The sequence below is a fragment of the Chelmon rostratus genome, chromosome 17 (assembly GCF_017976325.1).
Source record: "Chelmon rostratus isolate fCheRos1 chromosome 17, fCheRos1.pri, whole genome shotgun sequence".
In the NCBI taxonomy this organism is placed as follows: Eukaryota; Metazoa; Chordata; class Actinopteri; order Chaetodontiformes; family Chaetodontidae; genus Chelmon; species Chelmon rostratus.
Genome location: NC_055674.1, coordinates 6,926,178 through 7,070,356, shown reverse-complemented (window position 1 = coordinate 7,070,356; position 144,179 = coordinate 6,926,178). Strand labels below are relative to the sequence as shown.

The 144,179-nt window shown below is 40.5% G+C and overlaps 6 protein-coding genes across 8 annotated transcripts; 1 reads left to right on the top strand and 5 right to left on the bottom strand.

The window, feature by feature from the left end:
- Nucleotides 1–28,107: 28,107 nt before the first annotated feature.
- micall2a (mical-like 2a) lies at nt 28,108–38,699 on the bottom strand. Its single transcript, XM_041957379.1, has 17 exons — nt 38,557–38,699; nt 38,125–38,173; nt 36,786–36,927; nt 36,445–36,611; nt 36,093–36,223; nt 35,494–36,003; nt 35,165–35,349; nt 34,401–34,458; nt 33,758–33,945; nt 32,871–32,975; nt 32,631–32,695; nt 32,325–32,448; nt 30,299–30,401; nt 29,847–29,920; nt 29,659–29,773; nt 29,488–29,534; nt 28,108–29,400 (listed from the first exon to the last, which is right to left on the bottom strand). The coding sequence occupies exons 1-17, from the start codon at nt 38,697–38,699 to the stop codon at nt 29,321–29,323; spliced, it is 2,286 nt and encodes a 761-aa protein (XP_041813313.1). The 3' UTR covers nt 28,108–29,320.
- Nucleotides 38,700–41,378: 2,679 nt separating this feature from the next.
- On the bottom strand, nt 41,379–43,330 carry si:dkey-43p13.5 (homeobox protein unc-4). The gene is made up of 3 exons (XM_041956427.1): nt 43,096–43,330; nt 42,634–42,791; nt 41,379–41,801 (listed from the first exon to the last, which is right to left on the bottom strand). The coding sequence occupies exons 1-3, from the start codon at nt 43,328–43,330 to the stop codon at nt 41,379–41,381; spliced, it is 816 nt and encodes a 271-aa protein (XP_041812361.1).
- Nucleotides 43,331–51,414: 8,084 nt separating this feature from the next.
- ints1 (integrator complex subunit 1) lies at nt 51,415–69,441 on the bottom strand. 3 transcript variants are annotated; one of them, XM_041956373.1, is made up of 48 exons: nt 69,316–69,441; nt 68,795–68,923; nt 68,404–68,694; nt 68,120–68,316; nt 67,595–67,732; nt 67,331–67,490; nt 67,113–67,218; nt 66,740–66,926; nt 66,264–66,409; nt 66,034–66,175; nt 65,722–65,898; nt 65,517–65,625; nt 65,308–65,428; nt 65,129–65,206; nt 64,870–65,027; nt 64,492–64,588; nt 64,318–64,409; nt 64,163–64,223; nt 63,880–64,077; nt 63,249–63,378; nt 62,762–62,941; nt 62,471–62,620; nt 62,200–62,379; nt 61,979–62,083; nt 61,706–61,873; nt 61,265–61,376; nt 61,024–61,182; nt 60,784–60,930; nt 60,570–60,668; nt 60,156–60,280; nt 59,668–59,922; nt 59,398–59,557; nt 59,181–59,312; nt 58,681–58,849; nt 57,596–57,722; nt 57,378–57,493; nt 57,181–57,268; nt 56,800–57,050; nt 55,233–55,362; nt 54,129–54,262; nt 53,828–54,020; nt 53,570–53,694; nt 53,330–53,439; nt 53,053–53,166; nt 52,891–52,961; nt 52,705–52,796; nt 52,473–52,582; nt 51,415–52,288 (listed from the first exon to the last, which is right to left on the bottom strand). In XM_041956373.1, the coding sequence occupies exons 2-48, from the start codon at nt 68,847–68,849 to the stop codon at nt 52,176–52,178; spliced, it is 6,558 nt and encodes a 2,185-aa protein (XP_041812307.1). In that variant the 5' UTR covers nt 68,850–68,923; nt 69,316–69,441; the 3' UTR covers nt 51,415–52,175. The 3 variants fall into 3 exon arrangements, with proteins under 3 accessions (XP_041812307.1, XP_041812309.1, XP_041812308.1); XM_041956375.1 differs by having other exon boundaries at nt 57,596–57,719; XM_041956374.1 differs by lacking the exon at nt 69,316–69,441 and adding an exon at nt 69,173–69,189.
- Nucleotides 69,442–75,589: 6,148 nt separating this feature from the next.
- On the top strand, nt 75,590–86,282 carry mafk (v-maf avian musculoaponeurotic fibrosarcoma oncogene homolog K). Its single transcript, XM_041956406.1, has 3 exons — nt 75,590–75,725; nt 82,049–82,127; nt 82,213–86,282. Exons 2-3 carry the CDS (start codon nt 82,083–82,085, stop codon nt 82,648–82,650), a joined length of 483 nt encoding a protein of 160 aa, XP_041812340.1. The 5' UTR covers nt 75,590–75,725; nt 82,049–82,082; the 3' UTR covers nt 82,651–86,282.
- An 877-nt stretch (nt 86,283–87,159) lies between these two features.
- Nucleotides 87,160–107,129, bottom strand: tmem184a (transmembrane protein 184a). Its single transcript, XM_041956405.1, has 9 exons — nt 106,693–107,129; nt 106,269–106,471; nt 101,745–101,910; nt 100,875–100,965; nt 97,341–97,416; nt 93,176–93,267; nt 91,598–91,767; nt 91,321–91,518; nt 87,160–88,901 (listed from the first exon to the last, which is right to left on the bottom strand). The coding sequence occupies exons 2-9, from the start codon at nt 106,467–106,469 to the stop codon at nt 88,672–88,674; spliced, it is 1,224 nt and encodes a 407-aa protein (XP_041812339.1). The 5' UTR covers nt 106,470–106,471; nt 106,693–107,129; the 3' UTR covers nt 87,160–88,671.
- Nucleotides 107,130–108,093: 964 nt separating this feature from the next.
- psmg3 (proteasome (prosome, macropain) assembly chaperone 3) lies at nt 108,094–111,289 on the bottom strand. Its single transcript, XM_041957501.1, has 3 exons — nt 111,165–111,289; nt 110,033–110,261; nt 108,094–108,956 (listed from the first exon to the last, which is right to left on the bottom strand). Exons 2-3 carry the CDS (start codon nt 110,249–110,251, stop codon nt 108,804–108,806), a joined length of 372 nt encoding a protein of 123 aa, XP_041813435.1. The 5' UTR covers nt 110,252–110,261; nt 111,165–111,289; the 3' UTR covers nt 108,094–108,803.
- Between the last annotated feature and the right edge of the window lie 32,890 nt (nt 111,290–144,179).

Genomic DNA, 144,179 nt, shown 5'->3' with positions numbered 1-144,179 from the left:
TAATTTTTACAATAGATCTTATTTAAAACCTGAAAACTTGAGGAAAAGGGTTTTTTTGACAAGGACTTGTTGGTTTGTTTTGCTGTTACCAACCTGTCACAGAGATATTCACACCCCTATTTTTTCACTTTTCCCAAAAAAAAGCTTATACTTAGCTTTGCATAGCTTCTCCACTTTGCATCATAGAGCAAAATTATGCATGCCGGAATTTGTAGCTACTTTGTCACTTTTCAAGTAGGAGCATCGCCAAACAACAGACCAAAGTTCATCTGCTTTGCATAGATTCTTTTCATTCCTGTTAAACTTTGCAGTTTGGAGCAATATTTTGCATGTTGGTTACTTTCAGGTACTTAATTTTGTCATTTTTCTAGGATGAACATACCTGAGCTCTTTTTTTCCTGATCAACACATCTCCAAAGTCTCAACAAGCTGTAGGATTTGCAGAACTGAGTGACAACACTGAAACAAAAGCACAGAGATAACTAGATAGACTATAAGCACAAGATATCTCAGATGACTGCTGAGAAATAACCTTTTCATTTCAAACAGTGCTGCCAAATGTCAGCATAATATTGCATTGAGTTGCAAAGAGAAACATCTGCATGTACTGCAGAACAACCTTAGATACTTTGATCAAAAGTATATGATGCCTATATATCCATACAATGCCCTTGCTACAATAGAACAGTGTGGTGAGAGAAAGCATAGCTAAAGCATTAGTATCCAAGACAACATGCACTTTGGATTGATTTTTCCTTAGACTTAACTCAGCCGTTATAGTGATATCAATGGGACAATATCAATATCGACCAAATTAATAACTTCCCTACTGTGAAAGATCTCAGGCTGTGCTGTGCCCATATCTATTCAGACTCCATGAGAAGTAGCAAGAAAACAAACTTTGGATCTATTGAATAAATTCCTATGAGCACTTTATGCAAAGAAATTTAATATTGCTTCTGCCTCTCATCCGCCGTGCAAATAAGTGGTTACTTCTGCAGTCAGATATGACTCTAAAGAGCACATCATGGAGAATCCACATTCGGCCGATTCATATTCCTGAATCACGGACGTTAACATTAAAAAAAGATACACTTGGTTGTTTTTTAAATGTCAAGGCATAATAAACAACTGAATATTTTGTGTGTGTGTGTGTGTGTGTGTGGCTCAGCTCGGTGGCATGCAGTGTATCTAAAGCATGAGCTTCACTAAGTGTACCTGAGCCTTTGATGAGCATCACGTATATCTGCTTATCAGAGAATATTACTGCCATACTTGATGCCCAGTGAGGGATTTAGATGAGCATTATGAACTCAACCACAACAAGCCCCACTTCCTGTGATTATCTGACACAAGGTGCTGACAGACGCTCACTGTTGACATTTCTGTTGATATTGGCAGTGAAAAGGACAGCAACGGCAGAGTCTTACACCGCTTACAGGACTTACATAGATGTATTTTCCTCTTTGTTGGCCTGTGTTGTAGGACTTAGTGTATCATCGGCAGTTGAATGAGCTGTGGTACTGACCTGTCGTGACAGACCGGCATCATACATCAGCACTGTTTTCTCTCTGTCATCACAGTTGTGCGGTCAGGCCTGACACCTGGAACAGCTGAAACATCACAAATGCAAAATGTAAAAGCTCTATTGTAGAGCAGCATGTCAAAAAGTAGTATGTGTAATGGATAGAGGGTCACAGTGTCGCTGTTTTTTACATTGCAATCTGATCCTAACCTGATTGGTTTCTGTTAGAAGTTATTATTAGAATAACACAGACCCTACTTACCATAAAATAACAGGTGAGGTTAATGGCGAATGATTTGTTGCATTAAAACCACAGTTTTTGCATCTCCCTCACTTTTTTTGCCTTAATGGATTTTATTTCACTGAATATTCACTGAAAGCATACATAATTTTGTGTGAAAGCAAATCTATTTTTCATGAATACAAAGCAATATTAAAAGCACAACTTAAGAGACTATGAATTAATAATTTAGTATTACTGAACATGAAAAATGCACAATTAAGAACATTTTTTCACACCTTCCTGCGTGGTGGCATAGATGATATACTGTAGTATATCAAAGTCTGTAACAAATCTCTACAGAGTCCTCACAAACATTCAGTTTAGATGCACAAAAATAATTTCCCAAGCATCAGTATCATATCTGAGACATATGAAAGTTCTGATTTTTAAATAAACATTCACAGTAAGTTTAAATGCTAGAAGAAAAACACATTTTGTTTCGTGAGATGAGTCAGATCTGCTACTGATCAAGACTCCATCCACAAAAACACTGATATTTCAGTTATTGTAACCACATGACACCTCCTCCTTCTAGAGTCCCACAAGGACTTCAGACTAATTAGATCTAATTACACCGAGCAGTGTCATCATACATTTAGGTTTACACTGTAAGGACAAGTCTGGCAATACACCAAATTCTTGGACATGTCAAATGATCTCATGAAAATCCCAAAAACAACATAATATTTGTACATCTCTTAATACTTTCCAGCTTCTTGACCCTATCTATGGCTCATAGCCTGGAACCCATTGGGTCCCACTGAAGACATACAACTTCAAAAATGGGTCATGAATATACTCTTCACTGTTTTTGTAAAGGCTCAATACAGCTGTTGCTGTAGTTCTTAACAAAAGTTACTCAAACAGAAGTAAATAGTTCATAAGTTTGGAACTATTTCCAGCAGCAGACTAATGAAGATATAGTGAAGATTTAGCAGGACTATGCATGTGGGATTGAGTCAAAACAAATGACAACGCCCATGTTCATCGATACGAAAGAACATGTCTGCCGGTGCAAAGACGTGTTTTTAATCATCTTTGAACAACAGTGAAGGTCCAGAGCAGAGAGGAAAAAAGCTGTATCAGGCTTTGGCTATACAAACAATATCTGTTAGCAAGATCAATTTATTGTTGGTTTTGGTCTTTTCATCGGATTTGTCAACAATAAGGAACATATAGAATATCACCAGGCATTTTCTACAATACCTACAATACCCTTTCAATACCAATAACAGTTCTGGCCTTCGACAGCCATACACAAAGTGGACCAGTGATCAGAGACTTGAAACTTGGTGGGTCTCGCTTGTATCAGCAGGTTGAACCATTATCAAGCAGCTGTGGATGAATGAAGCCTTTGCTGTCTTTTGTTAATGCTGTATCATAATCATGCAATGCATATTCACCTATATAAAAATCCTGCAGAGCTACTATATAATTGACAAATGCATGTGTTATATACAGCATATTTCAGTGTGGTCTGTCACCAAGCATTTCTTACCTGAAGCACATACAGTAATAGCTGTGGCACCGGCTTTTCCCATGACATTTGGAGGTTAATTTGCACTGGTTTCATGGTCATTTATCGATGGAGGGCTCAGAAATTAGCATTCACCACGCTTTTTATTGACAGAAGTGTTTAATAACCCATCAAATCAAACAGGATGGACAGCCAGGAAGTGCTTCTGTGCAGAGAAAAAATGCTCCATTCAAACTGCAAAGGTTTTTAGTTCAAAGCGTACTCATGATGCCCAGGCCCAGAAGTTCCTGTGAATTAATTTTAGTAAATCATGCCCAACATTGTGACAGATTTATGCCAGGGAAGCTTTGTGGTAAATTTTGTGTAGGAAGCTCTGCCTGATGTTGGGCTAATGTGTGCGGAGGGATTTGCAGATGACGAACCTGCATGAGCTGCTTTGATCCAGATGGACCTGGTCAGTGTAGTGGAGACGGATGAGGGAGGAGGAAGGAGAGGTTTCTTGTTCACACTACAGGTTTCCCTTCATTTTGACATATTTACTGCCCCGCTCAATCTGTTATATCTTTCTGCAGCTATACAGCATGTTCTGCACTCCACGCTGCCTGAGATTTACAGTGTTTCTCCTCACTCCCTTTCACATCCCTATTAACCAACTTTTGTCACATTCCTTTGAGCATGAGTGAAATTGTTTACTTTTGTGGTTATGTGAATGATCCTTTTCTTTCTGGAGAGCCTCCAGAGGAAGCACTGTAAACTATGGAACATCGCACCATGTTCACAAACATGCATCGCACTTGGAGTGAACTTATACATCAGACAAAGTGCTCCTGTTGGCTGTAAAAGCCGAGGAAAAATCGTCTCCATTTTTGTCTAGGAAATTAGTTCAAACCCATAAAATACATTGCACATAATTTTTTGTGATCTCCTTTTATAATTCCCAGCTTCCTCCCCCATGCTTATCTTCCTCTAACCACTGTTGTGCTCGAATATGTATAATTTCACATCCTCAGATTCACACGGCATGTCACCAACTCAGAGTGAAACATACTTATGTTCAAAGGAGTCCTAATGTGGAGTGATGGGTGGGCCCACAGTAGCCTCAGAGCCGTTGACACACAGCTGTATTTGCTATAAATCTTGCAAATCCACAAAAAAAAAAAAATCTCTCTTGAGACTTTTTTGAGTGGTAAATTGCCTCAGCTCTAAAAGTAAGTGTAGTAAGAATCCTGTATATGCCACCATTGAGCAAATCATTAAAGTCCAATGGAGAAAGGCAGTCAAAGATACAGCTGCAGCTCTAATAACACGGAGCAATTCTTTCAGATTATGTGTGTGTGACCAAATGTAAATAAGTAAACAAATCTGGCTTCTAACATATAGTTACTGGACAAGGTTAATCCTGCAGGTTAATAAATACAATGCATCCCCCTCTTAATAGCACGCATGGCCTTGTCAGAGTTCCTCTATCTAAAGGCTTTGTCTGTGAGGCTATTATATAATTATATCACTGCATTTGTCATTTGCGTTCACCCTTGGGGTGAAGAACAAATTAAAGCACTGAGTATGTTAGCTTTATAAGCAGAATGTCTGCAACACAAACCATAACAAAAGTTCATATTTTCTGTGTAATGAATGTTACATTATTTATACTATGAATTATGGATGAACTTGTGCAGACCTGCGCAGCCCTGAATGGGATGGCTTGTAATCAATCCTTGTCTGATGGACCTCTCCAACAAACAGTTATTAGTGGTTATTCTGTCTCAAGTCTTCTTGGAAAAACCTAACTAACAGGTACAGAGGAATAATATGAGCTATTATTACCTGCACTCAAGGTGTAAATTACACTATTCACAGAAAATTCATTGCCAGTAATTTGGGAATAACTATTAAGATATTGTAAATGTGATGATTTAAAGATTGTGGCAACAGAGATTAAGCGGTTCACTGATTTAGTGACATTGAAAGGCTTATTGAAGCAAACTCTTAATACTTTTCACAAAATACTAAAGAGAATGCACATTAAATGACAGCATCCTTTGAATTAATACACTTTGTAACTTCGCAGGCAGTGGCATAAGCACTGAGCCGAGATAGGGAGGAAACATTATTCATGGTGTTTTTCATCCTAACTCTACTTTATTAGCTTATTTGATTCCCCATTCTCCTCATAGTTGATTCAATACATTTCCTATTTGCATAAAACTGTCCGGTAAGATTATCTTCACTTATTCGATCTATCCTAAGAGTCACCTTGTTCAGGATCTTATATGAATAATGAGATTTTAAATTGGAAGACACTCACACAGAGAATGAGGCATTTACAGTTAATTCATCTCATTGAGTTACATTGCTTAGAGGTATTGGAGGGTTTAGATTTTCATTCAAGCATCATATTTAACAGTGTCTGCTTCCCCCACTTTACTGCCATTGAAATTTAAATGGCCTGAGCCTGACAGATCCAATATTGCGACCCACTGTTGCTATTTTCCTGGGAGCAAATATATTGTCAAAATCCCTATATTCAGAGAATGAGGACGCAAAAAAGAGAGATCACATGGAGCCCCACACCACTGTGGTACCCCCATTTTTTTTTTTTTTCAATAGGACCAAACTCCATTCTTTATTTGCCTATTTATAGAAACTGATACACATCTGAATGCGTGCCGGAATGACTTCAAACCTCAAGACTGACTCAAAAATATTGTAATTATAGTCAGTGTTTTATGTAACAAAACAAATTCATACAATAGCAACACATACTCAAATTTATGTCACACATGCACACACATTCACGGTGACTTGACAGAGAGAAAGAGACAGAGAATGAGAGAGTGGGAAAGAGAGAGAGGGGGGAGGGGGTTAATTGGCTTTTTATGACTCCAATTAAATAACATTATGCATATACTGGCTTAACGGCTTATATGTGGCCTCCATTAACAATGTCCTCTTGATTGGTTCTTGGGCTTAAGGTCTCTTCCAACCCAGGAAGCGCTTGTCATAGTGTTTAAACCCATATGTGGCGAAAAAGCTTGTGACAGTAAGAGATTTTATACGTGTGTGAATAATTTAAAAGGAAAACTACAAATCTGGAAAAAGATCAATGACCCTTTCTATACCGACACAACCTGCTACAAGACCAGGTGAAACGTTATCTGTCTGAGATGACAACTGAATAAAATAAATCTTATCATTAAGACCTTAGTGCGTTATCTTGAAAGCAAAAGAGAGAGAAAGAAAACAAGCATGTGCCTGTCCTGAAATGGAGCTCCTGAGGTGTTAACTAATCTCTAGTGGCCAGTCTATGCACTGCCTCCTCTAATTGCTCCCTGTATTTCAGTCTGGTGTGAGAGCAGCCATTGTAGCGAGCGCCCAGTCAGCCCCCAGAGGTCTCACACCTTCATTATCACTCTTTATTGCAGAACCTTATACGGGCACTCGGCACCAAACAGCCTGCCCGTTAAAAATAGAGCCTTCTCCTCTCCTCTCCTTTTGGTGGTTTCAGTTTTAATTACTAACACAGAGCCAAAGCCAGAGTCCTCAGCAGGCCTGGCGTTTTTTGTTCACTAATTAAAGCGAGGATGGAGTTTATTGAAGGGACCCTGACTCTGCTCTCTCATCTATTATTAAGAGGGCAGGACAAATCATTTTCAAATTTATATGCTGAAACCTGTCCAGGGACAGGCACGGGGCGGTAAAGGTTGGGGGAAGGTGGGGTGAAATGGTGCTGAACACAAGGGAAGATGGTTGAGACAGTGTATATGCGTAGAGTGGAGGAGATCCTGAAGAAGGACAAATGCAGAAAGCCAACTATTATATAACACAACACAAATTAAGGAGATTGATGTGAACTGCTATACATGTGCTAAGTTCCTGTGAAGCAGCACACCTTAATTTTGATCACTAAGGGATGAGAGTCTGGTAGACCTGCGCCAGTAGTATTAGCAAAGATAATGGCATTGATTGGAGGACCCCCTCTGTGTGCTCTGTGTAAACAGTGGGCATAAATACCAAAACAGCAGGGTGGTAATGTGAGAGCACAATGTCCAGCCAGATTGATGTTCTTAGTGATTCACTAACCCCCTCTGTCTAGCATTCCTAATTGTCTAAACAGTAGTGACCCTGACAGCTGCACAGGTACCTCACTGACAGAACAAAAAGACAAGCCTCTGACTGGGGAGATGGGAAGGGGCAAGACTGGCTGCAAAACATCAACAGGGCAGTGGAAAGAGTTAAAATGAGTGTTTACACATCTACTTCACGCCATACAAATACTCTAAATCTGATGTCTGTACAGACTCTGAACAAAAATATGCTAAAGTCAGATATAAAACACTCGGATAAAGTTTAGGAAGGCAATATCAAAGAAAATCTTAAAAAAAAAAACATAATTTTTAATATGGGTTCAATATATGTAAGGAAGTTAAGCAAATCCAGATCTTTTCATTGTATATAGCCTATGTCTGCACAGTGAAGTTGTTAACACAGGAAAGACCACTATGTTTCTAATATAACCAAGACTTCCTTGCATTATTTTGAAAATACAATGCACATTTTTCACATGTACCATCAAAAAACTGAGAGCAACTCGCATCTGCAGAAATAACTCAACACAGCTAAAACAACTTTGACTCTCACACTTTCAAATTGTTATGTACAAATGAACGCTTTGACAAGTCGCTGCTGTATATTAAATTGGCCTCTAACAGTCACAGTATGTGAGGTATCCATGCTGGAAAACACAACTGGGAGCAAGTCCACATGGAAAATTAGCAACATACAATTAGAGAAAGAAAATCTTCATATCTGGTTTCTAACCTTTATAAGATGAGGTAGAGTGAATTGAAAAGGAGAAATAATTAATTTAGCCGGGTGAAGAGCAAGAGAATCCTCCCTTTGCCTAACAAGCAGCTCGCATCCTCAGGGCAATTAGTCACTGTCATATGAGGGCAAATGTAGAACCCTTTGCATGCTTGTTAAGTAAAAACTTACACAGAGGTCACTGACATGTAAGAGAAATGCAGTGTAACCACTGAGCTATAGAAGAGTTCCACAGTAAAATAAGGCAGACAAAACTCCACCATTGCAATAAATCTGTGTCCATGTGATTTTAGATCTAATCTAACTTAGTCTTATTAACCACATGTAAAGTGGCAAAACACAATGGGCTTCGGTGCTTTGACTGATAGTGATCGCCTTTATTCATATGTGTCGCAACATAATGTCGACGGCCAAAACACGCAAGCCTCCAGACCTAAACAATTCGACAAATTCAATTTTTTTTCACTATCTGCATAATAATATTACATGTAGCTTTGTTCTCCTCATAATGATTTTAGATTATTTCCAGGACATTTAGCATAAAGTAGCTGCAGAAAAAAACAGCCCTCTGGCATATCACAGAATCTGGACACTGCTGCTTTCGTATTATGCTTCATTCCATGTTTGTGTAGGACTTAGTGATTTTCACTCAACCCTTCATGTATTGCATGCGCCTGATATATTTCCATCAAGACAATTTGGCCCAATGCTTCACCCAGCAAACACCAAACAAATCCTCCATGTACATCAAGCTGAAGACTAAAGTGAATTTCACAGCCGTGTAATGTGTGATTGTTTAATTTCACCATTTCTATGCATTATAAATGTACATTTCTTTCAGGGTGGATTTTTCCAATACATACAGGGAGGGATATATAGGTCAGAGACCCCAGTGCCTTATCAGTAATTCGCCATTGCCTGGTTATTAAGGACAGCTTAGGTGGAGAGGGCTGGAGTACCAGGAGGGGTTAAGGTGAATTGATTGCCTGTGGACATGTTAAACATGACCCTGTCAGGCCTCCACTCCACTCCTAAAATGCACCAACCTGTGCACCTCACTCCAAGTAATCAGCTGTAGAGGCTTTAATAAAATTCAGAAAGCCCCGAGAACTTCCCCCCAGGGACTGCACCAAGTTGGAAATAATCGAAACCCGCGGCAAGAGACATTTGCACTGTGTTACCGTAGGAAGCATAACAAAATGCCTGGTGCTCTGAACCCTTAAAATGTTTTCAGGAGGGAAAAAAAAAGTTGTGGTTTATGAGCGTAATGGAAGCACATAGGTTGTTGTTGTTCACTGTTAAACAGATTGGAAAGTAATCACCAAAGTGTCTGTTCCTCTGCTGACTGGGTTCAGATGCAGCAGCTTGCAGCAGAGGGGCAGTGGCAGGGTAATTACGGGGTAACTTGGGCTCAATCTGTCTGTAGACGCCCTCCCTCTTGGAAGGGGGTGTTCCCTTGATTAGCCCGACTCAGGGTGAAGCCCCCTCTGCAAACGGCAGATTGAAGTTCATCACAGGGGTCTCAGCTGCCAGTATGTTGCAATGAATTGCTTGCTGTAAGAAGGTGTTGACAGGAGCAGCTGGACATCAGAGAGTGATGAAAAGAAAGGGAAATTCATGGAGAACCCAGACAGAACGGTCCACTGGGGAAAAGACAGAGAATTGGTCATCTGCTGGTGGAGAGCAGAACTGCAGTCATTGTAGTGTGGCCTCAGGGTGTGCGCGTGTGTACAAGTCATATTTGTTTATGTGTGGCCTTCATCGAGGAGAAAGCCAGCGTTTGAGAGTGAAGAACACTGAAGTGCATGAAGTTCAGTCTCGCTGATTGATTGGATCACTGCAGCCTCTGGCAGGAGCTCAAATGAAAACCTCCCTGAAATAGATATTTAAGTCAAATGATAATGTGAACCATTCAAAAAATTATGATATGCCTGCAGCACGTTGATAAAATTACCACAATGGTGAGAATGCATGATAAATATTTCTATTTTTCTTTATGTCATCTCTTGGCAGCCAGAGTGTACACTGGCAGGAATTCGTGTCAGTAAGCGTTGAACGTGCCGCTGTTTAAGACACAGATCACATCAAACCTTGTTTAGCATCCAAATTATAAATAATGACATTGGACGGGCCTTTCAGGGTGGCTGACAGCGACTGCAGGACATTACACACATATGCGTCTATTGTCTCGCAAGTGCTGCTCCTTAGCTCAGCAATGGTGACTAATGTTAGTGAAAATGAGAAATGTGTGTGTGTCTTTTGATGAATAGAGATGGTGCCCTAAGGTGAGGACAGACTATATTGGTGTGATTTTACCATTCACTATATTAATGAACTGCCTAAAGGTGCAAATTACGTTTTAATGGGTGTTACTTTACTAGCTTGCTTCTACCACACACAAAGCCCTTTCACTCAATGTTCCTCCTGCACCTTTTCTTGGTAAAAAAGAAAAAAAGCAATTACAATTTGAGTCATTTCAGTAATGCCAAAATAAAATACAAACATTAGCAGCTCGACTTCTCAAGAGAAAAAAAAATGCTTATTCATTTTGTTATGACACTATGTTCTGACTCTTTTCCCTCCACACTTGAAATGCCTCAACTCATACTGCCAAATTTTGTCTTCCACCAGCTTACTGCTAACAAAGCCAAACCATTTTGCATGCCTGCGTGTTTGAACCCTTCATGCTGTATAATTTAACGCTCTTTATTTTTCAGCAGGAGAATTTGGAAAGAGGAAATGTAGATTGCTACATTTCAAAGAAATAGGTGAGAAAAAAAGAGAAGTTTAGGGGGAAAAGACTCAAAGCAGAACTGCCTTTTAAGTCAGCGGTTTGAGGAAGCTGCTTCCTGCCTAACATGGTCTCTTAGTGTACTTGACACCAGCCACTATACTTAATTAGCTGCCATCATCTCTGAGCCCCGGAGAAAGAGGGACAGGCTAATGATTAATGATAAAAATGCCTGGAAAAAAAACCTTTGACAAAACACAACATGTCACCCTGTGTCCTCTACAGACGTGAACCACTGGCTGTGATTTACCCTCCTTGAAGCCGCCGAAGATCATTTATGCTCACAAACCTGATTAAGCTCAGATTCGTTTCTGCTTTCGCGAACACGGATGAGATTTTAGGGCGCTGCTTGTATTTCTAAATGACGCTGTTTCCCCCACAATCACTAATTCATGAGGTATTTTTGACACACATAATGGCTGACTGTGCAGAGTCTACAGGGAAATCTGAGGAGTCATGTTTCTGTCTGTATGTAACGGTCAGGTTATATTGCATTTTTCATGCTTTAACTCCTCCACTGAATCTCCGAGCATACTGCAAAATCAATTTCTTTATTGATCTATAGCTAATTAGGGGAAGATAAATGGTTCAACTAAACAAATACAGGCTCTATAATGAGCCGATACAGTGCAAGGCGTATTAATTGAGTTCTGGATCATATGAGACTATTCTTCTATATTAGACCTTGCATGGTGTTCAACAAGACCTAATTTGACTGATGTTACTCTGCAGATACCTGAAGCCAGAACAAAGCTGAAACATAAAATCAGTTATGTATATATAATTCAGCTTACAGTCAAAATGGAAAGTCTGATCTCCACATCAAGGTATTTTGTGCTCTTACGCCAGTGTAGCAACCAGGTCCCGTGGTAAAAAACCACCTCTCCGGTGTGACTCGTGTTGTGTGCAGTCACCAGCGATCAAAGGCTAATTAGTTTCAGCTGACACGGGGTATGGCCCTTAGGTCAAAGATCATGACTGATGTTATGGAGATGATGGCGGAGAGAAGGAGAAGCAAGGGAGAGCCCAGAGGTCTGAATCCTCATTAGCTAGAAATTGTTGCGCCTACATCCAATCCCAGTCTAAACTTAAAACGAACACATTTCCTATTCTAATCACTTGTATTACACTTTTAAAAGATGTGAACTTTGGGCTGTTTGCGCGTACAGCTCGTCCCTTGGTGTGTGTTTTAGCAGGAGAGGATGGAAATAGAAAGAGATCAGATTCCATAGATGTGCTGTATGTTTCCCCAAAGGCTATTTAAAAATCCACAAAAACATACACTGTGCAGTTTACATTATGCCAGAGTCGTTCACAGACCCACTCATAACCAGGGGCTCCCTCTACAGGCCGACTGCTACCTCCAGCAGCAGGCAGCACAGTCTCTTACTGACAACATGCTCTCTCGCAATGCTTCATTTGTCATAGCAGATGTTCAAAACTATTTTCCCTGGAAGCCTAAAATCTGAAGAAGTAAATTAATATCCCCTCCCCTCTCATTTTAAGTCCCTCAGACTCAGTTCATAGCCCGCACTAAGTGCCCTTGTTGACTCAATTGGATTAGCACTAATATGTAAACACAGGAGGTAAGAGGAGTAATCCTCTAATAAGAGGAGAAAAAGTGAAATAAATAAGTTGAAATGCCATGCCTTGCCTTTAACTGAGGCATCTGTCAGGTAAGCTGGATATGTGTAGATTGAAAGTCGGTATTAAATGTGGACCAGGGGATATTCTGAGGTAAACAGTTGTGACCATTCAGTGACAGCGTAATTACTCGTTTGTAACTTAGTTGGATAATAGGAATAGAGCCTCTAGGGGATAAGACAAAGACTTGTTAATTATTAAAGCTTACATCAGCCAGGCACAAGAGAGTTGCAATTATTAATGTTGTTGTTCTTGTTTGTGCTTAAACACTACCTCTGCTGTTAATATGCTCATTAACCAAAATGAGTGATTTTATTACTCTTGATTTGGTTTGGGGTTTGTTAAACGTATCAGGGCTCAGCTGTCGTTGTTTACTGAGGGATAAACACTTGTGGACAGGTGACGAGAGAAACATCCCACTGATTCTTATTTTCTTTTATATCTATATATCTATATATAGCTTTATATTTATAAAACATTTTGCTCTTTAGTCATATTGTGTGCTACCTTGTGGTGGTGTTAACAATATTCCCTCTATAAGAATATATTCCCTCTCAGCTTAATCACAAAGATACACTGCAAGGCTGACTCCAGTTTAATGTCACTTATCGTACCGCAAAGAGTCACTCCCAATTTAAACAGAATATTGAGTTGTGCTCAAAATTAAACAAGTTCTGTCTAATTAAGCAAATGTTCTCGCCCAAATTTTACCGTGCCATCGGAAGTCCTCATTGTAATGGTGTGCTGCTATAACATAACGCCTTCCTGTGAATGAAAAATTGCTCTATTAATATCTGTTGCATAAATTATCATGGCTCAAAATGTGAATGAGTTACAGCGGTACAATCCACAAATGTAATTCAGTAATAAAGCATTATTTTATTCTTTTTGTATAAACTGTTTCAGTTTTTCTCTACAAATGGCCATAATGTGGCATATTATAATTTTAAAGAAAATTTATTTTGTGGTGCAGTTGTTTCTTTGTTGTCTTTTACAATCACATCAGCTCCTCACACATTTTGTTGGTAAAACTCTTACCAATAATTGCTCCTCTCACATCCTCTGCCAATAGTGATTTCAGGTGTCCACACTGCTGTTGCTGCTCGTGAAGACTTTCTAATTGGACTTGTCTGTTGATCGAGGAGAGATAAACGGATCTAAACACCGGTTGTCACTTATAGTACGGCTGTAAGTCTGGCCAATAATGTATGACTGTGACTTAATATAATAAAGAACAATAAGTTGAACAAATAGTTAGATATATCAGTCTACAGCAATAATTAGTTTGACATTCCTGTTTTGTGAACTCGTATCCATTGTCCTTTGTGTAGTTCACCACTTGAGAGACAGGAAGCTGTAACTGCTCCAGCTCTAGATTTAGCCTTTGTCCAATTTGAAAAAAAAAAATTAGATGAACATATTCTTGAAATACACAAACAGCAAAAAAATGTTAAAAGTAAACAAGCAATTATATTTGTTCACTCTCCATTGTGAGTTAAAACCATATGCAGCTTTAAAGGGTGTTCCTCTTCCTAATGGGCCCCATGGGGACGAAGGGGTTAATTGATGCAGATGTTGATCGCTTTTACACACGATGCAGGGAGCATCTCCCCGGTGGCTCCTATTAGAGGCAGTTTTAATGAAGTGCTAAACAGAAGGCTTTCCTACAGTGTGGCCTGTCCTCAGGAATACTCGGCAAAGAAAGCACTTCACAGGAAAACAAGGTCCTCTATTGATTGCCATGCCAAATAACTGAATCCTTTCCCAATCAATGCTTATTTCTCAACTTATGGAACCTAATAGAAGACAACGTGAGAGAAAGTCAATCAGACAGGCATTATATTGCTTAGGGCACATGACTGAGTGTGTGGTTGTCATGTGGAGAAAAACCACTGCGGTTTTTAACCTCTTCATGGTAATGGTCCTAATAATTCTGCTGTAATTTCCCTGATAGACTGCAGTTAACGGGTGAATGTCATATAGGTTAAATTCTGAGGCTGCATTTTAATTTGGATTATATTAATGTTATTCTCAATAATAGGGAGCGCATTTTGGCACACAGAAAAAAATAGCACATAAGCCAGATCAGAATTATACCTAAATTTAATATGAAAATTCCTTATTTCTAAAATTACACCAGAAAAAAAAAATCATACTACATAATATGTACTAGTCAGTGGAGGTTGGTCAAAGTGATGGTAATGTAATGGGGCTTCTCACGCAGCGTTACCAGCCCATAGTCACTAAATTCTGCTCATTAAAATGACAAACCCAAACACACAGTTACTCAGGCGTGATCTTCAGCTGTGTATGGCATCTGGCCCTGACGCACCTCCGCCCCCAACTCCCTAGAGCATCACACACAAATACACACACACACACACACACATGCACGCACGCACTCACACACACACGCAGAGAGTGTAACCCCAATCAAATTTTAAAACAATCAGCATTCCTTTCATTTCCAATTTAGTCACCTGCCACAGCCTCCTATTAGTGTCCACTATGATACAATATTAGAGGCTTATAAATGAGGACGGCGTCTTCCTCCCCTTCAGTCTGAAGGAGTTTTCTACATTTTCCCCAGTCAGCCTCTCACTCCATCCATCAGCCTCTTCCATCCTGATTATCAGGAGACACCAATTTCAAAGAGACATCTTAATAGTGATGTCAACGTATTAATTAGAAGTGTTAATGAGCTAAAAGCAACCCAAATTAAATTAATGCAGCAATAGACAGAGAGCGAAATTAGCTTCAATTTCTGTAAATGATTCTGAAGTGTGCACAACGTATCAGCCTGTCTGAACATTCCCATCCCCCAAAGCTAATCAAGAGCTACATTGCAATTAGCTGCTTAATTAAAGCAACACTCTGCTCGGAAAATCCGGCACAATTAAGTAATGGCTGTTATAGCATGAAGACAGACTGTATTTTTCTTCTGGAGGAAAAAAATAGAAAACAACATATTCTATCCCTAATGGCCTGCAGGGGATTGAGCCAGCCAAGATGTGCCAAGATGGAGAGGTTTCTATCTCACGCTTCAATGGGGATCTTTGCTCCAGCTGGAAGCCTTGTGAATCAATGACAGCAAGGCAGATCAAACCGCCGTGCCCAGGGTAGCTAAGACATCTGAATTGGCACTGACTGAGGTGACTGTGTCCTAATCACCAGTTCTGTTTTAGCAGCTCAATGGCTTCCAGTTGGACAGAGGAGCTCCAGACTATTGACACTTTGCACATATTTCAGCAGTGGACCTGTTACTGATCCCTGTGGCTGTGGACACTGTTGTCCTTCAGTCCCTGCTGGTGTGGCTGGAATTTACCAGCAATGAAGGATAAACAGTGTCAGAGCCAGAGGAAAATGTGGCTGTGGCTTTATCTTTACATTTAGTTTGGATTTCCATACATTGGATTCATTTATAACAAAAAACATGTAGCCAACACAAAGTGGGTGTTTAATTAGAATACTATGAGCCAATTAGTGCATGAAATAGAAACTTCCTTTATGTGGGAGACAAAAGATTTGTTTATGGGGGATCTAATGAGAGGAGCCTATATGTATAATTTGAATGACTTATTTATTTATCCACCCACTGCTGACAGTGATCAGTACAACTTCTCTGGACTAACATGATATGCGGAAATGTGCTGAAAAGGAAGGTCTTTTTAAAGATCATGCTTTTTTTGTTGTCATATATTTCTGGAGCTGCCTTACCACTACTGCTAATTTCTTTTAGTATTTTGCAGCTGTGAGTATCTCCTCTATTTCGCTTGTGCAATGCACTGTGGGAAAATATTATCCACCAAAAGCACATTTAACACTCTTGTGTTTTTCTTATGCATCGTGGCTTTTTTGAGTAATCCTTATTTTGTCACTTGCCAGTGTGAATATAGTATAAAACCTGGTTGAAATTTGTCTGTAGTATGGAATTGGGACACGGCTCGTGTTTCTTCAGCACTGGGATGTCGTCAGAGGGTGGTGTCCAGATTGTTGCATGTTTTTATTCCACTGACGAGTAACAGCTCTCAGGGCCTCCTAAATGATCTTATTTCTGACTAACGAAAAAGCACAATGCTAAGTTCAAGTGAGGAACCCCCACCGGCTACTCAGTTATTTTCTGTTTTTAAAAGTGCCTGAATGAGTGGTGAGCTGTGATTAACAGCCTTCTTGGAGGTGGAGTCCAGGGACTGTGGTGTAAACGCCATCCTTCAGCAGGTGTGGGCCACAGCAGAGCATATGCCGTCAGGTAACCAGGCTGGTTTGCTCTATAGAGACTCTGCTGTGATCATATCCCTGGGCCTGCTTCTGCTGGGAACCAGTGTCACTCACAAACACCATCTGCCAGAAAACAGGTCCGCCTGCTTAGAGCATTTATCGGCGGGTCAAGGAGTGGTGCCCCCCCCCCCCCCCCAAAAAAAAAAAACCTCCACACACCTGCTGAAGAAACAAAGGCACTGCTTTTATAGCTCCTAATTTCTTCTTTAGGAATCAGCCATGTAAACATAAAACAGTAAAAGCATCGAGCACAGGAGATGGCTCACCCCACAGTGCTCCAGGATACCTTTCCCTTTGCTGAAGAGAGGGGAAAAGACACCTGAAGTGTTTGACGCTAAATTAGCTTTTCAAAGACAATAATTAGACTTCTCCCCCTGAAGGTAAATTACCTGCTAACCAACTGAACTGTGCTCTAATTATAGGATCTTGCCTCTGAGCCATTGCCAAGGATCCTTGTTCGTGGCAAGAAGATGTAAAACACATGAAAAAAATACATGTTGAAGTGGTAAAGCCTACAGAATACACAGTGAAAGCATGTTCTGGGCTCTCTGTAACACAGAGCTGAAAAACTGAAGGATCACTTGCATAACTGCAATAACCTTTGGAGGATTTAAACAAGATAATTTCACACAGCAACCAGATGGCAGCCATCGTTCCTTATGTGCATTTTGACAGAGGAGGTTGACTGAGCAACAGTGGATGGGTGACAACCAGGTACTTATCTGTGCTTTGCATATTTTGCGGTTGATGTCGTGACACCGCAAATTGATTTGTAAGACGCACAGTCAGTGAAAAGATATTGAATATTTACACTCGCCATGTAATAAAACCTGCCTGTGAGAGGGAGGGTTTGGTTGGCCTTCAGGTCTAGGTAATTTCTCATTGTTCTTGAGTGCTGAGCCTCCCGCAAGGCGGCACTGTGGCAGTGGATCGCTGCAAAGCCACAGCGAAGGGCCACACATTTGAATTCATCACCCGTGCTGATAGCCTGCCACTAATTAATATGTAAATTTAACATTGTTTGTTTGCCGCTGTGTCAAACTTTGATGTGAGGAGCGGCTGCAGGTTAACAGAGATTTAGTGGAGATTGAGGGCTGGAGACCTGCCACATATCCCAACCAGCCTGTAATCTAATATTTTATTTAAATACATCGACTAATACTGTATGTCTCCACAGCTTAGAACCTGGGAGACAGGCTAATGATATTTTATTAAGCCAGAGTAATTGAGGATCCCATCAAAATATGTAATTAAACACTTAAGCATAATTATCCAACACAGTAGGAACCCGAATGAATTAATTAAAAAAACGTCAATACATCAATTTATTTGAATTCCTTTGTCCCTTTTCTACTTGTAATAATTAACATTTTAATTGCCTTAATTTGTGATGAGTAAAAGAAATTCACACTGTATTCGACACCAGCTATAAAGCAAGAAATTTGAGCTCACAGGAACGTGTTTGCAGGAAAATGATGATGAATGTTAGCCTCATACAGCTCATTGCAGTTGAGAGGAGGAAAAACTGTTTAAATGATTTTTTTTTTTGAGTAAAAGTGGGGGATGTGATGGGGTGTGTATCCATCTGTGTGTGTGTGTGTCTTTGCTTGCTCACTTGCCTGGGTATATGTTCATTATCAGCAGGCTGCCTGGGTTTGATGCATACCTGGAGAGCAACTTAATATCCTCAGGCCACTACTACATGTCAGGCCATGAGAAAGATACACACACAAGACAGAGGAACATCTCTGGCCCCGGTGGAGCCATTTACCTTTCTCCAAGTAGGTTCAAGATATTAATTAAGATAAATCTACCTCAATTCACACATTCTGCCATCTGCCTATTTATCAGAATTATGTTAATCATTTCTGTAGGGCAGAAGAATTATTACCCATTTTGTGCGTAATTCATATTAACATTCAGAACTAAATGATTTTGCATTCTGTTCCATATGGACTCCTTACACCATGACATCTTTTCAGCATACAGTCGTAAAATAAGTGACACACTCATAACACACACAGAGCGCATGACAGCGCTTTCCCTCTGGTACACCCACAAACAATATGGAAATGTAGCCATTCTAATCATGCACAGCCTCTCAGGATTTATTCGTCATGATGCACCTCGTGCATTTGAACAGCTTTAAACAAAACAGTAATCTTACGATGATCCATTCTGTCTCGGTGGCTGTGATTTGAAGTGATTCAAGGCTGCTTTTTTTTCTTCTTCTTTTGGCCAATAGATGAGCTAGTTAATTAAACTCTGAGGAGATAATTAAGATGAGACGGCTGCTTGAATCACTCCGGTCATTCTGTCATTATCTGGGGCAGGCCGACAGGTGGCACAGGCCTGCATCAGGTGACGGCTCAGCCAGCAGATCACACCATATGAGGGTATGGGCAAATTTCATTGCATCCCCTGGTGCAAGGCGCTCCTGCAGACCCACATGTCACGCAAATCTACTGTAGATCTACAGAGTTGTTGGACTTGATCTCAGCTTTGTGTTTGTGACTGTGTGGATGCTGCTGGCTGATGGCACGTCTGGGTCAGAGTCAGGGGCTGGAAGGAGAGTGCCAGGGCTAAAACAGGGCAGATCATACTCCTGCACAAGCCACGGACTAATGAGGGTGAGGACGGGGCCAGGCGATGCTATGTGATTAAATTTAGATCTGGAGGGAGATCTTGACCCATGGTGGCCTACGTCTAAGTGACATTTACCCAAGAGAAACACACTGCAGCTGAGGCTTATTAACCTTTTATAGATCTAAGCACTGCCGCCTGTCTTAATTGGCAATTGGATTATTAAATAGACCAAATTCAGAGTGATTTGATCTAGCAAGGTCCACAATGTGGAGGCTATTTTGAAAGGTCCAGTCTGTGACAATGTGTGCATCCGATCCATGTAAGAGGTTCAATCTTCTAAAGTAAATTCTCTGGGAAGATTCTCAGTCAATTACAGGATTGCAACAAGCGTTACTGGAGGTAAGTCATTAGGTTAACGGTGAATTACAATGTCAATAGGACAGAGCTTGAATCAGATAGGAAATACGAGTCAGAGCAAAAATCCATGTGATAAGAAAAGAAGACAGATAAATGATGGAAATTATATTGACCACTTGTAACTGGACCCTGGGTGGTTCTTCTTTGCTCTGTTATCACAACAACAAGTAATTCCTCACTTTTGAGAAAAACATCTTGTTTAGCATTCAATCTTCTCCCCACTTAAGACCAATTAGAGCGACTTAGGCGAAGTAAAGAACACAATATCAATCAGCTAAATAATATGTAGGATGGAAATGTTTTTGCCAATAGTTTAATTTCATACAGGATTGTTTACACATGTGCTTTGTACCAATTCAGCTCATTTAAGTCTAAATTAAGTGAAATGCAAAAGCTATGTGGTGATAAAAGTGACGTTCCCGCCATAGCAACAGAAAGTATACTTTAAACAAATATATCTCACATGTATGAAATAGAACAGAAATATTCAACTTATTTAGTATTCTTGTGCTCAGAATTACATTAGCTTATTAATAAATTATCATTATTTTTCCCCAAATTTTCAAAATTTGTAATTTAAAAAAAATAAATAAATAAATAATTTTCTCTTTTTTTATTTATTTTATATTAACAGAATAATTCCTAATGCATCTAGAATGGAGGCTTCTGCTCGGCACTGATGTGGTAACTGCTGCCGAAGGATGTGGATGCTTAATAGTGTATTCCACCGTACACTGAGGCATCATCAGCCCATTCAGTGACAGAATAATGACGTAAAGTGGGGTGATTACAATAATGCTTTGGCCAAGGTTTGCAGAGAAACACATGTTGGCTGCACATTCTCAGGTCTTACTGAGAATTTCATATTAGTTGCATGTGTTTGGCTTTATTTATTTATTTATTTTATTTTTTTTACAATTCTGCTGCTGCATTATTTTGTGGCTGGATTGTGTTTTACTTTCAAATATATCATAGTTCTTATAAAATTTTGAGATGTTATTGTTGAGAACTTATTTATTAGAAAATTGTATCGCATTGCAAGTATTTTACATATTTTATGTCAACAAAAGTATGTATTTTATTATAAGGGCAGATTTCTGATTGAAAACTGTTTTCATAACATGATAAGTTACTTTTTCAAAGTCATATACTGTATATGTTTTATTGGACTCTGTATCATATTATATACCATGCGGGATCAGTGTTTGATGAGCAGATTATAACTGCATGTGAAAAATGTCATATCAGGGTAAATTGCTTTTCCATTCTGAATCCAGACTTAAAAACCAGATGAAGAAGCTCTGTACTCGACTCATGTTGCAGGTAGAAAACTTGATCCTAGTTGCAGCTTAAAGGTTTAAATCATCAGTTTACCTGTGATTATTATTTGTTGAGCTGCAGTTTGTTTACTCAATGACTCTAATGTAAATTAAAGAGGATGAAGAGGCTGAGCCAAATATCATCAGTACAACAGATTTTCCCAGCAGCTCTCAAACTTGTGTCTGTCTTGTAGTGTTGATGCCGATATTCATTCAGAACAAGACGGCCACTTTTATGGACTTCTTACAGTCAGTTAAGATGACCGACAAGCACTGGGAACATTAGTTCTGTGCCACAAGTCCCATACATCAACTGTCTTGTGACAAGTAAGGGAGGGGATCAACATATTCTAAATGAGTAGACATAATCCCACTGAATGTGGAGTTAAGCCACTTCATAATTAGCAGATTTTCTAATGTATGCCAGGCTTTAATGACCTTTGCAAATGAGAATGGTTGTTTGAATTTCCATCCTTCACATCGTTTTATCCCTGCCATATCTGCCTGATAGAATGAGTGCACCAGTTGATGATACGCATAAGCTTAATGAACAAGTGCACACACTTCTGAATGGAAACTGATGGGCTCAAGCCAGGGAGATTGGAAATGCATTTCCACACCTTGCATATCATCATCATGGCCATAAGTGGTGTCTCTCTGACCCGTTAACAATGCATTTCAAGCCTTTTCCTTCAATTAGGTACACTTCTCAGTCAGATTTTGCTCATCAAAATGCTATTAGCATACTATGGTATGAAAATATACTAGACTTCTATAGCATCACAACCTTTTAACAATTGTAAATGACAAAATTATTATTCATTCAACAGAGCAGATGACAATCAGGAAGAGCAAAGTGTTGCCTTCATAGCCAGTTAATAGGTTGTTCTCAAGAGTGCCTGCGTAGGTATATAACCTGATACAGAAACTCAAATATATTAAGCTTTAAAGCAACTATGATCAATATTTTTACATTAACATGGATCAGCGGTTGCATGTAATTATGAGCCCACAGAGAGTTATCATGAACAGTTTCCCTCAGTTTCCAGCGTGTTTTTCCATCCTGTCAAGAGCGTTGTTGTCGTACACAGGCGGCATCTGCTTTCAAAAAAGCTCTGATAAACTTCTTCTGTACACAACCTGCTTAAAATCAAGCTAAATGGTGAGATATGTCAGATATTTCAGATACTGGTGGAGACCAAAAACAGAGCTAAAAGAACAGTGAATGTCAGCCTTCGGTCCACTATATGTTAGTGGAAGGAAACAGGGATTCATTCCCATTTTCTTTTACAGATTTTCTGGAAATCTGTTGAAATTTGTGATACATTTGGATGGAAACCCAGCTAGTGTTTCTGTGAGCCGTCAGCAGTGATATGCAACTTTTTTCACATTCGAACAACAGCAAAGATGGATCCACTTCCGCTTAGCATTAGCAGCAGCAAAGTTCCAGATGTTAGCTGTGTAGCTCTAAATGTACATGGCACAGACTATGACACCCTCAGCGGCAAAGGGTGCATATTTTTCTGCCCTTCAGCAGAGCTGCTGCTGATTCCACAAACATCCAGTAGCTAAGCTAAGCTCGCCACTTAGCACACCTTTACATTTCACACAGATAGAAATCGATCAATACATTTTACTTTCATTCTGGATCATTTGGAAACATTATGGAACACTCCTTTTACATTTAAGAAATAATCTCAGCAAACAGGACGTGACGGCCGGCAGTAACAGCAGTTTCCTCAAGATTCAGGGTATTTAGCTTGCTGGATAACAAAAAAGAAAGTTTCATCAAATTACACCGCTTGATGCATTTAACATCCCACGGCTGCAATGTCTGTCCCTGCCCTCATCAGACGCCTGGTGAGAAGCCACGTGGTGGGCTCTGCTAAAAGCCACCAACATTCATCATGGCTTTAATGCTATCAAACTCTAATCTGTCTGGGATTTCATGTGTGTTAACACTGCTACAAATGCAGAGAGCAAACACTTCAACAGCGCTACATAAATGTCCCAATATATTAACTAGACAATAAACAACCTATTCAGTTCCAGGGATTTGCATGAGAAACGTGAGCATTAGTGAACAGAGACAAGTCTTCTGCCTTTCTGCTGAGGGAAAGGATGACTTCAAACATGATCCTTTGTCAGACGGGATGGGAGACACAGACACACAAGCCTCTTGGTTTTGGCAGATCTAGGCTCATAATGCCATAGATTAGTAACAGCCTGACCACAGAGCTGAAATAAGCTAATTGCTTAATTAGCTGACCCAATTCTATAAGCTTCTTTTAGCATATTAACAAGAGCTATGTAACAAATAGTTGTGTTTCACAGAGGTGGTGTTTGTTTATGGAATTACAATTATGAGGATCAAAGCATTATTTGATTTCAGCAACACTGAGGTGCTTTTATATATGTAAAACTCAATTTAGCCTTTGTCTGATCTACATGCAAATGATCCCGGTACTAATTTGTTATTGACATCAATTTTACATCTGCTGTCATTCAATGTTTTTGTCTGTATGATGCTTTTTTTTTAACACTAAACAATTAAGCTGCTTTAGGGGATAGTTTGACCGCCCTCTCAATATTTCTGGACATTTGAGCAACGAGGGACAAACGAGAGAAGGGGGGAAAAAAAATCTTATTAGATTGAATGATGATTGAAATGGATTAATTTACATTTTCTGCATGCATACTTTACATACATGATCTTTGCTCAGCACAGGGAGTTCTGGGCAAAAGAGCACTATTTGTATGAGATGAACTCATCTATATGCTAATTCATTGGCATGTAGACCTGCTTCATTTCTTCCATTCAGGACTGTTTACCTATTAACTCTTATAGATGCAAAGGGAATTGGAATATTAAAACCAAAAAGCTAAGGAATACAGAGCATTAGCACTACATCACTTGTTATTATATTTATATTATGGTGGCATTTCTGCCTTTTGTTTAAGCTGTAACCACGAGCCAAATTCCATGACACTTATTACAAATAAAATAAGCCAACTCTGTCACTTAAGTGAGACTTGTTGCCCCTGACAAAGCCACAGTGGGTTTTCAGAGGTCCTTCAAAGGACTAGAGCAGAATACACCCTGCTGAAAACTATATGAGCTCTCCTGATTCAAATGAGGAATGATCTATCGCCCAAAGACGCAAAACAACTGAGTCTGCTTACCATTTCACAATGTTCTTTTGTGCCTCAGAATACATTTTGGAGCATTACAGAGCACAAAACCAGACTTAAATGTTGCATAGAAACACTAACTTGGCCTTATAAGGAGATGTTTGACAGATCAAGTTACAAGTGATGCCTAAATGCTAATGTAATCTCATAAAAACCAGGCTGAACGAGATGCAATCAACCATTCCTGATTCAGACGACTGTTGTGTTTAAGAGGATGACAACCCCCTTTCTTATTGTCTATGTAATTCACCAAAATTGCCACTTACAGCCACTAAGAGCAGGACGTTTCATCTCCAAGCTTCCTCTGGTCTTTGCTACTCATCCCATTTCTACTTCCTCCAAAAGTGCCACCACTTCATTAACCTTGCCAGGCATGAGATAAGAGAAGCAGTGCATCAAAGCTGCCTGCCCACAGAGAGAACAGAGCCCTGCATGTCTCCACTACACAGCAGCCATCACACACGCTGGAAGATACACAGTCCACAAACCATCCAACATGCAGAAAAGACCTTTTGTGTTTCAAACTGTCATTCAGCGATGCTTTTTTTTCTTTTTTGTGCAGGACGTCATCGTGTTTTAAATATAATTCTAAGTGGGATGAAAACATTTGCTTTGATTGGGAAGGAATGTAAAATAATTGGTCTGGGTCAGACTCCTCTTTGCCGCTGACATTTATTTAAGGTGTCTCATAGCACTGTTGTAAGAGGAGCTGAGGTACAGCGCACTGTCATCACTATGACCTGTACACTTAAAACCTAGAAAATGAGAAAATTAAACAAGAAAAGCATCAAAGCCAACTTCAGCCCGATGAGTAACAACTCCTGACTTCCTCAAAGCATGAAAGTAGATGGTAGAAAATGTATTAACTGAGTCACAATATTGTTTTACTTGCACCACATACAAATCTCTCTGGTGCATTTAATCCCTCTACCCACAGTTTCTCAGAAAGGAGGATATAAATTATTTTCCTTTGGTGGAAACTGCAAATCCCTGTCTGGATTCTGTTAAAAGGCTTAAAATGTCACTAAATGCCAAGGCTGAGACTCCTGCTAACACGTAGGTCTTTAAGACAAGATGTTAAAGCGTTGAAAGTTACCTGAAACTGATGAGGTTAATATTCTTATCGCTAACTGAGGCTTCTGTGAAAGTGGATATTGAAAATAGCCAGGTAACCCCTTCATATTAGAGGCTATCACAGGGATTAGCAGCATAAACACCAATTACACATTTAATTGTTTATTGTCAGCAGTATTTAGAAAACAGTACATAAAGCAAAATGACTGGGATGTAGAGGGAGGTATTTGCCACAATACAGTGTCATCATAAGTGTGCATTTCAGTGAAGAAGACAAGGTAATGTTCCCAAAATAACAAGTCAAACTGCTGAATGCTGGGCTGTAAATGAGTAATTTACCATGAATATCCTGCTCTATCCCTTTACGGCCATAGGAATTTCCAAACCACGTTATACTAGCATGAAAGGGTCTGTCACTGAAATTTGAAATAGAGGACAAAGGGCCACCGAGCAAATAGGTTTTTTAGACACCATCCTCTGAGTTCTCTGCCAATGTGAATCAGAGGTAAAATACAGTGCATTAAGTCGACCTCTGAGGCAGCACAGAGGAGGGTAGAGTGAGACATTCTGCTATCTATTAAGACTTACGTTATGTATATATTGTGTTTTGAAGGAATTTTACTGATCCACAAAACCAGCAGGAAAGGATAAGAGTGAGTCCCTAAGACCATGTGGTAAGCAACTGCAGTGCAGCATCTCAGGCAAGTTGAAAGTTGCTGTGCCGTTAAGGAGAAAGTCTGGCAGAATCCTGCATGCCCGCTGATAACATGGTTGGATTAAGGATGTTTAAGGGAAGTGAAAATTATTCATTTGAGATGGATGAAAGCTGCACTTGTCAAGTCTACCAGTCATGCACTTTATACATTTCATTTCCACTAGCCAGCATGCATAATTTCCCCTCAATGCAAATTTCTACACACTGAAATTGTGAGCATATTTACCCCGCTCCCTTAACACATTCTCTGACACAGAAAATGGATCATCTCTATTGAACAGGGAACAAAACAATGCAATTTTGTTTGCAGAGGTCTGAGAATCTAATTTTGTGCAGGAAGATAAAGTCACAAGACTCTGCAGAATACAAACAATAGCTTTCATTTGAAATCATGTCTGAATCAAAAAGAGACATTTTGTTGCCCTGCTCATCAGAATGACTTGTATTGAAATTATTTTAGCATGTGCCCAATTATCCAAACAGACGTCATGTTTTGAGTGTAATTACTAGCTTTAAGTCACAAAAGTCTCGGCCTCAGTGTTGGTCTAGGAGCCTTGTGAGTGAGTATATGTACTGTATATCTGTCTCTCTGTACAAATATTATGATCTCTCTGATGAGAATTAAGTCTCCAGCCTGGATGGCCAATAAATTAGAGGCACGCTTCTCGTTTACTCATCAGAGCTAATGAGCCTGATAAAATTACCTCGAGGATCATAATTACAGGCTAGTGGCAGAGACTCTGGCAGGGACTGGAATAAGACGAGACACACACACACACACATGCACGCATGCAAACACACATACACACACAATTTAGATTGTGTTGCAAGTGGCAGCGTACAACAGCTAACCTAAAACATCACAAAGCACTCACGTCTTATTAATAGAATAACAGACTAATATCAATGTGCACAAGCAAAGATTATACATTGTACATTTTCATCCAGGAAGCCTGAACAATTCAGCTAATGAGACATATAGAAACCTATACCGCCTGACATCATCGCATTTAAAAAAAATGCACAGGATTAACATAATGTAAGGTGCTGAACAATATTACAATTTCCACCTTTCTGTCGGAGCAGTTCAAACAGATTTTACCACCCTTTCATAAAGATTAAGCACTTCATGGGTAATGGCATATTTTAATGAACGATGGCAGCCTGGACACAAGAGCTCACCTCAGAGGATTCCATTTCATCACACATTCACAGGATGAATTGTTTTACTTATGAATATTAATGTCCCTCTAATTTGAGGCTGTTGTTAATGCTTGTCGCTAGGAGCTTGGCAAATCAGGTCCCATTCCTGTTAAAACCATGTATTAGACACCCCCCTGACACTAAGCCCTCGCCTTTGATTCTTAATTGCAGAAGTGCAAGCATTTGCAGTAGATGGGGCGCAAAGCTTTAATTAACTCTAATATCACACATTCAGTCTCGACTGTCACCCACATCACGCATGGCATTTTGTACCAATATCATCCCCAACTCTGCTCAGCTAGAAAGATTGTGTTCCAAGTTCATGATCACAATTTCATGCATCTCAAAATGAGGGATATGTAGTTTATAAGTAGCTGCAACATATTGACGCCAGTGAATTATCTCAATGCCATCCTAAAAATAAAAAAAAAAAAACCTTATTAAAAGCATGCATTGATGCAGCTCTGTGATTACTGCGGAGCTTTAGTGCGAAGCAGTCACAGCATTGTTGGTTTCTCACTGAAAGCAACGTCTGATCTTGGCAGTTGTTGGATCAACAGTCATTGCTGAAGCTTGTAACATGGGAAGTGGAGTGATAAAAAAGTTCAGGGATGTGGTTAAATAGAAAGAAGTGCGCCAAAGGAGGTGGTTATTAAGCAAATAATTCACCCTCTCATACACACTAATCTTCAAACGATTTATTGGACAACAGATTTAGTTTAAAAATACTATAAATAAGAGTACAAGCACATACCATTCAGTAACATTTCAAATGCAACATTACAGTACATTCGCCATTTTCACACATGAGAGACTCCACACATCGTTCGAACATTTTAATAGCTCAGGTACGGAGCATTTCTGATGCAGATATAAGTAAAGAGTAATGTTTAATTAAACCCGGTTTGAAGATAAAGAGCTCAATACAACCTATAGTTTATAAGCCTTCCCCGGCCATAAGCTACTGCTCTACCTAATCCTCTTTCACATAACATTATTGCATCAGCACAGCTGAACATTTTTGCAGCATTTATAAAATTAGCAAAGAAATTAACTGTCCCTACTGTGGCAAATTGGATTTCCAAGTTCTCTGCTTGTGATACAGCATACCCAGGCTGCCACCTACAGTACAGTGAGAGAGAGGAACTACAGTCTGCAACAAGGCAGCTCAACATGTGTGGCTCTCCATTTTACACTCCACAGCCATTCAAAACTTAATTGTCAAGGCTTTTTCTCCTGCTAATATCCTTACAGGAAATTTGCTAAAATCCATTATTAAATAAATACTGAAATAATTTCATTTTGGATCAAGACTGTTGAAGGATTACACATTTATTCTGCTCATTCCTATTTGCATGTGGAACAGCCAGTGTTCACTCTGTAATTTGTAAATCATGATAGTTTCTGTTTTTAACACCTAAAATCCAATTTCTTTGACCAGTGCAGGTTGATTTGCTAAATGTATGAGTTAGGTACATCATTGAATAAATATATGATATCTTCACATAACAAACATATCCATGAATGATGGCATTTTCTCTTGTGACACTCGTGTACTGTGGTGTAATCAATATAAGTGAAACGCTCGCGGCTGTATTTGCCACATAATTAAGCACCTTTTGAAAAAACTGTGAAAAACTACTGTAAAAAAATACTTCATGTGAAAAAAGCAAAGGGTGAATTACAAGCTATTTAGAAATAACTTCACTTAAGTGACAGCAAACAGAGCTGAAGGTGAGCATGGAACAAAAATAACATTTTAAGTGAACATTTATTTTGAAATATTGCAAAACTACAAATACATAACTTGATCCATATTATGCTTCGTAATTTGACATCTCTTCATCTGCCCTCTTATTAGCACACTATATGCTGCATTATTTAAATATAAAATCCTTAGAATTTTTAAAAAGGGTTAATAATAATAATAAAGAAAATAAGAAAAGGATGACTTTCAGTTCTGTATGAAAGTTTAGTAAAAAGTGCTTTTGAGGATCATTCCACTCGTCTTTTACTTCTCCGCCTGAACAGTTTTGAGATGGAGGATTTCCTTTTATTTTTGGCTTTCTTTACTCCTATTCACCAAAAATAGTGTATATTAGAATGATGCATTCAAATTGGAAAGCCTCATCTAAAATAAAGGTATTTTACACAATACTTACCAAGATTTTGCATCATTTCATTCAACTGCTGATCCTCCTCGACTTCTCTGAAATTTATCAATAATTACTCTAGTTTAGTATTTCATTGTGTTTGCATACCAAGGAATAATATTAAGTGCACTACTCTGCATTAGTGATCACTAAAATTAACTATAAGATGCACTGTGTTACCTCAACCTGTCTTCATCCAAACCCTCCACAATCGCATTTCTGCCGTCTACGATCTCCACCAGCCTCTGCATCAGCTTCTTCTCCCGCTGTTGCTCCTCTCTGGACTTCAAATGATCTGTGAGACCAAGTTGACAGACATCAGTCTGGGAAAAAGACAGTAAGAGAGATGAGAGCATGTGATCTCTTACCTGGCTTCTCCAGCAGCCTGCGAAGTTCCCCCTCCACACCTGGCTGCTGCTGCTCCAGCTCCTGAGTCCTGGCTCTGAGACATGCAATCATTAATAACATCACAAAAAGGCTAAATCTGATCGATTATGCACATCACATCTTTTGCATAACTGCAAACAATCTTGAACAAATATATTTGGTTTGACAATGGGTGAGTCTGAATGACGACAAGAGCAGAAGGCTTCATTCTCACAGAGGAAAATATTTCCAGGCATGGAGTGGTAATATTAAAAACAAAAATAGCTTTTATGGCACAAAGTAAAAAATAAACTGGAGTTTTGAGGTAAACATTTACAACCAAAAAACCAAACAAAAACAAGTTAGTTCAGACACAATAATGCATGAGGGGTTATTTAACATCTCACATTTAATCTCCCTGTTCATCTTAGGTCATATAACAAGGCGCACTCACGTGTAAACAAGCTCTGATTCCTTTCTAATGTACATCTGCTTTTTTCGAATGAGGTTGAACCAGTCAACCATCAGTGGGTCCATCAATATGTCTCCCTCTCCCTCTGAAAGACACATCACCAAACCTTATAAATATGGCTGCAAAACAGAAGCTTATATTAATGAGATTTAGTATAATCTTCATCACAGTGTAATGTATAAGCACTGATGTGAACATGTTGGGCAAAGGTTCATGAACCAATCCTCATCAGTGAATTTTAAGTATTGTACAACACTTATAAAGACTAGAGACTATTTAAAAAGGTTTAAAACTTACATTTATTATCAGCTCTGGCTAACTCGTACAGTTTAAAGCAACTCAGTGTTTTCGTAAAAACAGTAAATAAAATCCTGCACAGAGAAATCGCGCTCAAAGAAGGCGCTCAGAGAGCTCTGTGCTCTTCTGGAGTCAAATAATGCAGTGAGTGAGATTAAAGAGCTGTAGAATAATTCTGTTTTCAACATTATATATTTCGCTTATTTTTTTATATTTTATATCATCTTATTGAATGGCTCATTTTATCGACTCATTGTTTTCATATGACTGCATTAGTTACACAATAAAACAATTAAGTGCAATAAGAAATGAGGTCTTTGCATAATTTGGCTGGTGTGCAGCAGCAGGGTGCAGGTTTGTTGAGATGGAGGGTGACTCACCTCCTGGGACCATGTCAACACTTCACTTAAAGGACTGTAGCAGCCAATAATACATAGCCCTGCAGCTTAGGTGTGTCTTACAGCCTGACACTTTAAACATGTAAACAAAGGTATGGTCAACAGGCACCAGCATATAATATAATCTTTTATGTAACTGCTAGTCCCAAACAGTCTTAATGTGCAAGTTTTAACATGCCAGGGATGTAGAGCAACACAGAGGGAATACATGAAGTGCAGATTTGTCTTCATCTCTTATTTAATAATGATTTAGCAAAAATCCAGCAGGGATTAGCCTTTTTTTTTTTTTAACATGTTTTGGACTCTACAGGAAGGAATCACACTCAAAAAAGTCCTTGCCAAATACTGAACAGCAGCTCTGACAAAGACAGTGATTAATATACAAATTTAAAATGTTAAAGGCTGGTGAATATTTTCCTAAAAGCAGCATTCATGGTTCAGGGACTCCTTTTCGTCCACTGCAGTATTATGATATGCACTGCAACACATTTTCCACTTCACCAAGCGGATTACTGAAGGTGGATCAATAGATTTTTTTAGAGTGAGTATTTGAGCTGATTGGGACAGGGACTGACGACAAGACGGTCTACATCCTGCCATCACCAGAACAAACGTGATTTTATTCTGAATTCAACTAGAGTGCCAGGGTTTTATTTTTTACAGCGACAAATTCCAGTTGAGAAGTTGATGATCTCCTAGGTGGTGTGCAATTGATGTCAAATTCTGGCCAAGCGATTGCATGCTCAGGCTTCCTGGGTGGCGCCTAGGAAAGAAAGTACGCAATCGACCAGCATATATATTACTATACCCAAGTCATGTTGACCTTGAGCAAAGCAATCAGGCCCCCTACCCCCACTACCTCAAAAGAGAAGCAACATCCCTGTGGGCTGTCTGTGCCTCTCACCTCATTTGGCTGCAGAAACAGTAATAGAAATGGCAGGTAAATCCCCCCCAACACACACACGCACACACACATGAAGCTCCAGCTGACGGTGAGTGAATGTGTGTGTCCCGTGTGAAGCAGCCAGGACACACACCTCTGCACCAAGGACGCTCACTGAAGCAGCAGAGGGATTCAGCAGTTTGCACAAATACAATAAAATATGAGAGTTTGTGTGGAGGTTATTCACTGCAAGACAGCCTAACGGAGGCACCCCCTGCCTCAGATGATGCTTTCTGAGGGACTGTTTCAAAATTGCACAGACTGTTTCCGGCATGTCAAAATTCAATTTTATTTGCACGTCCATGCAAGGAAAAGAAAGTCAGTGGCGAAAATGAGCTTGCATCGGGAAGAGTGACAGGACAAAAAGTACCTTCCTCACAGCTGCGGAGTTTCTTCTCCAGCTCCACGCCCTCCTTCTCCAGCTGAGCCAAGTTTGTCTCAATATCATTCAGCTCCCTCTCAATCTGCTCCACTGGAACATGATAAGACTTCACCTGATATAAAACAAAAGAACTTAAGAGTCACAGTCAAGTATAGATAACTATAATTTGAAAATTCCGACTTTGGCCACTTAAATGTAAAGAAGGTCGTCCAGTTTTTTTACTGGAAATGTAATGAAAGCATATTTGTAGAGCTGTTAATTAATCTCTTAAGAGACTTAATGGAGGGAACTTACAGAGGGTGACCTCATTTCAGTCCTGGAGGCGTTGGTGGGTGACAAATACTTTCCCTTTTTAGCGCCTAAGAGGTAGATAAAATAGGATTAGATAGTCCTTTCATGGCAGCTTTTCAGAAAAGCATTGTCACATATGACTTCACCTGATTTATTTTCAGTGGAAAATGACTGCTCATATGAAATCAACAAGATGGCTGAGGCCATGTATGTGTGGCTTTGATGATGATATTTTTAATCAACCTGGTGGATTTCCGTGATTGGCTGGGGCGGTCGGAGTGCTAATAGATTCCACAGCTGGCCGTCTGGGTGGGGGTTTCACAGACGAGTGACTCCCATGTTTAAAACCTATAATTTGGATGGGAAGGTTTACATGCCGTAGGTATGCAGAGAGTAAAATCTGCTAACATCTTTTTCTGTTTTCTGCTAAAACAGAAAGAATCTCAAAACATGGGGCAGCATGTCTGGGAATCTGTGTGTGAGTGAATTTCTAGCCGTTCTAGCGTTGTGGCAGGATGGCAATGTCGTTCTGTCTGGTGGTCGGGTCACCGCTTCGGTGCAGTATATAAAACGTCTCAACAATATCTGAATAGATTGCCATCAAACTTTGCACAAGCATGCATGGTCCTCAGAGGGTGAAGTCAAACAACTTCAGAGTTAAAGCTCATTGTTGATCTATCCAGCCCGCAACTTTACTGTTATGGTTCACTCTTGCTGCTCTCACAGTGTCAGTTTCATAGCGAAAAAGCTCCTAAAACCCAACTGTCCACCACTTGCTCAGCATAAAACTGAAGACAGACACAGTTAGAGACTAGCTGGTGGACATGGTTGAGCATTTAGCAGCTAAAGCGCCAGATATTTCCCTCTGGAGTTGGTAGAGATGGAAAACAGAGCTGAATTCAAGGAGTGAATACTGGGCTTGCATTTGAAAATAGTCTTATTCAACACACAGACCGAGCAATTACAGATGGTAACTTTAAACACATCTTAATAATCTATGCTTCAATGCATCGTATTGGCTTAATCAAACAGCACTGTGTCATTTGTCATTGAGCTTTTTCATTGCAACTTATACAAATTGACTATTAGTAAACAAAAGTTTCTTATTATAATGTACAGAATTGACTCACCCAGGTCTCCAGAGCCAAATGGAGGTTTCTGGGGAGAGACTTTCTTAAAGTTTGCAGGATCAAACACAGCAAGGCTAACCGGAGGTACTGCAGGTGTCGGAGCTGAGGGAGGTCTGGTTGTACTGATGGAGATATTAGAGGAAGTCATGACTGCAGCCTTCTGTTGCTCAGTACTGGCTTCATTCTCTCTGCAACAAAGACACAACGAAAAGATTCTCTGAGTGTCTCACCATTTAAAAAAGTACAGCATTTATGAGACAAAGATGTAATACGCCTGCAGGCTGAACATGAAGAATGAAAAAATAAGAAAAGGCCTCACCTTTAATTTGTACTTTAAAGGTGTTGAAAACAATGAAGGAATCATCAGCAGGGGTTAGAAATGAGAGAATCTAGCGTTAGAGGAGGAAAAGTTCAGGCCTGGCACTCCTTGGGGCTTGTTAGCATGGGGGACAGAGCTAGCGGCTGCACTCTGAGCCAGTCAATATTAACAGAGATGGACGAAGCTCGAGGATTCTGCATTCTGGAGAGTGAATAAGCTGAATGGTCAGGGATGTTAAAAGACATGCACATCCACCTGTGTGACCTACCCACTTATGCGAGTTATGAGGTAATGGTGAGTATCATGATGACTGGGGATACTCACTTCAGAACGAGCTCGGTTTTCAAAGGTTTCAGCTTTGATTGCCACTTGTAGACTGGATCTGCAGACAGATGATTCAGACGGAGAAGGGAAGCTTATTACTACTTCATCTGTCACAATGGTTGAAATCATTCTTAATTTCAAAATGGGAGACACATCTGCTTCAGCGATGAAGTGAGCACTCAAAGCGGTCAACTCTCACCTGCACAGCTGATAATGAGTGCAGCTACTGGTTTCATTATCTCTCACAACAACGCGCTAACTGATCTTCACCTGCAAAGCTGTACTAAATGCACAAACTCTTAACTTTGACAAGAGCTGATTTTGATTTCCAAAACAAGTTGCAGTAACATCCACGATCAATATGTGGTCCTTATTAGCAGGCAGCATAATTACTTCCCATGATAAGGATACTTCTATCAAATATGATAATATGATGTTAAAAACCAGCAGTAATTGTGTTTTTGTCTGAAAAGCGACCGACTGTCAAGATGCCGCACATCCATCCACTGAGAATGACAGTTCAACTACAAAAGTTCATTACAACTGTGAGGCAGAAATTAAAATGTCAGCTCCAACACTGAGCAACCATCATGCTTAATGCACTGGCTGTGTAAATAGGGCAAAAATGACAAAAGGGCTTTGTTTTCTATGAATGCGTTCTGAGACAGACAGAGACAATACGGGGGAGGTGGGGGTTGGATGTTGGCTAGATGTCAAATAATGGATCAAGACTGAACAGCTGAAATAAATTTAGCGGCGCTTGCCTTTGGCGGTTGTGTGTACAGTTGTTAGCCTTGTGTTGTCTTTGTTGATGGCCTTCAGACATGGCGATTCCTTATTGTTTGTCTGGCTGGTGGAGGGCTGTCCTGCCCAGTTTCCTGCTGGGTCTTGGCTGAGTTTGTCCTTTCTCAAACCGGGGCCGCCAGCTGAACTTGGCTCGTCTCCAAACCTGAGAGAGGAAAGCCCTCACCATCAGTCTTAATAACAAAAGTTGTTGCAAAACCATACAGTCAGTGGAAAGGATTAGAAATATCCACATATTGTTATAGAGACGCCATTTGTGGCCGCAGACAGCACGCAGAGCAACACTCACCGCCTCTCTGCTGATCGGATGGTGAACGGCCGTTTGTTGTTGTTATTGCAGTTTTCTTCAGCCAATTTCTTTCCAACTGTGGTCCTGGCTCTGCTCTTCTCATCATCAGGACTCAGTTGGACCTTTGGCCTTCCTAAAACACTTGAGAGCTCTGTGGACTTTCTGTTACCTGTTGGGGCCTCTGTGACTGGCTGCGCAGCCTGGAAAAACCTCTGCCGGGCCGACTGCGTCTTCTGGGCTGAGGCCGTCCAGGACTTAGCGGATGGAGTAGGACCGACTGGCTTCACAATAATATTCAGTGGGGCCAACAGCACAGAGGAGGGGCGTGGTGCAGGCTGGGTCTGGCTGGCACTATCTAATCGGCCAGCTGAACCGGCGGGTCCGTTTTTTATCCCGGGCTCGGAGGAGGAAGCTTTGCAACTGTTCTGGTGGGCGCTACAGATATAAGTGTCTGGATTCTTACCAGGTTTGTAGCCTCCTGCATGAAGCACGTTGGAGCATTCACTGCATCTGGTGGAGGTTCATTAACATGAAATTATGAATGCAATAAACACAGTGCATGACAGAAAGGTGTCAATGAATATAGATTAATTTCTTACTTGAAACAGCTTCTGTGATAGAGCTTGCCTTCCACAAAGTGCCTCTCAACCAGATGAACGTGACCCTTGCACGCAACACATTTGCTGTTGAGAGTGCCATGTTTGTTGGCGTTTTCTGCCAGAACCGCCTTCTGTGAAAGGACACTAACAGTGAGGAAGCGCTCCATCCAAAGAGGCGCAACACTTACCTTATTAACATTTACATAACCCACAGAAAATTTATTACATTGAAAAATCCTCCTTGTTTTTCAATGTAATAAATTAAAAAGTAAGAGTGTAAGATAACAAAGATGTTTTGTAAACACACACACAATTTCAACTGGTAATGATGACTTCTGACATTAGTACTGACCTGAACAGCAGCTCGGGCCGGCTTAGGTGAGGTCTGAGCGGTGACGGTGGAAGGTAAACGATTCTCAATGGCGGTTTTGGGCATAAAGGTTTTGGCAACCACTGGGAGATTTTTCTTCTCTGATGGCTCCTCCTTGGAGCCCTCTGCTGGCCTTTTTACACCTCCCACTGAGAAAGAGTAAAGCACTGTCAGAGTCAAACATCACACTCTAGCACGGAAGAGAAAGAATACACCACAACCTAAATCTGAAAAGAAAAATGTAAGAAAAAGCTCTAAATTTAAGGAAATCTTAGTGGTTCAGAGCTATACAGTTTTTAAGGATATTTGAGCTATGCACTCACTGGGAGGCCGTCCCTTGAAGTAGTTGTAGTACTGGGAGACATAGGTAAGAATGCTCAGCCTGTCTGGGATCCTTAAAGCCACCATGTCTTCTGCATCCAACAACGCTGGGATCCCCAACTTCTCCTCTGCGACCTGAAAAGCCTTGACAGAAAAAACAAAGTTTAACCCACAGCCATCAACTCCTGCCAAGGCAACATTTAATAGCAGTGTATGGCGGACCAAGTAAACAAATCCAAAGCATTTCTGCCCTATAAAAACAGGGCATTCATATTCTGGGTGTAGTAATGTCAGCTCCTATAATTACAGCATGTGTAAAAATGTCAGGACAATACAATCTCCTTTAAATAGAAGACCAGTGGCTCGGCCCAGAGAGGTCTGAAAAGGGCTGTATAATGAATGGCACACTTCCTCTGAGCTCACAGGGATAAGGAAAAGGATGAAGGGAGATGGGTATCTGGGCACTGTTTAGGGTCAGCCTGGACTTGTTCATTAAATTTAGAGCAAAGCCTTACTAAATACCAAGTCAGTTGATGTAGAAAAGCACTGAGCACGAAGAGACAATTTCTCATTCAACAACTTTTGAAATAACAACCTGTAAGAAACGTGACACTATTCATGAAATATAGAAGAGTGTGAGTTACTGGTCTGGTCACGCTCTCATGTTTCAGCACAGGGAGCATCTTCAACCGCTGATCAAAACTAGACAATCAAACACACCATTCTCTCAAGTTCTTCTTCTTCTTGTGGTACGTTGAAGCACCCAACAGCAGCGGCTTCCAGTGAACCGTCATCGTGAGGTTAGAGTGGCAGGTGACAGCAAGCCTCATTCAAAATAAATAGCCCAGAGAGCCTCTCCCCTGAGCTCAGGTTTGTTGCTGACACTGCCAGCATCATCCAAGACAGCAGAGGAAGTCGTACAGAGTGCAGACTGTAGCACTCCGCAGGGCCTGCAACCCTCACAGGAAGCCGGTAAGATGGAAGGAGACTAAATAATGGAGAGGTCCCGGCTGTGCTGCTCAGGTCGCGCATGGGTTAACAAAATAAAAGAGGCCAAGTGGACAGAGGAAAGAGAAAAAGATTCTGAACTTTTAAGTTTAAGAGGAGCTCTAAAATTGGTTGTGGCTTTTGCTCAAACTGCTGCGCTGTTAAAATGGTTGAATATTGAACCCATTGAATGCCAAGGCAAGAACAAACACTGTGTGCTGCTGCTGCATGTGTCTGCCTGTGTGTGGGGGGGTGTTAATGATGTAGATGTTTTATGCTAAACTGCATTGTGCAGCTTGAGCATGAAGTCACTTCCACTCGATATGACAAAGAGTCAACAGCTTGACATCTTACCAGTCTGTTGTTCTCGAACACATCCTCCTTTCTGAGTGAGTCATAGTCTCTGAGAACAGAGACACAATGAACAGAGAGAGGGAAGTTAGACTTCTTCTAACTGGCTGTAGGACTCAACTTGCTATTAAAAAGTTAGTGTTATTTCTGAAGGCAACATCTTTCAACCAAGACATGATGCATTTCCTTAGAAATAACATTTATAAAGGCAAAATACATCTAACTACTGTAAAATCATGCTTTAAAATAAGAAAAAATCATTATGTCAACACCAAAGAGTATTTAAAAGACAGATGGAGAAAACAAACAAAGTAATTTTAGTCCAGGAGGGGACAGGCACCCCAGGACACATCAGTTTTGTCAAAGATAATAGTTAAAGTGTTCTACCAAACTCCAGCAGAATTTCCAATACATTTTAACCACACAGATACTTACATCAGGTCCGGTCTGTACTTGTGTATAAGCGCACAAAAAGCCAATCCGTTCCTGAATGAAGTCGTCATGTTGGTGATGGCCACATCTCGGTAGCCCTCACAGTGCATTTTACACCACTGCTCCAAAGCCTTGATGGCAGCCATGCTCGCAGAGACTCTGCACACTCAGAGCGGACCAAGCGCGCAACAGGCGGAGGTTTCAGCGCGGAGGAGCCGGAGGAAAGACGGATAAAAACAAAGTGGCTCTGCTCAGGATTTGGCCGTGAACTGCAGCGCTGCAGCTGCGTCCTGTTTCCTTCTTTCACCTGAATGACGGCCGGGTCTCCGGGAGGAGCTGCTGCTGCTGCTGTTAGAGCTGCTGGTGGTGTGTGTTTCTGCGCTCATTACACTAATTGACACCGACTGATGAAGCGTCATTCGCAACAGTTGAACTAAAGTCAGCCAGAAAGGTAAATCATGGTTTTTCTAGCGTTTAGAGTTGTTAGTTTAGAGTAAATTCTGCAAAATAACTTACTTCTGACACAGATCCCAATCAACATATCAATGATGTGGCTTTATTTTTGAACCACTCGACTTCACTTGTGTCCAAACTAAACATATTGACGCTGGTTTCCCAGTATTTAAGGTAAAAATACAATTCATTCTGCAGACAGTACCACCAATTAGTAACATATGCTGTGTGTGTCATTCAGAGAAGTCACCATGAAATATTAAACTGAGTACATACAGAGAGACTTAATGTTGAAAACACACACCTCTGGTCTTGCAGGCTGGAGAAGCCATCTGGATTCCTGGAAGTTGCAAGATCCACCTTTCTAAAGTCAGACTGAAAAGCAATAAATGTCTACGTTTAATTCTGTTTTATTATATTTCACTTTGGGGCTGTATTTCACTGTATTGTAACCTGCGAAAGCACACAGCTGTTCTTTTTTTATTTCTGTTGGAATCTAGGACAAAAGCTTCATCTTACGTTTGCATGTAGGTTATATGGAATATACAATATTATTTTCATTCAACGCCTCATGAAATTCATCTTTTTTTGGTGCATGCTGTAGGATTTATGAAGTAATTAACAGCAGACTTACAATCTCAGCCAGCATATCGAGGTCAGTGTGCAGCATGAGAACCAAGAACAGAATCTGTGCTGTGCTTTTTTTTTTTTTTTTTTTTACCTCAGTCATCTTTGTGTGGGGTCTAATTGGGGACTAATTGAGGCCAACTATTGTCATATAAGGGCTCTGACCTAATTAGCCCATATTATGGTGTCCCACAAAAAATTTAGGGGAAACTCGTCACTTGATTTCCAAGCAACTTTCACACAGCAAACTGAGTATGAACAATTAGACTCGTAAAGTTTGTCTGAGAAATCTGTGAGAAAGCTCGGAGAGTCATTCCACGTAAACAGAAAGCAAAACGGCTAATCTTCCAACGTGCTTCAGTGACCCATTTTGAACTGAAGTTCAAAATTTGAGACAGGGACCTCATCAGTGAGTGTTCAGACCTCTGACATTGGAAACTAGTGTGAGAGCAGAGTTGAGCTGAGTCTTGAAATGCGAGCGACCCACAGTGACCTCATTCACTGTAAGACATCAATTGTTTATTTGTCTCCAACAAAATGAAGTAGATTGACACGGCTTTAAATGTTTCACCGTGGTGCACACAGCTAATAAGAGAAAAGGAAATATGCACATTGGCTGGATTTTAAGAACACATTCGGCATGCTGCCTTGTCTGAACCATCTCATCTGTCCTGTCTGAGGACATCTTCATGCCCAGAAGGGGGCAGCGTCACACTGCACTGTTAGAGGACTATGTCACCACTCCAAACCTGTGGTCAAACAGAGAGACAATGCATGCAAACAGACAGTGCTAGTGTCATTTCCAAGCAGAAGGCTGTAGAAAACCTCATGAAGGCTTTCAACTAGAATTACACAAACAATGCAATGTGTCCACTCAGTTAAAACAGGCACTTTAACCAGCTAATACTTGTATTATCTAATAGTATTATCATTGGTTATAGAACTATATTATTAGGAGATAAAACATACAAAACTGTTAAAACATTCAGTTGCAGCTCTTTGACTCATCGCCCAGATTTTCTTCTCTTGTCATGCTCTTTCTGGAATCTCTATCACTGTCAGCGAAAACAAAGCAAAGCAGTGCACTATGTCTTCGATGCATATAGCTTAAAAGAAAATGGACGCAGTGCAATGCATCATCTATACAGACTCACTCTTGATGATTTCATTTTTCAGCTATTTCCATTGGTTCCTGTGAGGACGTGTGGCAGCATGCAGACATCCTGCCTGTCTGCGAAGGTAACCCGAGAGGTCACGGGTGAGCTTGTCATTAGTGAAATCATGTAGAAATTATTTTACTGTATCCCATTTCAGCTGTGCTCTGATAGGCTGACAGGATAGAGGGGCAGCATTTGTCATTTTGTCACTGTTGTCTGTTTTAAGCCCCGGCACACAGTCTGCACCATTCATTTAGTGCTGACAACCTAAAGACTTTTAAGGTGTGATGAAGATCCCGTTCAGACATAAACAGTACATGTGTGATGTTAACTACTTAATTCAAATAATGGAGGGTACGGAAACTTTGTACACTTTTCTTATCAAAATAGACAAAACATTGATATATGTCGACCACCCAAACTTTAAAAGAGCTTTTAAAAAGTTCTGTTTACAAAAAAAAAAAAAAAACGTCCAGAAAATGTCACGCAGATGCTAGTTGGAGTTTACCATGAAGATAATGATGTTTTTAAAAACGTGTAGGCTGTTTTTTTGGTTATTATCTGTACAAACAGGAAGGAGGAAAATAATCAATCTTTGTGCATGGCATCAGCTTCCTGTGTTTGTGACTGTGTGTCGCCTCCTGTCATGTTTACAGTGCTGTGGATCTCGGCCTCATGCTCTCTGGCTTTGGCCCTCAGCGTGGCGATGCTGGAGGAGCGGAGCTCCTCTGAGCTCGGCCCCTCCGGCCTCTCCCACTTCCCCGACCTCTGGCTCGCAGGCTGCATGCGTGCGCTCAGCGCCACACCCGCTGCTTTTGTCCATGGATAGTTTTCCTCTGCTTCCTGTCGTCTCTCGTAGTGCTCGCCGTCAGAGCTCTCTGTCTGCTGCCTTAAACTCCTGCTTGCTTTCTCAGAGGTTTCATCATTGTCTGTGTTTACATAAGGCCCTGCAAGCTGGCCCTGGAGCTTCAGCTGTCGTCTCATCTTAGCACGGCGGTTTTGAAACCAAACCTGGAAACAATGAAGGAATACGAAGTGCAAATAAAATCTAAATAATCAGGCAAATATGAAGAAACTTTGTGTGATAGTTACAAAATGTTGACAAGAATTCTTGCTAAAGTTGTTTCAAAATTGGATAAATTTCTTTGCACACTATTTAAAAAGCTTCTTCCTCTTTTTTCAGGATTGGGTTAACAGATAAGTTGACTTCATGCCTTTATCTACACTGAAAGACTTATAAGTTGCTGCACTCATTCCTCCTGTCCACGCTCGCCATGAAGAGATTTCTAATGTGATTAGATGTAACGACACTAAAAATTTAGCATTAAAAATACATTAACCTCATAAGTTCCCACTTCATTTGACTGACTTAGACCGCTGAGACCTCATACTGGTTTCAGCTGAACTTCTGAATGCAGTTTTGGATGGAACAAGTACATTTTGACCCCCATCTTTTACAGTATAGAAATACAGTATAAGTGAGGACTCTCTTCACGATCAGTGTGGACAGGAGGAACAAGTACAGAAACAAATGACTTTTTCAATATACATATGGACATGTGATTGTTGTTTTCAACCTATATATTACACTTACATTCATTGAAATATTCATTGCTGTACCAAAATATAATGCGTTGTGACATTTTTCGTACCTTTGAAAGCTTGATTCTTGAAGAATTGAATTAAGAAATAGTTATTAGGATTTAAGTAATGTTTGTCAGCACAAGCTGGTAGCCATGGACCTACAAGAGCCCTAAATAGATTCATTTGCACCCTGCACAGAAGAATTAATATTCGTTGAATGGTACGAACATTTCCAGGAGGAGCTCAGCGTGCCAATTACCTGTACTCTGGCCTCGATGAGGTCCAGTCTGACGGCCAGGGCTTCCCTCATGAAGATGTCTGGGTAGTGGGTGGTCTCGAAGGCCTTCTCCAGCTCCTCCAGCTGCCAGCTGCTGTAGTTGGCTCGTGCGCGACGCTGCTTCACTGGCCTCTGTTCATCTGGAAAGCACGGCGCGAGCACCAATTACACAATCGCCAACGGGTGACAACGAACTAATGGCTCTAGATTGGATAATTAGCGCAGCAATCATTAGGCCCACTTTAACACTGCTTGATAATTGATTGTTAGTTACGAGCTGTTAGCTAATCTTTTGTAAACATTTACACTGCGATCAGATGGTGCTCACTGTCTGTCTTAGAGACTGTGATCATACAGTGCCAGTTTGGCTGTCCGCTGTCTGCACAAGTCCTGTATTAGACAATAAATCCCTTTTTGGCCATAGTGGCCGTGGTTTGAACTCACCTGTGCCCTCTGTGAGCGGCCCCATCCCGACCGCCTGTGTGGCCAGGAGCAAAGCTTCCTTGCATGGCTCCGGCTGCAGATAATTCCTCAAGGATTGATAGCTGATAAAAGGCCCCGGGATCAGGATGTGAGGTTGAGAGCCCAGTCTGGTTGGGAAAGCAGGGAAGAAGTGAGCCGCTGGTGAATGGAAAACCGCAGGCAGGAGAGTAGATACCAGCTGCCTTGGGCCAAACATGTCCAAGCTATTAAGAGTCCAGTATTAAGTGTCAGTCCACTGAGAAGGGCCAGGTTGACTCCTACAGGGATGCTGGTGGAGTGGTGAAACGCTTCCCAACGTCCAGAGCGAAAAAGAATAGAAGATAAAACAGATCTGATCGTCCACCAGATGCTGGAGCTGCTGTATGTGGCTGAGGCGCTCAGTGCAGCTATTTGGTGTTGCCTGTAGAGTAAAGGTAAGACTTGAGTAGTGGAGGTGGTCTCACCTTAGCTTTCTGCTCTTCTCCTCCAATCCTCTTCCCCTCCTCTCCCAGTCACATGACCTCCAAACAGACGGCAGGGCTTGGTTTATAGGACAGAGGTGAAAATCCAACCTGTGATTCATCTCTCAGTGGAATGTCAGTATTACTCCATCAGTGTTTGCTGTGTTCATCATTACTTTCCCCACCATCGATCTATTTCTCACATTATAGCAATAAGTTTCCCCTGATCTTTCCTCTCTCTTCCTACCCGGGACAAGTCGCAACATCTTCGGCTTCTGAAATTTCAATCAGCGAGATGGACAGGAGCTCAGCGTGTGTGACCTCAGTCGTGGAGACGTGCACGTTCGTTTAGACACGTTCACCTTAAAGATTTGCACAACTCTTATCTGGCTGGTTTAATAGTTGCCAAATATAACAACAAATTATTGCAGACAGACATAATGGAGACATAATGAAAACACAGGTTGTTCAGTCCTGTGGGATGAAAACAAGCACAAAGGCAGCGGACCCTGAACAGCGGGATCCAGGATAAACACACTCCACCTGACAAACTAGTGACAAACCTGAAAGCTCATTTGCTTAATGTTTTTAATCCCTCCTAACAACCTCATGTTTACTCTATTGTTGATTTCATTGCATTGGGTTTTTTTTACGATGTGATGTTTTATTTTCCACATCACTAAGACACGCTGTGCAAAAATGATCATGTCTGTCAACGATCATAGCAATCAACAAGAAGTAGCAGTGTACACATGCACATCCATTACAGTACATCTACTAATTAAATATTAAGCAAGGTAAACCAGCAGTAATGATAATTTGACTAAAGAATAACAAACAATTAAATTATTGTCCCCAACTACTACAGATGTCATGCTTTTAATCCCTGTTAAACGTATCCTTATATATTCATATCATCTTCTTATTTGAAGCCATATTTGAAGCGTTGACAGCACACACCGCAGTCTGATCTGTGGCCTTCTGATGACATTTTTGATTTCAATGCAGTAGTTAACTGTCAGAAATTAGTCAGAAAACTGAATAATAGTTTTAACAGCGTGCATGTTGGAACATGTGGTGTGATTATCTACGAAGTGCACACCTAGCCTGCTGGTTTTATCATAAACACTGCTTTTTTGTACTGGAAGAATGATGCCTTTTGCACTATTTCTTTTTTTGCTCAACAACAACAACAAAAAATGAAAAAAGGCACATTTTAGGAACTTTTCCTATAAAAAATGGGAAAGAGCATTCCATTTAAAATGGAAAATGCTTTCTGGCCAAAAATCTGGTGCATTTAAGGGACAAAATCCTGCAAAATAAAGGAATGCAAGGAAGTTGCCCATTAAGCATTCGGCCCAGTTTGTGCTTCTCATGTATTAGCGTTACATGCGAGTCACAGCTAAGCTTCAGCTTCTCTAAAACACAAATCCCTGCTGTTTTTTTCCATCCACGTGGTTTGATATGCTCAGATTGTTAAATGGCCTTCTGGGTTTTTCAGACTAACATTCAGAGAAACTGATTCTTCTGTGACTCAAATGTAAGTTTAATAGACGTGAGGCACAAACTGCTGCACACTTCAGCACAGAACTGAGGAAAATATGCAGACAGTCAATTCACACTTGTTGAATTTAAGATTAGTGGCACATTTTTGGTACCAAACTTACCACTTTATGACACTTACTAACAAGAGGTTGCCAGATTGAATCCCAGGACAGCTTCTCCTGATAAGTTGTAAAAACATTCAGTGCCAGATGTTTGTGTTTATTATCCATGTTATATAATGTGTTTGTTAATAATATACTGCGGTAATAAGTGGTGATATTTTTTTCATCGCTCTAAAGTATGTCGACAGTAGTCAGTGTTGCCGAACACTTACAGGATTTTTCCATCTCAGATCAAAGCATACACATCAACACATTAACAGCCAGGACAGGAAGATGATTAGCGCTGTTCTTCTATGAGCAAGGCAGCTGTAGCTTAGTGTTGATGGATCTCTGATGAGATGATCGCCAGCACTGTCGATGTGAATTAAACACAGGTGCGTCAATTAATCCGCAGATACATATCACCTCACAACACATCTCGCCGACTGCTCGTCAGCTCAGACAGCGGTGAAAACATTCAGCTGTCAGTGGTGTCACCGCTGAACCGGCGGGCTGAGGCGGCTTTGATCAGCCCGGGACCTCTGCAGGAGGCAGCTGGTCAGAGCTGGGGTGAGTCACAGGATGGTCATTCCTCCGCAGGCAGCGAGGACTGCAGCACCCTCACCTGTGGCCCTTTCATGTGCACCTGTTCAAACACTAAATTAATGCTTTAGTGGAGCCAGTAAAGAGGTCAGCATTAGGGTTTGGATTTCTTTAAAGCTGGTGTTGAGACTGAAAGCTGGTGTTTAGTTAAATTTATGTTGTGTTTGTCAAAAGAATCCCAAAGATTCACCCATAATTTTGATTGTAGACATTGTGAAAGAACATCAAGGGGAACTTTAACTCTACAGTGAAAGTTGGCTAACAGAACATTTTTAGCTTTAGCATCTTTTTATATAATTACCTGAAAATACCGGTGGTTTCAAGTAGCAAATTACATGTACTCGAGTACTGTCTTCAAGCACAATTTTGAGTTAGTTTTACTTTAATCATATTACAGAGAACAATATTGTTTTCCACTACATTTATTTGATAATGTTAGCTGCCCGGCTGGTGACTTGCTGATTCAGATAAATAACAACATAATATAACCAACAAATAAATTAATATTATAGAATAAGAGAAAACTTTGATTCCCAGAGGACTTTCTCAAGATACTCAGCAGATTAAGTACATAAAGTTCAATAACATAATATACATTATTCTGAAAACGGGCCATTTTGCATAATGAGTGCTTTTTGGTACTTCTTGTACTTCTGCAAAATGCACATAATTGAAATGATGTGTTGAATTAATAATGTAAATAATTTAGATTACTTTAATGTATGTAGTAGCAGTCAGGGAACGGTGGACGGCATAAGCAGAAGATTAAAAACAACTTTTAGCACTTCTGTCTCTTTGTTTGTGTGTGTGTGACGGAAAGAACGGACAGACAGAGATTGAAAGAAATCATTTCTTGGGTTTGCAAGTTCTGCAGGGAAAAGCAAAATAGATTAAAAGTGTCTAGTCTGAGCTGTGGCTAAATAAACACTGTGTGTGGTGGGACTGACGACTGAATAGCCATCTCCGTTTGTCCCTGGCACACAGGTAGTTACAGGGATTTCTGGTCTGTTTGAAAGTAGACCCCCTTCTCCCACCCCCTCAAACTGCTGTGTTTGTCTTTGCCTGGGTCCTTTAATGCCCATTGATCCAGATAATCAGGGACAAAATTGGTGAAAAACCGGTAGGGGAGGTTCTGACAGTAGTTGCTCAAAAGAGCTGCTTGTGGATAATTGAAGGAGGCATTAAGACAACAATAGTAATGGCTAATGCTGGGCCTTATTGGTCTCTCAGGTATTTTGAGCTTCCTGGATGACAAGGCAACACTGGAGATCCACAGCTTCAATGGCAATCATCGTATCATTAGCAGACCTTCCACAGCAGGGACAGAATGTGCGTTATCTGTGGGTTTAGCAAGCTACCAATGGGATGCCCTTCAGATGGCTTTGAAATGGACGTGTTTGAGCTTGCGTTCATTGCAAAGTAGAGGAAAGTAGGGAAAGGGACATCAGAAATCCTGCTCAAATGTGAGTTTTTGGATCTCAGATAACGTAATGATCGTCTTAAAATCCAAGTCTGATTAAAAAAAAAAAAAAAAAAAGCATTTTCCTTAATGTTACTTCTGTTGGATTTTTGGCCATCACTAACCCTAACCCTGCAGAATGATATATGTGCAGGGCTTGACACATCACCTTTTAAGTTGATGTGTTTCTTGTTAGCAGAGTTGCTGATAAGATCGACATAGTTCATTTGGAGATATGATTCTGTTATTGGTCTCTACTTGAGAGAAATATTTTTTTAGCTGTAACTGCTCCACCATAGTCAGCAGCTAGTCGCTCACTGTGTCTGCCTGCCGGTAAGTGGTGAGCAGGTAGTGTTTTCAGAACTTTTTTCACTGAAAACAGCTGCCTATGAAAGCAGCAAGTGTGAACCAAAAGTGAAGCTGATGACCTGAAAACTACGTATTGATTGCAGCCTCTTACGAAAAGCTAAATAATGACCAGAATACTCAACAAACAAAACAGGTCTAACCTCAATTTTGCATCCATGTAAAACATTAGGTGACTTTTCAGACTGTTACCTTGTATATACACTGATGCAGAAATCTTCCTATCTCAGAATTTGTTGCAGAAAAAACACTTTTACTGAGTTGAAATTTGAATTGAATGCAGGCTATTTGCCCCCTTTTTTGCCTTGACAGACATGGCTGAAGTGGATTAACTCTCACACTCTGCCCTCACAGTGAAAAGATATGATCTAACACAATGGAGATCGTGAACGCTGCACATTATTATTCTCTCTCATCCACTACAATGGCACTTTAGCTCATAAAACAAGAGTTCTGCCAAATGTCATGCGGAGATGGATGATTATCGTCAGCTTCGCTGTCATGGGAATGTATATCTATCTGGTGTAATTTGCAGGCTGGAACAGCAGTGAGCACAGATAAGATCAATATTTAATGAAAGTATAAGTGAAGCTTAAGGGTTGTCACTTATGCCTCTGCTGTTAATGACATGTCACATTATCATACTTATCAGATCGGGTCAATCTTAACTGCAATTACTGGCCTCATTTCTTTTTAATTCATTACAAATGTTGGATCGTTTCAGTCGTGCACCTCTGTGCAAACACACCGGGAATGTATTCTCTGGCTGCGTATTTCAGTGTCAACGGCCTGCACAAACTTCAAACTAAAATCTATTAATGGGAGCGTGGATTGGTATAATTCAATCAACACAACTAAAAAGTGTTTGTAACTTGGAAGAAATGTGTATTTCATGGCTGAGGAAGCCCCTATGCTCGGTGCCTCACTCTCCCTGGTAATAGTATCCCAGAGTGAGCAGGCTGATTGTTTTAGTCCTGGATCACTGGCCATGGGATAAACCTGAGAGCCCAGCCTGCTTTTCATGTCAAAACCTTCAAGGGAAAGCGGCCACAATCCAAGAGCAATCACACTTGAGACATCAAAGTGCCAGGGAGAAGAGAGGCGAGAGACGGTCCGCATTTTTTCCACGCAAGCCAAGTGCAACTCAAGCGTGGAGGAAGAGGAGATGATCTAAGGCGAGGGTGCCATTGAGAGGAAGACGGAGAGCAGACAGATGTGCACGGGCAGGTAGCGGCACATCGGGGCCCCTCCTGACTGGCGAGGAGCCTCCGCTGGTCACATTCCTGCTCGCTGCTCATTCACTGTCCACTTTCACGTGGGCAGGAAGACCCACCGACAACCATGTGCCTGCACTTGGAAACAATAATTCACAATGTAACATCCCCTTCGCCAGTGCTGGACTACTCAAGTTAAAGACCCCTTCGAAAGAGTCACAAGCTAAACTTTGGGGGCTGTGAGAAGATGAATAGGGGAGGAAAAAAGAAAAAGTTCTGCTACACATATATATATTTTATTCATATTTTGGACCTTTTAACTTTGCCATTTTCTGTTAAACATCAACATTTTGGATCTAAAACAATTCTTAAAATGAATTCATGTGAGAAGTTTGAAGGGTAAATCTTTGCCGGAACTGCTAAAAACTAAACACTACTGTTCTTGTAAGGGGTGATGAGACAAAAAGGTCGGAACGCAAAAATTCAGTCTTTAACACTGTATTTTAGAAGATTGTTTTTTTTATCTGACAAGCAGCTAGTACCTGAAGCTGTCAAATAAATGTAAGTAGAAAGTAGAATATTCACCTCTGAGGATATTAGAGGAGTGAAAGTATAAAGAAGCATAAAAGAAATACTTAAGTTGAAGTACCTCAAAACTGTAAATGAGTAAAACTGAATAAATGTTACTTTCCCTGACTGGCCACGTTTTTTTTCAATAAATATGTACTATAAAGATATCTTATTACCATTAAGCAACATGTTCAGCATGGACAAATGAGGGTTAGCTCTTAGCGGCTGCATTTGAGGGCATCCAGCCTGGTACGATGAATAAAAGCAGAGGTTGTTAACTTGTCAGTGGCCCGTCAGACCATTCAGCAACAGGCCAGCCCCCTCCTCCCACTACTTCCTCGTTAGCTGTCATTCATCTCTGTTCCGCCTCACTGCTGCCCAGCCAATGGGATGCTGGCGCCTGACCAAGAGCCCAGGCTGCTCAAGACTTGTGTAGTTGATTGATAACCATAAACAGAGCTTTTGGCTAGTTATAGGACACCATACAGGTGCAATTAACACATCAGACAGAGCCAGCAGAGAGAGATCAGCAGGTATGAGGCATGATGGGCAGGACATGATTGGGTTTATACATGAACAAGTTAATTATAGGAATGGATGTGTGAATACATATTCATTAAAGGGGATCTGGAGGCATCATGAGGGTTCAGAAGACAAAGGCACATATATAATGAACTCTGAATGTATTCATTACATGTCATAGCTCAGACTATTATAGCTTTTGTTACCAAAATAAGGAACATTATTTTCCTTGTTTTACACAATAAAACTTCCTGCTTGACAGTTCTTTTGTGTTCATTGACCCCTAGTCTGGGTTACTGTGTGCACCTTTAGAGAAAGGCTACATTAATGCAGTCTGAGACAGCCTGCTTTCAGTCATCCAGCATCTCTTATTGAATGCCTGTTATTTCTGAATGACAGAGTCCACTGACCCACCAGTGTGGACATGTCTCACCCTCACTGAGGATCCTTAACTGTGCTGTGGCTTCGTCTTCATGTCCTCCTATGTAACAAAACACCAGCAGCAGCCTGGGCTGTAAAATGGCCTACCCACATCACGTCTTCAAAGCCCCCTTTGGTCTGTGTGATTGAACAATTACCGCCATGGTTAATTTACCATCAATGGGGACTTCCACTTTCCTAGTTTACCAGCATGCCTACACGTTGTTTAACTTATCCCTTTGACTCCATCAAGAGGTTTTTAGATGAAGTCAGTGGCACTGGGCAAAACAACTCACACTTTCATGGCAAAATGGTTTCCATCACAGCATGTGCATCACGCCTTTAATTTGTCTGTTACACGCCAGTGAAGAGCAAGCGTACCTATGACAGCTGTTTCCAGTTTTATCAGGATCCAAGAATTATTGGAATGAAATGAAAAGCCGCAAACCTTGCACCATTTATTCTTCCCCATTCCATCTTTTTTGAGGTGCTAAAATAGTATTCTGATAGGTAATAATTGGTTCTTGTGAAATTTATGTTTTTACCATTCCAACATTAAACTGCTTTCCAATTAAACAGTGGTAAAATGTCTCCATTGAATTCCTGAAGTATGGCGGTTAACTGCCGAAGCGCTATTCACTGTGTTTGGTAAAGCTGAATGAAAAATAAAAAACAGGCATATCCCAGAAGTCATTTTATTCAGTTCACATCAAGGCGGCTCACAGATGCCGTTCAGGTAGCAGAAAAGCATTGTGACTTCAACAGAAGCAACCGGTTCTTCTCAGCGATTTAAAGAACTAACAAGTAATATTGTTTTCAGTAATTTCAATAATTTGAGAGTCAAACATCAAACTCTTGTTTGTTGATTGACAGTTGAATAGGATAAACAGTTACTACATTACAGCTTATGTATAACAGTGAGGCATTCCAACAGTATTTGGTATCTAGTCAGATTCTGGTGATGTTTACATTTAAGACACTGCAAATTTAAAAGGACAATTATAGCCTAATTGCTGACAACACTGGAAGGGGGACCATGAGCAGATATATTTAGGTTTTATTATGTTAATTAAAAACAACTACAAATGAAGCATACAGTCAGCATTTTAATTGGACAAAAATGTTGATATTTCATATTCAGGCTATTAAAGAAATACAGCGGAAACTAAAGTACAATTTTCCAAATATGCACTGAGCTCTTTAGAAGTGCAAAAACTCCCTCTACAATGTCTGAAAATGTAAGATATTTTTTAACTCAATGTAATTAAACCATTTTAAAGACAATTATAATATGTATTATTATAATACTCATTTAATAAGTATTGTTGACTAAGTCTCAAATGTCATTATTCTGTTTTCTTTAAGAGATTATATAATGACATCTCCTAATAATGTTCCAGTTCTTGTTATCTTTTTTTCCATTATTGGTTAATGCATCATTACATAATTAGTTAAAAATAACTTACATTCTTTAAGAAGCAATAAATGCACTAATTGTGGTATTATTACAATAATAGCAATTTAGCAGTTTTAATTACTACATTTTCAACTCATTTAGAAGGAATTTTAATGCATTCTTTGAAGTCACTGAATATATCCAGAAGTTATTACAGTACTGGTAGCCACCAGCTCAGCGCAGGTCCTTTAATCTGTACCACTGAAGAGCCACAGAGTTTGTTAATCTGTCATTATCAAATTAGAGTAACGTTTCAACTACAGGCAGTAAGAAAATAATCTAGCTCTGGAATGCAAAAAATGAACGACACTGTTCCAATTGGATGTGGAGTTGTATGGTTTGTTGTTATGTTGCTTCCATGTGAAGGACCTTCATAGACTCTGCGATCATTGAACTGGTGTCAATTTGTCCGTAGATACCCACTAAAAACGCCTTGTGAAGCAAGATGTCTGCGTGTTCTGTCAGGAGGGGGAAAATGCACATTATAAAACGCAGCTATGGATGCATTTTGCAGCACTTTGGTTGCATGCTTTGTTAAATCACTTTTATCTTTGCTAAAAATTCATGCACGGTCATGTGGCTTTACCACATGCTTCTTACCAAATCACTTTCAACAAGAATGTGGGTCGAGCATCCTCTTACCTTGACATAGAAGCACGTATTCCGGAAGATTCCTGAGAGCAGTCTGTACCACGTCGAAGTTGCCACTGCCCATACAGTACATGAATGTTGGCAGGAAGTCTGTTGCCAAGCTGCAGCAGAGAAAACATACAGTATTACACAGTGAAAAGTGACAGAAGTATGCAGACAGATGGACTGAAGATTGACTCATCCAGCATGTTTTCTGTAGGAGGTTTGAGTGCTGTGACCTTACCAGGGATTATTCTGGATGCAACGCATGGCCAGACTGAAGGCCATGTTCCGACACAACTCTTCAGAGGAAGCCATGAGTCTCTGCAGATCGTTCTAGAAAGAGTGACGCAGGGTGGTGATTGACGTGTTACACACTGACAGGTACTACACTCGACCTTTTCTTTTGTTTCTGTTGTTTCTGACTCACAGTGAAGTACTGGATGATCTCTGGGCTCCTCCTCGACTTCTCATCCACCTCTGTCAACACTTCCAGAACATCTATAGCGGACAGGAAAAAACATCATATTACTCATTAACTATGAGTAATAATAATGTACTCATGAAATAGCTGCAGCAGTATGTTAGTTACCCTCGACTGCCTCTCCTCTCGACATCTTCTTTAGGTACAGTGTCATGTCAGCCGCGCTCAGTGACACCGAGGCAGAGATGTTGACGAGGGGCAGGGAACCAGTGGACAAGTCATCTGCGCAAAAACAGTTATTTAGCAAAAACTGCAATTTGCAAGAAAAGATTACAGAAAACTCGCCATCCAACAAGACATATGTAAAATATTGCAAGTGATTATTTATATTTTAAATGTTCTTATGTTTCATTTCTTTGAACTCAGAAGATCCTACTGTCGTTACCGTCTCTCTCTTCTGGTGCAACCTCTGCAGAAGAACATTTCACTGGCAAAGTGAGTCCAGCCAGCAGAGATTTCAGTTGAACCAGGTCTGGGTTTTCTGCACACAGAACCCTGGCAGGTGAAACAGCAAAACAAAGAACAAAGCCATTGTTGCTGTAAGTACAGTAAAGTCATTCATGGTTTACCAATTAATGGTCACAAATTCATCATTCAAATGTTAGCATTGCCATCAAATCCTTACTGCAAGATGTCAGAGTGCTTCTGTAAATAAGGAATGGCGGCTGCTGCATCGTGGGTGATGTATTTCTGTGTGAACTGCAGAAACTTGTTGATGAACACCAACGGGGAGCGGGTCCTCTGAAAGTTCTGCAAGAAGACAGATAGACAAACATGAATGAACATTGCAACACTACGATTTGTAGTTCAATTAAAAAAAAATCTTTCGTGTGATCTCAATCCTAAATCCTGTGGTGAAGATTTGAGTGTGTGAGCCACCTACCTGAAGGACCTTCATAAAGGACAGAAGGCAGTCTTGAAGCGCCCTCTGGTGGTCACTGTGGAAAACAAGCGGCTGCAGGAGTTCCAGGATAGCGAGCACATTGCTAAAGAACGTCATATGGTTTTGTTGCCGAAACTCGTGCATGTTCAGATGAATGCGCCCGTGTAAGAGACCTGCAATCATAGGCAGGTGTCTAGAAAGAAAAAAAGAAGCGGAGTCAGCAAGTTGTCAGCATCATCCATCACAATAGAAAATCTAGTGTTTGTAGACTAAATCTGAAAATACTGCTGCATTTTTTCACCTGAGCAAAAGGACAGGGTGCGACACGGCCAGCTTCCTACATGCAAGGTTGGCATCAGACACACGGCCCTCCGCAGACTTTGAATCTCCGATATCAGCAAGCAGTGTGACCAGGCGATGCACCAGGACATCAAGCTAGAAAAATACATAAAACAGGTATACACTGTGCTGTGAAGTATCATGTTGAATCCATGATGATGAATACCAGTATACAATAATATTCAATGAAAACAAAGCCATTTTTCTCAAAGTTTGCACTCCTATTGAGTGACGGAGCTCAGTGATGGCTGTAGGTCATGACTGGGGCACGGTCATGTGATAAGCAATGGAATACCTCAGTGTATTTGTTGCTGTTGTCTTGTTTGACTTAATTTTCCAGCAAGTACAAAATTACAAATCTGCATGTAGTATCCAAATTTATTTAAGAATACAGATTTAAAAAAGGTTGGAACTCTGTGTAAAACGTAAATTAACGAATGAAACAAGCTGTGTTCGCCAGCAACAGCTTTATGAAGTGTCCCTGAGCCCGCGTATTAATCTCCTTTATACAATCGCGTGTCCACAAAGTGGTGAACCTCGCTCCATCCTTGCTTGTGAACGACAGAGCCTTTCGAGGATGCCCCTTTCATACCCAATCATGAAACTTTCCCAACTTTTTGTTGCTCCTGTCTCAACTTGTTTTAAACATGTTGCTGGCATCAAATTCAGAATAACCATATATTTACAAAATTCAATGAAGTCGATGAGGTCAAACATTACATATACTGTCTTTGTACTGTGTTGAGTTGAGAATATGTCAAAAAGGATGAACAAATTATCACATTCTGCTTTATGTTTTACACAGCGTGACAACATTTTTGGAATCAGGGTTGGATGAAGTTACAACTAAATCTAACCAGATTCAATATTCAATATTGAATATATGCAATATGTTCAGAATAAAGAGACTCCAAGTGCAGGGCAACATCTCTACTATATTCACAAGAAGGGTAAACAAACATTATAAATTGGCAGCAGGACACAGAAATTTAAATGTTACCACAAAATCACTTCCATTTAGATGGTAAGAACTGTGTGATCTATGAAACAGTGAAGCCATCTTTACCTTGCAGCTGCTGCCGTATGCGGCCCCTCCACTGCTGAAGGTGCCTTCAGGCAGCGTAACGTGCTGGATGACCTCGGGGAAGTGCAAATAGATCTGCAGCAGCAAGTTCTGGCACCGCTTGCTCATCGCACTGAAAGATGAAAATGGCATGTATACTGTATGCTATGGTTTAGAGGCAAGGGAAACTACAGGAAATGCCATTCAATTTAGGGAAAATACATTTTATTATTGGCTTAGGACAGTTCAGCTGTCCATGGTAAAGCAAGAAGCTTAGTGACAAAATAATCAAGACTGTAATCCCTGATGTTATTGAGTTGTGCAGCTGGAATCTTTTAAATTGACACGGACTGGTTGAACAATTTTGTGCACCCATAGAAAGTTTGTCAGAGCTTTTACTCTGTAGTGGGACTAACATAAAGCAAACAATGCTCCTAGTTTCACAGAAAAATTACCTGTTTTTTTTTTTTGTCAAATTCACTTTCTCCATCTTTTTCAACAGATTATCAACAGAGCTGATATGAGATCACAGATTAGACAGCACGCTAAAGCACTTCTCTATTGTTTCCATCTACATGTGACAATAATTAATGTACATTAATACAAACTAGGCACATGAACAACGTAATGCAACTCTGAGGCATTTGCCTTCAAGTCACTGTGGTTTCATTAAACCCTGTAAGGCTCTTGTAAGGCTCCAATGATGCACTCTCTCCTAACTGAAGTGTTGATAACAGCTATGAACTAAGCAAACCAGAGCGACCTTGACCAAGAGCAAAGAGCCTGCTCGTTGTTCAATACTTGGTGTGTAATTGGAATAAACACCAGCTTATCTGACAGCGAGGTTTCACAAGAAGAATGCTCAACATACAATCAAGTGTTTATTCAACACAAGGCCAAAACCCTTTACTTTCAACATGTTTTTATCCTGCCATATTTTCACTCTCAACCATTTTACCAGACGGCTTAGCTGTGCTTAAAATACTGTAATTCGGAAGCTAATTTTGCTTGACCTTGGCCAAAGTTTCCTCATTAAAGTGGTTTAATAACCAGAGACATATTCATGAAAGGAGGGTTTGCCTCCACAAAGAGTTGCACCCTGATCTCTGACAGCTAAGTCAGAGCAGGAATTCACAACACAGGCAAGTTTAGAGCTTCAGCCTTAATCCTCTTGGCTTCATTATAATACACTGAGCTTTTAAAGAGATCACAGTACAGACGACTTCTGCTGGTTTTAATTTCACACCAATAGACCTAATTATCGAGTTTTCCCTGGTCCACAGCATTGTGGCTGACAGAGGAAGTCTAAAAAGTTCATCTGCACTGAGAAGGAAAATCTAGTGTGATTTACCCCAAGTTTATCAGCACACCATAACAGGAAAAAAATGACTTTCTGTATTTGGGCTAATTAGAAAGAACAATACAATATGTCAAAAAGGATGGGCTGAGTACATTGGTGAACCTTGTATGAGAAAATGTGAGGAGCATATGTGTCTTTGAATATGGAGGGATGAGATAGAAAGGGAAAAAAAGTAGAAGGTGAGTGTTGAAACAATAATATACACCTTACCTGTCCTCCCATTTCTTTGTGCAGTTGATGAGGTACTCTGAGACTTTCTTGATGTTTTCTAGATCTCCATTGCAGTAGGAGTGAAGGAGGGGAAGCCTGGACTGGATAAGGGAACAGGAGGCCTGGTCCAAGCTGCTTTTGTCATCGTGAGGCGAATCGCGACTGTTGAGCTCCGACTCTGACAGGATCAGGTCCACCAGGCTGATGAGCTCCTCCGAGCTCAGTCGCAGCACGAACTTCTCCGTTTTCTTCTGCACAGACGAAAAAGAAAAGTACATGAGTCATCAGCTTCAGCATAATGAACTCCCCCTGACTTCGGTCTCAACTAAAACAAAGGGTGACTTTGACTAGTGGCTTTTTTATGTGGGCTTTTGATCTTACTTGACTGATCTTCTGGTCGCGTCCTTGCCAGATACGTGGGATGTGGCTGCACGCCCACAGGAAATCCAGAGCTGACGATGGGTCGAGTCTGAAAAATGTCAACATAATCTCTCTCACAGGAAGAAACATCATGCTCAATAAAATCTCGTCATACATTAAAGTCGCACTAAACAGTGGCTGACAAAAAGAAGGTGTACTTGTAGTCTCTGCGCTTGCTGAGTAGAGCACTGATACACTGCAGGAGGGTGGACCAGTTTGACTGATGCGTAAGCAGGGCCAAAAGATAGGGTCTGTAGGCAGGGGTTCCTCGTGCCTGGAACAGGAGAAATGGTAAGAGAGGCTGCATCGATAATGCCAAACACTTACGCCAGTGTGACAAGAGAAGCACATTATCTGCAGGCAATGCTTGTCTTACCTTGTTGAGGGCGAACAGCAGCTTCTGCTGAAGGTCTGGACACACTGAAGTGACCTCAGGGTCAAGATGCTCCAGCCAATCAACCAGCAGTCCAGAGCTCAGTCCTGACTTTGTCACCTCAGAGCTGCTGATAAAGGTGAAAACAAAGATTCAACTGACAGTAGAGCTGCAATGATTAGACGACTAATCGATGAGTCAATAGAAAGAAAATTAATTGTCAAATATTTCAATCATCGATTACATTTAAGAAGTTAGTAAATGAAGAGTGTTTGGGTTTTGGACTGTTGTTTGGAGAGTAATCAGTAATGAAAATAATCAGGAGTTGCAGCCCTACTGAACATCTATTAAATTCCAATTTCAGAATGATAATGTGCAATACAACTACAATACAACTGAGCTTAAGATCTTACAGCCAATGTTCATGTGCTGATTCATTACAACCAACAAATCCAACATTTTACCATTAACATTAGGCGTTTTCACACTTGACAGTTCTGGAGACTCCATGAGAGGAACTGCCCACTGGAGAGCTCCCCTGAGAACTACATACCTTCAGGGCTTTTGGCTGTATTTTGTTTCCATTATGAGCTGTTGTTTACACAGCTAATATCTTACAAAGGGTTTTAAAAATAGCAGGTGCTGCTGCTGCTGCAGCGGCAATTGGAGCCTGTTTTGGTAAAACAAAATGTTTCAGACAGTAGTGACACTTTTCTAACAATACACAGACATTATTCAACACAAAGACGTGCTATCACACCATCTACTTGCACATTTGGACCATGTGCGAACGCAACCTTTCAGTATATACCCGCCTCACTGGCAGTGTTACATGAACCCAGCGTTGGAAAGATTCTGTTCAGTGTCCTGTGATTTTCACAGCAAGTGAATCTGTAAAGCCAAAGTGAAGCTGCAAAACCAATTAAACCTTTCCAAACCAAATCCAATAGCGGTTTCTGAGTACAAGGCCGCAGACAGCAGCCGCGCTCTGCTGTTTTTGTCGCAGGCAGCCGCGTTTGTCATTTAGTCCCGTCAAATATAAATGTTTCTTGCATGACTTGAGAGGGAAATAGAATTGCGGCGCTCACTTGTTAGAATCCACTTCCTTTTTCACAGCTCGCTCCTCGCTTTCCTGGAGTAGCAAGGAAATCACCGTGGCAACAGGGCCGGCTGTCCCGTTCTGTGTACCAACAGTCATCAACAAAGACAGGAGCTCCTCCAAATATGGCGACCTCACCTCCATCAGCCCTTGCAACACTGGAATACAATAGAAACAGCGTGCTTTATTATGCACCCTTATGTAAAAAAATAAATGTTAAATGTTGCAACTAAGTTTGTGCTTTAGTGGCAGCAAAGTATGGGTGTAATGATCCATTGTAATGATCCATTGTATTAAATTAATCTTTTTTTGAAAAGCCATTGTTTAATTTTCACGTGTAAAAATGTATACTTATATGAATTAAAAATTAGTGTAAATTAACTCTGTCAATCAATAAATATTTGACCAATGTTTGAAACACTAAATCTGACGCCATGATTTCAAACGAAATCATGCACATACACATCCACGCAATGACTCCATCAATACCTTTTCCAATGAGTTCTGCTTCTGCATTACATCTGTCTCCAGCCTTCAGCATTGCAATGATGGTTCTCAGAGGAACTTCAGTATCTCTGTGATATGCCAAAGCCTCAGCCAGGTGGAGGAAACCTGTACGCACTGCAGGGCCGAGACACTTGTCACTCGCTGGTTATATAAAATGAATTAATCAACATTTGAAAACATAAAGAGTTGAGGAGCTCACCGTCATTGTGCCTGTGCTTGTGAGAGTTCTGACCAGCAAAGGATTTGAGCAGAGCCTTTAGCGGTCCTGCCTCCACAGTTGGGTTGTCTAACCAAATTAACATCTCAACAATGACCTTGAGGAAGAGCGAGGAGAATGCAACATCCTGGGACACCAGACGCTGGAAGAAAAAAAAAAAAACACCAAGCAGGAGCAATATGAAGTCAATCTTAGATTACAATGTTTCATGAATCAGCACAGAATTATGCAACGATTAATTGCAAGCCTAACCTGGTAAAGGTGAAGCTGGCGCATGAGAGGACAGGAGAGAGCGTGGCTACGGTGCATTGACATGATAATTGGCCCTGCATGTGCAGAGGTGAGCAGGGCCGCAATGGCCTGCAGGAGCTGAAATGCCAACCCACCCTGCTGAATCTGGCCCTGCTTGGCCCGCATCAGCTCTTTAGCCAGGGCCTGCTGCAAGGCCAGAGAGAGCTGGCTGGGCGGGGGGCCGTGCCAGCGAGGCTCCACCTTTAAGGGGAATATCTGGGGACAGGAAACAGAAACAGGTCAGTTTGACAACGAAGTGACTCAACAACAGCATAGAATAAATAAAGGGAATAACCTTTTGTTTAGACTTGAAACTGTTTGTAATAAATGACTGACATTTATCCCACAAAGAATTGTACTTTAACTTTGTGTTATCCAAAAAGTTTCAATTTAAAAGATAAAAATAATGCAACAAAGAAATGAGACAAAAAAGAGCTTGTAAATCCCACCTGAAGCAACATGCCAGTGAGATCATCTTCAGGGCCGACTGCAGGCAGCTGACTGGCTGCTCTCATCTTCACACAGCTGTGGGGCATTTCCACGGTCACTTTGGCCTTACTTGTTTCAGCAGCATCTATCAGCAGGGATGTGGTCAGGATATGGACTGATTTAGATTATTTCCATACATTTTCTATTAGATTCTTTGTCAGATATTTAACATTAAATCCCTTTGTCATCTAAGAATATGTGCAAGTATAAAGAAATCGTAATATTGTTGAACACATTTACAATATTGTGACTAACAAACCTTTTAACAAGAGTAACCTAAACACTTAATAGACACAATGACTTAACTGTAAAGTGTCGTATAATATAAAATTAAATTGCACATAAATAACTGTCCGGAGGCTTAAGTCACCAACCTCTGTCTGGGGGAAGAGAGGAGCTCAATAATGAATGGAAAGTGTGCCCCCCAGTGGCACCTCGCTCATGCTGCACTTCAACCAGGTGGGCCATGTAGTCTATTGCAAGATACACACAAAATGAGATCAATCCTAAATATTTTAAGACAATCAATCTAAAAAAAAAAACAAAAAAAAAAACACTTCAAAAGCAGGAGATCTGCAGCATTCTTACGCTTGTCCATGATGTTCTGTTCCAGCGACTGTGGATCATGGGAGACGGCCTGGTCCAAGTACTGCAGCAGTTTACTCATGCTGGACACTGGAATGCCAAAAGACTGTACGAACAGCAGCAGCTGCTGGGGCTCCAGGTCTTGCAAAGCTAGGGGGAAACGCATGCATTGTTCCATTAAAACGTGAAAATGTATCTACATGGTGAACAACACATATTTTTCTGCACTATGACAAGTTGTACCTGCATCAACCAATCGAGAAACTTCTGATCGAATCATCCTCAGTTTCAACCAATCGGGGAGCAGAAGGGCCTCTTCTGAGGTGTCAACCAAGAAGGCAGTGGGTAGAGGTTTCTTGTCGGGAAACCAAATGTCCAAAAGAGCGTAGAAATCACTCTCTCCTGTAAGAACACATACTGGTAAACACATTCTTAGAGCCCGGTTAACATTTCCAATGCTGAACTGTACGGTGAACAGGACTACCTTTGGGTGGCCCCAGAGTCAGCAGGATAACCATGGCATGGACCACTAGAATGTGCATTGTGGCGGTCTCTCCTGTGGTCCAACGCAGAAACACCTGGTCCTGAGATTCTGACTAAAAAGTAAACACATTGTAGTTTCATCATCCAATTCCCCCATTACAGGCTGCCCAAAAAATGCCTACAGACAGATATCAAACAGGGATTCATCTTGGAGATGACATTTCAGTCTCAGAATTGTATCTAATCACCAGAAAATTGGTCACTATGCCCAAAAGCTTTGTACTTATTTTTGATTGCAATAATATTTTAGGGAATGTGGACCTTGCAGCTTATTTTCAAATACTTCGCTTACTTTGAGCCAGTGAGAGGATCAATAAAACATTAGCCATAATGCAAACTACAATGTAGTTCAGTCAGTAACACAACTCGTGCCAGTGCTCACCCAGCTGTAAAGATCCTCTCCCTCTTTGGTCTTCCTCATCCTCTTGATGTATGTAGAGAAGATAGTGAGAAAAGCGCTGAGCACAGCATTGGACTCAGGCCGGCAGGAGTGTTTGGAGAACAGGCTGTTCATGATGGTGGAACGCTCGACGATTAGCCGGGCAACATCCTATCGAGGGTGATTGAGGATAAGATTTATGCCAGAACTGCTCCATGAAAATAAAACTGATAACGGAAAAACATAAATGTACTCGAAGCAACTTGCTGTGATTACCAGGGCCAGGTCATTATGAGAAGCCTGCTCCTCCACTGGTGCGTGCTGGGATAGGTAGATGAGATAGGCACTGATCGTCTGTGGATCTGTTTCCATGTGAATAGCCTTCAAAGGGAGCACACAGACCAGACACACCCTTCAATCTCCTCCTCATTAATCCTCCTAAAAGGCTTACATTTATTTGCTGTTACTGACTGTTCACTGTTGGGGCAGACACTGACCTGCTGCAGAGCAGTGGACGTCATGCCTCTGACGCTGTCGAACAAGGGGAGCTTTGGGAGGTCTTGTAGCAGCCACTGGTACCCTGGCAAGAGCTCAGCATCTGCAGAGTCTTCTTCCATGGGCTGGTCCCGCTCCTCTCCATCTTTCAAGCCTCCTTCACTGAGCACCAATGACAAACCCTACACACAAATGCGTCATGTAAATGGAATCATTTTGAACAACAACCCAACGCTGCTGGAGAGATGATGTTTTCAGCTTCCAGTGCGGTACCTTCATGGCTAGCACTCTCGATGCCACCTGAGAAGAGCTGAGACGACGCAGGAAGTAGTCCAGCACTTCACATGTTGTCTGTTCATCAGCCTTAGGGCCTAACAAAAGATCCTGGAGCCGTCCAAGTAGCTGCCTTTGCTTTTGTTGTCTCTAACAGGAAGAGAGTATAATTCAGGATTAGTCCAGAGTCCGAGAATGAAGGTAGCAAAGATGCAAAAACAACGTCAAAAGAAGGCAATTTCAGTCATTTCTGACTGCCAGCAGGAAGGTGTGGCGTTATTATCAACACACTTGTCTCTTCTTGGCTTTCTGCTCTTTGCTCTCTCCCTCTTCGTCATCCTCTATTAGCAGGCTGTCGTCTGCGGCGTCATGCAGAAGGAATTCACACAGGCACTGCACTGGCAGCACATCCAAGGACCCCTCACTGGACTGGACCAAATCAGCCAACCACGGCATGGACTGAGAGGAGGCCTGTGAGGATGGAAAACGCATTAGTTACACACACTGAAGGCAAAAGACTAAGAATACTGTGTTATTTCTTCCTGTTTAAGTCAGGCTAAAGTTATGTTCTTAACCAATGATTTTCGTGCCAATTCTAGGTTTAGTACACCCATTCTGGGTTCTAAGTCCAGCACAGCATCAAGCTTACAGCTGACACAAATCATGTGCTTGTTGACACACAATCCATATTTTGAAGGTAAAATATTGTAGCATGTGCAACAACCCAAAAGATATCACATTTTAGGCAGTTGTGTAGTAGTGCACACATGACCATTACCTGTCTCTGGATGATGTTGAGGAGGAAGTCTGGGTTGCGACTGCGGCAGAGGAGGTGTCCCAGACGAAGAGACTGGTTGAGGCTTTTTACCTGCTCCTGAACCTGAGGGGGAGGGCGGCGAGGAGGACCCCTGAACACAAAGAAAAACCATCAGTCCACCTCCCTGTCACACAGCTGTAAGAACATTTTTTCTTTAGTCATGAAACAGGCGGAGTAGGAAAACTACAGAGGGGTGACTACAGACAGAGAGAGGTGGCTACATCAGAGCCAAAGCAGCACTTTTAGATTAATCTGACCCTAAACCACCTCTTTTTTTTGCTGATCCGAAAAATGAGCCAATCCATAACTCAAAACGGTGGCTTTTGTGATCTGTTGCAGCCCCAAACTTTATCAAGAATTCAAAAGTTCATGTCCTAACATAGTTTAAAACAGGACTGACAATGATTTTCTCGATTTTGTAATAGACTGAACAGTCTGCTGTATAAAACGAAGGACAGAAGTTTGTCCTCGAGGATTTGGCTCTTGTGGTCACATGAAGTTGGACAAGTCTCAAGATGCAATTCCTTCCAGAACACATTTTGTCAATCATCTAGTTACATGGTGCATGAGGTAATTCCTCTTGGTCTCTTACTGTGGATCCAGACTGGTAAGCTGAGACAACAGCAAGCTGTTGCTCTCTGTGATGGTCTGTTTGGTGGAGGCTGCTGCCAAGTGGCTTTCAAAGGCCAGGATCTCTTGCTTCTCTCTCTGGGAGATCTGCAGCTCCCTGTTGATCATCTCCGTCTTTGTGTCCTCATCCGCAACGGTGCACGGAGGGTAGGTATAGTTACTATGGAAGCACAGGGAGACGTGTGTTAGTTGTTCAGCATCTTTATCTTGAATCTGTTTAATTCTACAGGATAACCTTCACCTACTTTGTCATAACCATCTCCATGAGCATTTTCAGTGTAGGATAGCCATCCCAGGCAGCCAAACCTAAAGGAAAAAAAGTCAGACAATACATTAGTAGAAAATATTAGACAGGTTAGAATATATATATGTATGCAACATAGAAAACAGAGTGCTGTACCTATTTTCTGAGGATTAAATGCAACCACCACAAGCAGCAGCAGCCATGCCTTCCAATACAGTGTGGATATTGCCAAATTTGGTGGATGGTACCTAAAACATTAAGAGTCATTTGTTATTTGAGACTGTAAACTGTATGGACAGAAAACGTGTTTAAAAGCCAGTAAAACAATACCCTGCAGGCAGCTGAATGTTCTCCGGGTGGTGGTATGTACACAGATTGAGAACTGCATCAATGAGTTGGATCCTTTCCACTTTCAGGACCTCCAGATCTGTTTAAAAGGAAACAGTCGGCTTTGTGGTTTCAAACTGATTCTGTCAAGAGCCTTGACCAGAGGAATTCAAACAATTGCAATAAACACCACATTTCCTTTGTTCAAACTTTCCTAGCATGCTAGTAAAAAAATGCCAATAAGCAGTTGCCCGTCAGTTGGCTGCTCATTAAACTGTGACGTGTGTGTTCAAAAAATGTCCAAACACTCTTCCAGAGAGTAATATACACAGTTTCAACTGTGATCACAAACAGTAACAGCCTAAGTGGATCTCCACACACCATCAGACTGAACTCCAGCAGCCCTTTTAACAAGGTGATCAGCGAGCTCCATGGCATCGGCTGGGCCCAGAGGCAAATCACGTGACAGCCCGATCACCAGAATGCGCATCAGCGTGTCCTCCAACAGAGGCACCTCGGAGCAGAGGCGAAGGAAGAAACTGAGGAATAAAAAGCAAACAGCTTGTTAAGATGACACTGCTCAGTAGAAGTGCAGTCAGAAGAAAACGTGATTTATTTTGAAGACAGGAGGAAAACTCACTTTCTGTCACTCTCTGGAGGCCAGTTGTCCCACTTGTAATACGTCTCTGGTTGCTCTGTGAAAAGGACTTTGTGAAGGCTGTGGACATGAAACGCATCATTGATACACAAAAAAGCTGAAAACAGGATTAGCATGTGCAATTCGAGCAATCAACACACCAGACGGGTGCAGTTACTGACCAGTGAACGTAGTCTTTTGCGCCAACTTTGCTGATGGTTGGAACCACGGTGTGAAGCCACCACACGGCGTCTCTCTGGATGGCAGCTATCTGATTCTGAAAGGACCTCAGGACCTCCAGATCTGAGACAAACCAGACACGTGTTTACAAAGCGAATTACGCATATTAGGATCAAGAAATACACCATTAGAAAAAACAGACAGCACTCACTCTTCTTCTCTCCTTTGTCCCACGCAATGCCAGCTTCTTTGACCTGAGCCGTGATGCCCAACATCATGGAGACAGTCAGTAAATCTGTCACCTGGATAACAAAACGCTCCTACAGGAAAGACGAGGACAAACAATTCAAAGTCTAGCGTAAACACATGAAGATTAAAGCTTAAAATAACTGAGGGATCTTTACATATTTACTTACTTTGAACTCCATGTCAACGTAGCTGGCCTCCTTTCTCTCCTGCATTAAACCAAAGCAGAAGGACTGGAAGTTAATCTCATGCTTGGTCTGTTTGATGATTTCTCTCAGCAAAGCTCGGGAGGCACGGAGGTAATCGTCCTTATTGGTAAGCAGGTCCTGGAACACCATCGCCAAGAACTGCGGACACAATGGAAGACAGGGTGATGGTTGATTTTCAGAAAACAGCAGAATTCAAGAAGCAAAAAAAAAAAAACTAGAAAAGAATACAGATGCTAATAACTTTCCAAACAACTGAAAAGTCTTGAGTTACACCTTTGGAGCCTGCTCTGGGCTGTGCTGCAGCACTGTGTGGAGGACTTGCATGTTGTTAGGATTCCTGGCATTGGACAGCTCATTGAAGATGACCAGCTTCACCATAGTGGCCAGGTTGTCTCTGTGTGCATTGAGCAGCTCCCTGGAGAATCAGTGGCAAAGCACCGGTTAGTTTAAGTCACTGCCCGGAGAAGCAAGTCAGAGGTAAAACACACAGACAATCCACAGACCTGACACACAGCATGTAGTGGTTGAGGAGGACTTTGGGTTTGAGCCGGATCTTGATCAGGTTGGAGATCACCTCCATGTCATCTGCTCCGTGCGAGTTGCAGTTCATACACAAAGACATGAGGAGGTCTTGAGCTGGTCGAGTCAACTGTGCACACACAAAAACAAAGAAAGTGAGTTTATACTCAGCAATAAACTTGAGATATTTGAGATATACTACATACTTTATTGCATGTATACTGTTGCGTCTCTGTCATTTCATCTTTTTAATTTAGCTTTTTGACATTATAAGATACATTTTGTGTGTCATTACAAAGATACTGTGACAAATTATCTGTTGCAGGACGCCACAACCACCCTCCAATTCACTCTCCAAATGCAGTATTTTACTTCAGGTTGTGGACAGAAAACACAGCCACTGAGATACTGGGAAACTGAGCATTTACAAGTGGTTTATTCCAGGACGTTTGTCTCTCACCTTTGGGTTCTGGAGCCACATCTCCAGCCTCTGCACAGCCATGAGCCGTGCCTCTTTGTAGCCACACGTGGCTGTGAGCAGACGCAGCAGGTTCCGGGACACGTTGTCCATCGGCTGCCTGCGGTTCAACTGATCCCTGAGGACATCCAGCACATAGTCCTCCACGCTCTCTGCCAGTTCATCATACCTGCAGCACGCCAGAGGTTGAGAGGAAAAAAAAAAAAAAGCAGGACGGTCCATGAACTCAGTAATATCATTGTGATACCTGTATACCTGTTAATTGGATTGAAATCTTAAATAGGTGTGACTATTTCAAGTGGTGTCTGTTGGACTGCACGCTGTAGCATCACATCTATATGGGTTGTTTTGATACCTCGGCATGACCTGCCCTTCATCCTCAGGGCTGAGTTTCTCCTCAGCTATCAGCAATTCAGTCTGGCTGTCGTCCTCATCGGGGGTTGAGGGATGAGGGCTGCTACCTAAAAACATAACGTTAAAACCCAAACACTGTATTAACCGATCAGCACTGTTTTCCTGCAGCAGCAATATCAACAGCAAACAAGCTTGTGTGTTTTCTCAATATAACCGTACCTGCACTGAGATCTCCGCCAGAGCGGCCAGTGTCAGCCTGCAGCAGCATACTCTTAGGGGGCATCTTCGTCCCAAAAGCAGTTTGGATGTTGTCAACGAAATTCTTGCAGTGAGAACTGTCCACCCAGATTCTTTCCCCCAATGAGTCCTCAATGTACACCTGAAAATACATTTTGGATTAACAAAGAGTTCCAACATAAAAAATAAAAGTAGGTAAAGGCAAAAGAAAGTACTGTCTTTAAAAAAAAAAGAGGAGATTCTCACTTTAACAAAGATCTCTGGCCAGTTCTCGTCCTCCTCGTAGGCTGCCATCAGCAGATTGCAAGCAAGAACAGACACAAGGCTGTTCCCCTTTGCTTTGAAGTTGATCGAAGCATCCCGACGCAGGAGACTGCACAAGGCCTGGAAAGTAATAACAATCCAGTCAAATTCCATGAGGTTCACGTTGAAGAAGATGTATTTGCAATGCTTATATTGGCCATAATCGATATCAATAGTGTTTTTTAGACAACTCTTCAGTTAGTTAGTTATACAATTGCATCCCAAAAGACATCTTTCATCTATAACTATAAAAAGACAAGATAAATTTAAATAATGATTGTATAGACAGTTATTTTCTTGATTTGCTTGAATAATTTAATCATATTCCCAATTGTCATCATACATCAAAACTAGCTACTATTTTATTATTCTGCTATTGGAAATACTAGCAGAAGTGTATTGAAATGCAAAGGCATCATTTCCTTCTAGACACATGAATTACGGCTTCACTGCATTAAGAAATCTTACCTCAATAATTCCTTCAGTAGCGAAGACATTGGGCTTGATTTTGGCCAGGAACATGAGACTGAGGTACAGTGTTATGTCAGGCTTGGCTCGGTTCATCTTGAGCTGTTTCACTGCTCCGCACAGCAGCCCCTCAATGCGGTCATCATTTCCCTCAGACTCTGCAGCTTCAATCTCATCGAGCAGCACTGCCGGTGACACTACAACAAAAGAAGAGGAGTATTAACTTTGCTTCCAAATACATGTTTTGTGTTTAAAAAAAAGCAGGCACAAAGCCATTGATTTACCTTCGATAGGCACCACTGATGGCTCCTTTATTGAGGGCGATATTGCCCTCTTGTCCACAGCTGCCACATCAGCGAGTCGACCCAGGGCGCTGACTGGAGGGGTGGTGGATAGTTTGGGCCGCTTGGCGAGGCTGGACAGACCCGATGAGGAGGGCAGACTGGAGGAGGTCTCTCTCTTCCGGTCAGCAGGTAAACCAGTGGATGCCGGCTTCAGGAGGACAGCGGGGGCTTTGGGCTCTCCACCCTGGCTCTTTGATCCGAGAGCAATGAAATCTCCTGGTGGAGGGTGCCCTGGTGAAAGCAGACGCCAAGTGAGTTGCGATTTTCTTCTGCTTTGCTACTGAAAAAAAACAACGCTAAGATGAACACTTGTGTTGACATTATAACCTACCTGATGGTTTTGCAGCACTGGGGCGCCTGAGAGTTGTAGGCTTTGGACGATTCATTTTGTCCACCAGGCACAAGTCCAAACCAAATTCACAGCAGGTCAAGCGGCTGACATTACCTAGCTGAGAGTGGTCTGTGTATGGGGAAAAACACAAGAAACACAAGATTAGTAAACATAAAGCACAACTGTAGTAACGTTAGCAAAGGTGGCTAAACAGCTAGCGGTACAGCGAACGTCAATCTGCTATTTAAGAGCCTAGATTGCAGTACCTATTCACTTGGCAAGGAGAATAACATTAATGTTACAGAGCAGAAGAAGCACACACACTGTGTTCAGTCTCAGCTAACAATCTGCATGCTGTTAATTATGTCGGTTACCTACCGGACAAAAACTGCTAGGCTAATGATAACAAGTTAGGCTACAGCTACATATGTAGCTGCTAGCAACGTTAGTTATCTTAACTGTAAGGAATGATGGCGTTAATTGGACTACAAATCAACAACCTTGAACGAAAAGGGACTCACATATTTACTCGGTCTCATAAAAATGACCGAGGTTAGCTGCAACGATGCACTTTAAGCAAAAAAAATTAACGTTTGCCGACTCAAACCTATCAGACAGTCTGAGCCATGACGGCTTCTTCTTTTCGGTGTCACAGTTGTTCGCTTGCAAACATAACAGCGCATACCGCCACCTAGTGCCAGGAAGTGTCAGGTGGGGTCGTTCCTATGGAAGTTCGTCCCAGATTGACCTCTTTAAAGCAGAAGTAGGATGAATGTTTCGCTCCAAAACGGCAAAAGCAGGAGTCCTCGATCGTTCTGTTTTGACTGTTACACCGCTACTCCGCTACACCTCTGTTTATATCCAAGCGTTTTATTTTGAAATTGTTCACCGGAATCATAATTATGCTCTACATATGACGGTAGAGGACTAGAGCTGTAGTTACTCATTGTGCCCACCAGGTGGCAGGAAGATTCATCAACATAGACTCACGTTAACTACAGTTGCATCAACCCAGACACAATATCTGCCTAATTGTTTAGTAAGCTATTTATATAGATGTCTGTTGTATGAGAGTTTTACGAGATGTGCGGTGCTAATTTAACAACAAACAAATGTGTAATAGTAGTATACAGCGCACGTCATGGGTCTCACCATAGTGTAAGCACAGTGTAAGTCTATGATGCAAGTTAGTTGATATGCGTGTGCCCTCCGGTGGTCACAAGGAGTACTGCAATTGCATTATCAAGTTAGACATAATAGCATAGTAAAGCTTCCGGTCAATACCTTCAAAGTAAAACTTTCAAAACGACGGTGCTGTAATTACGCAATGTGGCCACTAGAGGCCGTTTATTTTCTTTTACAGTGCAGTATATACAGCAAATGTACAAATAAAAGTGATCATACATGGGATATAATTACAGAGAATTCGAAGTAGATAAAAACAATTAGAATATGACTTTTAGTAAAAGACAACAGGACGGATGTCAGCTGTGAGTTCATTTACATTATGACTGACAGTTTCTCCAGTGGGCCTTGCATTTAATCTATGCGTACAAAACAAATGCCACGAATTGACCAGCAGATGTCACCATTTTGACTGTATCAAATGTTTCAAAACAGTGAGTCATTTTAGGCAACATTGCTGTAATGTGGTTCCGTCAGTGCATGAGAAAGCTTCCCCCGTCATCACTGGTGTCAGTGTCAGCAGATGTTTTCCCATCTCATATTCGTAATCAACAATACACGAGATGTGAAACATGCACAAATAATCTTTTTTTTCTTATTACATTTAGGCAAAGGTCCCAAAGAAAAGTGCAGGCTACTTTTACTAAAATAACGTGCAAAAGACTTGAAAATCACAAGCTTTTCCTGCATTTTCACCAACAGCTTTTGGAGCTTTTTGTTGAATTAAAGAAATGGGATAACCTCACCAAGTGATATTCACTACAAGAGAATTTTTCCTCAAGAAAAGATTGAAGCTCTATCTCTGCACAGCAGTGTTGTTTATGGTTATTTCCATCATTAGCTCTTTCCCTGCTGAGCAAATTAAAAGCAAAAAAAGAAGAGAAACGTAAATATGTACGAAGACGTGATTTTTTATATTTCACTTAATAAGGACACAACTTTATGCTTGCAATCTTCCTTGAAACACCGTAAATATAACACAAGGTGGCAGCAGTCTCCACACTGCATTTAAATGGTACCATTTCTTCAATGTGCAGGGTGGGAGGTTTGTACTTCAGCAGAACAGAATTTTATCATTTGTGGAAATGCATATAAACATAATGAAAACAAAACAAGGCTTCAGTCTGAATGGAATGTTTAGCTGTTATAACATGGTGGCATTTTCTGATGTCAGGTACCACACACCTGAAAAAGAGCCACGCCAAGACAAAATAAGAGCAACTTTATGGGAACTATCAACATTTCAATGCAGACAACACAAAGGATTGAAACAGCAGTGCAGCAGCCACAATGAACACCATCAGATCGAGTCCAAAAGGAAACAAGATGCACATTTTTTCAGTCTTAAATCATAAAAAAAAAAATATGTCATGATGAGTCATGTATTCATGCACAGTTTCTCTGAGAGATTCTAGGATGCAATTTTTCATCCTGAAGACTTTTTTCACCCTTTAAAAATGTCCATGCCTGGAGGAGTACCAAGTCGCTTCACCACCCTTAATAATGTCCATATTTAGTCCTGCCCATGGTCAGCGGCAGCGATTTGTTCATTCCTTTAACACTGCTTTGTGCTCACCAGACTGACAAGCATAAAATAAGTAACTGCTGTGTTTACAAGCTGCACTGCTCTTTCTCGCCGTTCTCAAAATCCCAAACTTTTGTTTTGGTCATCCGGCAGTTGTCAGTGTGGTGAAGCTGTGAGGCTGTTAACAGTCCACCATGGCCTGCTCCAGCTGCTGCCACCACTACTACTGTAACTTCACCATGTTCGTTTCCATGCAGCTCCGACCTGCCAGCTGGTTACGTAAAGTGTTTTCATATGAAACACATTTTGGTGAAGTCAGTGGAATGTCCAGTCAATGTTCCAAATTAAATCTTGTGTCATATGGGAAGTCTACAAATCTGCAAAAACAATTCTTCTTCTTCTTCTGAAATGACGTCCAGGCCGCGCTGAGCCAGAGGCAGATGTAATGTGTCAGGCATTCTCGCTTGGATATTCCTGAACCATGTGAAAACACTTGGAGGAAGAAAGTGTTTTTCATCCAGTTTGATTTATGTGCTTGACTCACTGCTAATGTCATTACTTCAGTTAAAAAAAAAAAGAAAAAAGAAACACTCTGCGTGGTCAGTATCCTCTTTTTACTCACTCATAATTTCAGAGCATTCGGAGTAAAAAGAGGTCTCCATACAACAGGGGGCCTCTTTGTGCCAGATCAGATTTCTGAGTTCAACAGTCTGAGTCAGAAAGGAGCAAGATTAGTGACTCAGTGTTACTTCCTGTAATCCAAAACGTGGACCCCACAGCACGCTGATCTGACGAAAACCCCGACAGGTCCGCCGCACAGGGTCTGCTGTTTTTGTTCCGTTAGACACGACGGGTGTATTTCAGGTCATGTGTGGACGCTGTTAGCAGACGGCCAGAAACTGGGCGCTGCTGACTGATCCAGAACATCGGTGGTGGTCCTGCAGAGACTTCGTCTGTTGTTTCTACTCCAGATTTGCTGCACTCAATTTATTTAATTTCACCTCATTGTAATCTAATGTAATATCATCTCTAATTTAACGTAATGTAATATAATCTCACCCATCTCACCTCTCATCTCATCTCATTTATTCTTATCATATCTCATTTTATCTCTAATGCAATGTAATCATCATCATCATCATCTAATATAATTAATCTTTTATTTAATATGATCTCATCTAATCTCTAATCTAGTCAAATTTCACCCAATATAGTCTAATTCTAATCTAATTCCATCTCATCTCTATTTGAATCAGATGTGACAGTTTCATCTCATTCTTATCTAATGTAATATAATCTCACCTCTCATCTAACGTAATCTGGTCTCATCTCACTAATTCTACTCACATATCATTTCATCTCTAACATAATGCCAGGTCACGTCTCTCATCCTATTTCATCTGATGGAATAATCTCTAATCTAAAATGATGATCATTATCTTCTCACTCAGTTTAATCCCATCCATCTCTCATCTACTCTAATGCTGCACAATCTCATCACGTTCAGTCTCATCACATCTGCAGCATAACTCTAATCTTGTGGAGTCTAATCTCATCTCATGTATTTATACTCATATATTCAAAATCAGTACAATCCTGTGCGATGGAGAAAGTATTCAAATGTTTTACTCAAGTAAAAGTATTAACACCACAGAGTAGAAATACTCCATCGCAAGTAAAATGCCTGAATTTAAAATCTTACCATCTTAAATCAAAGCACATGAATATTAACATAAAAATATAAGTATTCATTATGCGAAATGGCCCATTTCAGAAAAATCTCTGTTATTTTACCGGACTGTGATTAATGATGCATTAATATATGAGTGTAACTAGCATTGCAGTTGGTAAAGCTGGAGCTAATTATACTTGATACACCGCTGGGTATCTTAATCCATAACACTGCATCATCATTCATTAGTAGATTCATATTTCATATTAACGACCCGAGTCTGCAAAGTAAGCAGTGACTAAAGCAAATAAATGTCATGGAGTAAAAAGTATGATGTCTGCTGCTACAGTGTAGAAGTATGAAGTAGATCTGTGCCAAAGTAAGTAAGAAGTTGTACTCAAGTACAGTGTTGAGTAAATGTACTTCATTCCAATCCACCAAACCACCATCCCGTCTGGATCAATCTGTTTCATCTTATCCCGGAGATACAGAAGCATCAGAGATCTGCTTCACTGTGTTTGTCTCCGTGCAGGAAGGCCGCACGCAGGAAACGCAGCGTTGCTGCTCGTGGTCAACGTGTCGCTGACAACAGCCAATCAGAACACAAAGCCGGTCTCTCATCCCCTGAGGTCGATCGATTCGCTTCTTATCCGTGCCAAAAGTCCAGCATCTCTGCCGATTCCACGTGGGATTCAGAGGAAAAGCTCGATCTGTTGAGTCACTGTCCGTAAACTATGACAGCGTGATCCATCTGCGCCGGAGCGGGGATCTGGCACGAGGCCCGGCCAGAAGAGCTGGATCGTCGGGAGTTTAGTCAGGTTCGCTGGAAGCTGCTCTTTGTGATTTCTGTGAGGGAGGACTGCAGTCAGTATTCACTGCTTTGGAGACGCAGTGAAAGTAAAGCCTCCAGATGTTAGAGGCACATCTGCACAGAAAGCTTTGATTTCAGGCTGAACAGCCACAACAGCAAACTCTACCTCCACATTCATTGACTAGTCATCAAGCAGTCACACTTCATCTAAAGGTCAGAATGACATCATGCACCCGAGACAATGTTTGTGTGTGTGTGTGTGTGTGTGTTTGTGTGTGTGTGTCTGTTTCCCCTTTTGTCTTTCCAGTGGCTAAACTTAGCACCATTAGACACAAGCCATCATGGAACGAATATGATTCAATAATTAAGCTGATTTTGGCCTGAAATGGGAAATTAAAAAGCCCGAACTCTTTAACCACGAGTCCCACAGTGACTGAGGTCAAGCTGATGTTTGTCTGTACGCCACATCTGATTTTTCTGTCAATTTATACTTTTTCAAGGTGTTTGTCAGCGTTCACCTGCATAAATATCACCTGCACAAACCCCTGATACACATAAACGACTGATAAATCTGACAATGGATGCGGCTCGTCACAAAACAACCCAGATTCCACGTGTAACTTCATTATTCCTAGCACACAGACTCCAGATCCAGATGTTCACCAGTCCAGTGCACGTGCTGCGAGGACGCTTTGCAATCTGAACCATTAAATGTGTTTTTCTGCACGTTCCGCGCACGCAATGTTAGCAATCGATTAAAACGTGGTTTACGTTTACCGGCCAGTGTGTCCTGGGAGGAGGAGGAGAAGAAGAAGAAGAAGAAGAAGAATAAGAGAGGGAATGTGTGTTTTCCTCCTCTTTTAGGCTTGTTTGAACTTCATAGCCCGCAGTGTTTAGAACATGCTGTTTCTAACAGGCACCATCTGAACCAGCCTCAAAGCTGAACTCTTCTTATATCACATGAAGCGAGCAGGGAACCCCACAGCGGCGCGGGCCTTTAAAGACCTCCAACTCAACATATTTACATCCAGCACTTAATTACCCAGAATGCCCTGTGACAGCACTGGCAGCGGCGCGGTTCAAATAAGAGAAACCCTGTGAGTGCTGGGCTACTACGCCACATACTTTCCTCAGGAATGGAATGCTGCTGCTGCTGCTGCGCCCGCAGTCGGATGGAGGGAGGAGGTCGCTGTTTTCTCTCAGTTTATGCACATTTTTTGAAAACCTTGTAGTGAGGACTTGACCATAAAAGAGTCTGCGTGCAGGAGGAGGAGGTTGGGGGTGGGGGGGTCAGTGCACTGTTTGGGACTCCCTTTTGAAACTTTAAGTGAGTTTTCCTTGAGTGCTCTTGGCTAATATTGGCAACATGCGCTGACTTTGTGCAGATTAGTTTTGTAAAGTAAGCAAAAGCAGCCGCCAGCAGTATCTATCTTCTATTTATGGCCTCCCCCCGCCCCCCTCCCTCGCAGCCCCTTGCCAGACTGACGTCAGCAGAAAGTTATTTTCATGAATGGAGGGGGCGGTCACGAGGAATCGGTGACGTGAGTGCTTGCGGAAGCAGAGCGTGGAATGTTGGTACATTGTTGTTGTTTTGTAGTTAATTTAGTACGAGGATACACCGCTGCCCGTCCGCTGGACGCTGTTTACCGACTCGGTCAACTTTCTTCTCCGCCTGTGTCGGAAACCTACCCGGCTCGATTTTACGCATTCCGGTCCCCAGATATCCGCGTCCGCAGAGGTGAGCTGCTGCGTTTTATTCATTTATTTGTTCAGTTTTGGGAGAGCCGCTTTGACGTTCCTCCTTTGAGTCGCCCCGGTTGTCACGGGGACACACGGGCGCACGCGGGCGGGCTCGCGGCGGTCATGCACGGCCGTCGAGTCGGAGAAGTTCGGGTCCCGGTTTTCGAAGCCGATGTTGACTTTGTGGCTTGTTTGAGACACGTGTTGTATTGGAGTAACATAACACAATGCTCAAAAAGTCTGTTTGTCTTTGGGAAGTGTGGGGAAATAGGAAAAAAGAGTAAAAAATAACGACTCGGAATAGCTGCTTGTTTTGTTCTTGCTTTCTTTGTTTATTTTCTTTATTTTTATTTTTGGCGAATTTCAACTGTTAACTGTTAAGACTTATTGAGGCTAAGTGGATGACTTAATCTTCCAGGCTTTCTCTTCTCACATTATTTTCCCGAAGTATATTAAAGTTAATGTTCCGGTTGTAATGTTGCTTAATGTTGTTAAAGTTCGTGTTACAATACAAAACGTCCTCCTCGGAACCATTATTATGAGTTATTATAAGGCAGAAATAGTGATTTTCGTTAGTCGGAGTTTATTTATAGGCGACTTTCTGTCACTCAGATGAGCTTTTTGGGGAAAATGGAAGTGAAATAAACTTTAGCGACCTGTTTGAACGGATTCATTTAAAACATTCTCACATCCCTTTTAATTCTGCCACAGCTTTTCCCTTCAAGGCGGGATTTATTAAAGGCTGCCATAATGCAAAATACCCAGCCATACTTCTGACATCGGAAACAACACGTGGTCCGCATTTTAGACATGTGGGACAAAGGGCACGATGTGAAGTCAGACCACCAGGGCTGACTGGCCTCCACAGGAGAAACAAACAGCAGGAGGAGCGCATATTTCCACAAACCATAAATCACTCTGGGAGAAGAAAAGGCTTTAACTCATCTGTCTGATTAGCTATCACCTCTAGTCTAGATAAATCTTTTTAACTTGGGTAAAGATAAGGAAAGAGTGTCCTGCATGTACAATGTTTTTTTTTTTTTTTTAATTAAACTTAGATAATAATAACAGAGTTATACCAAAGAAAAGCTGCAGCTTGGCTCTTTTACAGGCTGTTTTTCCTTTATGGAGTAACTTGCACTTGTGACCTTTTAAGGCCAGTGTGATCAATACACGGAAAATATTATCTTGCTTTGCTTCGGGTGTCACAGATTTGTGCCGAGAGGGTTTTCTGTTGCTCCTGGTGGGTGCACAGTCGTCTGCTGCTTTCACAGAGGCGGTGGGAGCGGGCGCACTCCCCTGTCATGAGGTTAACATGTGGTCCAGTCACCGAAGTGATGATGTCTTCTCTGGATGGAGAAGTATCAGCGGCTGACTCATTTTACCACCACAGCCTGTGACAGTGACAAGGCACATCGGGCGAAATTCCCCAGGAAACACAGGACTGGCTTTAATGGTCACCAGATCTGGATGATTTCTGGTTTTGCCGGCCAGTGGCGACAGACGAAAGCGACACAGAATGCAAAGCGTTTCTTGCGGCGGAGGATTGTGAAAGTGAAATAGCTGTGGTTACTGATGCGATGACTCACGTTCGCTGTGATGTGTTTTGCTCCTCTTACTGGAAAAAAGATGTCGAGTTTTGATTATTGACTTTGGGAGCCAGTGATTTTTACCCTCAGCTGAACATGCCAAGCAGAGTGTATACAGGCAACAGCAGACGAATGTGTGAACAGGCCTGTGGTGCATCCGTCCAGATTGACCCCCTGACAGTTATACAGTGTCTCAGACTGCTCACCCTGCCACCCACCGTGATTTGCATCCAGCCCTTTTCTGCCAGAATGACCGAATCTCAGCCAGCTGCTGTCACCTCATTATGGTCAGAGGTGTGGCAAGTTTACTCCTTTATTTATTCTTTTGCGGGATTCGTGTTATTGGGAATTCCTTGCTGGTTCTCGATGTGGCTGACTTGCCAATTCCAGTGCTGATCTTTTCCCTTGACGACTTCCTGATTCCATCCACTGTGACTCAACTCGCATGTTCGCAGCAAGACAAACAAACACTTTAAAGCCCCACAGCTCTCAAAAATGTATGTTTTGCCGTCTCATCATGTCTGGATTTGTGCCAGTGCCTCAGCTAGCTGGACAGTGTTAGATTATTAACTGAAGAGCCTTGTTTGAGAATAGGAGATGTGATTTATGCTTTTGTGGGAAACAGAATATGTACCCTATTATTCACATATTATTGGCTCCCAGGTAGTAAAAAGTGGGACAGGTATGCCCTTGTTATTTTTTGCATTCTTGACATTTCTTAGGATCCCAGGGTCCCTGGTGGGGAGAATATCTTTGCTCAGATATTCTGCGACCTCTCCTCCTTTTCCGCACAAAAGTTCCGGTGGTCACGCCAACCATTTCCAAGGTTCTCTGTACTTTTCCTTCCTCCCCGCGAAACAACGGGATTTTCCAGGAAACGTCAGATCGGGAGGGTGTGATTCCCTGCCGCTGGTCGTCGCTTTTACCAGTAAACAGCATGACTCACCGCTCAGCTATGCTCTCCATTTCCTTCACATAATATCCCACCAAATGTGCTGCGCTGGAGAAAGAGCAGAGTGCCGGGCGCACCAGTCTGTAGAGAAGTCTCTCCACCTCTCTGCGAAAAATGCAAGAAAAGCAAGAGCTGTCTCAGAGGAGGGCATCAGGCTGTCAAGGGCAGCAACAAGTCTGCTTTCTGCTTCACCTGCTCCCAAACTGTATCAAAAAGAGAAGAAAAACAAAGTCCAGACAAGCCAACTCTGCATTTATCAGCGGAGCATGAGCGCATAAGTCTTTGATATGTTGTTTATTTTAGGAGGAGGCCGGGCCCCGCAGCTACCTGCTGTAACCGAAGTGCAGTCTTGAACTTGACCAGATGCCTGACTTTAAAAACATAAACATTCGACATCAGCGAACAAATGGCGCTTAGGTTTATTTAACTGGCTTTGTCTCACATACAGACTTAGTATAGAGCTACAGTATCAGAGCTCTTTCACTCAGGCTGATTTGCGCCCCCGTGTAATAATGAGCCTTTGCATGCTTCTCTGTTTTTTAGGCCTTCTCAAAAATAGTCTTGAAAGGGTCAGCTCATCTTCAAAGCAGCGTGTACACCCAAAGAACAAAGTCGATTTTTTTTTTTTTTTTACCAGAAAACATTCTGCTTTCCACATCAAATAAGACACTGGCCTGACAAACAACCATAGACATGAAACATGTGTGAGTAGCGTTTATAACGGACAGTTGGTTGAGGAGTTACTCTCATGTCATCCCTTGGCTCTAGTCTGCATTGCTGGGACTCTCTGCCATAAATTAGTGATAACATTGTTCCTGAGTGAGTTTTTGGCAGTCAGTCATCAGATGATCTAATTATGGAAGGAATATTATATATTATCTGTTGTGTGAGAAAGTTAGTTAAGTAAAATGACAGCTGGACCTTTTTGTTTTGGCGCAAAGGAAGGCAGTGAACTCCTGACTTCCACACGTGTGCACACGGGCTGCTTTTGATTTGTTTGGGCAAGTGAGAGATGCAAGACTCTTCTGAATTCCTCACATTTTGTGAATTTTGCAGCCGTTGTTTTACAAGTGGGATCGTCTGAACCCCACCCCCCATAGCTGAGTGCATCGCAGGACAAATACTAGACTGAACGTTCCCTCTCCAGTCGAGATTTGCCTGTGTTGTGCATGTGAGGGTTTGCACATGTGTGTTCACTCAGGAATGTGGTTTTGTTCTTCACCCGCCATCTGTGGCTTTTCTTTGAGGTATTTTCCCAGAGTCCTTTTCTTGCTGTTATGAAAACCTAATACAACTTGTTTTCCTGACTATGGCGAGAAGCCATGACTTGTTGTGAAATACGCCTGTCTCGTCTCTGTGGCGAAGCGTGGATTTGGCTGTGCGATATAATGGCTGTTTTTCTTCTAAGGAAACGTTGCCATCTTGATCAGGAAAACCTCGTCCCTCTGCGAGTCGCAAAAACATAAGCACATGCCCAAAGAATTTCAGGGCCTCTTGTATGAAAAGAGGGAGGCCCCGCACCACTTTTCCATGATCTTTGCAAGGAATATACCCAGGGACCCCCTCTGACGCAACACCATTTAAATTAGGCTATTTAGGCCAAGTTGCTGTCGAGGAATGATCTGTTTTAGTTCTTCATCCTTATTTGATTCAGCTGAAATCTCAATTATGCAATTCCATGCAACATGTTTTGCAAAATGAAAGGCCTCAGATAGCGGCAGCTGGGAGTTTATGTGGCACTGGGTTTAGCTGTTTGGTCTGTACATGTATTTTTTCATCTGTTTATTTTCCATGTCAGGATTCTTTGAGGTTCATCTGCTTGTGTCAAAAACACAAAAGCACATTCTGCAGACAGCTATTATAAGAGCAATGACTAATGTTCAGGTCCCATCAAAGCCAGAGAGTAACAAAGCTGTTTTTCATGTCGACTGAGCTATTTCTTGCAGTCTGCAATCGTAAATCAGCAGCTGCAAAGTCCTGTATTAGTAATGTAGCCATAGCATGTGAAAACGTGCTAAACATCCCAAAAAAGAACAGCCACACCCAGGCTATTTTCTCCCATTAAAAGCTGCAGCTAACAGGACTGTGGAGAATATTTGCCCTCTCACTGAGCTATCACTTATCACATGCTCACTTAAATTGTTTAGTTGGCAGAAATTTGTGTCAGCACTGTGAGCTAAATATATCCAGCAGAGTTAAATAAGGGCATAGAGCAGCTCAGGAAAGCCCAGTGTAAGAGGATCCAGCCAGCGAGACACGGCTCTAAATCGATAGACTACATTGTCTCACAGCAAAAATACATCAGTGACTATAAAGGAAACTATTTCTCTGTGACACTCTATCTCCAGGAATTTTCCACATGCGTATCTGCTGCCCTGTAAAGTTCAGCATAACTGTAAATGTTATGCTGATGTGATGGCCTGTTTTAATGTGTGCTGAGGAGGCAGAGTGGACTGACTGTGTCCCTGTAGACCAAGAGACATCAGATTAGAGGAAAAAAGAATTTACACAAGACGGGATTTAAGTGAAGTAACAGGATAAAGAGGGAGCTGACGTATGAATTGAGGACACGAGTTATCAGCACAAGTTAGTGCCTCTGATTTCCTACTATGTATAGGCTGTGTTGCGGTTATGAATGAGACTTGTTTACCCTTTTGGTGACCATGTGACTCACACTCCCACGCCCATTTGCAGGGCGTTTCCATGGTAGCAGGCGAGCATGGAACAGTGCGCTCGTAGTCAGGCTGGTCCGCAGGTCCTGAAATGGAGCCTTGGGGGGATGTGTGCCTCTCACAGGATCTCAGCTCAGCCCTCTCGCTTTTTTTGGCCATGGTAGCAGCCTGGAGAGCATGTGCCTCAGTGTGATGAGCACAGACAGGCTTTTCTCTGAAGAGAGCGGAAAGCTTGAACGCAAAGTTCTACGAGGAGAGGGGGAGAGTGGCTGCCTGTTTCTAATCTTGCTTGGTCTAGTGAACTACTTTGTCAAGGCCCTCCTTCTGAACAAGTAAAAATAGGCGCTCCAGTGTGGGTGTTTAATGGTGTCATGCTGCCCTCTGCTGGCGTCAGCGCCTCTAACATGCGAACACAAATATTGACACATGACGTAACTCTGGCATGTTGTTGTGATGACTTTAAAGTGGATTCATGGGGAGGAGTGCCAATATTATGACGTACTGTCTGTAACGTACCAAAATGCATTATTAGCAGAGGACTGCAGATCTGTTGCTCAAGTAAAAGCAAATGCCACAATTTTAAAAATACTTGATTACTCACTACAGTACTCAAAATCCTTGTACTTGAAAGTACAGAAGTATTATGCAGCAGTGATATATTATTTCATATTATACTAATGCTACTGATGCACAAAGCTCTAAGTAGCATTTTCATGTTGTCACTCGTCAAAAGGGAGCTAATTTAAACTACATTATAAACCTTTGGTAGGTTCCTCTTTATTGCATCATGTTTTAAAAACTGATCACATGTTTTATGTGTAAAATCTTGATTTTTAAAAAGTAACTAGTCGCTTAAGATGTCAAACAAATATCGGGGTGGGTTGAAATGTGCAATACAGCAGTGTAAAATAGAAACACAAGTACACATAAATCATGCTTAAACCTGCAGTGCAGAATGTTTGTCTCCCCCTTCTGGCAGTGAGAGTAATTACACAAACACTGTTGAAAGTTCTTTTGTACTTTGTTGCTTTCCACCAGTAATAATATATTGGTTAACTTAATTTAAATAAGCTGTTTACACTATTTATTTCTTCTTTTCACTTCTCAGTGTGTCTTCTGTGAGATTCTGGCCAGTTGTCTGCATGCAGGGAATGACGACTCATTTCAAGACGAGCAAAGCTTTAAAGGTAAGCGTCAGACGTTTGAGAGGTGGTTCGTTGGACTCATGTCCAGATGTGGTGCTGTTCCTCATCCACTGTTCATCTGCCGCAGGTCAAGAGGGAGACTGGCGAGAATGCCCCGGCGCTCAGCGATGATGAGTTGGTGGCCATGTCTGTGCGGGAGCTCAACCAGCACCTGCGTGGGCTGACCAAGGAAGACGTTGTGCGGTTGAAGCAGCGGCGGCGGACCCTGAAGAACCGTGGCTATGCCGCCAGCTGCCGCATCAAACGCGTCACCCAGAAAGAGGAGCTGGAGAGGCAAAAGATAGAGCTGCAGCAGGAGGTGGACAAGCTGGCCCGCGAGAATGCCAGCATGAGGTTGGAGCTGGACGCCCTGCGGGCCAAGTATGAGGCCCTGCAGTGTTTCGCCCGGACTGTGACCCGCGGGCCCCTCTCGCCGGGAAAGGTGGCCACCACCAGTGTCATCACCATCGTCAAGTCCGCCAACCACAACAACTCCAGCCCGACCCCGTTCTCAGCTCCCTCCTAGTGTTGACAGGACTGGGCTCTCCTTCTCCTGCCTGGTCCGTCCTGGTTCTGACCCAGCCTGAACCCACTCACCCTGTACTGAGAGGACGCTCAGTAGTTAAACTGAGGGATGGAATGGGGTGGCAAGCTCTATGTGATGTTATGCTGCATTCACGACTCTGTCTCCCTCCGTCTGTCTCTCTTACACGATCTACGTTGTCTGTGCACTGTGCAACCCCCTTACCCCCACCGCCGCCACCACCACCACCACCACCCTCCCCTGATCCCCAGCACCGGCAAGGTATTGGACCTCTGTGACCCTTCCTCCATGACTGATAGCAGAGATTTGCTTTTACTCCAGTGTGAAAAAGTATTTGCCTCACTGTGGCAGCACTGGCCGAGGACAGCTCCAACACCTCACAAGAGATTCAAGTCGGAAATATGTGACAGTGAAGCTATTTAAATGTAAAGCCTATGCCAAATCACATTTTATTTACATAGAAGTGTCTCAATGTAAATTGAGCCATTGAAGTTGTTGCCTTAAAAGGATCCATGAGTGATCAATATAAATTATCTCATACACGTAGTTTAAAACAAAGGATTTATCGTTCCAGCTTTGAGGTTACCAGTGGTCTCCACCCAGGTGCCTTTAAGTGCCAGCCAAACACAAGAACAGATGCTTTCACAGATGAGTTCCTCTTCTCTTTTGGAGCTTGCTAAGCAGTAAAATCACCTGTTGTAGTGTTTGGTTGGAGTGAAAACCTGCCAACACGTGGCTCTCTGTGGCCCGTTTGGAGAGCACAGCATTATGCAGCTTGTTACCTGACACATGCTTAGCTAAAGGGCTCTACTCGTGATGCGCGATCATTTATATTTCTGTCTCGGTGATGCAAAGTTTTACTCGGTGGTCGTTCACGTCAAACAGCTTGTAGGTAGGAGGTAATACTAGAGAACAGCAGTCAGGACCCTCCAGTAAAGGCTTCCACACGTGTTTGATGGTGGTCTAATGCGGCGGTTCTGAAGCAACATTTTTCATTTGAAAAGCTTCAAAGCCGAACCATTAGGCCAGAATTTGTATGCAAGCCCTTGCTGGACGATATTGACTCCCGTTGTAAAATATTATCAAAGATGGCAGCGTGTGCCTTTTTCTCTCCCATTGGTGATTCATCTGTGGATTGCCTGACATGCGCTCGTGTTTGGTTGAGAAATTATTGAATTTGTCAGTGGGGCTGAAAAATGTTGAGCAGCCATGTTGTTGAAGACATTGGAGGGTGTTGTGCAGGTGCTGTGAGTGATTCTGTTTGTATCTTTGTGGCCCTTTTGACCAGAGAAATTACTCACAATTTATGCTTCTAATATTTTTAAATGCAAAAGAAGTGAGTTCTTGTTTTCCATGGATGGGAAATGCTATTTGACCAAACAGGTAGATTAGGGAAGACTGAAAAGTAAAATTGGAAAGTGATTAAGGAGCATTTTGGGCCAGATTTGTTTGGATTCGCAGGATTCGACATTGCCCATTGCCATCATTATACAGCACTTAAAAAGAGACTGTTAAGATACAGTATAAAAGATAATAATTCACAGGGCAACTGCTTCCTAGAATAGGAAAAGATGACAGAAACTGTTCTTGCATTTCTGAAGTTACTGGGGCTTAATTGCATGATGAAATGTGGTGTGACCACCTACTGCACAAGCCTAACGTAACTCAGGATGGTATACTCTCTGATATGTATGCCGCAGCACTGATTGGGTGATGTTATGCCTCTTTCTTATATATGCCACTCTTTGGTAGGTAATCCATATTGGATATAGTGATAATGAGAGAGGTCCTTACAAGTGAAATGCAATTCAACTTACTTCCTGTATATTACAGATTATGGAAATGACAAAGGTCCCACTGCCTCCGCTGTCACTTTACAATGAGAACTCCGTCCAAATAGAAATCATTCCTACTGCTGGGTCACGAGAAGTGCTGCTGCTGGTGTTGGTAACTCTGAAACAGTAGCTATTTACCTTGCTTTTGACACACTCTTCTGCAAGAGAACTCCTGACGCCCATCTCTAGAAACAGTGGTGTCATGACAAGTAAATGCAGTTAAATCCTCCTGTTGTACATTTTGAGCTATTTAAATATGAAATTCACTTGAAATCAAGCTGTTCTTAGCGAGGATCCATTCCTAATTTGGAGTGAAGTCAATAGAGATTGCTCATGTCAGGATTTTCTCTTGGCTAAGAGGACATGACTGTTCTTCCCCTGTTCCATAGCTGCAAAGAACAGTACGGGGAACTTTGCTGCTGTACAACCTGCTGTGATTTTTAAGCAGGGGCATTGCTGTGTTCTTACTCTCATTTTGTATTTTCACTTGGTTTCTATGTTGATACATCCTATGTTTTCTTTCTGATACTTAGTTTTATATGCATATACAGTATATAAATATATATATATATATATAACATATTTTTCTATATTTATGTCTTTGCTATCCTGGGAGTGGTGTGATTATGTAATCATTCTTTAAAGTCTAATTTTGTTGATGTTGACCCTTTTCTGAAAAAGTCGTATTCACATTTACAATGAGACAACTATTCTCATAACTTAAGTCTTCTTTGTGAGTATTTATACACCATGAATAGTTCTTCTCAGCATATTTACTATTGGTCAAATTCACAAATTGGACAGACCGTGACAAGGGTTACACACAGGCTGCAGCTAATTATCTGTGACAGTCAAGAATGAACTGTTTCAAGACAGTGAAATGACATCCTGACTACAGGTTCACATCATTAGTAAAGAGCACATGTGCATCCGTCATGTTGACTTCATAACTTTCAAATCTGTTTGAACGACACAACAGGCACAAATTAAAATATAATTAGGTGTGAGGTTGGAAGTCAAACCATCTATGCAAAAGGGATCCAAACATAACAAATTCTATGTACTGTCTGCATCATTTGGCTGGAAATTTGTGCCAATCAATTACTTTAACACAGAAATCAATGATCTAAAATATTCAAAACAATTGTGCATTATTCAGCACAAGAGCCCATTGGTCTGATGTGATCGGATTTAAAACTGCCTAATATTGATGAAATGTTTGGTTCTCAGTTGGGTTTTTTGGGCTCCATTAGTTTACGAATAAATGTTTCATAGAGAAAAAAAGAAAACTTGCTCTTAACTTCGGAGGATGAACCTACATGTGAACCTTGTCAGTTGTTCTGAACATACCGACTGACCTGATAGATCTTTCTAAAGATGCCAATTGATTGAGTCAAGAGTTTTTTGTAACCTCTAGGAAATTAATTCCAAAGCTGCTAAAGACCCAGACCTCCTTTGTTTAAGGTCTGTTTAAGCCTGAGTCAAGTTTAAGTCAGAGGAATATAAAGATACATGTTTACATAGGTCATGTTTTAGTGCATTATCTTACTATTCGAAGCATTTTCTGACAAACATTACAGTGACCGCTGTGGTCAAGTTTCAAAACAAAATGCTGTAAAATGAGGCATTGTTTAATTTTAGCACTTATTACTGTATTTGGATATGAGGTGGATGCTTTTTGGCTGCACACCTGAAGAATAATACTCTGAAATTCTTTAAAAATAAATTTTAAGTATATGTTTCTGTACTGTGGCATAATAAAAGACAAACCTCTCTACAGGTGAATGAAATTCTTTGTTGTTAATCGTACATCCAGTGTGAGCAAGCAGAGGTCCATGAATGCTCTCAAACACGTTTCTCAAAAGGCCATCTTACCACAAGCACGCACAGACATTATATATATGTATATATACATTATATACATTTATATCTTCCGTAAGTCACTTTTACATCAAATCTTCAAATATTTTTTATGGAGCGTTACACAGAAATGCAGTCAAGTTTAAGGGTGAGAAGAGGCATAAACATTACCTACCGTGGATGCTCTCGACAGCCTTCTTTCTTCCCACAGCTGATGTGGCAGCAAGCAGCTGTAATTAAACTGTTAAAGATATCAATGGTTATTTTATATGTGCATATGAACCATAACAATGCAACTGTGTGTGTAGAAATGAGGTTTCTCGTATGTCTTGACTTGGTATTCAAGGTTATTAATTTACATTTTCCTCCTGAAAACATGTCTTTGATTAAATAAGCTTTCACACACAAGCTTTGCCAGTCCTGCAAGCTGCAGTATTTAATTTTAGCCATGTGGAAAGTCAGTTTTAGTGTTGTAGATTGAAAAGGTTTGGACTAAAAGCTCAGAAAAAGCTCCATAAAGAAGTAAAGAATTGAGCATGTGTATGGATGATATGGTTGTGGGTGAAATACATTAAATGTTAGTTTAACAGCAGAAGTTTCTGTGTAAGTTTGTACTTTAGAGAAATGGATTTCTTTGTTCTAGTCTTGTGGTAACATGTTGAGGCTTAATGAGTGACTGTCAGTAGTGACTGTAAACAAGGACAGTAATAAGGCAGCATAAACACATTATGTACCCTTCACAACTTGTCATTACTCTGCTCATATATATTTTATATTTATTTCATTGAATTGTGTAATTTTATGAAAAACAACACCTAAATTATTTTTATTTTACATTCATTTATTTACATGTTTTCTCAATGAACTACCCTCATGTACAAATAAAATCTGTATTTGTTTCTGCTCTGATTTGAAGTATGGTAAATTATTCCTACAAATAGTTCTGCTGTGTCTGTTTTTGTATTTTCAAATAAAGCTTTTTCCTCATTGAGAAGTACAGATTTACTCAGTTCAACAAATACAACTTGCACAAGCAAAAACAGTTGAATTTTGTGCCACAAGGACTAAGACCCACTAGTCAACTATTTTCTGTATTTTCAAAAATTACTTTGTATCCAACTGTCAATTCCTTTCTGCTTTCCCAGAAAAATTATTGGCACACAAGTGTATCAAAATTAAAACCTATGACTTCATGTACAAAAACTAGTCTTAGAAAGTTATAAAGTGGAAGAAGAAACTACAAAGTCTCTCAAATCACACAAGTTTGTCTGTTTCTCTTTTCCCCCCACACACAGATTTTGGTTTGGTCTGACTACGCCTGAACTACACACATTAAATACACTGAGATCTCCCAAGTTCACAATTCAAACATTTAACATAGAGCACATTAAAAACACAATTTACACGAATCAAAGTCTGGTCATACTTCATAATCCCTGGAACATGGATTTATGACATGAACATGTGATGTGAACATGCCAAACATGAAAAGCATTTGCAATAGGGTAGAAGCCGCAAAAAGACTAATTGTTAGCGCCAGCTGAACAGCTGCCGAGTCGCACCGATTCAAACTCTTTAGCGTGCTGGGAAAATTAATGAGAATAATAAAACTCCCACTTTGTAGGAGACAGGTTTATCCAGTTTGTCCATGCTCTGGTAGATACAAAGGACTGCGAAGTGCTATAGTTTGCAGTTTGAAGTGCCTGCTCCAAAACGAATGTGTCTTTGAACGAATCTTTCCATTTGTCAGGAAACCGCGCAGAGGAATGCTCAGCAAATTCTTCAAACGAGCAGATGCGAGAGACGGTCCATGAAGTGTCATTCCCCGCCATCGCAGGCTTTCCTGCTTCCCACCTGGAGTCACATATTAATCATCTCCTCTTTGAAACCGACATGAATCAGAGGGAGCACACTTCACACGGCCAGAGACCAAGCACTGACATAATGACAGAAACAGAATCGGGCTCAGGGACACTGCTGAACAACCAGCAGCCTGATTTACAGAAAATACACAGCTCCAGACTGACAGAGTGCAGGTGACATGTCGGTTTCCTGTGACTGTTACTGCCAAAATGGAGACAGATCAGTTCACTGGTCAATGAGCTGTCAATTCTTAAAAACTCTTGGTGCTTAAATTATTCATTAAAACAGGACACAAGCAAGCAGTCCATCTTAAATACTCGGATAATGAAAATTAAACACCTGGATTCGATCCAGCTCTGTGCGATATGAGATACAGCTGTTTCCACAGGGGGTCAGTGACTGGGGTGGCAAGGACACAAACACCTGGGTCTTGCTGGAAAATTGCCTAGAACTCATCATCAGAGGTAATCAGCATGATTTTATCTGACTTGCGGGAGCTCTTGTTGCCTGTGGCCACCTTCCCGTTCACGCTGGGCTGGACCACCTCCTGCGTTGACTGCTGGGTGTACTGCTGGTAGGCCGGGGAGAAGTTGTGGATGGCATCCTGTACCATGTCTCCTGGGTTTATGGTCTCCTTCAGACCGCTGGAGATACTCTGCATCGGAGGGATGTTTTCTGCAGGAACAACATTGGAACAAGGACATTGGGAGATTAATGATTAGACCGTTTTTAGGGATACAGTAACTCTGAATTGTTGACTTTCGGTTTTGAACAAACGAAACATAATATGTTAGTTGATGAGTTTCAGATATGCTGATTTTATTATCTTCAGACAGAACCTGTTTCCACTCTTTATGCCACGCTAAGCTGACTAGCTGCTGAATCCACCTACATATTTATTGTAGAGATGTCAGAGTGGTAGCCCCTAATTTAACCTTCTGCAAGACAGTGAATAAGCATATTCCCTTAAAATCCCTGAGCCAAGCAGATCAACCTGAGCATCTGAATAAAAAGCAGTGCTGTTTCAGTGCAGAATTTGACTTCTTGAAGACCAAAAAAACACAGAATAGTAAAATGCTTTTTCCCAGAATGACACTGATTTCATGACTTTAACTAGTGCACATAACTAACTAATGATCATTTTCATTTAATTAATTCATCATCAAATGGAAACAAGACAACTTTTCACGTATGCCGCATTCGTTTCCAAATTTCCGTGAGACACGCTCAACACCGCTTTGTAAATAAGACAGAAGAAAGAAGCATGTTCACTCAAGAGGTAAAAAGAACTTGTCATAATGTTACATAGCGTAACAACATAGTTTGAGTATTGCTTTGCACAAACAAGTAACTACAGCAGGGGCTGGCGTCAGGGTGGAGTATTAGTCCATAATGGAGACATGAAAGCAGATAGAAATGGTGCCAGCCGGACTGAATCACCAATCAGCTGTCATTTTCCCCAGAGATTGTACCCAATGGCAGACAAAACTGCATAGTGAAAATGAGGTTTATAGGGAACTAATCTAAACGCTGATAGGGTCATTATTCTAGAGCCATTACATTGTGCAATTAACATTTACTTCATAATGATACGTTAGAGCACAAAAAGTTGTCTATTACAGTTCATTGACAAGTCATGTTGAACAGAACTGCAGCAAATCCTTATATTCCAGACGCCAAAATAACAAAAGGTTTTGCATTTTTGCTGGACTTAATGACTTAAAGTTTTATCAAATTAATTTTGTCGAATGATTTACTGCCTACCTGTTTCAGTGGTACTACAAACTATCCAATGTGAGACATGATAGCAGTAATATTTAACAATTAGCATTAAAAAAAACACGAAATAGGCATGATTTATTTCTTTCATTGTGGCTTTTTTTCAGGCTGCAGTCTATGAATGGACTGAACAGAATCCAGTCAGAGCCACAGTCTCCACTGATTGTCCCTCAGCACCCAGCTGTGAGCCAGGTTGAATTTAGCCCAGAACTAAAAGCCTGCAGACATCCACAGCCTTCTGTTTCAGGGTCACTGACAGTGCTGTCTGGATCGACTTGTGGAGGTGGCAAAGAGAAGGACTTTGGGGGTAGGGGGCGGGGGGCACGGGACAGTTAGGCACAGTCTGCTGAGTTTCTTCTCACAGCCTGCCTGCTCGCTCCACAGGGCCGAAGCAGATGCAGCAGAGGAATTGTAAACCGGAGACCTCTGTAATCAGCTGAGGGCTGCAGAGCCAACCTACAGCATCTGTGTTAGTGACAAAGGTTCAGTAATAGGAGGGCTGAAGCAACACACAAAAAAGAAATGTAATTTTCAGCTGTCACACACCGGAGCAACATTACTACTGTTCTTTCACTGGACAGCAAGATGAATAATTGATTTCTTCTATGTGGACATGAGGAAGGGGTGATGATGAAAATCCTCTAATTTCATCCCATTATCTTCTTGTTTAAAAAAAAAAATGGATACAGATATGTTTCAATTTTAATCATCACTTCCTGTACTTCTGCATGCTAAGCAGCTTGCGGGGGGACATAGGGGGTTACCTTTTGTAGAAAAAAAGGCAAAATTGATATCACTGCTGAAGGCTTTTCCCATGACTTCCGTTTGTAATTTGCTTGCAAGCAGCACTGACGTCAAAGGGCTGATGCTCGCTCCCTGCAAGTCACTGCACTGTTGCTATGAATTTCTTATCATCGTCCTTTACGTTGTTTTATTAGCAACTGTCCTCTTGGCCAAGAGTAACATTGTTTGCCTTCAGTCTGATGAAAGCACCTTCTGACTTCCAGCCTGACTGACATGCTGATACCAACAGCACTGCATTTTATGCAGATATTCCGGCTTGTGTTGCAGGTAAAAAAGAGGGACTGAATGTGAAATCTAACCTTAAAAGTCAGCCTGTCTTGGCTAAGTGCCTGCAAAAATGCACGGAGCAATGCAATTACTGTTACTGCTAACACTTTCAAGCCTGCGTCAGTCCTGATTCTGCAGGGGAGAAGGGCAATTAGCCTCGGAACATGTCAACATATTTTCAAGGCGAGGGCAAGAGGTAATGATCAGCTGAACAGCCTTCGGCCGCGCGGACCAAAGCGCTCACCTGGCACTTCATTTTTTTTCTCCTGATAGACGGTGCAGGTGAAGGCGTATCGGAGGGCAATAGCAGCGAAGAACATTTCAATGCAGATGATGAAGTTCTGCCAGCCTGCTGCCACGGTGCCGGCGCCGACCTCCTGTCCATCGATGAAGAGCGCGTTGGGTATGACGCCGCAGCGCTCCAGGATGGCGAGGACCATTCCTACAAAACATTTTCGTCAGCAATTCACATGTGTGCGTACAGGTACTGATACAAAACAAGAGTAGAGGGGTGACCTTACCTTGCCAGAAGGATAAGAAGATGACGGATTTGATTGTGAGGAATTTGAGCACTGGTTCGTACGGCCTGAGCAGGTCGCTTGTTGCGAAGAAGAAGAGGAAGAGAGCGTAGAGAGCCAGGCTGACTGAGAAGTTGTAGATGATTGTGATGTAGAGGTATCCTCCATTTATGCTGCTCAGAATCAGAGCAGGAAAAGAAACTTAGTTACACATTTGGAAAACTTTACCACCATATGACATTTTTCCATCTGTGACCATATGAAAAAGCTGCGTACGGCGATGCAGGAAGCTTTTGTTTTGAATCCATTTATTTTTTTGGGCTGAATGAAAATGGCTGGGAGCTAAACTTTGATGATATTTTCAGCCATATTGAAAAAACAGCTGGAAATACAGACTTTTTGTCTTCTTATTTGAAGCTGTTAATAAAGCCTGTTTCCATATGGCCTTCTTGTTTCAGGATTTATCCGATAAACAGATTTTTTGTTCCATTGTGGCTGCCTTTCTACCCTCTTTACATTCTAGAGAGCCTCCCTGAGGACTCAGCTGTGACTACACTAATTACTGCCATGCAGTATGGAGTGCATGGCTGGCTGAAAGCGTTTAAGTAAACAATCTGTAAATCATCATGGTCTTGCTACAGAGCTTAAAGAAAGACATGAAAAAAGACATCGTTTCTGCCTGCTAATTTTGCTGTTGAAGTATATGAAGAAATAAGCAGGAAGAATTTAATCGTGTCTATCTTTTAGTTCGAGAGTAAGAGGGTGATGATATGAAGCTGATTGGAAAACTTCTGTCTCAAGCCCTTGTTGAACTCTGAGCTTCTCCTGAGTAGTTCAAAAACAAGTGCTGCCACAGCTGAATCTTCAGAAAGAGACGCTGAACTGCGAGGCGGCAAAGAGCGCCTGAAAATAAATCAGATGGAGTTTACAGGCTGCAGATTTTATAGCTTCTGATTACACGCAAAAGCCAATTTTATTGAATGTAGCACCCTCTCCATATTCTGCTGAGACCCTTATTGGCTCATCTGGTACGACTGGAAATACACTAAAATTAAATTTGTCAGTCTGCAACTTATCCCCGTCTTTGTATCACTTGACATCTAAAGTAAAAGTACGAAATGAAACAATGCATCTTCCCTCAGAACACTGTGCTTCACTGAGTATAACATACAATAAGAATTAAGGGTCTTCATTTCAGAGCACTTACTGCATTTCGAGAAACTTAATATAAAGAAATGTAATGTCTTTAGTCCATACTTCAAAAATCCCTCAATTATTATTTTCCAATACCAACAATACTCAAGAGGCTGTGATTCTGGCTTGGATAGTAACACGACTGGGACAACATGCAGTGGAGCACCTGCACGCTCACAGGAAAGTTTAAACCCAGTGCTCTCCTGCTTGACAACGAGACCTTTTACTTCCAAACATTTTCATCGTGCCAACTGTGACGAGGTGATATAATTATCTCCACTTGCAAATTGTTTCCGTGTGCGCATAAACAGCAAAACAAGCCTGCTGGCAATGGCATGGATGCGCAAGATACATAAAGAATGAAATGGAAAGAGTGGTGCTGCTCACTTAAAATCTCCATCATGATATTTGCCAAAGGCCTGCAGGATGATGGTGATGACTGCCATGATGGGTTTGACAACGCAGAACTGGAGAGTCGCCTGGAGAACACATTACAATTCAGAATGAGACACCAAAACAAGCAAGGACACCGTGAAGGAGGAGGATGAAGGATGAGGAAGGACATCAGAATCTGTTTGTACACCTAATTAGATGGAAAAGATCTTCAACTGCTCACTGACAACAAGGGCCATGTGACTAAATCACTTTCACCTAACTAGTGGTGATTAGAGATTTTCCTTGAACTGTACATATATAGCCAAACAAATTGTCACAGATGTTGTGCCCTGATGTGTGAAAACAGCTACAAGGTAAAGGAGTAGTTTGACATTTTAGGAAACTCTTGCTTTAATCAAAATACCTTAAATGAAAAGGTCACAAAGACTGCACCCTTTGTTAAAGTTGCTTTTCTTTCAGACCTGATGCTGATGTCTTAATGCTGACGGGGTTATGGGTTGGCTGTGACAACAGATGATGCAGGGGGATGTAGACCTGCATGCTATATGAGACTGGAGGACAGGTGTCCTCTGTGTTGTGTATTGAAGCCTGAACCAACCAATTTGACAGAGGCTGCTCTACACTTCCATCACTGCTGCAGCACTTGAAAGCAACAGAGCAGGAGAGTAGCCGGAGGGAGATGGCTGGAGTCAGTGGTGGGCTTCACAAAATGACATCAATAATCATTTATATTACTGATTTCCTTTGAAGCTGTTAGTACAGACAGCCTTTGCCTGCCCTATGCCTGCTCGGGTGACAGCTTGTCACTCTGAATATTCTGAAAGCGAAGAATTTTGCATGACACTTGCTGATATGCTCGATTTTCAGAACATAATGCATGTTCATAATGCTAGAGGATAAAAAGTCAACTGATTTCTGCCTCAATTTAATGTAGTTAGTGGCAGCATTCATGCATACAGACTATACAGACCTAGTAATAAATTTAAAGGGCCAGTGTGGGGGATTTAGCTCCATCTAGAGGAGAAGTTGAGGATTGCAACCAACTGAATACAAGCCTTACCCCTACCTTTCCAAGTGTGTAGGAGGAGTGATCGCGAAATTGCCCAAAAAAAAGGGGGGAAAGGTGTTCACTAGGACCAGTATTTAGTTTGTCTATTTTGGGTACTGTAGAAACATGGCAGTGCAACATGGTGGACTCAATGAAAGAGGACCTGGTCCTTCTGTAGATATAAAGAGCTCATTCTACGGTACTGAAAACACAATGATTCTTATTTCCAGGTGATTACACACTAATTAAAACATACTTATGATTATTATATTCCACTGCTGCCATGTTCTGCCCACAGAGCCCCATAAATCTTACACACTGCTCCTTTAAATACAATGCTACATGTGAGTGCACACTGCACGATCCAAATGTAGGATTGAACAGTTCTATTACAAACTAGTGCATCAAAAGGTTATGTGAATTTAGGATAACATACATATCTGTTATACTCACATTTTATTTCTTAGCAACCTGCCAGTGTTTTCCATTACAACACAACAACACTGAATAACGTTTCACAGAGAATTCACAGCATGAAATGACCCGAAGCATTTTCTTTCTTTCCACTTCAGAGTTCACTGCAGTGTTCACTGCAGTGGTTCACTGCTGGTAACTAATGACAGAACTGATTTTTAAATTTCTCCTGAGTCCTAATTAACAGCAACACCTCTCTGCATGCATTACAATACAGACCCTCAAAGCTGATCCTTATACTATGCTGATTTCAAAAAAGCTGGGATGCTGTGTGAAACGTAAATAAAAGGTGTTTTTGGAGCATTCCACAACTTTCCCAGTTTGTTGTTGCTCCTGTCCCAGCTTGTTTGAAACGTGTTGCTGCATCAAATTCAGAATAAGTAGATATTTACAAAAACCAATGAAGTTGATGAGGTCAAACATAAAATATATCGTCTTTGTACGGCTTTCAATTGAGTACATGTCAAACGGGATTCGCAAATTATCTGTTTTTGCATGCATTGCACAGCGTCCCAATTTTTTTGAAATCAGGGTTGCAACTTAATAATAGTTTAATCATGAAATCTATGTATTACACTCCTTTACCAGTCTGTGTGCTGCCGTCCACTCTTGCATCTTTAATTTCTGCAAGGAAACTCTCAAAGGTTTTTCTGATAAAACTTCTACTGAACACCATTTTTTATATCAACTGCTTATGTATTCTTGCTGCTGTTCTCCCAATAAGGACAAAAAAACAAAACAAAAAAATCAGAAAAAATCCCCCTGCCACTGCTAAATGATTGCATTGAGGTAGTGAAAGAATGTGGAAAAGACAGATGTATTAAGGGTCTTATTATTGTGCTGGTGCAAAGCCAGGTGTTGCATAAATGCAATTGCAGTGCACATTTGTCTATTGTTTTGCACTTGCATGTGTTTGGTAATGTCCCAGCTCTTTTTTCATCTCACAGGATGAGTTCTCTTAATGACAACTAAATAAGTAACATATAAGCAATAATAGAAACATATTTTACAGTATAAGTTGATAAGTAACTGTAGCTGTTGCCTCATTAAAGGTACAAATAAGACTATTGTGATGAATGGATGTTGATGTACAGTGTATTTGTGTTTTGAGGCTGTGATGATCCATGGAGAACTTCATTTTACTCAGAGACACCCTCGCCTCTGTACACCTGGTCCAATTAATCTACCTGCTGCTTTTAAAAGGGATGAGAGGAGCTTGTGTGATTGCCCATTGGCTCAACACAACTCCACCTGCTGATTCTGTTCTTCTCATACAATGTATTACATGTATAATAGCAGAATAATGTAGTCCAAGCTGTAGCACCTGGTTTACGCCACCAAAGTTGCTAACATGAGTTGGTCACAACCACATGCACTCTCTTTATTGTTTAATTATTTGTTTTTCCCAATGGCCCTCATCGGTACAACAGCTGCCCTGGAGGCCCACAGGATTACACTTCTGCCCAGTTTCAGGAAAATAAGACCTTAAAGTGTCCTACAATATGATAAAGGACTTAAAACTGAAATGTCAAAAAACAGTTTAGGATGCAAGAACAGCTTATCCTCTAACCTTATCTCCAAGAACCACCATAACTCGAGGCTGCTTTTCCATATCAGGGATTCATTTGTTAACCTCCCTTCTAATCACACACTGAAGCTTCCCCCAACTGTGCAAAGAATTTTAATGTTTTTAAAAAGGGATCAAGGCCTTTCAGATCTTGTGCTCTGCCAGGGTCCTATCTGCTAGTCTTAGTGTTTGACTGTGATGAGGGTGAGACGCCTCACCTGAAGATTTCCCTCAAAGACTTGCACACTGTTTTACTCCAAGTGGCAACATTATGTGATCAATATCTTTTTTTTTTTTTTTTTGTAATCCACATATTTTGAATGTGCTAATTCACACGCTTTGTGGGAGCTGGTCTGCAAAACAGCATTTAATAATGTCTGAAGTGTTCAATATATTATATTATACATATATATTGATTTTATGTTGAATGAATGTTAATGATGGAGTTTTAGCACAATGCTACAATGTAGAATTATTAACTCGACTGTGTTGGTCTTCTATGCCCTCTCACAAAAAATTAACTTTCTTTCGATATACCACCAGGGAGAACTTGGAAGGTTTTTCTTTTAAAACACTTCATGTAGGATTCCTGTGGAGGCTCGCTGAGTGTTTATCACTTGCTGCTTATTTAAAAAAAAAAGAAAAAGAAAAAAAAAGCTCATTTTGTGGAGAAGACATAACTCTCAGTTCCAATTTCCATCAGTGCAGACTGGGAGCCTGTGCAGCATCCCAAGACACTGGAAAGGAGCTCAGCACTGACAGCCCATATCATCTCTCCATGTTATTATCAAGCTGCTTTCACCTGGCCTCAATTGCTTTTGTTTTCCTTTTTTTTTTTTTAAACCAGTGGATGTTATCCTCTGAAAAGCACACAGCCAATTATAACAGCTGTCATTCTTAAGCAGTCAGGAGATCTGGACAGAATGGCAATTTACACCGGAGTATTGTTTTTTTTTTGTTTTTTTAACGACAATTTGATGTATTCTAATTGTCAATGTGTGTAAATTTATTTCAGTGGTCAAAAGGAGACTCTCTGGAGTCGAGATAAGGGGATGATTGAAACTCACCTGTTTGCAGAATCGTAAAAAGCCGATGGAGTAGCTCATTCCAACCAGACAGCAGGTACCATAGAGACAACTTGACCTGTGAAGACAACAGGAAATAATGAGCTATACTAAACATTATATAACACACACACATACACGGACACACGCACACACACAGACACACACACACAAAGCAGATTTATTGAGTGACAGGCAAGAAACATGTACACCGTGTGTAATCCAACACGTATGGTGTAATCCAACAAAAATGCCAGACACATGCTTCTTCCAGCTTCTCTGGTGTCAGTGAGGATTTGCTGTTTTTTCTCAGTTTTATATTTATTTATTGCTGGTTTATTTGATAGGGACAGGAACAGCTACATGATGCAAGTCATGTGGTGTTTTGCATTTTTAACACCTATCCCTAGAAGGGATTTAATAAAATTAAGAGATTAAAACAGTAAAGTGAAAAGAAAGTACAATGAGTACAGCAAGAAACAATAAAGCACACATTTATTTCGGTCGTCTGAGGACGTCACCCTGAGCTCTGAGAAACTGCGAGGGGCAGTTTTTTCTTATTTTCTTACATTTCGACAAAAAAAAAAAAGACTAATCGATTAATCAAGAAAATAATCAGCAGATTAACTGGACATGAAAATATTTGTTAGCAGCATTAGCTGACATTCCTGCTTTAGCTTGTGCACTTATATGGTACATTTTCTGGGTGGCACCTATTTGACTGTAATGTTTCGAAAGGTGTTCCTAATATTTTGACCACATCATTTACTTCTACATAGGAGCAAAGATATGAGTAACACAAACACAATTTATAAAAAACTGAAAAAAAACTGAGACTATATTGTTAATGCAAAGCCGCCTACATGACTAAATCCCAACTGGGAGTTACTTAGAGCTATACAAGAGGCAGTCATGTAAACTGAAAGACAAGCTGCTTACAAATTTAATTTGGATTCATTTGTAATTGGGACTGTTTGGAGCATTAGTGCAAAACATGAATATTGCTGTATTTTAACATATGTAACACGTACAATAAGTCAAGGTGTCATGTGAGACAGTGGATTTAGAGGCTTTTTGCCATTATAGTATCTTCGGCACATTAGCTAAATGGTTTGAGGATAAAAAAAAAAAACCTCAGCATCGACGACAAACTGGAAACTGAGGAGCTGGACGAAAAAGAAACTTTTTCTTGAGGAGTTCTGGTTTCAGAATATGTAATTACATTTTTATAAATACTTGTTTTTATTTCATTATTAATCTAAGTGAGTGGTGTTTTGGAGGCAGTTTAGGGGATATGGGAGGGTATAGATGGAATAAAAGAAGTGGCTGAAGTCTGGCTCTCCTGTGGGACTGAGCCTGAAGGCAGCAGAGAGGAAGATTAAGACTAAACTCGACCTCATCCTCAATAACAGCTCACAATCAGTCTGATGCAGCTACAGAGCAGCTTCAGCATAATCCTAAAATGCTGCTCAGAGCACTTCAGCTGCTTTTCATGCTACTAACCATCAGACTGTACAAAGCTGTTATCACATTTTAAACAATTGTTGTAAATGGTCTTTTTTGTCTTTGAAATACAGATGCTGTAGCTTATTGATGCCTGGACAATCAAATGCCTGCTCATCACTTGCAAATGAGCATGGATATTCAGTCAGAGTGAGTTTGAGAAACAAATTGGGATTTGCCTGCAGAGTATCTGTTCTTCTCTGTGTTGATTCTCACAGAGCCTGTGTATGTCTGAGGTGTATTATTTAAGCAGTTCAAATTTCTAACCTAGGTTATTAATGGGAACATGGCACATTAAACTTAATCGAACATTGTTGTGCAAGATGAAAGAGAATAGGAATAGATTTAATGTGTTGCTGAAATGTTGTGACCATGCTTCTAACATGGTATCATGCAGATTGTGATGGTAAAATTGCGTAAATACATAAACTATGTGATCTAATTAATTTGTCAGGCTGCTGTTGATAACATACTCAACTTGAACTGATTTAATGGACATTTGGAGTTTTCACTGATTTAACAACGAAAATACTGGATGTCTATGGAAATCCTAAAAGACGTGCAACAGCAAGGCCGAGTGGCGATTTTTCAAAAACAAGTTGGAGAATTTATGCCTAGTTTCCAAAGGCTGGCGTTAAGCAAAGCCATCATTTATAAGGGCTCAACATTAGTGTCTCCACTGTCTTAAGAGGCTGGCAAAGAGCGAGTGCCCTGTGGCTGAGTCAGCCATAAAACACGGCCTATCTAAGGCTGGTCAAAAGCTCTGAGATAAAGGATAACTGTCACAGATTAACAAACACAGTTGTTTATTGCCTGCTCTTTCACTGTGTCGTTCAAATTTAATGCCAATTCAAGGGCAGCAAGACGCACCTTGCGCCATTTGTGATTGTAAAGATCCCCTGTCGGCCTGTAGAGAACGTGATGCAAATGACACATCTCTGGCGTATTTACTACTTCTGTCAAGTTATCATTTGAAACGTTTTCTTCTTAGGTGCAACCAGCAGCTCTATACATGTAGCTGGTTGGTTTGTCAGTCAGTCGGTCCCCCAAAATGGAGGTCGAGAGCGTGAGTGCCAGATGTAGCAATGGAGTGTTTATCGCAAATAGGCACATAACTTCAAAATGCACTTACAGACTTGCACAAGATTTCGTGGAAATGTTGGTCATGCACGCATGTGTGTGTGTGTGTGTGTGTGTGTGTGTGCGAATGCATGAATATCTGGATGCACATACATGGTTGCTACTATAGACAATATTCACATGGCAGTCATTTTCCTCTGGCGTCACGTTCAGGTTGTGAAGCTCAAATGCAGCTACCAAAAGCATCATGTCGTACTGATGTGCTCCAATCATATAAACGTCAGGAATCTGACAAATCGTGAACGTTTCGCCGCTTCCTCATTGATCAGCAAATGAGAAGACAATGGATAGTGAAAATTCATAAGGTGGAAATTAATCCTGAAACATAAACACACATCTTGGACACGTTTAATTAAAACTGGAAGTTTGTCACATTAACTGTCTCACTGTCTCTCCACTTAAGCTCCGTTTAAGTCAGTAACGTCATGTGACATTGTGCTCACCTGAACACATATTTCTGTGTCGCTAATGCTATTAAGCTAAATTGCAAACTTGCTTACGTCGAGTGTGTTTCACTTCCTGGCTTAAATAAATGTGTCAAATATGTGCTTTGATATTTCAGAATAAATTCACGCCTTTCCTATCGTATTGTGTAGCACTATCAAACTGGAATGTTAGCTAGGAAGTGGCTGAATGCTAATATTAGCGGCTGTCTAACGGTAGCTAGTGGGTTATCAAATATGTCGTTTTATCTTGAAATATGGCTCAATGTCCCTCCAGGTTTTCATTATCCATTGTCTCTCACTTGCTGACGATGACTTGCAACCTAACACACCAGTACAAAATTCTTCTTTTGATAACAGCATTTAAGACAGGAAAATGGCTACCGTGTAAATACAGCCTATTAATAATAAAATGTACCACAACTGAATGTAGAATTGTAAGGGCACTTACTGTATGGGCTTCCCTCGTATCTCTGACATTATTCCACTCTCTCCGCCCAGATACTCAAAGGACAGGCTCAGGAAATTGTAAATGACAAACGCTGCAACAGAAAGAGAAGAGTTCCCTCTTTAAACCCTGTACCATACATGTTTTCATGGCATGACTTTTAGCTGTAGAATCATTTCTAATCACCTTCAAATATAACTTCATTTAAAAAAGGAAAAAAAAAAGGTCAAATCATTTTAGAGGAGAATAATGTGATAACAAATAATTAGGCCTACATTTTGGAACAATAAATGTTTCAGTCCTTACATTAAGAAGCTTCCAAGGGTTCTGTGTCTTGGAAATCCCTTCCTAATCCTTTGTTGCTATTTAAGGAGGGATTAAATGAAGCTAATGCAGATGGTGTCCAGTCAAGAGAAGGTTCATTATGTTTTAGTCGTAGCCGCTCGTGGTATTCCGCTCTCCCTGCTTTCTAAAGCGCTGCACTATCAATCAGCCACAAAATTGGCCTGCAAACTGGAAACTAATCTCCTGAATAATGTATTTCCTACTTTTCCCTTTCTCAAATTACTTGTAATCCATTTTGCATATGATTCACCTTTTCCATTGGTGAAGTGCTTTGGTTTTAAACTTCGGTACATAATTACGATGTACAAAGGTAATTAAAATACAATCTGCAGAATGGGGTTTATAAAATAGTTGAATATTTAAAATCAATGCAATTCAATCTTTCATTTGCAAAAACTACAAAAAAGGACTCCTAGAAATGCAACACCTCAAATTAGGAGGTTGACCAACATGACAACAATGGCCACAGCTGTCTAGAAAGCATGTTACCAAGCAGATCATCTAAAGAGGAGCGCTTGTGATACTTACCTTCGTAGCAGTCTCGAACTGAATCAAAGTAGACGTAGTACTGGTCGTTACTGATAAAGAGCAGGCTGAGCCAAGAATCAAAGGCATAAACCGGCACGATAAACAGGATGCGGATGATGTAACGCTGCTCATTGGGGACCGTGTAGGATCGAAGGTGTGTGTAGATCTATGAAAACACAAACAAAGCACATGAAAAACATCAGTTTACAAGACAATGCAAAACCCTGTATTTTGGCAGGCAGATATTGTTGCAGATTCATGATTTATTAACTAGGAAGCTTAATTTCTGTGCATGATGTATGAGATTAAATTACAAATATATATTGTAGCCAACATGTGAAGATCCCTTCACATGTAAGCTATATTTCCGATAGGCGCTACCATGTTATATCAGACTTCCACTAAAAATATGTAACAGAAGTGAAATAATGTGACAAGGGCTACACCCAACAATGATTTTCATTATTGTTATAATTGAATCCACAAATTTTTCTCAATTAATCGGTTGTTAACTGTCTAAAATAGCATAAGATTGTGAAAAATTTTAATTTACCACAGCCGGAGGTATAAATATTATTATTATTATTATATATAAAATATATTCAGTTTACAGTTACATGTAGCAGAAGCAGAAATCCTCAATTTCGAGAGCTGAAGCCATTTTGCCTGAAAAAACAACTTAATTGATCAAAATCAACTGGACAGTTTGAATCTTTATAGCAATACTAAAAAGTTGGCAAAAACACCCATTATGAAATTACTAATAAGTTAGTTATTTCCCTGCAGCATTGCCAATGACGGGATATAAAGGCACATGAGTGTGATCAACGTGATATGTCACCACCCTGAGAGCTAACAATCAAAATATGTTCTTTATGATATCATTTATAGCTACATCTTATCGGCAATGATTGCTCTGTCTGTCTAAACAGCAGCCCTTGTGACAGCAGCTAGAATAAAGAGAGATCAGCCTACTCTCATTTTCATGACCTTCCACAACATTCCAGCTTTAAACTTACCGGCTATGCTATACAGAACAGCTTTAACTTCACATACTAAAGTGGGCAATAAAGAGGGAACATTTTTTCTTTTCACTTAGCTGATAAAAAGGTCTGAACTTTTAGTTTTTAAACTCACACATATACAGCTCTCCAGCATGACCCCACATAGCCTCCATAAAGGCAAAGCTGTGAAAACAGTTGTTAGAATACACACAGCATATGGCAGACGACCTATCATTCTTTCCAGTGACCTTTAGTTTTTAAGACAAAACTAACACCTGATATGAGACACACTACTGAGATGTGCAGTTTGCAGCTGTGGTGAGCAGGTGAGACTGGCTTATCCATCTGATCTCAAGCAAATACAGCACAGTATGATCTGTATGTCAACAGAGGGAGATAATATGCTTTCAAACTGTGCAAGTAAAGTACAGTTAAACCTCAGGTAATGCTTGCAGATGAATGCAGGTTGGCCAATCTCACCGATGTTAACAAATCAAAAACAAAGCTGTTGCAACATAAAGCTGTGGGGAAACTGCCACAACACCTCTGATGTCAATAGAGTAACACTGCAAACTTACCCTCACGAGAGTGAAGCCTTATCTGACCAATACTCACAGGGTCTCTTCAACTAAACAATTAGCAAATTTAATATGAAAATCTGTCCAGTAGTTTCTCTGCAGTCGAGCAGAGAGAGCTCTGAGAATGTCGCGCTTATTAAAGACCAAAGCGTTTTAGTGAATATTATCGTGATGGCACGGACGTGGCAATTGTGCTCTAGTGATGACCGATGACTCATTCGTCATAAAAAGACCATTTAAAAATCACGAGTCAGCCAAGATGCTTATGTCCCATTAGTCAACTAATTGAGTACGAGGGGGCAATCCAAGTTGCCCCCTCGTACTCAACCACACCGAGCTCGAGCCACTGCCGCCGAATAACTCTCTACAGAGAAACACATCACGACCGTGTTCATGTGTTACCTTATCAGACTGAAAAATTAGTCAATTTATTGATTAGTATATTGGCAGGATGAACTGTTCTGATAATCGACTGATCCTTAAGCAACGTTCTCTACCATATGTTTCTAAAATGTGGTGATTTCCTGCTTTTCTGCCTCAGATGTGATTGTAAACTGAATACTTTTAAGCTCTGGACTGTTGGCTGGGTGAAACAAGCAGTATGAAGACATCAGCTTGGGCTTTAGGCATTGTTCAGGATATTCTGACATTTTATCAATATATATTGCAGCCTAAATCTCAACTCAGGGTCGGGACAAGTACTCAGCTCACCAATTTAAAGGACTTCCTCCTCATAACATAACATGCTAATAACAAGAAGGAACAATAAAGATGCAAAGTCAAAAGATAGTTGCTGTATTTAATCCCCATATGTTTTACTGTGACGTGAGAAACAACTATTTTTCATTTAAAACTTTAAAAAGTTTTTCATAGTTTGTAAATATAACTAAATACAGTCCTTTAGGGCTGCAACTAACAATTATTTTCATTATCAACTAATCTACAGATAATTTTCTCCATCAATCGATTTGTCTATATGTCAGAAATTAGTGAAAGGCGTCAGCTATAACTTCCTGAAGCCAAAGGTGACCGTTTTAAATTGCTGGTTTTATTTGACCAATGCTCTGAAACCCAAAAACATTCAGTTTACAATCACATATGACAAAGAAAATCTGCAAATCGTCACATCTGACAAGCAAATGTTTGAAATTCTTGCTTTAAAAAAGACAAAAAAAAGAGGTTGATTCATTTTCTGTCTATCCATTAATAACCTAATCATTGCAGCTCATCATTTTGGACCACTCTAACTTAAAATGCACCGTCAGTGGGTCTGAGCATTTTTAAATTTTAAAAACCTCCATTTGGAAGAGCACGCCAAACAACATCCAGAGTCTCACTCTGCTTGACGCATTCGGCTTGATTAAATGCACATTAGAGGCTGCACATTAAAGCCTGATTACTGTGAGGGTGGGGGTGTGATTCATTTGGCCATCTCTGCATGTGAAGGGAAGCAGACTGTAGACTGATGTCCTCCATTTGCCTGACAAGCCAGAAAAACCTACGTCCTTCCTGACTCTGTAACGCCGACCTGACAGTAATTCATAATGGTTGCTGGAAAATGGCTTCAAGCCCAAGTCAAGCACATGTGCCAAACATGGCGCATACATCCAGTTTACCATAAGTGTGGTTCGCTGCTCTTAATCCCAAATGCCTCAAATTGGAAAGAACCAATGAACCCACCAAGAAAAATGAGCCACACACCACCGATTACCGGTCGGAAAAGTATTGGCGACTTTACAGCAGAGAGGATCTAAGGTCATTGTCTATCTGTGTTTAGTATTCAGAATGTGAGTTTAACGGTCCATAGCAATCCTCTGGGCCAAGTCAGATGAAACACCACCAGCATTGCAACACTATAGTCCTGCAGACCATTTTACTCTCCCTGTGTGACACAGCGGATGCCAGTTGCAAACCTGCTCCATTCTCCCTGCGGTACACTTGCTATTTATTTGTTCAATTAAAATGTCTTGCTGGCAAGTGTTTGGCCGAACAAGCACTATATTAAAAAGATAGAAACCAATTTGCTGGATGTTGAGTCACAAATCCCTAAACAAGGCTCGGTTTTGGATCACAGGAAGCAACACGTTAACGCTTTGTGAGGATGTTAAAAAGCCTGGAAAGAGCCAACAACAACTCTGCAATTAATAATTACAGGTACAGTTATGACCATATGCATGAATATAAGATGAATATGATCCAGGCGTGTGACTTCCAGCCTGAGGAATGTTGGAAGGATGCATGTTCGATCAACTAAATCTGGGAACTATTACAGCTGCGCAACATTAACACAAGAGCAAACAACACCCTCATCCTTTGTAACGCTGTAAATGTTATCTCAATATCAATTGATTTCCCTGCTGATAATACACTGCACCCTACCGCATTCTCTGCAAATGATAAAGCCATAATGATAAGCTATCATCCGCTCGCAGTGGGTAACTCACCCACACAGGAGGAGACACTCATTTACAGCAGCAGGGAAATGATTCTGGGTAAAGGTGGGCTGTGTTGAGCCGTTTATTCTTCCTGACCATCTTTCCCACTCACATAGAGAAAGCTCCATGTGTTTCCGCTGTCCTTTAATCAGCTGAAATGTTTTCCTGGCAGTCAATTATAAAGTAAGCAAAAAGTTTCCCACAATGCAGCGGGGCAGTGAAAGCAAAAAGAGCACTGGAGAGAAAGAAATACTTTATGACTAGATAAGACAAAGCGTCACTGTGAGCACTGTAGGGTAATAATCCTTTATGGATATAAGAGCTTGTTTCTGTCCTCTGGCAAGGGAGGTCCAATCTGTCATTCTCTAACCACATCTCTGGGTGCGACGCTTTGAAGCTGTATTACTCACTAGTGCCATGTGGCGCAGTGATTTAAGTTCTGTCAAGATCAGGTATTTAGAGTTGTTCTCATCAGGCGCTTTTGTAAAAAAGGTGACACAAACTCACCTGGTGGCATGTTATGAGCAAGGCGGACCAGACAAATATCCCTGAGAGGGCCTGAGCAGCCACGGTGTTTAAGAACATCTGGTCCTCGATGATGGAACCGTTCCCCGTTCGAATGATGGTCATATTGGATTTGTCTGACTGGTCTGGGAGAATCGGTGCAGCCAGGTGAACAATGGAATTATTTGCGGCTGATGAGTCCATGTCTTTGACACAAGAGAGACAGAGACACAGGAAGTTAGTGTAGGGCTTACAGGTCAAGTGTAAAAACATGTCACCTGGGAGTTTGATGCTGCCTCCAGGGCACACAAAACCTGCATTTTTATGTTATTCTACAAAATAAACAAGGAAATTAGAAAATGCACTATTGTATAGCAAACTGACAGACTGTCACTGCTCAAAGTGTCTTCATAAGCACCTTCCTTACCGTCAACAGATCGGACAGATCACCTTGTGGCGGGGAGGGAGGAAGCAGCTTTGTCCCGTGTCGATGATTCTGTCCACAAGCACACGTTATAAGGTCAACATCGAGGATAAAAGCGCCTGTCCGAACAGACAACCGAGCTCAGCCACTATCATTTATAAACGGCCCATCGACTTCACCGGCGACGGGGTAGATCGACTGAACTTCCTTGTTTGAGACAGGTGCCTGGCCCAGGTCGAAGTCCACACAGTCGGCGAGTAAAAACTCAAACAAAACCTTTCACAAACAAATGAATAGTAATAATAATAATAAACAAGTAGAAATACTGCAGGGGCCTGAGGCGTTTACTCTGCGAAACCAGTGAAAAGCCAAACTTTCCGTGTAAACGACGCGGATTTGAATTTATCCTGCAGCGACGAGTCAGCGCAGCCTCACAGATAAACAGGTTGGGCACAGGTGAACGGGTCACGTGTCCTCTCCACGTATGGCGTCATCACGTTGCCTTTATGTTGGAGAGATTATGTTTCAGACACAGGCGCATTACCTCTAATGTTTAGCTTTTAACATTTAAAGTTTCCCTTTGCCCGCATTTACGAGCGACCGTGATCCAGAATAATGCAACACAGAAATCAAGCAGAATCAAACATAAAAGTCAGTGGTGGGAAGTAATAAGTACATTTAATCAAGTACTAATAAAGTACCACTTTATGATACTGTATATTTCTACTCCACTACATGTCAGAGGGAAACATTTTACTTTTTACTCCTCTACATTTCTTTTAAAGCTTTATTTATTTTGTAGATTAAGATTACTAATATAATCAACAAATAAATTCTGTATTATAATAGATTAAGCTGCATTAAATAAGTAAAATCAGTCCCACTTTCATCATCTTCAAATTTGAATTCATCAATTTTGTTTTTTTTTTTCCACATTTGATGCTAATACTTGTACTTTTACTCAATTCACCTTTACCTCTAAGAGTAGGTCTACACTGTGGTATTTGTACTTTTACACAAGCAAAAGATCTTAAAACTTCTTCCACTTCTACGACACAGTCAAACATGGGATGTAAGCTTCGTAACACATATACTTATGCAGGTTATACTGTATGCTTTAATAGCTTGATGTTATAAGAACTTATGTGACACTAAATCTACTCTGCAAAGTTAAGGCCGTTATTATAACCAAACTCACATAAATTATTCCAAATGAGCTCCTTGTATTGAAAAATAATTTTATTACATTCAACAGAATTACAAATTTCTGTCTGAGAATGCTAAAAAAATAAAGCAATATTCACACAGCTCCTGAATAACTGAAATAGTTTAACTCTTAAAAAATGGTTTTACAGACTGCTGTTGACACTCGCTCCCTCTCTTGAAGTAAAACGCTGCAAGCACAGACTGTGGCACTTTGAAATGTGTTGGAAATTACTCTAAATGATGCTTTACTGCACTTTTACCAGTGTATCATGGCTATAATTGATTTAAAATGCAGATTAAAGAAGGTTGAGCAGAATTTTCCAGTTGAATGGGAACATTTCTGATGCTTAACATATTTATACAGTGCTAACCCTAAACTATCCTTCTGGGGGTAAGATGATTGAGTTACACTTTTTTCAAAAAGAGAAAAAATACAAGTTTTAGATCTGACCAGTTTTATTTTTACATTGTCTTCATGAAACAATTTAGAATATTTGCATTATAAAATACAAAAATAACAGACAGTGTAAACTATTACAAATTCCAGAACAAAAAGAGTAACATCGACACATATTTTGTACAGTGCTGGAGCTAATGGCCATCATTTTGTAGGACACAATTCTAAACAGTTTTTCAGCATTTGAGAGCACACTGGCTTGCAGAAAACAACTCTTTAAAACCAGATAAAGTACAAATGTATGTTTTCCAGAGGACATTCCGTACTGTCTACACAAATCAACAGGATCAGAGTAAATGTAATTGGATTTATAAGTTTCAGTCTTGCAGCACAACCGTCAGTGTTTTTTCCTTTGAGTTTAAAAAGACGCAGAGGGAAAAGGTGACATTAGGGGGAATCCAGACGGCCTGTATTTCAAGCTTTGAGGCTTCATGTCCATTTTGTTGACGTCCTACCAGACTTTACAAGTTTTGATGATCTCTTTCATTTGTTTTATCGCATCTATGGAGGAATCCTTGAGTGCCAGTCCCAGTAAGACGGGCCTGTTGCTGGCTTCTTGTGACACAAACGTTGCCAGGTTTTTGGCACAGACATGTGTGAGTGGCTGAAAGAGAAACACAAATCAGGCATTAGATTATTCCATATAAAAATGCTGCTATGTAACATTTTTACGTAAAAAAAAAAGTCAATTAATGAAAATGACTTCTAAAAACCCTTTTAAAATGTACAAAAGTCTGGACTGCGAAACCTTACTAATAAAATTAATATATTTCCCTTTTTTCACACACAATCCTATCCTTTACTTCATGTTTGATATCGTGTATATCAAGATTCTTCTCACTCCTTAACACACATACCAGTTATTACCCTTTATCAGATTTTTTGTTCTTTAAGTAAATAGCAAATGATCTTTAAACACTGAGGTTTTACAGGTACCACCTTACTTTTCAAATTATTTCACACTCTGAAAAAGTTGGCCAGAAGAAAATACTTTTCCAATCACACTCTGTGCTGTTGCCATCGCATACGTGGTAAAAAGTTATAACTTGCCTTTACTGCCATGCAGCATTATTGATTGGGCCATATTCCACACATATCATGAGAAATGTAATTCATTTTTCTGAAGTTCTCCCAAAGTAAGCAGCGTGTACTCATCTTACAATATGACTTGATTCTATTTTAATGAAACCCCTAATGTGGTTGTAGCAGATTATCTGGCTGCTGTGTGATGCAGTAAACTTGACATTAAGAGAGATGAAGACTCTGCTGTTGACATTACATTACATAACGGTATTCAATCATAGTCATTCATTCAGTCTGTACGGTTCAACACTGCATCCCTCCCCGACTCTAAAACCATTCACTGTATAATGGAGTGCAAGTGTCGTCTTTTTAAAATGACCAGAAGAGTGAAAAAACAGCCAAAAAGCTGCATGTCTGGCACTGTATACCAGTTAGAAAAAAAAAACATGCTAGTGCAGAGCTGAAATACATTTCTTTGTGCAAACTCTAACAGACTTTATTTCTCCCCATCTACCACAGCAGTTCAGAAGCAATCTCATCTGCCCTTTCACAGCATGACATGAGCTACCCGCTGTTGCAACAAGTCTGCTTGATGTCCTGTGAACAAGTCTATATCACACTGATACAAAATGTTTTGAGCAATTCCATGCAGTGTACCTCGTCTTTGCCCAGCAGTACTTTGGTGGAGAACGCTGGAGTGCTGATATCATTAGATTTGGAGTCAGGTGTGACAGATATCAGCGTTCCGATTTTGCCATACTGAGTGACAACTATGAAAATGTAATTGCTGAACTCTGTACAGACGACCTGTGTCGAAATCCCATTCACTTCTTTCTCAGTCTGTCTGGATCTGATAATGGACTCGGTAGAAGACATTTTGTTAATCCTAGGGATGAAAAAGAAACGTAAAATGAAATGTAGATTATTTGTAGGGCTGTATCAAGAGGATTTTCTTTACTTACTATTCTTATTATTTTCATTTTTTCTTAACTGAGTGTCTGATTAATAATTTTGTGAAATCATAAAAAAAAAACTTTCCTAGGCCCAAAAACTTGCAATAATATCAAATTACCATCAAATATAACAAAGACAAGCATCAAAACCACACATTGGAGAAGTTGGCGCAGGAAATGTGGGACTTTTTTTGTAAAATGACTGACAGTACGTTAAAAAAACAGTTTAAATATAATTTTCTGGCACACAACTAATTATCTCTGTTGTAACTATGCTGTTGTCAGCGTTGTAAAGATAATTTACACCGGTGACATAATCGTTTTTTCAAACAGGAAGTAATGACACTATAATGAGTTATAGCATGTAATTGGTGAAGGTTTGTTATGCAAGGACATACGATTAACACTAAAGGATCCCTCAGAATCCCTTGTAATTGTGACATTTTAGATTTGACATGTATTACGTCACTTATTTGCAAAATACGAGGAAATAATTCTCACTGGTGACAGACGATTCAAACAAGTGGGACAGTGTTACTGATAAAGCACATTGTTAGCGGCTAAGTAAAGAAGAAAAACGCCAAAAGCAACGTATTTAAGAGGCGTCTCCTTACTAAAATCCACATCCCACCACCTGCACAGAAGTTTGTAAGATCGATTACGTTGTTACTCTCCAGCTGGGTAGTGAGAGAAAAGCTCCAGAGCGGTGATGCTCGTACTGACATGCAGAGGCTAACGTTAGCTTAACAGCTGCTGTTGGCTCCAGCTGCAATCTCCTCGGCTAACGTTGCAATGAACAGATTTGTCAGCGTCTGAATAAAATAAAGACTCCTCACCCCGTCTCTTCGTGTGTACACTGTGCAAAGTTGCTTTAGTAATGAGGCGCTTCACTTTCAGCAACTTCAGTAGCGCTCTGTCATTCACCCTCCACCGACAACAAACGTGCCTCGTTCGGTTGAGCGTCAGCGCGGATATCTTTGCGTGATGACGTATTGGAAGACGCGCCTTACTTCCGGGTTCGTTCCGGCTCAATTCAAATAAATAAACAAAAAATAGAAGATTAAAGGATGTGACCGATTTTGAACTAGATCGGACTTCTTCTTGGGTGACTATTTTGTAATTGCCATTTCTAGACTTATGCAAAAGCTTTTGTGATGTAGAACAACCTTTTGTATCATCTTTTTTCACTCGCACTGAGGTAAGTAAAATCTAATTGGATAAAAATGAATGAAAAATTGAGAACATGGAACCAAAGTTAGAAAATACTCAATGGAACTGAGTTGATGTAAATGTATTTTGTCCACTGTATTCTAGTTTGCTGTCTAAAATCATAGCAATAAGTGTTGCCATTATTTTTTTCCTGATTATCTATTTTTTTAATGTTGAAAAAACAGCAAACCTCTCCTTTAAGGTAGATTTTACACCTGGTACTTTTTCATAATATGTTTTTTTGTGTGTGTCCTTTACATTGTCCTCACAATAAACCTTCCTTACAGGTTCACCACAAATTCACAGTAATGAAATACTGTCAGTTTTCTGGGTTTTCTTTTGCCTGAAGTTTATTGGAGACTTGAAGATTAATAGATTTAAGTGCACTTTGTGTTTCTCTTTGCTTTTCTCATAAATTATTTCCAAGGTTTCAGCATTGTTCACAATGCATTATTATACTTAATCTGCATTGTCATTTTCCTCAGAAATGAAAGTGATGAAGTGAGGATGATTAAGCAGAACTTTGAAGTATTATCAAGACTGAGTTCCTTTAAGTTTGAAAATAAGCCGATCCTCTGCCCTGGTACTTTTCAATCAATATTAAGTGACAGAAACAACTCTTCCAAAGCAAGAAACCACAGAAGCAAGAGCTTTTTTAATTAACAGTAAATGGAGCTTTAGTTTTAGTAGCAGATAAACTCTTGCTTTTTATTTTGAATATTATTTTTACTTTAGCAGTGAGTTTTATTAAATAGTGGCACTTTACACCCCAGACTGAATTAACCTTATGTTTACTGGGAGAGATGTAAAAGGTGCATGGAACTATGACACGAGGGAAAAACAAAAGATAGAAGGTACAGGATACATTTTTCTGGTGGTGCAAAGACTTTTATGACTGACAAATGATGTGGATTTTAAATAGCCCACAAAGTGTTTAATTTTTAGGACATGTGTGATGAAAACCAACTTAAAACTGTTTTCAGGGCCCAGCAATGGTAAGGGTCTGATACTGGAACTGCATTTAAATGCTGTTTGTAGGCTATACAAGGATGATTTAGTAGGACTTTTCCATTTTGGCTATTGGCCAGCTGCAGCAGTCACATCTGCTTTTAGCGCTACAAGAGAGGCGAGCAATTTAGGAATTTTCACTATTTCCAAAAGTGCTTGCATGACATTATTTTTTCAGGTGGATGTGAGGCTCCACTGAAGTCTGCGAGTGCTGCATCAGGCTGATCCAAAAGGAGCCATCCCTGAACATGACACATCCACAATGTCAAATAGAGCCGGCTCAGCGGAATTGTTATGCACTCTGAGTAGGCAGCAGTAGGTATGAAATTGGTTGGACCGCTCCCTATACTCTCTGGCTGACCATCTGTGTCCTTGACTGATCATTTTGATCAAAACAAAACTGTGATACAAATATCAATATACAATATTTCAGCATTGCTTATAATGCAGCGTAATGCACATTTATACCATGACAGAGTCTGTGGTGGGATGATAGTGCAGCTAGAGTCAAAGAGGAAAGATGGGGGAATGTTTGAAAGCACAGAAGGAAACTACATTCAGAACTAACATTTCCAATTTCAGTTCAAAGATCAATACTGAGGCTGTGCAAGTTCAGACTGATTACACAAAGCAACCTCAGATGATTCCATCACGTATGTCATCTTTCTGATGTCTCGAGAATATCTCTGTTCAAGTTCATGGCCAACAGGCGTTTCATTCTCTCATTCACAAAAAGTGTTTTTTTGTTTTTGGCCTGTCATTCTTTACACAGTCAGACGACACCTCTGCTGTATCGCTCTGTGAAAAATCCTTTGATGCTCTTCTCTTTAATTAAAGGTCACGCTTTGTATGGTTGTATTTCAAAGGTGAAGTTTTAGATTTCTGAAAACGACAAAAGCCAGGCAGAAAACGTGTCTGTGTCAACTACCAACAAGCAAAAATGCTTTGGAAATGAGGCCACGTCAAGAAAAGAAAACGTTTAGTTAATGATGACAATATGATATGCTATGCAATGAATATGCATCACTGTTACATGAGGCATGTTATTCAGCCTGGAGAGTAGAAATGTCAACATGCAGATTGACAAACATGTCATACATATTAGCTTAAGAGACACTGGAACGGCTTCATAAACGTTAGATGACACATGAAGATTTTGTTCATATCAGTTTGAATCACATGCCCTCATGAACCTTGCTGTTCTAATTAACATCAGCTTTGCCATGACAACACAGGCATGTGTTGTGAAGGTGTTTCTAATATGTTATATCTGTTTTCTTGCCCTTATTTTTCATTGCTTTTGTTTCAACATTGCGGACTTCACAAATGTCAGCCAGTGTTCAGAAAAAGAGCACACACCAGGTCATCCAGTGGGCTTTTATAATGGAAAATACCACTGAGACTTTGTAATGAGTTCTACTTTGCATTACTCAGTCCATGTAATATTTTCTTGTGAATTACTAAAGCCTTGCTTTGCATAATGAATTACAGTAGACTCACATTAATGGTTACAGTGGCGGTTTCAGGGGTTCAAGGGTCCTTGAGCTGTTTCCAGGAAAAATGAGGACTAGTTTAATTCATTATAATGTGATTCGTACTAAGATAGTACTGGATGAAAATAATTACATGAATGTTTTTCAAATTAGAGGCTCTTCCTTCTTTTCATTCCTTGCTGCACCAACCTTTTCCATAATCATTGACATGACAGTAGTAGCCTTGCAGCTATAGTACACGCACATGCACTGGAGAGCCTTGATTTCACAATCTTTGGATTCCATATCAAAGGACGGCAGGCGTTTAATTTTAGTTGTTGGTGGTGTAAATAGATTTGTACTCATCAGCACGTACTTTGGATGACACTTTGGCATGTCAAATTTAAAAACCAGATGCACTTTTAAACTGTCTTGGAAGACATCCTTGAGAGGCGTTCTTTCATGATCTTTCTCTGGGCAATAAAAATGCTACAAACGCCAGCCGCGTCGCAAAAGTTGAGGCGTTGGTGTCACACAGAGAAAGAGAAAGTTCGACTGTCACACATTTCCAAAAGAGTTGATGATGCTTAAGGGTTCTCAATTTTACAAACACATCCCATCTCCGTCTATATGACTAGTCAAGCATTTTCTCTCTCTCTGTCTGTCTGTCTCAATCGCAGACTCTCTGTGTCAGAATGTCATCCCAGTTGAAAATATCTTATTTGCTGGATGAGGAAGTTCCTGCCCATCACCACCCTGCAGTTCATCTTCACATTCAAAGTAGCTGCAATGCCGTGTTTGTCTCATCAAGTCTCTTTGGTGCAGACTGAACACATATCATGCAAGCTCATTTTCCTCTCTTCACACTTTTCGAATAATAACTATCTCAATATCAGGCCATCGGTGATTTCAATGTAGCAGCCAGACTGGAAACATTTTCCTTACAGCTGCTTTGTAAAATCAGAGAAGCTCATAGAAGTGGATGGAGGCAAAAAGGCACCTTCATGCCTCACTATCACTCCATGGTCACAAATTCTATCACTCACACACATACATACACACACACATATAACACACATAGACAATTATTACCCCTGTGGCCACTAGAGTGCTGTGCTGTATTACAGATAGAGCTCAAAAGCGACTTTACCATGACATTTGAAAGTTGCACTCATGCCACGTGGGATTAACCACTGGGGCTAGTTTCCATGAAGTGTTTTTAAAATACATGCAAAGACAAACCAGAGGGGAAAAAAACAACATGTTCAGGGCATTTGTTTGAAAGCCTTAACAGGCTGTGATTTACCTTCAGTGCCTGCAGGCCACCCAAACACTCACTTTGGTTTTAGTATGGTTTTATGGATTCTTCCAGTTTGGTTTCTTCAGTCAGGTTTTTCAAAATCAGTAGGAATAAGACTAATCAAAGAGGTGATTTGTAAGCTTATTATTCAGAAGCAGAATCAGACGAGGACTGGAATAAATAACTGATGATATACAACAAAAAATAAATGTGCCCGTCAAAATCTCATGCTTGACCATTCTCCCATCTGTTTTCCATTTATTTCCAACTTCTCAACAATGGAGGACATTAAAACAAGCAGGTGTTGAGCCATGAAAGACATTTCATCCTCAAGGACAAAAAGCACATAACAAAGCTATTCTATTCCAGCATATTGCGCCATGAAAGAGGTTACCAATAACTTATATTCCACAAACTACAGTCAAAGGCACCGTGTTTCTTTCGGCTTGAATGGGATGTGGCTGACTGAAGGAAGAGCCAAATATTTTGGAGAGGAAAAGAGAAATCGGCGAGGCAGCAAAGACACCTCCCACCCTGTCTCATCTCGGCTCTCCACAGTGTTCCAGAAACGCACACATTACATCACGACTGGAACACCTTTCAGTCAGTTTCTGGCATAATGTTTGAATGCTTTGTTAAATTACTCCATGTTCCTCAAACTGCGTAACACGACAGCAGAGGTGACATAAGAAACGTGGTAAATTCCATATAAGTAATGGAAAAAGATTTCGAACAACTGCATAACAACATGTTTCTTGGCTGATTCAAGTTCCTTTGCAATGCTGATGTTCATCTGTATTTGAGGCAAATGCTTGCGTTTTCGTTCCACATCTTTATGATAGATGAAGATCCTCTGCTCTGCTTTTTTTTTATGAGTGGCAGTGGGGTGAGGCCTCGCACTTATGAATGTGCAAACCAGTAGCCAGCTTGTAAAAGCTTCCCCCCCAAAGCTGATGCACAGACAGCCATTAATACTTCAAGGTGTAATAAAGTTAATGCTTTGGAAGAAACAAACGCAGCATGCTGAGGTAATCTTTTAATCCAACTATGATCCGATTAGGCTATCTGTCAAATAACATAACTCTCAGCTGAAAGTTTCTCTACCTAACTCGCAAGCAACACATTGGAGAGTTTTTATCAGGACCATGTTTGTTTTAATGATTCATTAATGTTTGTTTAACTGATATTTTGCGTGAACAGACATCTTACAAGTCCCATTTCATGCAGTACCTGATACGTACCAACTCATTTGAGTCATTCAATATAGGAAATATTTTATTTTTGCATGTTCAGCTGTCTACCTTCATATGAATGAAAATTACATAAAAGCGCCTTTACAATAGATTATTACTTAGACCTGTGAAATGCAATGTTTTCCAGATGTCATACATCACATGGGTTACTATGTGGTTTAAATGCTGCAAGTTTTGTACTAAGTAAATGCCATTTAATACAACAGTATACTAAAAAATGTTGTTTTTTCTAACTGCTGCTTCTACAGTTATATTCTAACAGAGCATAAAGCCAGAGGGGTTTAAAAAGGTAAGTGCATTCAAAGTGATTTAGTTTTTATGTAAAATGTGTGTTTTGTGTTTATTAAATAGATTTGTAGTGTCATTTGCAATGCAGATGTGGGAGTGGAGACATCCTATTATTGTTCTGTTATTGTCATGGAAGATAGAGTAAACAAAAAGGGACCCTGTTGGAAAACAAACAGAATTCATACAAAATGAATACTATACAGACGATCAGTGTAAACACTCTTTATTTAAAGAAAAGATCAGCATGTCACTGCAGTTGATGTATAAGTGAGAACTGTTAGTGTGAATCAATTTATGAAATAGAGGGGAGAACACTTCCATAGATCTGAGTGGAGGTGGGAAGTCTGCACTATTAATATTTCCATCATGTTGAAAGTGAAACCTCGTCCTTTGGTTGCAAGTTGCAAGGTGTTATACAACCGGTAACCCTTCAGCACCTTCAGATTCCTCAGTATTCAGGTCAGCAGGGTGTACACTGTTGTGCTTGTCCTTGTTTGTAGATTAGAGGCATCCTTGTTAGTCTCTGCTGCAATATTTTGCTAATGCTTTTATATTAAGAGTGGAAAGATTCTATCTCCATCTTTAGAGTATTAATATTTGAATAATTAGCAGCAAAAAAGACTTGCTTGAAAAAAATTGCTCGCATCTCAGGGGTACTTAAGATCAGTCAGTGCTTCACATTTTCGTTGTTCTCACACATTAAGCAACAGTATTTGGTCCTCAGTCTTCTATTTGTGATCATTAATCATTTCTAACGACCTTCATTAGGTCTTAACTTACATGTTTGTTTTGCAGAATATAATAGTTATGGAAGATGGAATTAATGTCATCGAAGTCAGGAGCCATTGATGGGCTTCACCGACATCGTCTAAATAGTTGAGCACATTTGGCTGATGAGTTCATTAAAGGTAATCAGTTTCAAATGCCTCTTGACACAGGCATGAATGAAATGAAACATAAGCAGCGTGCCCTTTAGTGTTGTTTAAATTTTCACACGCATGTATCACCTGATTAATTCAAATAACTTTGTTAATTTGTGCCACTGATTATCTGCCTGGTCTGTGATGCAGCACCTCATTAGATCAGAAGGGCCAGAAGGCATTCATAGCAGCCAAGCTGAGAAATTAATTATTCCAAACAATTAATATTGATACTCAGCAGCATGATGTGCAGCAATGTACTTCCTAATTGAATTATTAAGTGCACACTGAAACATATCTGAAACTTATGGTGACGCGATGAAGAAAAATCCAAGGTGTAATTTTACTGCAGACTTCACAGCTGAAATAATGAAGTGCACTTTACTTATTCTGGAGGACAACAGAATAATTGTAGAGGAGAAACTATAAAAAGTACATCCCATGTATTTCCACAGATGGTAATGGAGAGGAGTACTTTTTTCTTGATGCCTCAGGAACTGGACGCAAATGGCATCCATTAGTTTTCTACACTGTCCCTGAGTGGTCTCACGGAGAATTCACCTCACACCTTCAAACTCCATTGATACCAGCGCACTCACGACCTCCTGCAAGAAGGCGGCACACAGTCGAGTGTATCTTCCCCGTCACGTCTGCGGTCTCGAAAAACAAACTCTGCTTGTGAGAATGTGTACAGCGCTGCAGACTGTCCACAGCTTGCATCAGGGATGGCCTGGTTGAAATATTTAAGACTGTTGGGAGGCATGTGCGGAGCATGAACAATATATTATAAGGTTTTTTTTAAAAAAAGGTCATTAGGTGTTCACTAAATTAATATTCTAATTGGAATGATTAATTAATTGAATGTGTTAAAGGAAATCAAATCCACTGATTTTTATGTGTAGATATTCTCAGTCTGTCATGGTTTGTAGGTTCAAAAGGTTATTTTCTGATGAAATGATTCACTTTTTTGTTGTTTTTTTTGGTGCACCTACTCAAGTTCTCTCTTCTAACGAAAGTGACTAAATTTTCTCCATTTCCTAGGACGGCTTCCAACAGCTCTCAGGGGAACGGACAAAAAGTGACTGCTTTAGGTGGGTGTATGTTCATGGAGGTGCAGCCGGTCAATCCACTAGCTGTTGACTGTGACTGTTGATTTAAACATAATTTTGAGTGGCTGCGAGCTAAAAATATTGTTCTGACTCGTCTACGATGGACTTTCCTGCATATAACTATTCTATCTCTATTCTATCCAAAAATGACGATGACCACGTTTTGCCAAAAAAAAAAGAAAAAAAAAAAAGATCCGGATATGCAATGCAATGTAGTGTATTGGGCTGATTGTGGGGGCTGCAGCCCCACAACAAGAATCCATTCACCACAGCACCACACCAGACCAGCATATGTTTTCTTTAACAAAATATCACAGTTAGTGTTCAAATAACACATGTTGGCTTTGGTAGAATCCCAGTAGTACATTGTTTTCTCATATGGAATGCACACATTAGTTAACAATGTATTTTTAATGCATATTTCAAACGTCTTGTAGTTACTCACCTTGCCATCCTGTCTGCTGCTAAAAGAGCCTTGTCCAGTTTGCTCCGTTGTGTGATTTTGTTAAGCTGCATGCTATGTTCACCTCAGTTATTTTTGGGCCCTTTTTTGCTGTTAACATGGTTATGTTCTCTTCTCTTGAACTGGTTTATTTCCTTTGTTTGAACCTGCAGTTCATTGTGTCCTTGGCTTGGTCCTTCACACTGATTTCATAAATTACCCAGACCCTATATTGGCAGAAAAGGGGGATTCAGTTCCAGGACCAAATATTAGAATGGGAGGGCAGAGAGGGGGAACAATCTGCTGATCAAGCTGAAATGCAACTTTTTACCACTTTATTCATAACAGTCTTATATATGTGCTTCTTTCGTAATCATACTTGAGGTATTAAAAAAACCCAAACATTTTATTCTATTTTTGAGCATTTTCTAAGCACAGGCACACTAACCCAAAGGTCAAATCACCTGTTTTTTCAGCGGTATACTGTAGAATTGGAACAATTAAAAAACTACATGCTTTGATTTGAATACTGAAACACCACGAAAACCCAAAGCAGCTCAGTATAGAGCAGGTGACGACATGTTTAATGCTGAGACAAATCGCTAAAGAGGCAGGAAATGAGGAGCTTTAAAATGTGGAGCAGTGTGAAACTCTTTCTGTTTCTCTCCACTTTTTGTTCTGACACCAGAAATGATAATTTGCTGTGATTAATTCACTTAACGCCCCGCACATCAAACAAACAAAAACTCAGAATAATGCGGGTTAATGAAGTACATGATACTGCAGCTTGTAAGATCTCACACATCCAGGCGGGGGAAAAGCTTGCATTTAATGTTGGATCAAAACACACATGATATGCATATTTTAGAGAGCTGAGAGTTCTCACCCATGCATTACTGCTGAGAGGGGATTCACATCTGAATGCTTCATGCTATGAGGTGATGCCATTCGTGAGTCCGCTGTACATTTGGCTCGATGCAGCTTGAAGGTTCAGCCAGCATCAGTTGAGCCTCAAAACAATCAATGAATAAAACAACACATGTGGCTTCTGTGAGAATGGGTGACTTTAATTTTCCTGCACAGATCAGCCTCTGCACAGCACTCAGTTTTACTGTTGTCTGTCAGTATTGCTGCCGGGGAGGAGGCTCGTCACAGGGAGCTCTGTTGTGAGTGTGTCCCGTCTTTGTGAACTGAGGGAGGTTTCGTCAGCAGACAAAGCAACCTTTTAATCACAGATGTGGTCTCAAAAGAAAGGCGCAGCAGCAGGTTCATAACGTTTGGGTCGCTGCGGGTCCTCATCTAATATTCTTAATGGTGGAAAACATTGTGAATAGATTTTGGGCTGAGCAAGGGAAATTAAATCTGTAATCTACAAGCAGTCTCAACAAGCATGTCTTCCTTTTAGCAAAGACCTCTTTTTGAGAGTTTCCATTCTCGTAGTTGTGGTTGCTGTTGTGTGTCATTTTGCATGATTTATCACCCGTGTGATGACTGCTCACACGCACTGAGAATGGTGTCAGGACTTGAGTGAAAAAAGGCAAAAGAAAAATGAACTGAAATGGGCTTACTTCCTCAATATATGACATTTATGCTAATTTGAAATGAAGATCCTCATTTTGAAATACCAGCCTGTATTTAGCCTTTTACATTTTGCCCACCATTGTAGATTTCAGAAGCAGTATCAATCTCACACTGGGCTGGGATTCAGTATGTTGTTTGATGAATACATGAGACCATTTGGGTATTGTTTTTCATGAGACATAATGAGTGCAATATTTTACCGTGACATGGCAATGTCTTTGTAGGCGGATCACCCTAAATTCATTCATCAATCTGGGTCCCTGTGTTTGAGGACTGGGTGGCATTTTGTGAAGACTGAGTGCAGGTGTGGTGGCAGGTCTGGGATTCTGCCTTGGCATTATTTAGAACAGCAGGAGGCACACAAATGCATTGCACACCTGAGAAAAGGTCACAGAGAAAAATGGAGAACAGCCGCAAATTGCCTCTCCTTCCAATTACTGGTCTTGGTTACCACAATATGTTACCCAGTCTGTCTCACTGGAGGGCCGATGTGGACTGTGGGCTCTGATTTAGGACGAAAACTTTGATGGTGTTCTGTTAATCTGGTCTGTGTGTTTCCCACTTGTCAACGAATTCTTTGTTTTGCCTCCTAGGGGGAATAATTTACTGGTAAATGTGGGTTTATAATGTTGGAAGTGACATTTACGAATGTGAGTAAAGAAGCCCTAAAGCTGTTTTGTGCTTTACAGATAAGTGATTGTGTCTGGAGTTGTTTGTTTTTGCTTTGGAAATAATACATTGAAATAAATGTAAATAACTCACACTTGATGTGTAGCAAATGATTTTATTGATCGCTTATTGTAACATTTATCATATTCAATTCGCAAAAGTGCTGCATATTAAAGATGATGTTTGTAAAATGCATGTAAAATGCCACTCGGCTGCTCAGTGGCTCAGATCAGAATCTATTGCATGTTTATATTCACTTCATTTGCTCTCCTGTTTCTGTGCAGACAGTCCTGACGTCACATCTGAGAGCACAGTTGGAGGGAGGCTGAGATCTAAGAATTTCATTGCCAGTGCCTGAATGGCTCCACTGTAACTGTTGTCTACACAACAATAAAAGAACTTAAACGTACGTCATTGTGAGTCACCGATGCTGGGTTTTGTCTTTATCAATGACATCCACTCATGTGCTCTCCTCCAAAGCTGTGTTTACAGCAGTAATCTCTGCTGTCTGAGCACGTCTACGATGTTCAGTCCTGCTATTATAACAGACATGTCAGCCGTGAACACTTAACATACACATGGACTCATATCAGTCGAACTGATGACACTTAACACGTGAGGGTCCAGAACAAAGGGGACATGGAATTCAGTGAAGGTAGATTGTTTCCTAAAAATGTCCTTATGGTGAACTCACAACTTGCTAGGCTTGACTCCAGAGACCAAGATTCACATCCTGAGTCCAGTCTGGGGGCAGGTGTAGCCAACAAAAGAGCTTTGGTTGAGGTTAGGGGAAAGATGGTGGCTGCCATAGTTGTTACAAACAGATATTGTATTGCAAGGCTGCAAATAACAATTATTCTAATTCTTGATAAATCCTGACTATTTTCACAATTCATTCATTCTTCATTTTCTTTATGAAATGTCAGAAAATAGTGCAAAAAATGCTCTGTAACACAGCTGGTGTAAATAAATCACACTGTGAAAATACTTCATTACAAGTAAAGTCCTGCATTCAAAACCTTACTTAAGTAAAAGTATCTAAGTAAGCAAAATGTACTTTATATATCAAAAGTGAAAGTACTTATTGTGCAGTACTGGCTGTGCTTTACTATTATATATGATGTTTTTGGATTAATATTACTGCTGCATTAATGTGTATGCTGCATTTTACTGCTGTAGATGTTTAAGGCTGAGCTGTTTTTATCTACTTCATAAACTGTTGGGTAGTTTAATCTGCAGCAGTGCATCATATTCTATAAAATCATCATATGCTTGTAGTGCTGTCCTGTGAGAACCTCGTATCTCTGAAAAGTTTCATGAGCTCAAAAAAAAAAAAAAAAGACAGACTGTTTTCAGCTTTGTGACGCAGCATTTTCCATCTGATCCCATAGGGTTTTTATAGTTTATTTGACTGATTAAGTACCCACAGACACCTACAGACGACCTGCCACACTACCTACAGATGTCAGGGAAGCCAGCTTGCTGAATACTTTCTAAAGAAAGCTAAAACATATCTTTTCACCTTAGCCTTTAACTACTACCTATTGGTTGATACAGGTCTGAAACTTTCGTGCTTTGCCTCGCTCTTATGCACTGATGCACTTCTTTTAGAATGTTGTATTTTACTTGACTTTATGCATTCTATGTAATTTATTTTTACCTATATTTTCCTAATTTTATTCTGTGGTTTTATGCATTGTCTTCATCCATGTTATCATTACCAAGTGGGTTTTATCCTCTTATTTTACATCTACAACTACTCATTTTTTATGTCCATTCTGTCTTTTCTATGTGAAGTACTCACTTGGTGCATATGATTCCTTTCCTGTAAAGCACTTTGAGCTGCAATTCCTGTATGAAAGGTGCTATACAAATAAAGTTTATTATTATCATTTGTGGGTTTCATTGGGCAGACAGTGTCGAAATAATGTAATCTGAAAAGTAACTAGTAATTAAAGCTGTCAGACAATTGTAGTGCATTAAAAAGTACAATATTTCCCTCTCAGACATAGTGGAGCGGAGTAGAACTATAAAGTTGCATAAAATGGAACTATTCAAGTAAAGTACAAGTCGTAGATTTGTACATAAGTGCTTTATTTGAGTAAGACGTCAGACGTCTTGTTTTGCATGGAAACAATCCAAAACCCAAAGATATTCAGTTTAATATCATGTCTGACATAGGAAAGTATCACATCCTCACAGACGAGAAGCTGGAACCACTAAATGCATTTCTGCTTAAAAAAAACAAAACAAAACAAAACAAAATGATTTTTGGCAGAAAAGGATATTGATTAGTCAACTAATCATGACAGCTCTAATTGTAAGATAAGGAATTTTGGTGGAAAACAAATTACATACATTGTGAAATATTTAACTGTTATGTTCCGTGTCAACATTTTGGGGCTATGTTAATTAATCCATTCATTATTATATTACAAGAAAACATAATCCAATATGTTTCCTTCAGAATGTATTTGTTGTTGCAAATAAGCTGCATATGAATGTAATTGTGTATGTTGCAGCTGTAAAGCCCTCCGTGACAAATCTGTGCATGGCCTATATAAGAAAATCTGACTTGGCTTGTTGTGCACGTATGATGCATGCAATACATATGTTTCCCCCCCCCAACCTCAGAAAAACATTTTACTGTGTGCAGGTTTCATAAGTTAGCTGAATACCCGATGACGCAGTCATTCTTTCACAAGATAAAAACATTTTCTGCATTTAAAAAACACTTTTGAGCCTGTTATCCCTGCCCTCTGGACTTTCCAGATAATTCACACTCCTCGTCAATGCTCAAAGGTCAATGATTACCCAATGTCTCTTTCAGCTTTCATCTAAAATGGTCAAGGATTTATGTGCAACAGTTAAAATACAGTTGCATGTTACCAAGGTCCTTGGCACATTCACAAACTTCTTGAATAAGCACTAACCTACATTCAAGATATCCTTTAGGATACTGTGATTTTGTGTTACTCAGCAAATCAAGCTTCCCAGCAGCATTTTTTTTTTAATTCTCCTTTAGCGCTCCACTAAATTAACAACATGGCAGAAGCAATTCGGAGTGGGAGTGCACTGCCTGTCATCATTCACAAAGGCATCGGAGCATCAATGGAACGCTGTGTGTGTGTGTGTGTGTGTGTGTGAGTGAGTGTGTGTGTGTGTGTGTGAGTGTGTGTGTGTTTGTGTTGTGGTGTTTGGAGGTGAGAGGGTAGCAGCTGATGAGGTTAGGGAGGTGTGCTCCTCTGCGGGTCTCTGGGCTGTTTGCTTCGGTTTCCTATCTGTTTGGAAAAGACTCCCAACAAAGCCTCAAAGGTTCATGGCTGTGTTTCTTCGAATGTACCCAGTGTCCAGGAGCTCGTGAGGCACACAGAGCAAAAATCTGCCAGTTTAATGTGCTCACTGAACAGGAACATTGTGTTTGACTTCGGCTGTTCTTATCTGCCCCTTGGTAGTATCCTTCTCACATTCTAATTTACTTCCACTGAAAGGCATTTTTGTTATTAAATTATTCAAATGAAGACAGCCACGGTATATGAAATAAACTTAAAGAGAACCGGTTAAGATTGCACTTGAGGCAGTAATGGTTCAAAACAATTTTAACCAATAGCCCTCTAACCATGAAGGAGACATGAAAAAGCAATCAGACCCATTCTGTCATCATGTGTACACACAGTTGGAGCTGACGACTTAAAACTTTGAACGCTACATGAAGAGCACTCATCTGAGATAATGCTAAAACACTGTTACCGCGCAGTATTTGATTATTGCATTGGATGCAGGCACAATTTGCAGTTATTGGACATTTATGCCACAAACACAAATCAGCCAGCAAATCAAAAAGACGATTCCAGTGATCTACTTGAGTCACCAGTTTCCCCACTGTATAGTCTGAGTGCTTTTAGATGCCAAAACACTGCACAACAGCTGATAATAATAATGACAGTGCAGACAGCATGAGTTGTTCTTTTGTTCACTCTAAGAACTGGTCAGCCTCATCTTACATTACACTTTGTTCAATGAAAACGTTGGGGCTGCCTGATGCTCGAAGCTAATTTCAGTCCTTTTGTAGAAAACGACATGACAGAACATCACATCACATGATCAATAGGCACCTCGCTTCAGGTTTTTGACCAGTCACCTGTTGCTGTCTTTGGGTCTGTGAAGTTCGCTTGTGTAGTGAGCCAAAAACATAAAAGCGCGACAACAAAGCTGACATTTTGACAGGTTATTGAAACATCTGTGCTGTACAAAGAGACCAAAAAAAGCTTAATCTAGCTGGTCATGCGGATGAAACGATCCTGATGAAGTTATTGGATCTGAATGAAACAGTAAAATACTTCACCCGAGTCTGTTGAGGCCTTCATTTTTGAGGCCGGAGACCATCCTGCATCCTGTTACAGACAAGAGATTCATGTTGGCCTTTTTTACTTGTGGCGACAGTCTTTCTCTGAGCTGAACAGACTTCAGCTGTCTTTCTAAACCACACCCTTTCAAAACTACCCTGTCCTCACCAAGTTATTATTACAACTCATAGTTAGAGTTTTTGTTATGCAGTTATCTCAGGGGCCATGGAGGCAAGGAGGAAGTCAGGTGACTTAATATAAAGAGCAAGAAAGTCCACATATGGAGGAAGGTGGTTTGAATGGATGGCTCAAACAAACACAGGTCCTTCACCCAGGAGGCAGCTGTTTGTGTCCTGGTTGAAACTGAAACTCTGCGACTTATTTCGACTTACATAACATACTTAAATTGCGTAATCTGAACTGCATCTGCCACATTAAGTATAAATCAAGATTTAATGTCACCATCAACGTTCTGTTTGACAAAAAGTTTGACAACTCCAATCGCAATAAAGCCAGTGCTCAGCAGTACTGCTCCAGCACTACACACTGCTGGGAACATTACCTATTAAGTCTCTTCTGAACACCTTCAACAAAATGTCTTTAGAATCACCAAAGGCAAATTCCAACTGTGACTCATTTTTGCATGACTTCATCGCCAGGAAACTGCAGAAAAAAATGCTAACTTTGCTCCAGCTGAAAGTGAGCTCAGGCCCTGGAGCTCTTCAACAATTAATTAAAGATTTCTAATGATGGAACTATAGTTACCGTATGAATAAACCATGTCTCAAACCACAGGAGTTAGCGTAGCCTTGAGGGAGATCAACAAGCAGACTAACTGTAATTATTGCCATTCTTATTGCATTTATTTATTTTGCAGCCAATGCATATTAACCTTTGCTAGCTACCTTCAGATGAAATCTGTTTTCACTGGGCTGATTTCAGGGCTCAAGCCACGCATAGATAAACAGTTTAGCCCACAATTTCCCATCATTAGCAATCAGTGAGGCATAATGAAACTTCCTTTTTCTCCATTTTCATCTCTTGTCCCTTGATGGTCTCTTAATTGGGTAACGATTAGTCTGTGTTTACATTAAAAATTGAAAATTAAAGAAAGTTATGCAAATCTGGCATATATATTGAGGTACATATATTCAGCATTAGTTGTTTCTTAGCATGTATGTTAGTAGCATGTTGGCTCTTTATTAATTATCAGAAAGCACTTATTAATTCCTGCATTTCTGCATGACCATATTCTACAATTACTAGGCCATTAACTTTTGAGTTTTCCCTCAATCACCTCCTAATTACTGCTTATTGATATTAAATATAGAAGTTGTACATGAATTAATAACCTAACCTGACCCTTAATAACCCTGACCTTCAGAATAATGAATTAATAAGTGCTTTATAATGACTAATGAAGAGCCAATATGCTCCTAATATGCATGCTAACAAGCAACTGGTTGAATATGTCCCTGAATAATGAGTGTTAAACCAAATCTGGTCTGTTTTCCCCTATTTTTGGATCTGGAGGTGCATTTCTTAGACTAACGGACTTGAGTCAATGGGTCTAGGATGTTAAGTCATGCCAGTTAAGTGAAACATTAAATAGAAGAATCACTACCAGCTTTCTCAGTTTCATCCATTTCGTTTTCCATATTAGGTAAGAGCTCTTTGACAATTTCATAGCATCATGGAGAGTTTTCACATTAACATCACAGGAAGGATTACTGTTGTGGATTAGAGGGACTGAGTCATGTGTGGGTAGAACAGGTAAGCAGAAGCAGAAATGTTGCTATGGTGTTGGACTTGAAAGTACTCTTTATGTTTCAAGATATCAGACTTGCGTGGGCAAAGTCTGTGCAGTTGTCATCCCTCCGACCTCCAAGCTGAAGTCACATTTCTCCGCGCAGTATTTGATGTCAAATATAACGTCTCAAGAGAAATCAGAACAGCGTTTGCAGTAACAAAACGGTGAAAATAGGTCTAAGTCAAGAAGCTAAGGTTCTAAAGCTAAGCTTCTCTATCAGAAGAAGCAAAAAACCACAAAATGTGAGTAAAATGACCTTCCAACAGTGGTTACCTGTTTCAGAAGCTTTTACACCTTTCATTAAATGTTAAATGCTCATAAAATGAGATCAAATGCAGTGAAAATGAACATATTTGCTCATTGCTGTGTTCTGCAACAATCTAAAATGATTGTTTGAGCTTTGATTTCGTATCTTTTGTATTACAACTGTAATAAGGACCCTTTTTGGCAACAGAGCTTCACGTAGGCAACAACCAAGTCTCCTTAAAATTTAGGTCATTTTTACTGCAGAACGGAAAAAAAAACAAAACAAAAAAAAAACAAAACGGCAGTACTTTATCAGTTGCAGCTTAGTTTATTCTGAATATTCCTAAACGTCATTTATCTTGTTGAACATTACATGTGATGTGGATGTCACCTGCGGGTGAACAAGTGATGAAGCGATCAAACCTCCGCCACATAATTCACCCATTGCAGGAATCCTTGTTTCTATCTGAGTAAAAACTGACATCGCTGACAGCTGCAACCTGGAAGATTTTTCCGCTAAAATACACCCATGTGACTTTCAAGACAACGAGCTGCCAAATCAGAGTAAGGTAATACAGAAATAGCACGAAAAATCAATCTGCCAAAAATAAGATGATCTTTTTGTGTATGTGCTGAATGTAAATATGTTATCATATTACTTTCTGACTACAGAGACCCCAAATGAGCAACACAAAATCCATAGTTAGCAACAACACACACACACACACATACAAACAGCATGAATACGCCATGCAAACTCTTCAGTTTCCCTTGTTTTCTTGAAAAAGGAAACCCAGTGGGTTGAATATACTGGCTGTTATACAGCATGTGTACAAAAACAGTCCCAACCAAACAACTTTCAAAGCAAAATATGACCCGACCCAGTTCGCAGACTGTTTGCCCTCTTTGCTTTGAAACTCTGCGTGCTTGTGAACAACATTTTGAAGAGGCAGTACCTGAGACTGTGCTCACCAGACGTGTGGACGCAGTGCTTCAATGTTGGTCAGGCGGAAAATGTGAAATCCAAAGTATGAGCTTATGTGAACATACAGTATGCATTAAGGCCATTTCTCTTTAAATGATTTGCTGCTGCCCACAGTATACAGAAGTCATAAGACTTCTTCTTCTTGCTGTCTCTCTCTTTGGGCGCTGCTGCCAGTCCCTCAAAACCTGATAAGATCTTGACTTGGTGTAAATTAAAATGACTTTCACCTGCTTTAAACTATATCACCTGGCTTTTACCTCTGCCAGAGTCATTCCTTTACTCATACATCTTTTTAGAATGAAATGTCAAATGACCGGAGTGCTGTTGCGTTGGGATTTTCTCCTCTACATTGTCTGCTGACAGACTTCTGAATAGCTTCCAATGACTGTGATGTCACTTTATTATGTTACCACCTGAATATCACCCCTGTCCGCGTGGATTTCATTCACAAGTCATTTTAAGCTGCTGTATGTATATGTTCTTACATGATGAGTGTGTTATTAATCAGATTTCAATTACTAGCTGACATGCATAAAAGCGCCAAAGATTAATAACTGTACAAAAGGCAGGAATTGCTGGTAAACCAACTGTGCACATCAGTGTGGCCCCGTCATGTTATTTTAAGTATGGAAGCATCCTAATAAACTCTTAAGCACTCAGAATGATTAGCTATTGCATAACCTGAAACAGCGCCAAAGGGTTAAAGCCCAGTTTTAATGTAGTTCAGACATTACTGGGCTTCAGTTTTGGGCTGTATTCCAAAAAGACAATTTAAGAGAATTACTGGAGGCACATTAAGTTGTCAAGTTATGCATTCGATCAATGAGCCTAAAGACACATTGTGCTGCTGGAGAGGAATGCATCCCACACATGTGGGCTTTGTTAATTTGCCACATGCATATCCTAAATTAACTCTCTTGAGCTAAAACAGGGCAGCTAAATTGCTGTCACAGTTTAAACATTCTTCTAAGGTAGACTTCATACTGTGTGATTCTGAAGGGTGAACTGTACACTGTGTGGGCTGATGTTCAGAAATTCACCATGACATAATAACGGCAGCCTCTTGATTTGATTTGAGTACATTTATACAGAGCACAATTATTTTGTTTGGAAGATTGTGTTATTCATTTGCGCTACGACAGTTATATTCATGTTAGAGTGCATCGGCTTCTCAGCATCACTGCCATCACAGAAAGGCTAAAAAACATGAGAGAGAAAGACTTTTTGGCATCTGGATGCCCTTTTTGCTCACATTGTTTATGCACGGTTTAAATTGATGTTCAGTTTGGGGATGTACTGGCAAAATGTGGCAGAAGTTGACTATAATATTCATGAGTATGTTTACATGAGTGAAAATAAGAACAGGGACCACCATGTTGCATCGCCATGTTTCTACAGAAGCCCAGAAGAGACAAACCAAACACTGGCTCCCTTTTAGTGGCCTTTTTGTGAGTTTCGCAGCCATCCAAGGTTCTCCTATGTGATTGGAAAGGGAGCAGTGAGGAAAGGTGTTTTCAGTTGTTTGCAATCTGCAACCTCACCACTAGATGTCATTAAATCACACTGGACCTTTCAATAAATCATTTACTTTAGGCAACTAAAGTACAAATCTAATCTTGTGTGTCCTTTTGGGGACAAAATAAGTTATATTCAGAAATACTTTTTGATATGTACATTAGTTACTTTAGTTCGTTTACTTCAGTGATATATACACTTCAAAACATCAAAAAAACAACGACTGAAAAAGGCTCAGGCAGAAGCAAAGCTTATTAATGTGTTCAAAGAAATACAATATATATTATACAGTATGTCTATAATCACATGAAGTAAAGTGGTTTAAATTGCTTCCGGTTTGACTGGTTGATTTCATGCTGCACGTTTTACCTTGTATTCTGGTTCTTTATTGGCTCTTTGTGGATATTTGCACCCATTTAGTCATGCTATACTTACAGTGACATCAAAATCACTTTTTAAGGACAGGAAGGAAGAAAGAATTGCATGACTTCACTGACGCGATATTCTGAGAAATGGAGGCCACAACAGGTAGAGGATAGAAACTGTAGAAATGTATTTTTGACTTATTACCAGCATTGTTTCACAGTAGCAGAAAACACACCAGTGAATTTCATGTAAACAGAGTCTCTGCCTGTGTTTGCAGTCCAGAGTCTCTCCCACTGTGTAACAAAAACTAATAAAAACACTTGCAGTGCACCAGAAAAGGTGATTCATCACTGTAAAAAGAAAAAACAAATATACTAAATATTACTATTTCACTTATGTTAGTTCTGATGTGCTGTCTTTGGCACTGCATATGACTTAGCCTCAAATATTAGAGCTGCACAAATTAATTCAATGATGATAAGCAACAATGTCTGATATTGGAACGGTATTTCCTCTCTGATCATTTCGAATTTTTTCAAAATCTTGAACCGACTCGACCAGAAGCCAAAGAGACGCATCTGACATCAGTTTTATGGAGCCTTTTGGCAGCTGGTGCGCAGTCACTAATTTAGAGTTACAGTTGAACCAGAAATGTATTGCAACTTACAGTTTGTATTTGAATGCTGTTAACATAACCATCTATTAAAAAGGGAACTGTATTTTCAGGTCTTGGGGGAGTGCAGCTACAGAAGTGACAAAAAGATGTGTAAAGCCTTTTGTGGCTCCGAAGGGAGCTGCACAAAATCTAAGAAAGCGCCTCAGGTGATGTCACTTGAGTCAGTGGCTCAGACAACAACTTTGAAAATGAGTGGAGTCAAAGTGGAGTTTGAAAGAAGTGAGCTTACCAGACCTCTGGAGACCTCCCCTCATCTCTGCTTGAGGCTAGCTGCTGAAGGCTACATTAGCGACTGCTAGCATGAAAAAACACAATTTTGAATTGAACTGTCAGCAGTCATGTTGCTTTGTGGGTAATGTAGGCGATTTTTGACAAGGAAGAGGAATGAGTGCGTTAAAAAAGGCTATGTCATTACTCTTTTAGTGCAAAAACGTTTTGTTTTTTGTATTTTTTCTCAAACATTGCTTTTCATTTTCAGCAGAATTTCGAGCTGTCTTCCTCTGCCTCTTCACTTGCAACCTTCCTCTGAAAAAGGTTCCTCATTTCCTGCCAAAGAAAAGCACAAACAAACAGCCAGGTTACAGCTATAGAAACCCAGATATCAGAAAAGGGTGGCCTTCACTCTTTTCAGTACATGAGTCACTGTGCCTGACCTCTGCGCTGTGTTCAAGATTATGTAACTTCTCCAAAAGGTGATACTGTCAGATTTGACCAAACTCTGAGCCGGTCCTCTCTCTCTCTCTCTCTTACCTTCAGGTCCATTGTTACATGCAGAATTTTTGCATTCACTTACAGACGAGCAGTAATACATGGGAGTGCTGCATTTGCTCGCATTAGCATTGTCTTTGTTCTTCAGTGGGAAAGCCCAGCCTGACCTGGTCTGCTCTGAAAATCTGGCCTGGCTTGATGGATGCTGGCTGAGCATAAATATTCAAGCTTTGTGGCACCGTCTGTGCGGCCACATTAGAAACAGCATTATCATTTCACAAAACAAAAGCTTCTATGCCACACCTACTTGTGGTCGAATTACAATATTGTTTTTTCAGCCTCGACGACACAATGACATTTTTAAAAGTGCCCCGTTGAACACTAGAAATTTTGTAAAGGATGATTTACATAATGCTGAAAGGTAGAGCAGAAATGTCCAAAGGTTCAGTCTTGTATTTGCTGGTATAAATTATAATTTTTCAAACAATCACTGATCACACATGACCATGCCCAGAAACTAAAAAATATTAAATTTTAGACAGCGTTTCATCTCCTCCCTTCAATGCTATGAATTTGCAATGGGTATTTGTACATGCACTGTATTCATTATTAAATATTTCTAATGTTGACTAGTGGTTACAAATGCAGCTTAATTCTTTTGACTGCCACTGAATATAATCATCAGTGGAAAAACTGCACATAAGTGTTTTTTAATTAAAGTCTCTTGCTTAGAAAAGCCTGGGGCAGCCTCTAATCTCAAAGCAGCATGTTGTTGAGAATAGGGATATATTATTTTCAGGTCAAAATTAAATTCTCTGCAAAGGTTCCTATCAGAATCAAAGACCTTTTGTTCCCTCAGATGTATGGAAAAGTGTCTGTGCTGAGTGGAAGAACTGGGGGAGCTTTTTATGTTACAGTAACTGCTGTCTAACTGCTTTATTCACGCCTGCTTCACTTATCGAAGAGTATTCACCTTTTTATTTCAACCTGTTTTATTGTTTTCAGAGAATAATAATAATCACACTCCAAAAAATCCTAAAATGCAGCTCAAAGTGTTTTACAGAGAATAAAGAATGGACAAAGAATCAATGTGAAAATAAAATGGAGAGCAAGAGCACTTTAAAAAAATAATAAAACAAGATAAAATATAAATAAAATATAAATAAAAATAGAATATACATATGCATAAGATGAAAAAAAACCTCTCTGAATAATAGTAATAAAATAAAGTTAAAAATAGTTCACAAAATGAATAAAATCAAGTTTAAATACAACATTTTAAAAGATTTGCAGCTGTAAAAAGTGAACTGACTACAGCAGACAGAAAATACTGTGATGCAGGAGAACAGTGAAAGACAGAGAAATATCTACATTTAACAGTTAGTGGAAAATTTAGTTTGGGATCAACTTTTGTCATGTCTATTCTTTCTTCCTCAGTGTCACTTCTTGGTTACAAAACTAACATACTCAAACAAAACTCTCCCACTCAGCCCAAGCACTTGCTGCAAGCTGGCAGGGCTCAAGGCCCATCTTTAGTTTTAAAACAAGTAGTGGAGACAGAGCTAAGACGCTCAATTACAGACTTGACTCACACTTTTCAGCTGAGACACTTATTTGAAACTGTGAGGAGATTTGCCTTCATCTGAAAGGAAATCCTGAAGATTGACACAACATCCCTGCTGACAAAACAGCATTACAGCTGCCTCCTCAACAAAAGGCAAAAATATGCAGTACAGCCAGGTTAACGGAATAATTCATGTTCCTTCTGCTCGCATGCAAACAAACAAAAAACATCAAATGAACTCCAAAACTGGTTTAAAAGCTTCAAATGATAGCTGGAATACAAGCTATAAAGGAAGGGTTTGAAATAAGGTAAGCAAGGCTGTGTGCCCTGCAGGTTCTGGACCAGGATTCAACAGCTTGGAGTCTGTAACCTGAAAAGCCCTGCAACCAAACCGGAGCAGAGTTTATCAGGGAGGAGGAGAGTGTTGGTGGAGTGATGTGTGCAGGGCTGGATGAGGTTAGTGGATCTGGTAAGTCTAAGACCATGGTGGCATTTACAGGCGACCTGGAAGATCTTGTTCTATGTGCCACATTGGACTGAGAGCCAGAGAACAGGTGTTCACAAGGTCCCTGGTGAATACTCAGTTTAGGGCATACTACTACCTGAGCAGATACAGCACATAGAGGTATTTATATACTGGAAGCCTGGATGTTACAAAACCATGTATTTGGTCCCAAAAATCGAACATCTTTCAATCTTTCACATCTTAAGAAATATAGAGCATTGTGTGCAGTGTGATGCAAAAGGAGGAGTCTTGGGGGTTCTAACGAAATCCGCAGACCACTTCCGATCTGGATTTGGCTGTGACATGCAGTATATAAATTAAGGTGTTGCTCTATAGTCTACTACTACATCATCTTTTCTTACTTTTACTGGAGCAAACACTATTAGGGACAGCTCAGAGGCGAGTTGAGGCCCTAAGAGGTAGGAAGGAGTTTAAGTCAAGGCTGTTATTCAAGAGATGAATCTATACCCGATCAATCAAGCAACTCTCAGCCAATTCTGAGCAACCGTTAGCAGATAGACCTTCGATAAAGCCTCAGTGACAGAGGTATTTCAGTAGCACCTCCATAATTCTGTGTGTTGGCTTTTCTGCTGTTTACCAGCTGCAAAGCTTGTCGTACTTTTCTCTAAAAAAAAAGTGACATTGTTAATGTCACTAATTATACGTTAGACAAATATTTAGACAACCATGTGCTTTTGCAGACACTGGGAGCTATAAAGCCATGTAATTTAAATAGAGTTTCCACCACTGCAGTGGCCAGGGACACATGTAACGTGATTAACAGCCAGTACAGATGAGGAGGGAAGGACAATTCTGGCTACAGCAGAGGCTCACATCTTAAAATGTGCTCATTGTTTCTCGTTGCAGAAGGAGCAACCTGTCAACAGTGTGATGGGTAACATGCAGGAGGAACCACTTCACAGTGCGATGTTATGGCACAATAAAAACTCCAGGAGCAATTTCAGTTTTTATGAGGCAGCATTTACTCAACTTCGAAAGCTGAGAACAAGTCACACTAGTGTTAATTTTGCCAGCTATCCTTTATTTCACCTCAGTCAAAGTCCTGCATCCAACGTCTTTGTTAGCTTTAGTCATATTATATCAACCTGTTTTTTTTTTTAGTCAAGTTTGATTTGACTGAACGTCTGGACATTTTAGTCTTATCTTAGCCAGTCAATAATACTTTGTCTCCTTTTTTGTCAGCCAAAATAAAGACAGATTTTCCTTTTTTTAATTTTTTAAACTACTTTTTAGTTTTATCTTTTTTTTGGCAACAATATTCCATGTTGATATCATCACAGTCCTTGGTTGGTTGCCTGGCAACCTTGCAGTAACAAAAGGACTCCGGGAAGTGACTGCAGGCCAAGAAATGGTCCGTAAAACCACAACATGTCATTTTCACACTATGGATTTTGTACAAATTACGCAAACAAAATATAACATGTTAATTAGCTTTAGTGGTGCCGGTAAGCAGATTTTGTAACTGTTGGAATGAGAGCAGGCAAGCTATTTCCCCCTGGGTCCAGTCTTTATGCTAAGCTAAGATAACTAGCTGCTTGCTGTAGTGTCATATTTAGTTGTTTTTGACACTTTTGTAGCTCATTAATTCAGTTTTCCAGCCACATAGTCATGAAAAATCACTAAATGCATCATTATGATAGAGGATGAAGCAGCTGCCAAAGTGACCCAAGCACATTAAAAACCAGATGCAGGATGAAAGAATAAATCAAATACACTCAAATATCACAGTACCACAGGAGCTTTTCTCACTGTCATAAACAATTAAACTCGGTGTTCAGAAATTAGAATTGATACGTTGCTATTTTAATCTTACTTAACTTTTTACCCTCTGTATCCCAAATCAGCTTCATAGAGGTCACAGACTTCCTAAGGAGGTTGAGCACTGACAAAAGGATTCCAGCGCATCTTTGTTTGTGCCATTTCTTCCGACTGAGCATCTGATCAGAAATCTGCACGATGAAACGCTCGTTTTGACACAGGAAGCATGCTGAAAAACGTGCTTATCGCTCTGTAGCACGGGGTGAATGTTAATTAAGCAAAGTTTATCACGATGATGAATTTAAATGACAAACAATATTTTTCGGCAGATAAAATTATCATTTCAAATGCCTTCCTATTCAGTGCCACTCTCACCTTCATGACCTCCCCCAAAGAGGGAAAATGTCCTGTGAATTTTAAATTGGCAGTATGAAGATCCTTTCTGTGGAAAGGTCACAAGGTCTCATTGTTCATTTAGCCTTTGAGACTGTCACTGGCTACCATGTTATTATTAGCAAACTTCTAAGGTTTAGTAGGAGTTCAGTCCAGTAGCCTCAACAAGCATTTGATGACATTAAACTTTCGGGTGCATTCATTGAAATTTATGATCTAATTTGAATGGAATGAAAATGCCATCTGTGCAACAAAACTTTCATTCATCATTTATTGATTTACAGAGCTGGATAAAACGCAGACCTGAGCCTTTGAAGAGTGCAATCACATCTCACATTTTTCTCTCCATCTGTCATGTTGATTTGCCAGCTTTTATACACTGACGTTTTTTCTGCATACGTGCTTTGCTATTCCAAACATTTGCCAAAGTATCTTTCTTTGCTACAGAGTGGACAAGGAAGTCAGTCTGTCGAGAGCCAATTTTCTTTTTGAACTCATGCACAAAAAAAAGGAATTACTGCCAGCAGCAAATTTCACTAATAATGTAAATTCAGCGCCTAATTGGCAGCACACCAGCTGTTTCTCATCAAAATAATGAGTGTTTTTCTTTTCTGAGAATATTATCTATCTTCTTTAGTCACCGAAAGCTCAGTTTCTGTGTGTCTTTCCATTGAAGCAGTATGTCCTGACTACACCGCTACAGCCTGAGGCTTCCAGATAGAAATCTAGTCTGAACCTGCCTAATGTTGCCAGCAGCCAGAAAAGAGAGAGGGAGGCTTTTACCACCAACAGGCAGCTCACTGACTGCTCAAGACTGGCTGATTAGTTTCGTGCCTTTGTTGGTCAAGACAATGTAGACCACTTCATAAGTCTTCCACCTTGTCTTCATCCCTCCTTAATGGCTCACTGCACAGTTTGATTGTATGCAGATGAGGGAACCTGATCAAGTCAGTTTTTGTGCACACGCATAACCGCAGGGTCTTAGATCTGCCACCCGAGTGCAACATATTAATGATTCCTGGGACTTCAACTCTTACATATGCACTGAGAAATATAAAAAAAAAGTTAATGGGTATTTTAGTTTCTTGGTCTAAAGGAAGGTGATCAAATTGCATTTCTTGTTGGGTATTAAATAAAGGAGCCTTCTGGCATTGTGCTTTTGATAGTGAATGATAGCCGCTCAGTAGTATTAATGAATTGCTGATGGCTGATTTAATGGGATTGCTGCAGTTTGTACCGTGTTGGAAAGTAAAGATATCCAGGTTCTAATTAAGTCTGTGGTTGGTTTTAATGAGTAAACATTAATAAGGTGTCATCGATCATATCTGCTTGGTAGTCAAAGAAGTTTTAAGTTTGTTTAAATTTTACATGAAAATGTCAAGAACACGAACAACTAGTTACAGAGTACATTCATGTTCAACAGTTTCCAGCCATACTAGCGGCTCTGTGAGGCTGTAGCCTCTGTAGACACAGCGGCTGGTTTGAACTAAACACCAATGTCACTGTGCTAACATGCTCACTGTGATGATGCTAACATGCAGATTTTTTATGTTTCCCACCTTTGTTTAGCATGTTAGCATGCCAACAATTGCTAACTGGCACTGAACACAAAGAACAGAATGTAGTTTTGCACGTATTTGCTAAATTTTGAGCTGATGATGGCGCTCAAGGAAATGCTGGGAGAGCACCAAAGTTATCACAATTCATCCTGAGAGGCACTAGAAGGTGTGTAGCAAATTTCATGGCAATCCATCCAATAGTTCCTGAGATGATCCACTCAGAAGCACAACCTTGGGGTTAGGAAAGGGAAAAAAAGCAGGATCAGCAAAGATTCATCCTGTATGGACAGTGAATGTACAAAAACTGATGGCAATCTGTTCAATAGTGTTGTGATGTTTCAGTCTGGAACAAAGTGGTGGACTGACTGACAGACAGACTGGCAGTGCTGTGCATGAAGCTGTAGAAGCATATGCCTCTTGTGTAGCAAAATATAGAATTTATTATAGAAAGATCTGGCAATAACTCTGGAACCAACTCAAATGTTCTGGATTTAGAAACTGAGTGATGCACACAAACACGCAGTGCTTTCAAAGACACACACACACATATGAAGCACTTTAACATATGTAAAGCACCTCTGACGCTTGCAGTGTAGTGCACTAGCATGTAAACCTTGGTGTCACCCCCAGTGAGTTTTCCTGTGAGATTAGATACATTTCAAGACCCCATTACGATCATTCATGGGTAATTTTCCTCCACAGCACCAGAAATATTGCTCAGTGACTGCACGGTATGCTTGCACTGATGTAGGCTGAGAGACGTAACTCAGAGGGTTCATGGCCTGTAATGTGATTAATTGTCACAGCATATATAGCTCCAGTTTTTGTCTTTTTGCCTCACGTTGTTTTCTAAATGGAGCCATTTGCACATGTGAATCACAGATATTATAAACTTTTAATATGTGGCGATTTCTATTGCACTTCTTTAGTGTTGAGAGACTTTATTATTCCTTCATAATCGTGTAACGCTTGCAGTGCACTGTGCAGCATTTCTCTCATTTCCTTTAACGTGCATGCAAGGTTACAGAAGATTTCATGCATCCTCAAGAATGAAGAGATTGGTGCATTAGTGAAACTGAGAGATCGTCCTGTCAATATAATATGGTTCTTATTTCTGAAATGCCTTTTAGATCTTGTGAGATGCAGACCATGAACTATAAGTCAGCTCCTACATTTAGATTATTCCTCTTTATCATAATTGCAGACATGATGGTTCATGATAACAGCGAAGGCGACTTGTCATGTACAATGCACCAAACATCCAAGTAGTGGGAACTCACAACAACACATATTATATATGTCGGCAGCCTTGTGTAGACCTGAATAATGTGTCCTAGCTGGGTTGTTCAAATTCTACTGGGCCATACCGTAGGACTCATAAATCATTACACTGAATATTGAAGTGAAGGTGACCCCAACCTCAGTGCAGTCATAATACATTGATTCCTCCATTTTTAAACAGAAATAAATGACTGATGGCTGTATGGAATGCTGCACTACACATTTATTACTGAATCATTTATTTCTTTGTTTGACCTTTTGTCCACACAATCACAAGAAGAATGTTTATCATTCAAAAAAGGTTAAAAAATGTACAATCATCATGCTTGATTAATTATGTGCTTGATTTTAAGGTGTGTGTGTGTTGCTTTTGATGCAGTTAGTCTCGATATTGCAACTTGGTGGGCAAAATTTTACAAGCAGCAGTAAAGTCATAACTTGATTTTTCAGTTTTTTGTTGGAGTTAAGCCATTCCACAGGCCTCAGTTGTCTGACACAGAGTAACTCAATAAATATTAATGCAAGCTGCAAACACATTTGCCAGTAGATATAGCCAAACAATCTGTTCGGAATAATTATCTTGGCACTTTTTGTACAGTCAGCTAGCTACCTCGCATCAGGCCGTATTCACATGATGTCACTGGTCAAGTGACAGTCCGGCTTGGTTTGCATGACAGCAGTTTGCTGCCTTACTGAAAACATGACCAATCAGCTGCTGCGAAGGAATTAATCATGTTTGTGCTGCTTGTTGAATGTTTTCCATTCAATATATCTGTGATTGCATGTTAATGTCACAAAGCAAAGGGAATAACTGCAAAAAGTTTTCATTAGGCAAACTGAACAGGCTCGATTCATGCCTGTAAGACACAAAACATTTTACATGGTGAATAGAACATCCACGTGAAGCGACTGGCAGCATTCTCATTTGCACGCAGGTTTTATAAATCTTTTAATGAGCATTTTTTCATTTGGTGTGACATGGCATAACCAAATACTCCAAGGCATCCTCTGAAACTTCCATTCGGACTTTAATTTAATACCCAGGCTGCTACGGATTTGATGTTCAAAAACAATGAAAAAGGAAAGAAAACTTGTATGGTGAAAGAGAAAATTGTATAATTGAAAAAGAAATCATAGAGCCCCTTAAGAGACCATGCTAATTTGCATAATAATGAATACTGGCGTGTTATTGTGCAGTCCGGTACATGCTGTTAACTATGCTAAGACTTTGAAATGGTTGTTCCTTGGCTTTGAACCTCTCGCTGTACAGCTGATGACTTTGCGCCAAGCAGACTGACAGGGAAATAATGAAAAAGCATCTCTCTCACATCAGAGTTCTCTGTAAATTCATCTGAACACATCTGTTCCCCTGGAGTGTCATCAAGTGATGCAGCTGTAAAATATGTGGGAGCGACAATCGTTAATGGGAAAGAGCACAAATGGCTAACATTACCCATCAGCCACCATTTATTTAGAAATAAAATGGGCTTATTTGTATACTTAGTCTTTTTTTCTCTGCTCAGGGGACAACTGAAATGATATCCTAGTAGCGGAAACAATAAAATGCAAATGTACCTAAATGTTAAATAGCTGAATGAAAACCACTCATCTAATTTATCAATTAAAAAACACACTTTGCCAGCCCATATGCCTTCCATTAGCAGGTCTGTTAGTCACTGTGTTGGCGAATAAGTGTTTTTTGCCCTTGACCTGAATGAAGTATTCAATAGAGACACACACAGAGCTGGTGGAAGACATGCAGGTGTTATCTTTGGGTGGGCAATAAGCAGAAGTCTTCATCTCCGGCGGTCAGAGTCACCAGGGTCGTCATTGTTCTGCTTTGACCCGCTCCAAGCGGCAGAGACACCTGAATCATTTTAATGGTTTCATCGTACGGAGCCTCAGACATATGAGGAAGGATTACTGTGATTGCATCTGTCCCGCTCCAGTGAGATCTGTCTGTGCGGCGGCATCACAGGGTCACGTAAGCCGGCGAGAGAAGACACCAGCGTAAATTTTAACAAACCCACAAAAGACAGCCGTGGTCCGCACAGAGTGAAAAGTCTCTGTGGCGTTTCGCTAAGTAACAGCTGATTTCTTGTCTTCTCTGATAATCCAAATCGAAAAGCTATTTCATTTTGAGGTTTTGAGATAATATCTCACTTGAATCATATTTAAGATGATGTGGGGAAGTATGATCTAAAACTGGGTTTTATAGGAGTTAAGAATGTCAGTAGTTCCGCACAGTAAAAAAGATGAATCAGGTCTGCACAGCTTGGATGAAAATTTAAGGAGTGGTTCGACATTTTGGGAAATACCCTCATTCGCTTTCTCGGCTTGAGTTGGGTGAGAAATGTATGTGCGGCAAATATGAAGCTACTGCCAGATGTCAGTTAGCTTAGCTTAGCACAAAGATGGGAAACAGGGGGAACAGCTAGCGTGGCTCTGTCCAAGTAACCCCTCATAAACCCCTTTTTTTTACACTCCAGGACTAGAATCAGTCCAACACACTGTACAGATTAAGCTAAGATAATCAGCTGGCTACAGCTCGCTGTATGAGCGAGATTTCCATCTTCAGTTCTCTCTGCAATGAAGCATGCTTCTCAAAATCTCGAACCTCAAATGTTCCTCTATCGTGATGAAAGTAGAAAGGTACGGTTACACACACTCAGAGCATAACCGTGCTCTATGTTGGCTGACGGAGCCGGTGGGCTTTTCAGCTGAATGCCTCCATATGCTGCATGCTTTCCACATGAGAGCTGCAGGCCAGAAACGAGGCAGGAGCTGTGCTCAGCGCTCCTTCTTACATACTGCTTCTGTCTCTGGGGCTCCTGGGTTTGCATGTGTGGAACCAAACTCATTCAGCATTAAAACCCTCATCTACTCATGCCACTTTCTACAACTAAACAATGCCTTTAACGTGGATGAATCTGTCTTAATTATCCTCTGAAATGTATGTAAAATAAAAAAAACTCTCACTTTCAGGAGATGTGTATTTCATTTGACACCGTGATGTAACAAGCTCTAGCCAACAGCAGATTATTTGTTGGATCATTCTAGCAATGCCAGCTGCTACCCTTACAGTTGCTCATTTGCCTATTTGACACCTTTCTAAATACTACATGCGGAAGTATTCATAACTCTTCCGTGCATGCTCAATAGCACCACAGATTTACAGCAATCTTTAAGATGTACAGTAATTATTAAAAATGTTGCTTTTGCAAGCTTACAGTAGCTGCTTTCTGATTCCTCGACATTAAGTCTTTCAGAGAGCCAGAAGAGACTTTCTGATTTATTTCTCCTTTGGCTTGTGTGCAGTCTCCTTTAAGGGACCCCCCAGTGATGTAGTCACTCGATTCAAAGTGTTTTCCTCTGAGAGAAGCTCTTTCAGAAAAAGATTATCTCCGCTTGTCACAATCCTAATCAAAATAAAGTTCAGACATACCGCGGTGCAAGCATTACGGGGCATGCACAGATGTTGCAGATGGAAGGAATCAGGTGTTACTCCTATTCTGCCACGAACAAACGAGGTGATGTGCAAGAAGTGAAGGAAACATTTAAAATTTCATGTGGGGTATAAAGCCCGAGAGCGCCTCTCTGGGATTTTATTTCAACTTTTACTAGCATCATAGCAGCATTGTGCTGTGTTTTAACGCTGCTCAGTGTCTTTGTGCAGGTTTTCAGTGGCTGTCAGGCAGTAAATACCTCATAAAATAATCCAGAGCTAAACAAGTGGGATTTGAGAAGGGATCAATAGTTCATGATACTGTCAACAAAACATTAGTACAGTGAAGCTACTGTGTAGTCAGACACACACACACACACACACACACACAAACACACACACCATCCCCTGTGTCAAAACAGTAAAGAAGGTTGAGTGTCTTCAAATGACGAGCAAACATTTATGGATTCAACAAGGTTAACTTACAGGAAGTGCATGACCCAAACAGGGAGATTGGCATGTTTAAATCCCTGAGTGCTGGACTCATATTTGGGCACATTATGGGACAGCAGCTCAAATCTCTTTTGCATAAACTCAGTATTCTTTATGACTGACACAGCCTTCATGCTAATGTCACAGATCAGTAACTGGAACTATCTAAAGTCCCCACAGAGCTTACTGTGCCAGCACAATGTTTGTGTATCCTTGTGGTGACTAAGGCCAGAGCGGCCGGATGACAATTAGCAGTTCGCGCTGTGCAGGGCTCATGCATGACTTTCATAACTGTATTTGTAAGCAGGATCATATTTACTCACAGGACAGGGAGAAAAAACTGCAGTAAAAGTTAACATTCACCACAATAATTTTTATCACACAATAAATCATTGATTTACGAAACCAGTTCCTTGAATTCTGTATTCTAGTTTAATTAAGCAGCCCTGCAGGCCTGGAGCCATCTGATTTCTTCAAATTAAAGCAAAGAGCTTTTTTAAAAGGGATACACATAGAATATTGAAAACTCATTTCTCCAAAAAGCCTCTAGTGTAAAAACTTGGCAACCCAGGTGGAAGGCACAGCAAATGGTTGTTTTCAATATTTTGGAGGATTTGGACCGGTAGGAGTTATGCAGGGCATAAGGCTGCATGCAGATGAGTTTAGGTTCATGCTAAATACCTTTTGCACATTCAGTCAAAACCAGCCATACCGCTCCTGTGGAAGCTGATGGTTTACCAGTCATGAAATCACGCTAGTTAGAATATTAATAATAAGCAGTGTTATATAGCATTCCTGCATTGATTTAGATTTTGCAAACAGGTTATTCAAAATGAACATTGTTATTACATATAATGTACAATCTAACATGAGTCCATGAATAATTCTCATGTTAATGAGCAGTAATTAACATGTGAAGCTAATAAGCTT

Coding starts and splice junctions, on each gene's coding strand:
- micall2a (XM_041957379.1), bottom strand. CDS start 38,699: ATGGCTGCCATCAAGGCTTTGGAGCAGTGGTGTAAAATGCACTGTGAG. Junction 36,224..36,444: donor CGGCCCGAGCTGCTGTTCAG/GTCAGTACTAAT, acceptor GTCCTTTCACAG/AAGGCGGTTCTGGCAGAAAA. Junction 30,402..32,324: donor ACTCCGCAGCTGTGAGGAAG/GTACTTTTTGTC, acceptor TGTGTCTTTCAG/AGGGAGAGGGAGACATATTG.
- si:dkey-43p13.5 (XM_041956427.1), bottom strand. CDS start 43,330: ATGTTTGGCCCAAGGCAGCTGGTATCTACTCTCCTGCCTGCGGTTTTC. Junction 42,792..43,095: donor GCCGCTCACAGAGGGCACAG/GTGAGTTCAAAC, acceptor CGTGCTTTCCAG/ATGAACAGAGGCCAGTGAAG. Junction 41,802..42,633: donor TCATCGAGGCCAGAGTACAG/GTAATTGGCACG, acceptor CATTGTTTCCAG/GTTTGGTTTCAAAACCGCCG.
- ints1 (XM_041956373.1), bottom strand. CDS start 68,849: ATGAATCGTCCAAAGCCTACAACTCTCAGGCGCCCCAGTGCTGCAAAA. Junction 68,317..68,403: donor ATCAGTGGTGCCTATCGAAG/GTAAATCAATGG, acceptor CTTTTGTTGTAG/TGTCACCGGCAGTGCTGCTC. Junction 57,051..57,180: donor GCGACCAGAAGATCAGTCAA/GTAAGATCAAAA, acceptor TCGTCTGTGCAG/AAGAAAACGGAGAAGTTCGT.
- mafk (XM_041956406.1), top strand. CDS start 82,083: ATGCAGGGAATGACGACTCATTTCAAGACGAGCAAAGCTTTAAAG. Junction 82,128..82,212: donor AGACGAGCAAAGCTTTAAAG/GTAAGCGTCAGA, acceptor CATCTGCCGCAG/GTCAAGAGGGAGACTGGCGA.
- tmem184a (XM_041956405.1), bottom strand. CDS start 106,469: ATGGACTCATCAGCCGCAAATAATTCCATTGTTCACCTGGCTGCACCG. Junction 97,417..100,874: donor ATACGAGGGAAGCCCATACA/GTAAGTGCCCTT, acceptor TTGTCTTCACAG/GTCAAGTTGTCTCTATGGTA. Junction 91,768..93,175: donor TATCATGATGGAGATTTTAA/GTGAGCAGCACC, acceptor GATTCTGAGCAG/CATAAATGGAGGATACCTCT.
- psmg3 (XM_041957501.1), bottom strand. CDS start 110,251: ATGTCTTCTACCGAGTCCATTATCAGATCCAGACAGACTGAGAAAGAA. Junction 108,957..110,032: donor TACTGCTGGGCAAAGACGAG/GTACACTGCATG, acceptor TTTCTCTTTCAG/CCACTCACACATGTCTGTGC.